This window comes from Orbicella faveolata, unplaced genomic scaffold, assembly GCF_042242905.1.
Source record: "Orbicella faveolata isolate gen_17 unplaced genomic scaffold, um_ofav_v1 contig_2, whole genome shotgun sequence".
In the NCBI taxonomy this organism is placed as follows: domain Eukaryota; kingdom Metazoa; phylum Cnidaria; class Anthozoa; order Scleractinia; family Merulinidae; genus Orbicella; species Orbicella faveolata.
In genome coordinates, this window is record NW_028301547.1 from 27,182,501 (window position 1) to 27,302,500 (window position 120,000).

Here is a 120,000-nt window from a genome sequence, read left to right on the forward strand (position 1 = left end):
CGCTACCTCAAATGTGGAAACAGAATATTCAGTTCTAAAACACATTTTCTTTTTATAACAGATAAAAAATTATTTTGTTTGGTTACGAATACACTACAAGCAACGAAGTAAGACAATGGCTAAGCCAGTAGTTATTCTGACATAAAAACATTGATATTTTATACTCTTACATAATTTTACATCATCAGTCTACCGAACGCACACGGATTGTGTTTTATGAAAAACGCTAAATTAATTACTAAAAATTAGTTTCTTTGTCGAGATAAACTGTAAGTTGTAATAACATTTCTAAAGTTTTTTTTAAAACAGAACTGTCAAGTAACTACAAGCTTGCTTGGGTTTGTCTTGGAAATATATTTCGCAGTACGTCTATCATGGTGTGTCGAATGTGTCTCATCTTCCAGCAGTAAATAACAGGATTCAGAGACGAATTAAGGAACAACAGGGTCAGTGCGTAAAGCGACAGACCATTTAAAGCGGTACTTGGCGTAGATATCACCAGGGCAACTGCAACGCAATACTGTGGTAAACAACAAACCAAAAACACAAGATAAACGTATAACGTATTGATAGAAGAGTTTCTTTGCCTCGCAGCACTTTCTATTTGGCTATGCTGTGTCAATTGTATTTGAAGGACTTGAATTTGGTTTGAGTGATGGCGCACAGTGAGATAAATTCTGCAGTTAACAAATGCTGTAATAATGAAACAGAACCCCAAAATAACTAACATAATCACGTAAACAGGTTTTTTTGGGCTCAAATGGGGAATAGATGGATAAAGAACACTTAAAGTCCAAATTGAGATCACCACAGCAACAACACGCTTGTGAGTTACAAGTTCCTGATATCTGAGATGAAGATGAACGGCCAAGAATCTGTCTATACTTATGGCCACAACAGTAAAGAATGAGGCTACAGTAAATATCAATTGGATAACATCAAACGTGATCACGGTGGAATAAGTACGATCCACCATCTTTGCAATATACAAAGGTTGAGCCAGTAAACCAACACCAAGATCAGAAACAGCAAGACTCAAGAGCAATGTTTTTAAAGGCTTTGGTAACGACGAAGCTTTTCTTATCGCGTGGATTGTTAAAGTGTTCAACATGATGGCGGTGTAGGCTGAGAAGGCGTTGAACACACAGTTAACGATGTACGATGAGTAGAGTGGGTCAGTTTCATTCATTATACAGCTTGAACTTTGAAGAAAGAACCCTGAGTGATGTTACAGTGAAGTTGTACCGTGGACTGAGTTGGGCACGAGATGGTTTGATCTTAAAAGATGTAGACGGCCGGCTGGTTTAAGTGCTTTATTACTTCTTCCCGTCTAGGACAGATGAATCCGTATACCAAATGATTTTCTGACATTTTTGTTTGAATTAATCTCTAATTTTCCGTTTTGCGCGTCACTATTGCCAGAGAAACGAAAATACCTAGTGAAATAAAACTCAATCTAAGGTACGTTTTGGACATCATTTATATTAACAGACTAAAGTCTGCCGGATGTACACGAATTAAGCTAAAATAATGACTAAAAATTAGTTTCTTGGTCGAGATAAACTGTTAGTTGTACTGACATTTCTAAAGTTAACAGAACTGTCAAGTAACTACAAGTTTGCTTGGGTTTGTCTTGGAAATATATTTCGCAGTACCTCTATCATAGCGTGTCGATTGTGTCTCATCTTCCAGCCGTAAATAACAGGATTCAGAGAGGAATTAAGGAACAACAGGGTCAGTGAGTAAGCCCACAGACCAATTAAAGCGGTACTTGGCAGAGATATCAGATGGGCAACTGCAACGCAATACTCTGGCAAATTACAAACTAAAAACACGAGAAATACGTAGAATGCGCTGACAGCAGATTTTCTCTGCCTCGCAGCACTTTCAGTTTGGTTATTCTGGACGTTCTGAGCTACTTGTGCTTGTTCTACTTGAATTTGGTTCCTATGATGTTTTACAGTGAAATAAATGCTGGAATAAACAAGTGCTGTAATTATGAAGCAAAAGCCTAAAATAGTAATGACAACCATGTTCACGAGTTCTCTAGAACTCACCATCAAAATGAATGGCAAAGAAACACATAAAACCCAAATTAATATTACCGCAGTAACAACACACTTGTGAGTCACAAGTTCCTGATACCTGAAATGAGGATGAATGGCCAAGAATCTGTCGACACTTATGGCCACAACACTAAAGAACGAGGCATTACCAAACAAAACTGCGATGATGTTAAACGCGGTTCTGGTGGAATTAGTAGGATTGACCATCAGAGTGATGGACAAAGGTTGAACAAGTAAACCAACACCAAGATCAGAAACAGCAAGACTCAGGAGCCATGTCTGTAAAGGCTTTGGTAATGACAAAGTATTTCTGATCGCATGGATTGTTAAAATGTTCAACATGATAGCGATGTCGGCTGAGAAGGCGTTGAACACACAGTTAACGATCAACGATGAGTAGAGTGGGCTAGCTTCATTCATTACACAGCTTGAACGTTAAAACAGATCACTGAGTGGTTTTGCAGTGAAGTGGTACTGTGGGCTGAGTTGCGCACGAGATGGTTTGATCTTAAGAGATGTAGACGGCGGCTGGTTTGAGTGCTTTACAACTATATCTCATATAGCACCGATGAATACGTATACTGAGTGATTTTTTTGACATTTTGGTTCAAATTAATGGCTTATTTTCCTTTTGCGCGTCACTATTGTCAGAGAAACGAAAATACCTAGTAAAATAGAACTTAATCTAAGGTACGTTTTAGATCTTCAAATGCAAAAACTGACAGTTTTGTTTGCAATTTCCATTAAAGTGTCAGTTAGTAAAAGCTGCTGAACTTGAATTTGAATTTGAATTAAAACAACTATCACAATGGCAGCTTTCTTTGTCTCATTCCTGAAAGGGCATATATTGAAAAAAAGATTTTTGAAGGTGGTTTTACTTCTTGTTTTCGGTAATAAGAAAAGATTTAAGGAAAAGTTGAATTTCAATTTGAATTTGCGTAACATAGAAAGGTGACATTCGGACTCCATTTAGTTTTCGAAACTGCCCTAGTAAGTTGTGTAAATTACATTTTAAACCAATGTCTATAATTAAGGGCTGAAACCTATTTGTTTTTTTTTACCGCAAAATAACTTAGAAGTAAAATTTTTCATGAAAGCAGATGGCTTTTTCTTAACACGCATTCTAACGATGGTTCAGATAGTGACTTGTTCCGCAAAGAAAAAAAACTTCGCACTATTATTTCAATTAGGCATTATAAACTGAGCACGATTGTAATACATTTGAGTCTTTTTCTACTACTCAAAGTCCGAATTTTTATCGTAATATGAATTAAATGTTTCTGCAAGACAAACTAATTGTTTTCAAAGGTGGATCCGGACGAGTAAAGTCCCTCGGTAACTTATTAGCTTTCACGTGCTATGTTTTTAAGACAGCCTCAGCTGTCTTGGACCTGCCTGTCTGCCTAAAACCTGATTAGAAACTTTGTATGGAGTTTTACGTAATATATCGAAAGACGAAAGACCGTGTTTGACCACATCTCCAAACACCGAAAAGAAAGCGGAAAATACGACGCGTAGAGAAGTATTTTTGACGAACTTCGACTGAGGTGTTTGGAAATGCGGTTAAACGCTGTCTTGAGTGTTTGATTTTTCCTCTCAATCGAAACTAAAACCAAGATGTCGAAACTACGTCATGGCCATGTTTAGTCCTGTGATTAAAGTTGATGAATTATCATAGATTTGAAATTTATTAAATGAAGACTAAGGCCCCATCCACACTGGGCCGGAGAAATTTGAAAACGCAACATTATTTCTACGGTTACAAATACCGTCCACACTAATCCGTCACAAAAACGGAGCTTTCCAAAACGCTCTTCAAACAGGAGGAATTTGAAAACGCAGCATTATTTCTACGGTTAGGCCTTCCGTCCACACTAATCAGTCACAAAAACGGAGCTTTTCGAAAACGCGCTTCAAACAGGAGGAATTTGAAAACGCCGTCTTTGCCTTTTAGTGGGGAGAGCAAACATTTTGAAAACGGAGTTTTTCGAAAACGAAGACACCATGATAATCGTGTGTTTTCCCTGACGGAGTTTTCCTCAAACTCAATCCAAACTGACCGGTGATTGTTCCGTTTTTAATTTAGCGCGCAATTTTCTTGATGAATTATTTGCCACGTTATGTAATTTTTTTTGGTGACAGTAGTAAATGCGTCATCGAACTTGAAGATGTTGCGTGCCTGTTTGTTTTACGCGTCATGTTAAAAAACTGAAAACAAACTGCTTTGAGTAAAGACGTAAGGATCAAAACAAAAGTTTAAAATAAAATAGAAGTAATAAAGCTAAGGTCCGACGGTAAGGTTTTGTTCGTTTATGGTTTAAAGCAGAACTAAAACCGCTATATCATTACAATAGGATAAATGAAAAACATCTTAAACAAAACGGATGGATTTCATGAACACGTATTCTAATGAAGCCCAGATGGTCAAATTTTCGGCCAGTTAAAACTTCTTAGACAATCAAAACAAATTTGTGAGATACTTTTTATGAAAGAGGGTCGTGCGCTCGACTCCGAAACGAGTGGTCTGGGTTCGAACCCTGGCCGGGGACATTGTGTTGTGTTCTTGGGCAAGACACTTTACTCTCATAGTGCCTCTCTCCACCCAGGTGTATGAAATGGATATCGGCGAACTAAATGCTGGGGGTAACCCTGCGATGGACCAGCATCTCACACAGGGGGGAGTAGAAATGTTCCTAGTCGCTTCATGCTACAGAAACCGGGATGAGCTACGGCCTGGTGGGCCACTTGGCTCGTATGCAGACTTCACCTTTTTTATGTAAAAGACCTAAAGCCAACTTTTAACAAACAGTCTGACTCCATCCGTGCAGCGCGCGTTATAGCGCAGAATTAAAACTTCGCCGCATTTATTACGACAAATGAACACCGCAAATGTAGTTATAATACATTGAAATCCTTATGTCTCTGCATGCTCATTCCATTTAATTCATCATTATTTAAAACGAAAGTATTGCTCAGTGCAAGTCAAACACTCTTTTAAACACAGTAAATGATGGGCATTAAATGCATTGATAAGCAGTAGTCGCCTGCGAGGCCGGCGTTCAAAGAAGAGGGTGAGGGAGAAACTGGAAGTGCGAAGCGCTTTGAACGCCGGCCAGGAAGGCTATGCAGACAGGTGACAGATGTTTTGATACATTACCAAAGTCTCAGAACTTTCATTGCAACAAAAGTGCAGCGATCATTCGGGAGAATTCCTATTTTGAACCCGAGACTGGAGGAGTAAAGAGAGTTTAGAATTCGCGCTGATGAATTTTCACTGGATTTGACTAAATGAGAAAAAGTCTATAGAACGTTTTCACATATCTTCTCAAACTTATTGATAAATCAAGTTAAAGAAAATCACAACGCGAAGGAGGTTTGGATACCCGGTCTTAATTAGCATAGATTTTGACGATTGTACTTCTGCGTTTACTCCTTAGTTTTTGTTGCGATTGAGGAGATATATCAAACTCGAGACAGTGTTGCATCGGCTATCCAAACACCTTGAATGCAGCGTCGCATTTTCAACTCTCTTCTTGGTTTGGATATCCCGATGAAACACTGTCTCTCGCGTTTGATATATTACGTCACGACAGCCATATATTGGTGTTCTGAAACAATGAAACGACGGCCATGTTGGTGTACCAAACCAATCCTGTGGGAGTTGAACTCTTTTCTTAACTTAAAAAATTTCTGCTGTTCCAATAAACTGACCACGTGAGTGAAAACGCCTTATTCTTGATACCAATGGCTCTGTCAACTACAGGCCAGCTCATTCCAATATGTTGGTTTAAAAAAAATGAAAGTATCGTTTAGAGTGGTATATATTACCGATATGAAATGACCCTGAAATGTCTAAACTAAAAGCTAAATTTTTGAAATTTCAACATCTTGACAATTTCGTCTGTTTTTTGGCTGTTCTGTTATCACCAAAATGTCGGAGTGGCAAAATTATCAGTACCCATGACATTTTCCACCGTTTATTTTAAACATTTCACATCACTAACTTCTTTTCCTTTTGACGTGCAATCATTCCTTGTCTCTCTTCGCTCGTGTTCAGATAAGGACTGCTAAGGAGAAGTTCAGTTTTTTTACTTTATTTAATAGAACGTTAAAAACAAACTTCCCATAATCTTAAATAACATGGCATTTTTTTACTTTTAGAAATGTTTAGATGTCCCTATCAGAAAAAGCGCAATGGATTATTTTCCCGTTATAAATTTAAAGTACCAATAGTATCAAAGACGCTTTCCATTCGACAAAAAATTCCAGTTTGAATTTTCAGAAATCTCCAGTGACGAATGGACATCATTTTTCGGAATACGAAGAAAAGTGGACAACCTTGCGAGGTATACCAAAATTTTCGGAAATTTCACACCGGGAATTTCCCATCCATTTGACTTTCCTCCCGGTTTTTTTTTTTTGGAATTTTCGGTTGAATGGTGCGTTCTTCAACAATTTCCGGATTTTCTGGAAACTTTAGATCCCTGTTTGGAAATTTTTGAAATTTTTGGTTGGATGGAAAGCGTCCTCATGATGTCTTAAACCAATAGTTGACCAATAGCTAAGCAGTGGCTTCTTTTCAGGAAAAGCGCATCTAAGTCTTTTCTCCGGTAACATACAGGTATAAATTAAATACCAAAGATACACCTCAAACCAACGTTATTTATACTGGGTGTGTGATTATAATCTTCAGAAAAATACGAGGGTAATTTTTGGTAATAAGTCTATACTGAATCCTCAATTATTTACATAACACTAAGAAACTGGCAAAACAAAATTATTGGAAACATCAAGAGCCATTCGCTAGGCTTCAGGAATGCTTGTGCAACACTCTTTTTTACGGCTGCATACGCAGACAAAATACAAAATACGCAGACAAAGCAGCAGCACATTCCTCATCTTCTTCTAAACACTGCCCATCCAACACTGATTCTGCGATAAGTCAACAATACACATTTTTAGATTTTCTGCATCATTGGAACTTAAAATAATACCACAATAACCTATCATGCTCCATGTTTTCCCGCGCTATTTATCGGTTACATGTTTTCCCGCATCATTTATCGGCTGCATTTTTTCCCGCGCTATTCATCGGTTACACGTTTTCCCGCGCTATTTATCAGTTGCATGTTTTCCCGCGCTATTTATCACTTGCACGTTTTCCCGCGCTTGTCACGGGTGACATGATTTTTCTCCTTCACCATCCGTAATGATCCGTGACATGTTGTCGCGCGCTTTACTCATGGTCCTTGTTTTCCCGCATTTTCCATCGATTACAGGTTTTTCCTTTCTTGGTATCAGAAAACATGTTACCCCGCATTTTTCACTATTTGCACGGATTCCCGGGCCTCAAATTTGGTTTGTGGCTTCACTTTTCCCCTTAAGTGCCTATTTCACCTTTTAACGGGTCCTGACAAGGACAGGGCGTAATTTGAATTATATTCAAACATTACAGAATGAGTTAGAACGCTGTAATTCAACAAAAAGAAAAACCTACCTAAACAGTAAAATCCATCTCCATAAAGACCTTTGTTACAGACACAGAGATATGATCCATCGGTGTTGTAACAGGCAGCTTGTTCATCACACTCAGCTAGGTCCTGCTGACATTCATTAATATCTGTTGAATAAATATCCACGCTTATTGGACGAGTCTGTGAGAGACGCCATCAAATCTACAACCTGCAGCAAGCAAACTATGGAAAAAAGCCTTGTCAAACCCAGTTTATTGGTTTAAAGTGAAATTGGAAAAAAATAGACTATTGAATGCTGGCTAACGGTCGTGAAGGAATGTTTAAAATTTAAAAGTATTTCATTTTTCACTTCCATCTCCCTGAGAGCAGATCTAGAGGTCCCTACGATCTTCCTAAAAAAGTCGGGAAGATCGAAGAAACCTTTGCTCGCAGGGTAAATTGCATCAAAAAATATAAATGCTAACCTCGAGCAAACAGCAGTATCAAAGCAGTAGATTAATACTAGCTACAAGTGAACAGCAAAGTAAATGCTGCTCACTTGTAGCTAGCATTCATCTACTGCTACGATACTGCTGTTGTTTTTGTATGTTCACGATCATAGCCTTTTTTAATAACTTTATGCTTTTGCACTTATGGCCATGAATGCAAATGATGACGCCGTGATTTACCTTTACATGTGGCGCCCATTGCAATAAATCCCTCTTTACAGACACAAGAGAAAGAGCCTTCAGTGTTGACACAAAATTCATAATCACCACACACCTCTATTCTGCACTCGTCGATATCTGCAAAGGAACACTGCGTCAAGTCTTTGTAGTCTTTGTTATGCCACTTAAATCATGCACTTACATTGACTGATCAAATTAACAAACCTTCCGCATTTAGAAAAGCTTTTCTGATGAAATTTTGGCTGTGGCATGGGTATAGAAACAAAAACAATTTATATTACTCCCGGGGGCGCGGGGAAACTCCCAAAAAAAAGGACGGGGGTGCTCATTGGAAATTTTGAAAAGAACCCCTAAAAGGTACATGACGGGACGAACGGGGCTTCTACTGTAAGTACAGCAGAGAAATGGTGGGCAATTTTCCTAGCATTCCTTACATACTCTCAATAGGGTTCTTCGTCTTGCGGCCAGGAAAGGCGTCATAATCTGGTTCAGTGACATGTCGATGATATTAAAAAAAAAAAACCCAGAAAGGGCCGATGGAATATGAGACAAGCCTTAAAGTGAAGTCACAATATTAATAGCGCCTTAAAAGCAAATAGTGCGTTCGAGTCATTCCCGATGCTTTCAAATGATGGCGTACTCCACCGGCGCCAATAATCTGGAACAAAACAAGATCATTATAAATCGGGTCACGTCTAAACACACGTGAAGAAAGATTTGAGCAGGAAAAAAACGTGAGCGGACAAAACCGGGGAATGCCGATAAATCAAGTAATCCCGTAATGATGAACGAAGTACACAACATGAACCTTCCTCTGCTTCTCCCCTTGAACCAAGTTCAGATCTATGAACTGAACGTAAAGATACCAAAGTCAATTTACTTTTCCCTTGTCTTTTCTCGCGCGTTTAGCTATGCGGCACACTCGAACTTTTGGTGTCGGTATCTTAAACTATGCTCACTGGGCTTTTTAAAGATGCTAGTTTTGGCCCTCTCTTAAATTTGCACGTGTATTTTTTACTTGCGGGAGTCTTTCGATTTGCACAGTGGTTGAGTAAGAGATTCTCGTCCATATCAACTTTCTTTTCTCTAGTAAGTTCTCGCGCGTTTAGAGATGCGCCACACTCGCCTTTTTGGTGTAGGGATCCCAAAGTATGCTTACGGGGCTCTTTAAAATGCGAGATTTGGCCCTCCACCAAATCTACACAAGTGTATTTCACTCGTGGAAGTCTGTCGCTTTGGACAATGGTTGGGATGGAAATTCTCGGACATTTATATTTTTTCCTCTTGCGTGTTTTCGCGCGTTTAGAGATGCGCTACACTCGCGATTTTGGTGTCGTGATCTCGTACTATGCTTACTGGAATTTTTAAAGATGCCACATTAGGCCCTTTCTCAAATCTACACAAGTGTTTTTCACTTCTGGAAGTCTGTCGCTTTGGATGCCTGGGTTAAAGATTCTCGCCAATTTATATCTTTTTTCACTCGCGCGCTTTCGCGCGTTTAACGATGCGGCACACTCGCGTCTTTGGTGTAAGGATCCCAAACTATGCTTATGGGTTTTTTTAAAAATGCTAGTTTTGGACCCCCACCAAATCTACACAAACGTTTTTTTGCTTGTGGAAGTCTATCGATTTGGACAGTGCTTATGTTGGAGATTCTCGCCCATATCAACTTTCTTTTCTCTTGTAAGTTCTCGCGCGTTTAGAGATGCGCCACACTCGCCTTTTTGGTGTAGGGATCCCAAAGTATGCTTACGGGGCTCTTTAAAATGCGAGATTTGGCCCTCCACCAAATCTACACAAGTGTATTTCACTCGTGGAAGTCTGTCGCTTTGGACAATGGTTGGGATGGAAATTCTCGGACATTTATATTTTTTCCTCTTGCGTGTTTTCGCGCGTTTAGAGATGCGCTACACTCGCGATTTTGGTGTCGTGATCTCGTACTATGCTTACTGGAATTTTTAAAGATGCCACATTAGGCCCTTTCTCAAATCTACACAAGTGTTTTTCACTTCTGGAAGTCTGTCGCTTTGGATGCCTGGGTTAAAGATTCTCGCCAATTTATATCTTTTTTCACTCGCGCGCTTTCGCGCGTTTAACGATGCGGCACACTCGCGTCTTTGGTGTAAGGATCCCAAACTATGCTTATGGGTTTTTTTAAAAATGCTAGTTTTGGACCCCCACCAAATCTACACAAACGTTTTTTTGCTTGTGGAAGTCTATCGATTTGGACAGTGCTTATGTTGGAGATTCTCGCCCATATCAACTTTCTTTTCTCTTGTAAGTTCTCGCGCGTTTAGAGATGCGCCACACTCGCGTTTTAGGTGCGGGGATCCCAACCAATTCTTTACTTGTGGAAGTCTATCGATTTGGACAATGCTTGGGTGAGAGATTCTCGCTCATATCGACTTTCTTTTCTCTAGTAAGTTCTTGGACGTTTAGAGATGCGCCCCACTCGCGGTGTTGGTGTCGGGATCTCAAACTATGCTTACTGGATTTTTAAAAGATGCTAGATTTGGCCCTTTCTTAAATCTACACACGTGTATTTCACTTGTGGTAGTCTGTCGATTTTGACAATGCTTGGGTTGGAGATTCTCGCCCATTATTTTTTTTTTTCTCTCGCGTGTTTTCGCGCGTTCAAGGATGCGCCACACTCGCGATTTCGGTGTCGGCATTTCAAACTATGCTTACTGGAGTTTATGAAGATGCTAGACTTGGCCCTTTCTCAAATCTACAAACGTGTATTTCACTTATGGAAGTCTGCCGCTTTGGCGAATGCCTGGGTTAAAGATTCTCGCCCATTTATATCTTTTTTTCACTTGCTTGTTTTCTCGAATTAGTTTAGAGTCCCTGGGACTCGGAAATATCGCCCAAGTTCCTGGAAGTCGACCCAAAATTGGTCAAAATCACGCTGCGCGCAGCCCGGTCTCGGCGACTTTGAGAACTGTCCAAATCAATAGACTTCCACAAGTAAAATGGTTGTTTGTAGCTTTGGAAAAGGGCTAAAAGTAGCATCTTTAAAAAGTTAGCTAAGCATTGATTGGGATCCCCGCACCTAAAACGCGAGTGTGGCGCATCTTTAAACGCGCGAGAACTTACGAGAGATAAGGAAGTTGATTTCGGCGAGAATCTCCAACCTAAACACTGTCCAAATCGATAGACTTCCACAAGTAAAATACGTTTCTGTAGATTTGGGGGAGGGCCAAAACTACCATTTTTAAAGAGCCCCGTAAATATAGTTTGGGATCCTCAAACAAAAAACGCGAGTTTGCCTCATTGCTAGACGCGCGAAAACACGCGAGTGAAAAAAAAGATATAAATGGGCTAAAATCTTTAACCAAGGCATTGTCCAAAGCGGCAGACTTCCACAAGTGAAATACAGGTGTGTAGATTTGAGAAATGGCCAAATCTAGCATCTTTAAAAAGTCCAGTAAACATAGCTTAAGATACTGTAACCAAAACCGCGAGTGTGGCACATCTCTAAACGCGCGATAACTCACTAGGGAAAAGAAAGTTGATTTAGGCGACAATCTCATATCCAAGTACCGTCCAAATCAATAGAATACCACAAGTGAAATACACGTGTGTAGAGTTGGGGGATGGGTAAAAGTAGCATCTTTAAAAAGTCCAGAAAGCATAGTTTGAGATCCCGACACAGAAACCGTGAGTGTGGCCCATCTCTAAACGCGCGAGAACATACTGGAAAAAAGAAAGTTAATATGGGCGAGAATATCTCACCCAAGCACTGTCCAAATCAATAGATCTTTACAAGTGAAATACACGTGTATAGATTTGAAGGAGGGCTAAAAGTAGCATTTTTAAAAAGTTAGGTGACAATTAGTTAGGACTCCCGCACCTAAACCGCGACTGTGGCGCATCTCTAAGCGCGCGATAAGGGCGAGAATCTCTCACCCAAGTACTGTCCAAATCGACAGACTTCCACAAGTGAATACACGTGTGTAGATTTGGGCGAGGGCTAAAAAGAGCACCTTTTAAAGGTTAGGTAAACATTGGTGGGGATGATCGAATCTAAATCGCGAGTGTGGCGCACCGCTAAACGCGCGAGAACTTACGACATAAAAGAAAGTTGATAGAGGCGAGAATGTCTCACCCAAGCACTGTCCAAATCGATAGATTTCCACGAGTGAAATACACCTGTGTAGATTTGGGGGAAAGCTAAAAGTAGCATCTTTAAAAAGTTAGTTAAGCATTGGTTGGGATCCCCGCACCTAAAACGCGAGTGTGGTGCATCTCTAAACGCGCGAAAACTTACGAGAGAAAAGAAAGTTGATATGGGCGAGAATCTCTTACCCAAGTAAGGTCCAAATCGACAGACTTCCACAAGTGAAATACACGTGTGCAGATTTAAGCGAGGGCTAAAAGTAGCATCTTTGAAAAGTTAGGTAAGCATTTGTTGCCCGCACCCAAAATGCAAGTGTAGCGCATTCTAAACGCGCAAGAATTTAACACAGAAAAAAAGATAATATGGGCGAGAATCTCTCACCCAAGCACTGTCCGAATCGAAAGACTTAACCAGTGAAATACACGTGTGCAGATTTGGGTGAAGGCTAAAAGTAACACCTTTAAAAAGTTAGGTAAGCATTGGTTGGGATCCTCGCACCTAAAACGCGAGTGTGACGGATATCTAAACGCGCAAAAACTTACGAGGTAAAAGAAAGTTGAAAGAGGCAAGAAATTCTAACCCAAGCACTGTCGAAATCGATAGACTTCCAGAAGTGAAATACACATGTGTAGATTTGGGGGAGCGCTAAAGGTAGTATCTTTAAAAAGTTAGGTGAGCATTGGTTGGGATCCCCGCTCCTAAAACGTGAGTGTGGCGCATCTCTAAAAGCGCGAAAACTTACGAGAGAAAAGAAAGTTGATAGGGGCGAAAATCTCTCACCCATGCACTGACCAAATCTATAGACTTCCACAAGTGAAATACACGTGTGTAGATTTGGGGGAGCACTAAAGGTAGTAGTATCTTTAAAAAGTTAGGTAAGCATTGGTTGGGATCCCCGCGAGTGTGGCGCATCTCTAAACGCGCGAAAACTTAGGAGAGAAAAGAAAGGTGATATGAGCGAGAATCTCTCATCCAAGCACTGTCCAAATCGAAAGACTTCTACAGGTGAAATACACGTGTGTAGATTTCGGGAAGGGCTAAAAGTAACATCTTTAAAAAGTTAGGTAAGCATTGGTTGGGATCTCTAGACGCAAGAGAACTTACGAGAGAAAAAAAAGTTGATAAGGGCGAGAGACTGTCACCCAAGCACTGGCCAAATCGATAGAATTCAAGGTAAGTATAATCCAAACTTGTTAAATGTCCCGGCAAACACATTAATGTTCCATGATATAAAAGACTGTTTGTAAAATGTAAATCTTATTTATAGTGGTCACGCACTTAGCTGTACAAGCACTGAGCTTAGCCAGTTTACAGGCGTGCCACTGAAACAAAGGAAACAAATATTTCAAATGTCATAGTTAAAATCCCAACTGGCAGGTGGCAGACCAGTTGGCTATTTACAAAGCGTGACCGAGGATTTGAACTTGGGACCATCGAGAAACAAATCCTGCTAGTGGCAGGGTGGAGGCCTTAAACCCACGACCTCCGGATTACTACACCACCCCCCTAAACCACTTGGCCACGCTGCCTCAAAGTATCAATACGCAAGTGAATGCAAGCAATACACCTGTATATATTTATTTAATTAAGATTTAAAGAGACGAGAGACGATTGCAGTTGTGTAGTCCACATAACTTATTAAACAAGCAGTTGTGAAGATAGAGCCTGCCATACAAATTCACACTTAGCAGAAGCCGATCCCATGAGCCCTGCAGTACCAGTGTAGTGGTCTACCAACTGAACTGTCAAGCCCACATGTAACTGGTCACATGTTGAACCCGTACATGTAGATGGCAAAGATATATAGGTGAATATATACATGTAAAGATCATTTATCTGAACATGTCAGAGATTATCACAGTTATGCACCGTGCCAAAGTGGGATAATTTCAATTGAGAACTATGTTGGGAAATTACCTTTGATGTGAGTAATTAACACAGATGGATTAAACAAGAAGTTTTCTTGTACATGGGGACATGCAATATTGGGAGTACTATCTGTAAGAGTGTAATCTCACAGTGCCACTCTCTAACCAGAACTATAAAGAGTTACCAGAAAAATAAATGCTGGGGAGGGAGTGGTAGCCCTGTGATGGACAAGCATCCAATCCAGGGGGTAGTAGAAATGTTCCTAGTTGTCCCATGCTACAGAAACCAGAGATAAATGCTGACCTTGTGGGCCACTAAGTGCTATTTACAGACTTTTAATCACCTTTATGCCTTAATACCATTATCTACGGGGTCACAGTGGGGCTTTGAACCAGAGCTGCTACATGTGTAGATTCTTTGCTCTTCTAAAAATAATACTTACTTAGTTATCAGCTGGTCTAACATGTTTTGCCTTCTGTCAATTTCCCTCTCTGTACTATACATCAATTAAGGAATTATGCCAACAAAAGCACTACATTTTATGGCAGACATACAGAAATAAGGCTACAATATGAGATGATATTGGTGAGAAACCTTTTAAATTTAAAGTCAAAGTTCATTTGGGTCACACACCTCCCCAGGGCTGTCATAAAGTTTTGAGCCACTAGTGACCTTTTTCTCCACACCCATAGCAAACTGGTAACTTTCTGGGTGAATTCTATCAACAACAAGTAATTTGATCTGTAGCACCAAGGGAAAATGAAGCATACTCAGCCGTAACAGATGTTATGGGTTACGGCCTTTAACAACAGCTCTGCCTTCCCCTTTTAATTGTTGGAATAAATTAGTGTATTCTAGTTTTTCACAGGACTTTGGAATGTAGTAGGTTGCTTCAATACATGATGCACAAAAAAGTTTAAAAGAAAATACTGCGACAAAAAAAAGAAAAACAACTTGTTTACATGTACTTTGATCATCGAAATGTAAATTCTCTTTGCTCAAGCCATTTTGCATCAACAGCTTGTGCTAGCTCTGTGTTTCTATTGCGTTTTAGTGTAAATCTAGTAAGCGTTCTATCTTGAATGGCGTTCTCTGATTGGCTATGCTACTCACTATCTACTTTGTTGTAGATAGTGAGTAGTGTGGCAGAATGCGCTGGGGGCTGCTTCGTTGTGTTTTCGAAGTGTCTTTGAAGAGGATTTAGATTCAATTTTCTAACGACTAGTAGATTATAATAAAACAATTAGATTATTTGCTCCCGAGTCAACTATCATGAGATAGAAATCTTGAGCTCATAATCTAATTGTTTAGAGGGTCCACAATAGGGTTCTCAATTCCTGCTTTCCCACCCATTTTTTCTTGTTAATCCCGCCATCCCACCTTTTTTGCCTGGAAATCCCAATCCTGCCCACTTTTTAAAGACGTTTCCGCGTTAATTATTAATTTGTTAAATTAATAATAAATTTAATTATTAACACAGAAACTTTTTAAAAATCAAAATCGTCCGTAAAAGATTACAAAAGAATTCAATGGGTAGCAGATAAATAAGCCAAATGATTATAACGTTTCTTTCAGTAGACGGTTTACTGTTTTGTTTTCTTTTGTCCACGTATCAGTGAAAGAAAAAGGTTGTTCATTACCATATTTAAGAGATGGCATGTAAATACACTTGACAGTTTCTTTCAAAGCTTTAATTTCAGCGTCTTCACTTTCCTTGAGATCTGGGCTCAGAACTTTCTTTCCGAAAGAAGGCATTCCTGCTCGTGCATTCTTTTCGTAATATATGGCGACGCAATTTGTAATTCGCATACTTCGTACGATAAATCACTCTCACCGCCATCTGGTGTGGTCATCCTGGCCAAAACAAACCAAGAGCTCTGGACAAGGTTGTAAGACTAGAAAAACTAGAAAGGATCTGGGGGCCAAGATTACAGACGCAATCGTCGAAAATGTCGGAAATGGACAGATGTCATTGATGTCAGAGGTCAACACAAATGATCGCAATCAGTAGAACTAGGACTCAAAGACCTCATACAGTCTCATGGTACTAACATAGTCACGCGATAATGGAACGTTTGACAGAACCTGACAGGGTACAGAGCTGTTGCTATTCATTACTTGAAACCTGACACAGCTATACGCACATTTCTGCCAGCTTGTGGTTTTTGCTCTGGTCGAGGTCATGTAAGAATTGAAATCCCATATCCCGCTCTGTTCCCCTTACGAATCCCGCATCCCAACCCTATAAAAACACGAAATCCCGCTCCCAATCGTAATTGTAATTTCCGTTTCCTGGCCCTGTTTTCAAATCCCAAATATCCCTGCGAAAAAAAGCCAAATCCCGCATCCCGCCAAACCTATTGGGAACCCTCTGTTCAATAGAAACACGATTTTAAACCAATCACCGTGCATATTTTCTTTGGGCTATTTTCTAAATAATATATGGCAAGTCAAAACTACTTGTCTGAAGAAACTATTTCAGATAATGAAATAGCTCTTGGCCAGCCCCTGTCAGTAATTGACTGATTTTTATTAACAGTTGATACAGGTGATTCTCAAGTGAAACCGAAGCAAATCATGATTCACTCACAAAAATTTTCCAGGGCTTTACGTTAGCTACGTGTATTTGCTTCAGGATTTGACTGGTTCAATAGATTGACTATGTCTGTTGAGATTGACCAGATTGATTACCTTGGTTTTGGTTCTATGATTCTCAATGGAAAACCACTCTATTTTCTCTTAGTACTAGTAAACCCCCTACAATATAGCCCTTCTCTAATAACCCCCTTTTGGAGCAAGAAATTTATTGAGTCCTCTCCCACCCTCCTCCCCCCCGCTCCTTTCCAAGCCCGTAACAGGATCACATTGCCTCAGCCTAAGGCCTAAGCTCAGTGATTCACTGAAGCCTAAATAGATGTCAGGATTACCTTGGAATAATTTCCTCCATTGTGCCGTATTTGGTTTCTCTCATTAATTTTTTCCATAATATCCTGGCCATACTTCTCGACAGTTTTAAAAATAAAAAATAAAAAAAAATAAAAAACTGAAAGTCAAGCTTACATGTATGCTTATGAGAATAAATTTTGACATCAAATGACAATGCCACTTGACAACAATTTAACAAAATCTGCTGTTAGCAAAGAATGAAACACTTAAGGATTTTAACATAGTGGAGGGGATCTTGGAAACAGTGTCGTGACGATCATGTGATGTAATATTGTGATTCACTTGAAAAGTCAGTCATCTCGCCCTCAGCCTGACTGACATATCAGGCTACAACACACTAAAACTGCATCTAATGCCTTTCTTCAAAATTAGGAAGCAAATAACGTGCTGTATTAAGTTTTTGCATCCCATAACTACCACCACTAGGTCATACATCAGTGCAAATCAACAACAAATCGATAGATTGAGTCAGATGATGCTGGTTCCGGGTAAATTTATGACTAACTAGGGTCTACCGTGTCATCAGTGATCGAGATCACAGAGACTGCCCACCAAATGTACGTTATCAGATACGTTTCCTTAAACAGGGATCATTAACAAGTATTTGTGGATCATGTCTGTTGGAAAAAAAGATGAAAAACCCTTCGAACTTACCAAGTATCTCCGAGCGCCATCTTGGATTTGTCGGTTTCTTGCTCAGTGCCCAGGCCTTCCGCAAGTTAATAGGTGTGCAATGCGTCCGAATTAGGTCTAATCAGGTCCAAACCTAATCTAAATCAAGAACCGCCCTCTGATAGGAAGGCTGAAAACAGAACAGCAGACAAAATAAGAACGCTTTACCGCAATGGCAAAATTTACCAACTCCTTTCTTCCCACCAAGATGGTAGACTGATGAGTGATGATCACTGATAGCACATGGGTAGATTTGACATTATTTCACTTTCGTGAAGGGCTCAATTGAATCAATTAACCCTCGTTCCGTGGTGTTAATTCTAACTTGGCTACCATCCATGTTCACTGGCATCCAGTGTTCAAGCTGTCATATATGGATAATATCGTTTGTCTCGCGATTTATTCGCTTGAGATGTACATGGCGTACATTTCGGCTGCTTTCTGCTACTGAAGGTTCACTCACAGAAGCTATGGTTTCTTCAAAGACAAAAGATATGACAACAATAAAAACAGGAATCTTTATTTTCGTTTGTCAACTTATATTGTTACAGTTGTCCTGGCCCTCAGAAGTTGGTGCCAATCTAAGCGGGCCCGTCCATCATAAGCTAATTAAAAACGTTATAATATAAATACATTACAATAGGAAAATTAGCGAAGAGTAAATAAAATAGAAAGGCGAGAAGTATGGGTTATTGACCAAGTGTGAGGTCAAGATGGCTGGATATTGGCCAAGTTCTTTTTTTGCGTGTTTATGGACCGAGACGGAGTCGAGGTCCATAAACTCGCAAGAAAAGAACGAGGCACTCACTCACACAATTATTCTGTTTTTTTTTTTTCAGCCAGTCAGTCGGACAGCCATGGGAGTTTCGTACCCAAGCGAGTTCGGCACCCAAGCGAGTTTCCACCCACCGAGTTCGCACCCACATTTTTCAACTTGCGATCAAGTGTTTATAATTTATCTCTCTCCTACCTTGCAAAAAAGACAACATTGTGGGCATAATGAAACAAAATCACACAAAACATGTTAATTTCTCGTTCTTTAATCCACTGAACTCGAAATAGAAATTTTATAGAGGAGGACATTGGGGGATTCTGTACACCGCAATAACGCAAAAAAAAAAAAATTGGGCAAATACCGCAATACCGCAAAAAAAATCGCTAAATTCCGCAATACTTCGAAAGTGGAATAAGTGGAAACCCGATTTCATACCGAAACTACTACTCTGTATGATAAAGCACAGAGCAAATAAAACGGAAATAACAATTAAGAATTTGTTGATGAACGTTAGGTCAGGTAATTTTCGATTTAGACAAAATAAGTAACATCAGAAGCATATGCTTCTGGTAACATCCATTGGCGTGTTGGCAAATCATTAAAAAAAAAATAACATACCCTTTTACGATTGCGACGCAAGGAATTTCAGTTTACCGTTACCACGAGAGACAAGTTTCATCGGGAATGTTCAATCCGAGACTGCAAGAGAAACCGGAAACCGGAAAAGGCTCGGGAAACGTTGGAGGACTAGGAGAATAATTTTTAATACCGTTCAAAATACAAACAGCGAGTAAAAATATACAGCCATACTACACACCAAAACATCTAATGAGAGATTTATTATCCAACTGCTGTAGTCAATAAATTTATCAATGAAAGAGGGAGAGTGTGACGGTTTTGCGTGCGCGCGCCGACCTGTCCGGCAAACAGGTTTTCTACTGTACAATATCGCTGTATATTTGTACTGTTATTTGGACAGTATTCGCTGCAGTTGGATAATAAAACGATAAAATAAAGTTACTCAGCTAGGGATGGTTAGCACATCATAATCGCGAATAAAATACGACGGAACCTAGCCTTGCTTCAGTCCTTTCATCAGTTTGTTGCTTATCCCTGCAACCCGGTTTCCAACCGCACTCCAGCTCCAATCAGACTTTTCTCACCGTGTAGCTCTCTTTCGACAAAAAATCATCTTGATAAGATACGAGTTGATAAAGTCGCCATACAAGCGTTAACGATGTACAGTAAGCAACAGCAGTCGTAGTTCCTTGCTAGCCAGGGCTATTCCTAATATGCTACAAAGTTTTAAAAAAGATGCTCAAAATTTCTCAAAAAGTAGCTTCCCAAAATCTTTACGTTACTTTTCAGGCTATTAAAAAAGCCTGCTTAAACAAATTGCAACCTTTTTCATTAGTTCCATTTTTTAGTAACCAAACAATCAATATTATGAATTTTCAATTTCTATGCTTAGTCTAGCACCCGCTATGGCGACCCGCTATGGCTGCTATGTTCGTACTCCGCCATTTTAGCCCACCGCTGACCACTTGAATCGCGTTTTCAAACCACAGACAAACCAACAATGTGTAAAACTTGGAAATGTTTAGAAAACTATACCGCATGTGACGGTTGTGACCAAAACAAAAGTGAAAAAAGTGCTTCATATGTCTGTTTCGTCTGTTATAATTTCCAAAAGACGTTTCATAGCACAGATGCCGTCTTTTTGTTCCGTTGGGCTTTCGTTTTCTTTGCCGGTGCACGTTTGGCTTTTCATTATTTCGCCGATCATTCGGTTTTAGGGATTTCAAACCACAACGGCAACGGTTAGTAGTACAATGGCTGCGTGCTCGTACGTTATAATTCTTACTTCATTTCTTTGCCGTTCTTTACAAAATACCAACTTGTATTCTATAGAAAACGTGTAATGCAACGGCCAATTTTTGAAAATTCTTCTCGAATTTTGACGTTGTTCTACATATTCTGTATTGGATATCTTTGACAGTGATAGACAAACTGAATGAATCTAAATTTTTGTGGTCTAAACTCATTTTTGTTTTTTGGGCGGGGAGCGTCTGTCTGCACTTTCGACCGTCTGTTTGTTCGGTTGCGTTGTGTCCAGGGCGGGCGTTCGTTTGCTCTGTACTCGCTCGGCTGCTCATTTCTCTGCCGTTCATTCAATTTAATATTGTTTGGGCAGGGGACATTTGTCTCTTCTTGAAACGCCTATTAAAGTTAAAGTTTCGAAATAATATATTAAAACATAGCGAGGGCAAAAGCTCCTTTGCTTCGTTGATCAGTATTGAATATTCAGTGATATTAAAATACCAAAGATGGCGTCCCCACAGCATTGGACGTTTTCCTTCGCTTTGAAACGATACGAAGGTACTTAAAGCCAAGAAAATTGGTAAAAAAGGAAAGGAATTAAATGGTTTTCACTGGCTAAAAATATGGTTATCGGACGTTTCGGCCACTACTGTTGCCTCCTTCAGCAAAAGATGGAAAATGCAAATGTTAAACGGCGTCCTGCTAGAATATGAAATAGATGTGTGATAACCATTACCAACAAATTTTCGGTTGTCCGATGGGATCCCCAGTCAGCGCCATCTTGGCCAATCTCGTCATGGAACATGTCGAAGAAAAGGCTCTCTCATCGACCCCTAACCCTCCTAAATGGTGGTTTAGATACGTAGATGACAGCCACGTATGTGTTAAAAGAGAGCACGTAGATGAATTCCACTCACATCTCAATTCCATCAACCCTCACATCAAATTTACAATCGAGATAGAATCAGAAGGTTCCATTGCCTTTCTCTACACAAAAACAACCGGACAAGAAGATGGCTCGATCGCTGTGTCTGTTTACAGGAAAGCTACTAACACCGACCGTTACCTTGATTTCAAATCACACCACCATCCTCAGCATAAACACTCGGTCGTGCGCACTCTCATGGATCGCGCAAGGAACATTCCTTCCACGGAGGAGGAAGTTTCACGGGAAACTAAACGAGTAACGAAAGCCCTTGCCACTAATAACTACCCTGCAAATTTCATTCACAATGGCCGCCAACTGAGTAGACAACAAGAAACGAATGATACCGACCATCGTGGTTTTGTCATCCTCCCCTACGCCAAAGGTTTTTCCGAAAGAGTCGCAAACGTTCTTCGAGGTTTCAATGTCAAGGTCGCCCATAAACCTATTCGTACCATCTCGAACATACTCAAAAAACCTAAAGACAAGATCGAGAAAGAGGCTTCCAGAGGCATTGTTTACAAGATCAAATGTAAAGATTGTGACTGTGTTTATGTTGGTTAGTCATCACGCGCGTTAAAAACACGTATGAAAGAACACGCAAAGGCTATAGCAACATTGGACGAAAACTCTTTATTGGCCAAACACCATATGCTCAACGGTCACCAAATAGATTTGGAGAACGTTGAAACTGTCGACAGATTATCAGTATGGAAACAAAGACTAATTCTTGAAGCTTGGCATTCCGTGCGAGACAGGAACGCTATAAACGAACACATAGCGCTACCGAACGTGTACAATGGCATTAAGAATTTTTACACTCATTAAGAATACTCTAGAGACATTTGCTCATTTAGTTTTATCACACATCTATTACATATTCTAGCAGGACGCCGTTTAACATTTGCATTTTCCATCTTTTGCTGAAGAAGGCAACAGTAGTGGCCGAAACGTCCGATAACCATGGTTTTAGCCAGTGACAACCATTTAATTCCTTTCCTTTTTTACCAATTTTTAACATGCCTGGCTACACACCGAACATTTTTAACTACTTAAAGCCAAATGTTATATATTGGCGCTCAAATAACAGCGTGTCTTCCACCAAGGTATTTTTAAAGTTACCTTTAATTTGCAAATTCTGACGTGAGAAAGAAAGACATGTTGAAACGAAAAGTATCCTCAGTTTCCTCTCGCCTTTTTTTTGCTGTCGCGTAAAACAAACCGCAAATTGATAATGATCGAGGCCTATCCTAAATTCATTTTGAGGATTCTTCAAAAGGTTTGTTTACCGATTGATTTTAGGAAGGCGTGACGCCTAACAGATTTAAGGGAGTTCACAATGTGGATCTTTCTGAAATGTTTCTCCTTGGTTTTGAAAACAGGAACTGTTTATTCGGGTCACAAGAACCACCAGGTAGTGCAGTTGGACTCGGGCCTGTTATATTTATTCTCTATTATTGGTGTGTGAACGCGATGTGCCTGTCAGTCTTGTTCAGTCGCGGAAATACGTCAGAGGTTAGCGAATCAAACCGAGTTAATTTTAAACCGTGCTGGTGTCTATTTGGTACTGTAAATGACAAGGAAATGCAGGTTATGACACAACTTTGCCGCTATCTGATCCACGATGGGTCACGAAAGACAAGAAAGGAGACTTGTAGATGTTTCCATGTTAGGATTGTCAGCGTTCTCTTACGTTCAAAGTTTTCCTCTGTATCGACAGATTAGAAAATGCAGATTAGTATGCCCTGGGTTTTTGCTTTACCATCCTAGTTTTACATCCCTATGTTTTACATTAAAAGGTTGGAAAATTAGCGTCTGTACGCAATTACTTTTCATTTTATGAAAACGTGCCTCCGCTCTCTGAAAAACTAATATAATGTACAAACATTGCTCTTGCTAATGTGACAGATAACCTATTGTTACAGTGTCTTCTATGCGCGGAAAATTTTAATTTAAGCTGTTATTGACAACCATTTGTGGGTTTTTGAAGAATACAAGATTGCATATAGGTGAGCCGAAAACCTAAATTAAAATATAGAATGCACGCAATTGACTTGCTATGAAGATTGAAATTGTCTTGTGGTGGTTCATGAAAAAACCGGCTATAAAAATTGGGAACGAAACACCTCACAGCAAAAAGTTACAAGATGCAAAAATCAGGAAAGGTCAATTTCATTCCATTGTACATTGCTTCCAAGAAACACACCATTCTAATATGGAAAGTGGTCATTTTAGGTCATCAGTTAGGTATATCTTGTTTCGCGTTGGAGCTATTCACTGATTAAGCGTTAAACGAACACACAGGATTATCGCTCAATGTCTTTCTAACGTCAGAATCCGCAAATAAAGATAATTAAATACCTTGGTGCATGATACGTTGTTATTCTGTGGTGAAACAGAACCTACTGTCACAGGGGCGGATCCGGGATTTTTCATAGGAGAGGTGCACCACTAAGAAATGGCGTAACTGACTGGTGAGGTAAACAAATTTTAAAAGCGAACACGAAGAAGAAGGCTTCATCTCCGGGAGGGGGGGGGGGTGTGTGCACCCCCTGCAACCTCCCCCTAGTTCCGCCAGTGTCAAGTGATGCTGTTTTCCAAAGGCCAATCAGATCATGCCAGTTTTCAATTTCAATCAATCAGTCAATCAATCAATCAATCAATCAATCAAGCAAGCAATCAAGCAATCAATCAATCATTCGATCGATCCTTTGCTCTCTCGATCCATCAATCAATCTTTTGTACGTTTGAAACTGGTTATTATCACCAAACAATGACGCCAGTTAAGCGCAATTTCGATACCATTTTAAGTCTCATGTTTAATCAATAGAATTTCAGCACTGAAAAGTTATACCCTTAGTAACGCATCACAAACTTGCCAAGCCAACCCTACAAAGTAGCCGTTTGTCTTCTTTTGTTTAAAATCTGGGTCTTTGTCCGTAATTTTTTCGCTCAACATTAGCCTTGAACTTGACTTTGGGAACGCAAAAACGTTTGATAGTCGGGGCACTGTTCCTGGTTGGTCTTACGTTTCTCAAAACTCCTCTTATCATGATATTTGCAGTTTTTCTCGTTCGGCCAAAATGTTTCATTAAGTAAATGTTTGAAGCCTACCCTAGGCGAATGCAGTTGGGCATGCGCTCTTTGCAAGCTTAACAGGTGTACGCAAGTGCCAGCAGTTGTGACATGAGCTTCAATAAAACTGTTTTCCAATTGACAGCTGTCCAGCTCAAACTAATTTGTTTCATGTTTAGGACTTCTTGAAAGGAGACAAAGTCGCAGATAACGATCAGTTGTACGCAGAGAGCTAACCTGAAGGTTTCGCGGAAGGCTGACTTCAAAGGAGGATATCTAAAGAGAAGATTCTAAGGCAATAAGGTTTGGTGTTTGTAGATTTAACATTGTTAGCAGCTGGGTGTTATGATGATATTTGCCTGTGATTCCATGAACCTAGCCCAGGGAACTGGAAGAAATAGTTTCCTGTTGAAAGTCCTTCCTTCTTTCGTTTCATGGAACAATTAGGTCGTTAGGCTTAGAATATTTTACATGGCTGGATGGGAATCAAACCATTTACTGGTAAACTCAATATTTAAAACCTCCGTAGAAAATGTTTTAGTGTTAAAGCTTTTTCACCCTTGTTGGTTGGTGATAAAAACTCTAGAGCAATGCAAGGCGACGATATACGAACTTATTTTATGAGGCGAGTCTGTATAACCGAAAGAAAGACAGAAAACATAGGCAAACAAATACAAAACGCTATGGCAGATTAGAAGAAAATTCCCGTCGCCTTCCTACGTAGTTGTAAAAACTTGTAACCGTAGTTTAATTTAAGCAATTTGTTGTAGCAGTTCGCATTTAGTTGCTTCATTTCATATTAAATAAAGCCTTTGAACGACAGAAATGAGCTTTCAAAAATATACTCCTGTCCTAGTATATTTCTTTCTTCTTTCTCAGTGCTACTTCGAGGACTTCGAGCGAGTAGCAACTCTTTTTACAAAGAATACGGCTGTTTGTTTGTTGCAGGAAGATTATGGCTGCCAAGTTTCATTTGTGTCTGTTGTTGATTATTTTGGGGACCGTTGCCGTGCAGGGTGGACGCCACCCAGGGAACCGACACAGGAACCGTATGCCTGCTCCATTCTTACGACAAATGGTCGGAAGTAAGACACTGTAGTTGTTCCTCGGATGATATATTTCTGAGTATTTTATAGACCTAAAAATTAAAAATGATAAGTTTTTTCTCTTTCTCCTGATTCTTTCGAAATAGTTTAACTGGCCTTCCTGAGGAAATTAAGAAATTTAAAGTCAACTTTGCGGACAGATATTTTTGCTTCGCAACTGCAACTTGAGAAATGGAAGTTATGTGGAATGTCAAAAGATATGGAAAAAAATGCGCGGGAAAATACACCTAAAAGACACACCAGGAACATTACATGAAGACGATATATCACCGTCAATGTATGGAAAACACGACCCTTATCACGATCAAAAACGCTACTTAGGTTATCTGAGCTGAAATCAATTTTTTTTTCAGGTTTTGTTTGAGTTATGGCTCTTATCTTTCATGACTTATACGAGAGCAATGTTTTCTTGTTCACAGCGGATTGTGCTTCGATCAATGGCAAGTGCGTGCCAATAAATGAATATTGCCCGAACGGAGAATGCCATTTGCAGTCGTGTCCGGGTTACCAGGAAAAATGCTGCTGTCCGGTATAAGGTATGGATTTGACCCATGAACTGATATATCGTATTTTACTAACTTGAAATAAACAAAAAAAATTCAAAAGTGCTAGTGAAAGCAAAGAAATATCAACTGGCAATTTTGATGTCTTGACATGAAATTCAGCATCTATCATCAGGGGCACCCAACGGATCGTTTCGGTAAATTATCTGTTTGGAAGGCCTTTAATCCCCTCTGATTTTCTTAAGAGGATTGTCACCTCGAACTTTCGTGATATGAGAAATTTGATGTCTGTTGTTTTCGGATTGTTAAAAATGTCGTTTTCGGTACCGAAAATAGGTCAGCTATCATTTCCGGGAGGCGATAAGACCTAAGGTTTTCGGGAAATGGACAAAAAAGCCCTAATAAATTCGAGAATACTCAGGTTTCCCTAGAATAACCGAACAGATAAAATTTTTTTAGCGCAACCTAAAATTAACCTACAGAGCTTTAAAAGTACTCCAGATAGCCTAAAACAGCGTTTAAAAGCGTTTGAGAGAAAACGGTCGTTGGATGCCCCTGTATCATTATAATCCTGTATTTTCTTCCCAAATTACTAGCGTGTTGTGTTATGCTTTGTAGAATCTTTTTATCCTTTTCACTTGTGTATTTGATGGCATAAGTTTGGACCCAAGAAGACGTTAACATTACATTCAATCCACACGAGCTGTTGGTAATTTTAAATGTCATGATTTAAAATGACTGCGGCGGTAATATTGTAATAATAGTTTTGAATAGTTTTAATCAGTATTTAATTTGTGATTTTACCTGATGAATTGTGATATTAGCGTTGTTTAGTTGTTAGGTTTTCATTAGTTATTAGGTGGAATACCTGTAAACTAGCTCTCAAGCTAAGCGTATATCCACGTTAAATAAAGCATTCATTCATTCATTATTCACGCCATTTATGCCCGTACAGGGGTAAATACGGTGGTTTCCCAAGGGAAACAAAAATTGGTTCGAACAATCGGATAGTTCGAGGAATCGGAGGTAAAATTACAGTGTTTGACTGAGTAGAGGGAAATGACTTTTGTTTCGAGTTATCGGGAGGTTCGGAAAAATGAGGGTTTGAGAAATCGGGATTCCGGTGTATATATAATCAATCAAATACTTTCGCTCGCACGCGATTGATCTAAGCGCCTCACGTGAGTGAATATGCCCCAGCTAAAACTGGGGAATATCCGACTGATATTTCCCAATTTTAAAACTGCGCGTATTGCAATACTAGCCTGATAATAATAGAACAGCCTCCATTTATCGCGAAAATATGCTCGGATATTTTACCATATCTATTCCTCAAAGCTCACAGTTTTCCTCGAGCGACGCTCTCGGGAAGCTGTCCGCTTCTCGGACAATGCGAGCATATTTTCCCGCCAAATGGAAACTATGAGTTGTTTATATACCCTGTTAAAATTAAGTCAATTTTTTCCTTTTTCAGACAACTGAAATGACGTCTGTCTCCACGATTGAAATGATGGTCTTAACTCAGTTACAATGAAATGATTAGCTGACAACATAAATGCGGAAGTAATTGGTTAAATGTGGGAATTCTTAAGCCAGGACTTGCTTGTAAGCACATGATTAAAAATAATTTTAGACGGAGATAAATAAAGGCTGATCATTCAAAAGGTTTGTTCTGTCTCCACCCTTTTATCGTTTTTCTGTCTCGATAAAGAATAACACAACCTCAAAATTATACTTATTTCCACGTGGCTCGATGCCCTTTGAGGGAAGAATAGAGAAAATCAAATAAAAGGAAAATAGCCCATGCCCACAAATGATGAAAGCTTCTACACTATGATGACAAATGGAATTACAAACTTGCAAGAACTGAGATAAATGTACATACCATTGTCTCTACAAAATACTTCAAGTCAGCATGGCGCCATTTTACATTTGTGAAGCTCCACAAGCCCAGCTCCATAAAATGTTTCGCCTCCCATCGCCCTCTGCCTTGTAATACCTCCTGATATCAGTAACAAAGATGAATAGCCAAGAATCTACAGGTCACAGATTGTGCGAAATTTTAAGGTGGCTCTGAACTCCCTGGCACAATGTTTTAAAACTTTGCTAAACGTTGCATCTTATCATGCAAATGAAAATTAGATGATAAATAATGGGGCTCACTGAGCTCGTTTTTGATTTATTAGCAGCTACAGCTAAAGTAAAAGTTTTTTTAAGCTGGTCATACTGCTTCTACGGTAACTTATTGTAACTGTTACAATGAGGTTAACTAATATTCCAGGAATAGTTTCGGTTTTTGCCAGAATGTACATTCAATGCAGAGTAATGCAATTTAATACATTGTTCATTATTTTTACTCTTGACACCAAACAATGCCCGATAAATGTCTCTTAAAAATTCACTTGCAGAAGCATTTTCAAATAATTTTCTCAAACTCATCAATAACTCATCAGATTTAAACAATGTAAATCATAAATGTAATGGTGTTTGGATATCTGATCTTATCTGGCATAGATATTGTAATTTTAAGCCATTTTTTTCTCCTTAGTTTTAGTTTCAATTGAGAAGATAGGTGTACTTATGTATATAGTGTGTCAAACACAGAAGACCACATTCCATCACATTTCCAACACCTCAAATTTTGTCAAAAATTCTCAGCTGTGTGTTATATTTTAAACATTCTTCTGCATATTTGGAAATGTGGTTAAACACGGTCTTTCATGCTTGATGTATTACATCATTGTAGCTACAATTGTTGTTTGTTACAGTTTTAAAGACGTCAAAGCACAGCTTTGACATATTTTTAATTTAACTTCGAGGATTTGCATGGGATACCCCTTTCATTTGGGAGATACACTTTGGTCAGCATTGAGGAGCTTAAAAACCTATTATATTTGCAATTGCCTTGCTCATAAACATGGACTGGTCCCTTCAAAATGAAAGGCGAACTGCACATGTCTTGATTTGTGGTTGTCAAGATGATATGCAACACTTGCAACCCGACCAAGATTGTGATGCCAGTGAATGAATTTGCGTACAAGAATTTCTCCTGAAAAAGCTGATAACAGTTGCATTGTGTTGTTGAGATAACATTTAATTAATTAACCTCCCACTGTGAATAGCATGATAAAAAATATGTTATCGCCTTTTTGTATTTTAAAACAGATCCAACCGATCAAAGTAGTACTGGTTTTGACAAACCAATTATGACACCTACAATGAGACGTACACATCTGTACCAGGTCATGGGAGCATAAGAACCTAGTAAACGAGAGTGAAGCACACTGAGCAATGTGGAACACTCCTTTAGACATAATTTTGATGTTTGTCAGGCAGCATTTGACTTTTTATCAAGTTCCAGCTGATAAGCCTGTACTGTATACTTTTCACGTGAGTCGTTGGAAGCTCTATGACACAACACTTTACACAACTGTATGCTAACAGCCACTTGAAGATTAATATTGAATCCAGAAACAAACATGGATGCACTTTGCTATCCAGAAATTATTCTGCAAACTACTAGTCAATCATCAATACATACTTATGACATCACAAGGATCTACATGTGTCAAAAGAAGTATGCAAACTGTATGAACAATATGTTTCTTTATATTTTTTTTACTGCATTTACAGTAACATTTTACCACGTTTTGCATCATCTTTTAGCAGGAAATCAACAAAAGAACCTACATCCTGTATGCAAATTTATTATTCTTATTTCACTTGACAACATTTCTTTGCAGTCATGACAAAACGTATTCAGAACTTCAGTGGAATCGACACCATTGACGAGGTGTCTATTTGGGACCAACTGTTGAATTCTCAGTTGCTGACTTTATTGTGCAACTGGCTTAGATATTGCAGCAAACCCTCTCGACAGGACATGTACAAGTTAATTTGATATCTGTAAACAGTTTTCAATAAAATTAATAACACCTCACCTATGCTGATACCTAATAATCAATATTAAGTGTGACCCGCTTTTTAAAGTGTGACCCATTTTTACAACTGTGACCCGTTTCTATAAGTGTGACGCATTTCTACAAGTGTGACGCATTTTAACAAGTGTGACTTATTTTCACAAGTGTGACCCATTTTTAAAAGTGTGACCCATTTTTCCAAGTATGACACATTTTTACAAGTTTGCTCATGGCCATTTGTACAAGTGTGACGCATTTTTACAAGTGCGACCCACTTGGACAAGTGGGACCCATTTTTCCAAGTGTGACCCATTTTTACAAGTGTGACTATTTTTAAAAGTGTGACCCATTTTTACAAGTGTAAACCATTTTTACAAGTGTGATCCATTTAAACAAGTGTGACCCCGTTTTACAAGTGTGACCCATTTGTACAAGCGTGACCCATTTGTACAAGTATGACCCATTTTTACAAGTGTGACCCATTTGGACAAGTGGGACCCATTTTTACAAGTTTGACCCATTTTTACAAGTGTGACTTATTTTTACAAGTGGAACTCATTTTTACAAGTGTGACCCATTTTTACAAGGGTAACCCATTTTTACAAGTGTGACGAACTCTTACAAGTGTGACCCATTGCTACCTGTGTGACCCATTTTTACAAGTGTAACCATTTTTTATAAATGTAAGCTATTTTTACAAGTGTGACCCGACTTTTTCAAGTGTGACCCATTTTTGCAAGTGTGACTTTTTTACAAGTGTGACCGTTTTTAAAAGTGTGACTCACTTTTACAAGTGTGATTCATTTATACAAGTGTGACCCATTTTTACTAGTTTGTCCCCTTTTCACAAGTGTGACTCATTTTTACAAGTGTGACCCGTTTTTACAAGTGGAACTCATTTTTTCAAGTGTGACCCGTATTTTCAAGTGTGACCCATTTATACCAGTGTGACCCATTTTTACAACTGTGACCCATTTTTATAAGCGTGACCCATCTTTAGAAGTGTGACCCATTATTACAAGTGTGACCCATTTTTACAAATGTGACCTATTTTTCCAAATATTTTTCTTTTTTTCTGTTTTGCAATTTTGCTCATGCGCGTCTCACAAAAAGCCGTTTATCACTTAGCCTGCTAACGCAGTCGTATTTCCGCCGAAAAACATCTCTTGCTTCGATCGCTTGAAATTCTGTATTTCATTGTCATCCAGAATCTTTCTTTGTACCGCTCTTGAAACTATCCCGAATAGAGTAGCAACAATAACTGTGCCTTTCTTTCTCGAAGATTGAAACTTCGATGACCACGGTGGATACACGAACCCGCCATTTGTATCAGAGAGTTTATGACACCATTCGCTCGACACGGCGAATCAAATTTGGCTCGAATCTAGCGACGGTCCGCGAATTTGATCGATAGAGGCGAACAGAACATTAATTTGCCGCCATGCTCTAGTTCGCGCCACCCGTTCTTTGATCGAATTTCGCGCCATGCTTAAACAGCGAATCCTGTGGTTGTAATATTAACTATTTTAACTTTTTTAACCGGGGTATATATGGTTGGTGATCTGGTTTACCGCATTAAATTATTCTGTAAAATGCTAAACGGCTCATACACCACAAACACCCACAAATTGTGTGGTAATGACAGATTTGTAATCTGATTAGCACAACCACCATGACGTCACCAGAAATTAGAACCCATGTCCTGCTGGGTATTTCAAAGTCTCATGAATCTGGCCATGTTACCTTCACAGTTTGCATTTCATTAAATCGTTTCTAGAGTCGTTACTTATTATATTCAGTGGTTATCAACCCATGTAGAACCAAGCAGTCTTAAGATATCTTGGAATAAGTAAATTGATTATCGTTATTTAAATTATCCGTTCACTTGCCGTGCGTTTAGCCCTTCGAACGGATACCTTAAGGAACGTTTTCGCGTGAGAGGTCACATATTTGCCGATGCATTTTTGTGGTTGAATCGGCAGAGTTCTTCTTTTAATGACGCTTTTAGGGTCGAGAAAGTGAAATTGGCGATGTACTTATTACGTGAAATTGGCGATGTACTTTTTACGTGACGCGTGATTGGTGAAAAATCCTCCGTGACAAGTGATTTTATAGAAAAATTCAGCGTGATGCGTGATTGGTGTCCCACCTTTGACACCCCCTTACAAGAGAAAACGCAGATGGTTTTTCTGAGCAAGCATTTTAAGGCTGGTTTCCATATCATCGCAGACGATCGCAGACGATCGCGCATCGCAAATCGCAGATCGCAGACGATCGCAAAGAGAGTTGTTTCCATATAATCGCAGACGATCGCATACTTTTCAGACAGCGGAACTGTCAAAATTACACGCGCGTTGTGCTGGCGGGAAAATCGCAGCAAACAATATGGCGGACGTCGAGGAGGAAATTTTGCTGCAAGCAAATTTATTTCTTCTTTTAGTCAAGCTATTTTAAAACTCCCTTGGCACTGGATCTCGCGCCGATCCAGAGGGTAGCGTTTTCAATCGCTTCAGATAACGACCATACGCAGTTCTTATGTTGCGGAATTTGACCTCCGCCTCAGCCGCCGATAAATTAAATTTCTCTCCGATTTTTTCCCGGCAGTTAGCCTTTTTGTCTTTGTCTTTGAAATCTTTACTGTTACGGTGGTAAATGCACTGATATCGCGCAACTTCCTCCATAAATTTCTCGTTACTAACGTTACCTTGTTCAACGCCAGCCATGTTTACAACAAATAAGCGGTTGCTTTGTTGCAAAGAAGCGTTGAATCATGGGTCGGAATTCAAAATATTATGGGATACGTTTCGATCGCAGATCGCAGAACTTTGGTTTCCATATGATCGCACGATCGCAATGGATCGCAGACGATCGCAGACGATAGCAGACGATCGCAGATGATCGCAAAAGATAGAACATGGTTCTATCTTCTGCGATCGTCTGCGATCACGATCGCAGGATCGCAGACGAGCGCAGAAGTGTGTTTCTATATGATCGCAGACGATCGCAGAACTTTTTGCGATCTGTGATCCGCGATCCGCGATCGTCTGCGATCATATGGAAACCAGCCTTTAATGACGCTCAGATGGTTAAATGTTTCGCAAATAGCACTAACAAATAACAAATAAACTTCGCCACCGTAATTTGAATTAAGCATGCACAAAATTAGCTTGCTGATACGTTTGATTCTTTTAACCTACTGCTTAACTACTAATTTGTATCGTAACCAAAGTAACGTTTTCTACAAGACAAAGTATATGCTTTGAGAACAGCACGTTACGAGTAAAGTTCCTTGTTAGTTAAATTAAGTATTTCCGCGTCAGGTTTCTTTTACGGCCTCATGATCAGCCTGGCCGTGCATTTGAAAATTAGCTGCTTTAATAGAGTTTTACGGATTACGACAGACGGTTGGACTAAGAAATGGTCGATTAGTTCATACCAGTGAGTTTGAGTTCGTATGCGTTCTTCATTAGTACGTGTGCACATATGAAGTAGTAACTAATTAAATAAGAGAATGAATGAATTAATGATGAACAAATAAATAAATAAATAAATAAATAAATAAATAAATAAATAAATAAATTCCCTGTAGCAATTGGAGCTTCACACATTATAATTAACTTCGGACGTTCTTTTCCGTATTTTCCGTGCCTGTATATTTGTAAGAGGCGAAACAGCAATAAAATCGTTTGATTGACCTATTAACAAAAAGAAAAAATAGCTTTGAACTGTTTTACTGGAAGATCGCCGGTTTAGTTACTCGTCTATGCGTCAATCGATTCAACCCTTCAACATCCCCTCGGGCAAGGCCCCGGGTAACCCCCGGGCATTTGAACTTTTGAAGATTGGCTCGTTCAAATTCCCGCCCCCCTGGGCCAACTTGCGCTCAAATGCCCTGCCTAAATGCAGGCGTGCAAGCTACTTAGCGAGGATATTTCAGGCACTCCTGTTGACCCCACGGGAAATTAAATCGCAATTTTGATTGTAGATTTACTTTTGAACAATTTTCAATTCAAGGATTTCTTGTGTGATCAACTAATGTGGTAAAATTTAGCCAAGTCGCGTATTTACAGTTTTGGGCGCCGCTGTTGGGTTTTTCCCTTGCAAGCGTCATTCCAGGGTGTGAAAGGTTATGATAGTAGGCCAGTAAACGCGTTTAACAACTGAATGCAATACCTTCGAATGAATTATACTTTTTAAAATATTTCTTGAGAGAGGTGGTTGTACATTTTACAGCGTTTGTTCAGTCACTCTTCAATAGTAGTTCATACTCTACCTGCTCTGCGGAGAACAACTATTTCTTGAAAAAGGCAAGATCAGCGACCGTGATTTTCTACCCATTGACCAGCAACTGATTTGACTATTCAGGCTTTAAAACCTGAAAATCACACAGCTTTCGGTTTCTCAGCCATTCGCTAACGAAAGCGAACTTTTAAGGAGAAGGTCACTCCAAAGAGCTTACTTTTTTGTCTCCACCTATAGCAAGTAAACATTGGCTCTTTCCACTTACCGAAGTTTCAGCCTCTAAAGTGCCTGCCATCCTGAATTTGATCCTTGCCTGGCTGGGTTGGGGAATTTGAAACTTTTCTTAGTGGGGTTGGGTGGGGTGGGTGCGGTCCTATGTGCCACATGGCACGAAGGGGACAGTTAGTTGGTGGGGTGGGGAATTTGAACCGGAAGTGTCAAGTTTTTCCAGCGGAATACACGTGGTTGTTCCAGGTGTCGAGAAGAAACATCTCCATACCTGGAATGTAGTAATGGACGCTTATATGAGCGGTAACCAATCAGGAGCTGAGAAAGACAATAGGCTATTGTTTGGAGAACAATGGATGCTATTGCTTTCCAAATCCAAGATGGCCGCCACAAATTTCAGCCAATCAGGAGCCGAGTTAAGAATTCAAGATGGCGTCGCCCACGAAAGTCAGCCATGTTGGAAAACAGCCCACCAGCCTCGACGGAGGACTGGGATCGGTCTCACGGATTTCCATGGCGACACAAATCACGCCAGGGTCACACAAAAAATTTCATGCAACTTCAAAATTGATACTTACAGTGTCCTGTGGTCCTAAACACAAAGATGTGGAGTGACGCGATGCGCGACGCTTGACTCTTATACGACATTGTTTAACTCCAAGCAAGAAACTTGGAAATGCTGAATTTGCATGAAAAATTAATACCTCTTTGTTTTTTGTAGAGAGCAAAGAAATCAAACCACACAGGGACTAAAGTTAATTGAAGTTGAAAATGCTATTCGTTTTACTTACTTAAACACCCAAAATAATTGTCTGTTAACAAATGATGTTATCGCTTTAACTTAAAGCTTGTACTCCCGTGCTAAAACGACATGTTTTGTAAAACGATAACTATAGACATAAGGATATTTTCAAGTAACAAAATTTAATGCGGACTAAAAGTATTTTCTCCATTAACGCATTAAAGCAAAACAAAAACAAAACAAGGCATCAACACAAAGCGTCAGAGTTTTTATAACGTTTATTGAATAACACGAACTCCAAAGGGAGAAACTGATTACAACTTTAACTTTTCCTTAGCCTGCATGATTCTCTTCACAATCCTTTCCGTCATTGTTTTGCTGCCGGGTAACTTATCAATGGCCTTGATCATCTTTGTATCCGCTTTCCACTTGTCTTGCAAATTCTTAGCGTGACTGTAATCGATATCGTGTTGTTTAGCGATCTTGTCCAAACGATTGATGCCTGGATCGCCTCGTTTCAGTCTCTTGGCCAATTTGGTCCCAGGTCCCATGCACTGGTACCCAGGCCAGTGAAATTCGATTCCCGCCTTGCTCAGCCACTTCTGAATGTCGACACCACTCCCGCGTTGCTTAATAAGTCGTCGGGTCTTGATGCGTGTACTACGTCGGGTCTTGCTAGTACGAGTCATAATCGTGTTTTAGATTTCTTCTCAGTTTCTTTCCTTTGGCCCAGTCTTCCCAACCACTTGTAGGTTTTAAACGTTCGGCCTCGTTTTTACGTTTGCCCTTGCCTTTGCGCTTGTCTTTACCCAGGAGAATGTCAGCTTTTCTTAGGAGCGTTCCCAGTTCCGAGTCAGGCGGAGGAATGGGTGTTTTAGAAGCGGGTGGCCTCTTTTTAACACCTGACGTAGACGGTGTAGCTTCTTCCTTGATCTTCGGTGTCTTCGTACCTAGAGAAGCGTTCTTAATCAATTGTTTGAACATGGTTTCCAACGGACCTTTCACCTAGGCTCCTTCCTCCTATACTGCCTCTTCGCCGACATCAGCACTATTGCTCGACAAAGGACCAATATGTCTGATACGTTTGGTTAAACGACCTCTTTGACGAGCTAGAGGTTTAATTTTCTTGATGGCAATCGAATCTGGAATCGATTTATCGCGGAGTATCACGTGACCTTCGGCGGCCAAACGTCCCGCTTTGTTCAACAAGGCATTGTCGGTGATTTCTCCTTTGTATTACTGAGCCAATTGGTCAAACTCTTTCGTGGGTACCATCATGACTTCTTCTGTCATTCTCGAAATGTTGTTGGAGTAGCGTTTCGTAGCTGTCTTGCCAGTAACGGAGTTCAGTCTTTTTCTTCTCGAGTTTGAGCGTCAAACGGGCTGTTGTGTCTTTATCTCGACTGCAATTCGTACACAGAGTAATAGTATCTCCGGGTGCTGTAGTGTCTCTGATAGTATGACACCTTTCACACAAGTCCTCAAACTTAAAAGCTAAATACTCTTGATTGAGGTTTTCGTACTTCCTCTTCCAGTACTGCACATTGTCTTTCAATTGTTCCACTCTTTCGTTGGCTTGTTTTAATAACTTGACCAATTCGCTCAACGTGTCTTTGGGTTTGGGGACGAAGTCGTAACCTTGCAGTAGATAACCGTGGGCATCTCGGGTGTTTAACATCGACATGCTTGGAACACGCCGTTCAAACCTTACCAGAATCCGCTACCTTTTTGTTCTTTGAGATGTTCTCTTCGCCTCTTGACTGAGTTTCTGCGTTTCCCCACCTCGCGTAGCGTTGTCTTATAGCGATGCAGTTTCGCCATAGTGATTGGCTGAACGGGAATTCTGTTTCGTAGTAGATTGAGAACCATTTCGCTCACGGCGTTGATTTGATCTGCATTAGCCTGTTCTAACATCTCCTGTCTCCTGTTCCGATTAGCTTCTTTGAGAATAGCCTCCAACAAAGGGCGTTGCCTGCGTAATCGAATCATACTTCCCAAGGTGCAGGACGTCTGTTGTAACTGCCTGTGACACCCTTTACACCCATTCTCTTATACCGTTTGTCCTTTCCGAGCTTGTACCCGATCTTGGCTGCATTCTTGAGAACAGTAAACAGTGCATCACCACGTTGTCTCTTGTTATAGTGATTCACATTGTCTCTGATTCCTTTTGCTGCCTGACCCGCTAATTTCAATGCCAGCGTAGCAAAGGTAGGTGAGGGTCCCGATAAGAACATACTGGCTCCTTTGGCGATCTTGTCTACCAATCGATGTTTACGTCGTGCCAGTGCTCCACCTTGCTGTTTACTTCTTTTCTTGGTCTTTGATTTATTTTTCATCGTCGACGTTTACGTGAAGCAGCTTCCAAACCTTTTTTCACACCGTAACCAGCTGCACCAGAGATTCCTCCTAGAGCCGCCGCCTTGCCTGCTGCTACTAAAGCTAGAATGAGAGCTGCCAATGGTAACAATCCCCCTTTTTGTGCCTTCCTTCGTCTCCTTGGTTTTCTACGAACTGTTCGTTTGCTCTTCATGACACATACAACCACTCACACGTCAGTGCTCCCGCTTTTGTCGACGTGGTCGTAGCGAAATCGTTTTTCGTACTCTTGCACACACTTGTCAGATACAGGGGGTGTGAAATCAGTGATTTTGTCATCCAAGGTTTGCATCTTGATCAAGAATCCGTCAAACTCCTCCATCGGAAGTCCTCGCACGTAGGTTCTCAATTCGATCAAAGCTTTGTCGTAAGTGTGTAGGCAAAGCGACACATGTCGCGTTTGAACGAAAACTTTTTGAAGTCGTTCCACCCCTTAATCACAGTTCCAGCGGCGGATAAACAGGCAATCAGGAGACTATTTTCCAAGACGGATCCTACGACGATGCCTGCTGCCACGGTGATCAATGCCAAAGCGTTCAAACAACCGTGGCACCACTTAAAGTGGTAAAACATCTGGCGATGACACCACCACTGACGGTGGTAAAAGGAAAATAACCCATCCAATCGGTACAGCAAATCTTTGTTTACCAACTGGGCGCTTTTCTTGAATCCGTTCCTTAGAGATACGGTAGTGATTGAATCTTGGGAAGGACTCATCACGACGTCTCGATGAATTTGTGACATCGCATACATCCTTCGTCCTTTAAAAGATGGCTGAGAATCCTTTGATCGTCCAAACTGCCAGGATGTAAATCCAAGACCATGTATCCGAACGGACGTTCTGTCAAACGTTGAAACGTGTCTTGCAAAACTTGCCATTGAGTGGGAAACGCCTGTAACAATAAATTTCTCATACCTAATTGATCTCGTGGATTCTTGAAGGCAACGATGTAGTGGGCGTTTCTGGAAATACTCTTGGCATATTTCTCTGGCGGAAACATGTCTTGGCACAGGTAAAACGTTCTGATGGTGAGAATGTTTGGTGAACAGATCCAAAACCCGTTTATCGTTTCCTCCTTCAGCCATTAGATCGTCCAGTACAAGTAATCCGCCTTTAGGAAACCACGTTTTCAATTGATCTGTGTCAGGAACGCCTTCGTGAAACTTGACCCCCTGTTTTTTCATGGGTTGAAACCCGTCTTGCCACACCCCGTAGCAATAATGTATTTGGGAGGGTGGGGTAAGAAACAAATCGAGGTTGTTCAGTAAAAGTTTGGTGGTGAACACCGTCTTGCCACACCCTGAAGGACCTACCACCAACAGACTGGAAGGGGTATGAAATCGAAAAGCTTTGCGTCGTTCCATGAGTCCAAATGACCAAAGGGGCATGGGCAGGCAGCTTTTGTTACCACATGGAAAAATTGACCCTGCGAGGAATCAAGTGACAGTCGAGAATACTAACCATTGTACTACAAGATCATCACACAGAACATGTTTTCAATCGTATTTTAATGTCAAACCAACAATCATTACACTAAATGTCTCACACCGCAACGAGAAGTGTCTTGGTGATGTTTCACTTTACACACTTTATCCCATTCTAACTCTTTCTCGACCAGCTTCTTTAACATCTGGCCTACTTTGTGATCATTGTCTACATAATCATGTTTCGAGAAACGCCTCAAGAACTCGTTCATGCTTTGACCTCTCGCTCTGTCTTTTAAATAGAACAAGGCTTAATCACCACAACTTTTACTGTAAATCGATTGCAGAGACTGTCCATTGTAAATCACATATTTCCATTGACTTTCTAACCAGTCTTGCAGGAGCTCTATTGTCTCGTAAGACTCCAAAGGTAGGGCGTAGCTGTCCATCATCTCGCACACATTCCCACTATGGGTCCAAAGCGCCAGCCAGTGTCGGCCCGGTCTATCACGTGGATCTGTGTTTACAATGTACCCACGAGGTTCTTTCTTGATTGGTCGACGTGGTAATCGATCGCAAGCCACCGTCCCGTAAAAGTAGGGTTTCAAGATGGCATCCGCTGTCGCCAAATGATCCAGTTGTACCTTATTCAGGGGTACTTTCTCCATTAGCGTTGGTAAATGTCGTACAACACGGCTTTGTTCTTGTCTATTTCCAAGTGGCTCTCAAACTCTCCGTACAAGATGACTGTGATGTTGTTACCTGGTGGGACACCGAAGTTCAGTACAATCTGTAACTCTCCTGACTGCTTGGGGTTCAACACCGGACTGTCCAAACATCCGTTGGCTGCATTGTCAAATACAAACAGTGTGCAGTTCTTGCCTTGACCCCAGTCTTCGCTTCTGACAATGTTACCTTGATGTTTGCACAAACATCCTGTAGCTTGTAAGAACCGATAGCAACCTCTCAGATCTTGGGTACCGTCGTTGTGCACTAGTTCCAGGGTCTCGTAAGGGTACTCTTCTCCTCTGACCAGTTGCCTGATGTTACTCACACCACACTTTTGAAAACAGAATGGGTCACGTGCCACAGTACCATTGAAGGCTTCTGAAAGCACGAGTCCAACGATGACTCTGTTAGGAATTCTGCCTTGAAATAAATTGTTGCACTCGTATCTTTGCTGGTTCTCTTGCATGTTGAAGGTCCTAATTTCACTTCTTACCGTCGGGTAAGCCACTATGGTTCTGTTGACGTTCATTTTCGTCATCAACTCTCGGTAGACGCTGAGGTTGAGCCTTACTTGACACAGGTACATTCTTACTTTGACCTCTTCGTGCGTCAATCTTCCAGCTACATTCACACCATTCAAGAACAAATTGGGAGAATTAAAGTACATCTGGATTCCAATCTGCACGCCAGGTACCAACAATTTGTTCAAGTGGAACACCTCGATGTGGGATGTGAACCTTAGCACGTGTCGTTTTCCATCCGTGTAATTGCCTTGTTCTGCTTTCATGAGTTGCACTGAAGCTTGTTGGTTGGAGGACAATGCTTGGAAAGCCTCATGTCCGTCTCCTTCCGTGTTTGTGTTGTTCACAGTCAATGGAGTTGGAAAGTCCAGGGCATTGTACCAACCTTGAGGTTTTAGCACGGTTTCTCCATCATCTCTGTTGTAGTTGAGCAATGTTTCCAGGTATTCTTTGTAATGATAGGTGTCGGTTTGAGGACTGATCAAGGTACCATTGAGTCTCACACTGATCTGTTTGAACAAAGTGTGGGCCAAATTGTTCGTGGGCCAGAGTCTCGTGGCCGCCACAACGTTATCACCATTCGCCAGTTTGAGTACCAACTCAATCTCAAAGAAACTTCGACTGAGGTCTACGTAATCTTCCTGAGGATCCACTTGGAATTCCACGGGGTTGATGCCTGTCGTGTAGGTCTAAATGGGTACGATGCGAAAACTGGACATACTGAGATCAGTGGGTGGAACGGTGAACAGGTTCAGTTGAGGATTCAGGATTGATTTGGAACCCGGATGTAACAACCCACCGTCCATCAAGGTATCCGTCGTTTTCTTCTTCTTCTTCTTCTTCTTCTTCTTCTTCTTCTTTGTCTTCTCGCTAAGATGTGATCCCAATCGTAGCCAACAGGTTTACTGACCTCAGGGCCAATCCATCCGCCTTTTTGTACCTTTCGTTGACGTTTGGAGCTTTTTGAGAACCCTTCACGACGTGACGTTGACAACCCTTTTCTAGATTTGACGAGTCTCGAGCTTCTGGAGTAGATGGGATTCATTAGTCGCCGAAGAAGTCGTTGAATTTCTGCTTGATGTTTCTATCTAGGACTTCGTAAGCTTTACGTTTCACTGCTTGTTTAGCGTTCCGTGTTGCACCCTATTTCGCCTTTCGAATGCGATCTCGAACGCCGCGATCGCTTTTTTACCCTTTCAGACATCCCCTGACACTCGCCTTCAGCAATTCTTGAACAAAGCCACCTCCGTCTTGTGGGTCAGGTTTGAATCGCGTTAAACTTCCACCTTTCATGTTCGTTTATGGTGAAGGGTGAGAATAGTGTTTCCTTCACCAAATTCGGTCAGTTCACCTGTTGTCCCCGACACTTGCGTCTCAATAATGTCCAACTGGGCCTTGCGCAACGGAATATATTAAACGTGGAGCGGTTCAAAATAGTGACTTCCATCCCCTGTGCGTCGGTAATTGACCTCTCTTAATAGATCTGTGACTTGATTTCCAATCATTGAACTTCCTCCCACGTCGGAATAGATGAACAAGGAACGTGATGTCGAACCCACCACGTTTTGAAAGGCTTTGTTGAGATTCGTGAAGCGCCAATCACAAGTAACGCTCAGATGAAAAAGGTCTTCTGTTATCAACCAAAACAGAGGCTCACCCCTGCCGTTTTTCAGATCGTGTGTCATCGTTTCTAAGTTGGGTACAGTGTCTGTAAAAAACTCTTGACGTAAATTGGGTCCCAAGTCATAATTTTCAGGGCCTCTCCCCTTCAACCATCCTATCTTTAAGGCCAACATCTTATTGATCTTCAATGCTGGCGAGCCATTGGAGCGTACGTGTGTCGCTTTGTTATCCGTCAGTAGATCGTCTCCATCCCAACGAAATTTCACGTATATTCTCTTTCCATCGGATGCTGTATAGCTGCTACCGAGATGGGGTCCTTGGTAATTCGAGATGCGCCGCTGCTCGAAAAATGTCACCATACTTTTCATGAAACCAACACTATCAATGTACTCAACCACAGTTCGGAGATCGTTAGGGTCATAGTGAGCCCTACCAAACTTTAACGCACCAGAAGGGTATTTCATGATCCAGTCCGTGGTAAACAGGATGTCGTTACCGTCGACCAACTTGGGGAGATGCACTTTCACATCTGGTAACGAGATGCTAATCAATCCCACTTTCCAACTCGACCCTTGCAGCCTGATGGGGTGGGGTAATCGAATCTTGAAATGATTGCTTTGGTTCTGTGGAAACTCTGCGCGGTTGCTGTGACTAGGCAAGGTGATGTGAAACTCCTCATTCATCCTCAAAGCTTTTTCACGTCCTTCTTGTCAATCCAACTGTCGTATTTATCTGACCAACCTTTCCAACGTACAAGCAATTTATTTCCTTTTCGTTTCAGCACTTTTTCCACGCGATACAAATCGTCGTCCGATACGGTGACTTTCTGTAAGTCTTGAGAATAACAGGGACCTTGCAAAGGTGTGTCAGCTATCTCTTTGATTTTGTAAGTGACCACACTTCCAGGGATGACTCTGGATACTATAAACACTTCTTCCGTCCAGCCTGGTAGGTAACCTTTCTTAAAGGTTCTAAACTTCTTATTGAGTCTCACGCGATCATTTACTTTAAACTTTGGCTTGAGATGCTTGGCGTTCAAACGTTTGGCGTACAAGTTGTTCCACACTTCTTCTTGATTACTTGCAGTCACTTTGTCGGGGGCCATCTTGATGCTGCGATGATACGATCGATTGTAGCCCACGACCAAGTCCTGCAACACGGGTGAGAACGTCAACGTATTCTTGATGGTAAAATATCGGTACATTCTTTCTTTCAAGGTACGATTGAATCGTTCCACGACGCTGGCTTTGGTGTCTCCACTGGTAGAGAAATGATGAATGTTTTTCCGTTTGATCAAGGCTTGGAAGTGTTTGTTGTAAAATTCTTTGCGGTCGTCCGTTTGAAGATTCTAAGGTTGTCGACCTTGACTTCGTTTCAAAATCTTCTCAAAGGCGATCGTCACGTCTTGACCACTCTTGGTCTTGACGGGTTCAATCCAGGCGTACTTGGAAAACACGTCAACCACTGTCAACAGATATCTGTAACCACGATTGGATTTGGCAATGTTGATCACTTCGATCAGATCTGCTACCCATTGTTCGTCGATACCAAACACCATCACGGGGAGGGTCGGAAAATGTCGTCTCCGGGGTTTGTGCAAGGTATAACCCAAATCACGCTTCAATGTCTCTCGAACTTTTCTGACGGGTAATTTTTGAGCTCGTGCGAAACGAGTCACACCCCCCAAACTACCAGGAGAGGTCGGATCTCGATAGGTCGTCAACAGAGTTGCATAGGGATTCTTCTTTTTCTTTTTAGTCTTCATAGCACCGCCCGTCTGTAAAGACATTGCCTCTAGAGGTCTGGGTAACGTTCACGAAAGGTCAGAAACCACTCGAATGACTGAGATTGATGTTTCAACCACAAGATAAAGACCACGAAACGAAATACGTTTTTACTCACATCAACGACTTCGAATTCTCTCAAGGGATCGTCAACGGGATCTGTATGAAGGACTATATCCTTTCCGTATTTGTTAACGATACGCTCGCATCTTTCGCATATCCTCGACCAATAAAGTCGAGCAGACCAATACTGACCGTCAGGCATGGTGATTCAAAATGATTGCTTTATTGACTCGTTACGCTTTCTTACAGAAAATTTTACATAGTTTCGGAATCCATACAATCTTGCTTGTAATATCTACAGTTACGCCACACACAGTTCCCTTGGCCAGGTCGCCAGTTCAAGGCATCGTTCCTATCATTATTTACATAAAAAGCAACCCTCATGCTTTCTTTACTGTCCTCACAAAGATCTTCATCCTCGGCGTCCATGGCATCGAAGAAGAAACGATCCTTCCACCGTGTGACCTCCTGATCGAGTGAAATAGCTAGATCTTTCATTTTTTCACACATACCTTTGTAATCACGGCACACATCAAAACTAACTTGCCTGTTCAGTTTGCTCAGAGTCCAACTGACCAATTGTTGTCCAAAACAAATGGGTTCCCGGCTCAACGTTTATAAATTATTTAGTGTCATCATCTTTGTGGATTTCCACACTACTGAAGTCGCACGTTTTGAGGCCACAAGGACCGTAATAAAGAGCATACAATACGCGTTTTTTCATATCTTGATCATAATGTTCGAGTTCCAAAGAAGTGAGAAAGATTGTGGTCCAAGGCAACTTAGGACACTCCGTCAGATGACTTTCCCATGTCTGGCCAAGCTTCAACCCCAGAGTGTTGCAAACACTTTTCACAGTCTTCATCACGATATCAAGATTTATTTGCTCACGGGTTTCATCATGATAATAGTACCACGCGTCTTCATTATCCATAATCAGGCATGAGTGTTCCCTTTGGCTTGAGTGATGAATAGCGCAGCCATAGCATCGATTTACTTTCTCTTGATGAATGAGCTTGTCATAAAACGCGGCATAGGTAAGTTGGAAAGCATGACCGATGATCTTGGCTACTTTCTTGCGTTGGATTTGCTCAACTTCGTCCACGGTTAACATAGGTTTAGATGTGGATTCGACTTGCATGTTTGGAAGCTATCCGCTCAAAAATATTATTTACTCGAGTTTGTGACAAGAATGACTTGACTGAATGAAAGCGCGCTTTTATTTTGAAAACATAATAGATTCTGAAATAACCAATCCGTGTTCAAAGTTAGTGTTTAAAACAATCAAAACAATGGGGCAAGTCCAGGCGAGTTCAATATGGCATTGTGAAGAAACCAGTTTTTGGGACTGGTTAGTCTGGATAATGATCAGTTAATGAGAAACCACAGCAGTAACGTTTTATACACTTCAGAAGTGTTGTGATTGGTCAGATCTGCAAATGACGTCAAAGGTAAAAGTACTGAATCACATGAAACTCAGAGCACAGATCACACCGCACACCCTCATCAAGTGAAAGTTAAAGGTCGGATCACGCCACCCTTCCTAATGTGGTCATGAAGTGATGTGATCGGTCAGATTCGAAATCACCTCATGATACGTGGCATTCGCTGATTGGTTTGTCTCACTGGTAAAAGTCGTTCACCCCTCATTTGACATCATTCGCAAGTTAAGAGTAGTGCCAGAACAACTTATGTCAGTCGAGCTTGCCAGGAACATGGAAGACGAATCTCCTACTCGCTACATGATGAGTGAAGGAAGTGCGTGCTTACCAAAACAAGAGAAAGAAGAAGACGCCATGATAGATTACTCTTGCAATCAATATTCACCAGTTACTTATGCGATTTCCACCAAAAAGAGAAAGAGGGTAGTCAAGAAAGAGAAAGAAGAAAAGAAACCAAAGACCAAGAAGATCAAGCAGGAACTCGAAGGTACGAGTCAACGCACTTTGGATAAATGGTTAAAGAAAGACACAACCTTAAAGGGTATTTTAAAGAAACAATCTTCTTCGTCATCAAGGAATGTGTCCTTCTTATTCAAAGTGGAAGTCAGAAACCTTTACACAAATGGGAATCTGTCGAAAAAAACACATTTCTTGAATTTAACTTTGGAGGAAGATTGTGCAAAAAAAACCCACACCTTTTGCACTCAAACGAAGAGAACAAAAGAAGGAGCAAAAACGACATTATTGGAGACGACAAGAACTCAAACCCAGACGTGTGCGCATAGTGACTCACATACTCAAAACCATGCTTAGAGAGAACACGCTTTTAGGGTTATGACATTTTATTTTTTTCGCCTTTCACTCCTTTTTCGCCTGTTGTAGAGAATGGGGAAATAGTGGAAGTGCAAGTCCTAGAGGAAGGGGAAATCTTTGACCCTGACGTCTTTTTGGACGGACTCGCACAGCAATGGAAACAAGACCCTTCTAGTACTGCTCAAACCTCTACAGAAACCTTCAGAAATCCGTCATCACCGATCCGAGGGAACACGGAGATCCTGTACTCTTGCCTTGTGCATCCGAACGATACTTTACTAAAGAAAGAGACCAACACTCAGTACGGCCATTGGGAGTACTACAAGCGCCTCGTCTAAAATTGTTTTGTCAGCTGCGGTGTGGACAATGAAGAGAATTACTTAGAGTCGGCCAAACATCAACTCCACAACTTCTACCTGGCCAAACCTGGACACATCATAAAGTGTTACTGCCATCGTCTATTGATCATGTCCTTGTACCAGTCAGAGAAGAATCCAGGGAGATTATACCTAAAATGTCCCGAACGTTGGTGCGATTTCTTCCAATGGGTGGATCAAGAACCCCGAGGCAAAGCCAAAGCTTGGATAGAAGGGGGTAGCATCCAAGAAGGGCATCCACGACCCCAAGAGTTGTTCATACCCCAGCAAAGAGACTTCGAGAGGAAGAAGGCCGAAATTCGAGAAAGAGAAGAAAAAAGAAAGACAAAGTATGCTGAACGACAAGAGAGGGAACGTCAGTATGCAGAGAAAATGAGAAATGGAACTCTTGAACAACGAGAACGAGAACGCGTGTATCAGCAGGAAAAGAAGAGGAACGGAGGATTGATCAATGATGTCATGGAAAGGCGACGATGGGGGTTGGTAGGCTGCTCTGAAGGGAATTGGATCTGGGACGAGTAAAGTGACGTGGCAAGCTTTGGTTGGTCAAACTATCTCATAAAGACCCATTTGCAAGTGAACATTCATTCATTTTTAAACATGGAGGTCTTACAGGATAAACTCTGCTTCATTTTGGATTTAGAAGGTTTCTTTCTTAACAAGACATTTCACGTCAGAGAATTAGCTTATTACACTTGGAACGGAGAACATGGGGGCCATGCTTTCTTCATCCCCGTACCGTAGAAGAACTTGAGCGACAAAGACAAACGAACTGTGAATTTTGTGAAAAGGAAGATACATGGATTGACCTATCAACCGCACAACGCTAAACATTTCCGAAAACCTGAAGTCCTCAAGGACATATACTCGATGTACAAAGATTGCAGTAATGGCGAGAGAACCGTGGTGGGATATAAAGGAGGCCATGTGGAGAAAGATCTGTTAATGAAACTGAACATTCCTTGGCTCGATCTAGAAACTTTAGGATGTCCTAAATACGACAAACTCAGACACATCATTCCCCAAGAGAAATTGTTATTCAGTTGCGGTTTTCATGCCGATGACACTGTTCATCATTGTCCTATCACTGAATGTCATGCTTTTTGGTATTGGTACGAAAGTTTCATTGCAAAACATGCAAACGAGTGATTAAAAAATGTTTTTTTTCTTTTTCAATTCTGTGTGATCATTGACTTTCGGGGGTACCCCTTTCCTTTTTTCATCTCTACCGAGAAATATTTTTTGTGAGCGTTTTGCTCATTTAAAGGGAGGGGACTGGGGAAGCTAACTGTAAGTATCTCATTCCCTATGCTGATGTCTTTATCACGTGGCGCATGCTCGCCTCTGATTGGTTCCTGGTGAATCACCAATCGAGAACCGTTTCGTCACGCCATGCGACTGAGAGGGAGTACCTCTTACCCCTATTTTACCCCTTGGTCGAGAAGTGAGTGGGGCAAGTCTAGGATTGGTTCCCGATGAGGTCATCGTCCCACGATGCTTTGGAACGGAGAATACCCGCTCACCCCTATTTTAGCCCTTCGACCGAGAAGGGAGTGGGGCAAGTCTAGGATTGGTTCCCGATGAGGTCACGGTCCCACGATGCTTTGGAACTGGGAGTACCCCCTTACCCCTATTTTAGCCCTTCGACCGAAAAGGGAGTGGGGCAAGTCTAGGATTGGTTCCCGATGAGGTCACCGTCCCACGATGCTTTGGAGAGAATAGAAGGGTATATGTGTCATCCGAGACCCGTTACTTCACTCTACTTCCTCGGATGTGTATTGAGCGCTAACATCTGTTTTCGTAATGGCAGATATCATGGGAAAACAAGTAAGTTACTGGGATTTGTTACCCTTTTAACTACAAGACTATATTCAAACTCTCGCTATTCACCAACATGTTAAAGATCGTATACACATGGGATGGGAAGTTATACATGACAGTTTCAGACCTTGCGTGTTTTGTGAGAAACTTCTAGACTCCCAATGTATGGTTTTATCTGGCAAAGTAAACTTTTTATTACCCCGAAAGACTTTGATAAATTGGTAAATCCTTAATAAATTTTAGGTTTGTGGCCCCAGAGGCCCAGGTTCGAATCCTGGTTGAGGCAATTATTATTATTTTTTTTATTATTGAATGTGGTACTCAGTGTTTTTGATTCAGAATTTTACATCATGCTATAGTTTCACATGTTTGATAGTACATATGCGGATGAACGTGTTTCCCACGTGCTTTGTAAAAGTACTAGATGGTGATTGGTGTATACTCATTTCCTTATTTGGTCACATTTTGTTATGATTGGTCAGATATGACATCATCAAAGTAAGATAAGTCGTGCATGTGTATCATGTAGTCAATTTCATTGCTAGTCGTGAGACAGTCATGTTCACTTCACAGCCATATCAGCGTGTTTTACGCCGGAGCCGATCTCTATCCCCTCGGCGATCGTTTCCCCTGGTCATCGCACCTCGTCGAAGTAGATCCCTTGGGCTTAAGCCAGTTCCCTTAGGGACTAAACGACCCTTCGACGATGCCTACTTAGATAACGATGACGATCAGTGGGTCTTTGACCCGTGTAATGATGTCCTCATGGACGAATATTACTCAAACAAGAGACAAGATGACGATCAGTGGATCTTTGACCCGTCTAATGATGTTCTCATGGACGAATATTACTCAAGCAAGCGACCCTTTGATGATAGTGACGATGACTCTCAGGATGAGATAATGATTGGAGGGGGTGCCACACCATTGTTGGACTTCCAGCTTCGCCCAGTGGGTGCTAGACGAAACTGGAGGAACGTTCTCAATAAACAGCGTTTTGAGGCACGCATCCAGCAACACAGGGATGCCACACCCCGTGATGACTTGGGGCGTGAAGTCACCGAGGCCCTTCGTCGCACCATCACATGGCAACTCGAGGCGGACCCCACCCTCACTCCTTACTCCACACTGCATTTCGTAATGCAATCAGATGCTTTCAACCATGCGTTCCAGTCCACCACCTTCACCGTGAGGGAGTTTGAGGACGGGTCAGAGCGCTTAGACACGTATCTCCAAGCCCTGGCGCAGAAGTTAAACTCAAACCAGGAATTCACCCCTGACGACTCATTTACGGTGGAGGCCACTTTCATCTATACGCCTAGTCCTGCGAGTGGAAATGGCAAACGCTACAAACCGAGCAGTGCAGCTGTCCGTGGAATCGTCAAACATTCCCGCATCACCATCAAGAACAGAGATAAACTGTGTTGTGCGCGAGCCATTGTCACCATGAAAGCCTTGGTTGATGCAAACGGTAATACCAGGGATCGTCATTACCATAATCTCAAACAGGGTTATTCTGTCCAGCAGCGGGAAGCCCAGGCCCTCCATCGCTTAGCGGGAGTCCCTGAGGGACCATGTGGCGTCTCCGAACTACAAAAGTTCCAAGCGGCACTCCCTGGCTACCAGATCAAAGTCTTATCGGTCACTCCAGCACACATGCTCGTTTACGTGGGACCCACACCATCGGACAAGATCATCCGTATCATCAAAGATGACCATTATGATGGGTGTAACTCGTTCTTGGGTTTTTTGTCCAAGAGTTATTTCTGTGATGAGTGTAATCGGGGGTACGATCAAGACAACTTTACACATTATCCTTGCGATGGTAAATGGTGTCCATCTTGTCATCGAAAGGACTGCCTGGATTTCACAGAGGCTAAACGACCATTGGGTCCGGGCCAGTTTCCTTCACCCTCTTCTCTTTGTCGTCTGTGTCATCGATTCTTCTTTGGTGAAGACTGTTACTCTTATCACCTTCATCGTCGCAATAAAAACATCAACTCCATCTGTCTTACCTACAAAAAATGCCTCGAGTGTTGCAAGACGTATGAAGTCGAGAATGCAGGTAAATCTAGAAGTAAACCTAAACAACACAAGTGTGGTTGGGGAGAATGCCCCATTTGTGAACAACAAATGCACGTCGCTTCTCACCAATGTTATATCCAGACCATTCCGGAAGCAGAGGATGATCCCAAAACGAAACGGGTGCCGCGCGACGAAGTGGGGACGCGTCCTTTTGAGGAACCCGATTCCGAAGATTCAGATACCAGAGTGTGGGTAGAGAGAGATCCACCCCTCCAAGTCTATTGTGACTATGAAGCGACCGTGGACGACGAGGGAGTGCAAACTCCCATCTTGCTTAGCGCCGAGAACGACGAAGAGGACCACACAGAATCCTTCTATGGTGCAGACTGTAGAGAGACTTTCTTTCAATGGTTGGAATCTTTGGCTGTTAATCAAGACGGGGACGATCGGAGCGTGATTGCTGTCTTTCATAACCTGAAAGGATATGACGGGATGTTCCTGTTGCAACATTGCTACGCGAAGCATCGGGAAATCACGGATCAGATCACCGTCGGCACCAAAGTGCTGTCCTTCAAATCAGACCGATTGACCTTCAAAGATTCACTCTGCTTCCTTCCCTTTCCTCTTGCTAACTTTCCTTCTACCTTTGGCATCCAAGAATTAGTCAAAGGTTTCTTTCCTCACAAATTCAATACTCGTGAAAATCAAGACTACGAAGGACCCATGCCTCCTGCTGAGATGTATGATCCTGATGGCATGTCGGCTAAAAAGAAGGCAGAATTTGAGCAGTGGTATGCAGAGAAGGTCAGAAACAACTACATCTTCAATCTTAAAACAGAAATGAGAGCCTACTGTGAGTCAGATGTCTAACTCCTAAAAGCCGGATGTCAAAAGTAAGGGAGGGCCACGAGTTTATCAGTTAATGACTGTAAAGTGTTTTTACCCTCATGAAATAAAGTTACTTACTTACTTACTTACTTAAAAGTTCCTAAAAGAATTCCAGCAACATGCCGAATTTGACCCCATCGAGAAGTGTGTAACCATAGCGTCTGCGTGCAATCGGTTCTGGCGGAAGAAACTCCTGACTCCCAACAGCATAGCCACAGAACCCATGCAAGGATGGCAAGGAGTTCGTTCGAGCCAATCCGTAAAAGCGTACAGGTGGCTAGCATGGCAGGAACACCTTCTTCGTCGTGACAGTCCCTCTTCCCCCAACGACGCGCCTCAAGCAGACCGCATTCGACATGCGAGCAATGGCGACGAACAGAGAGTGCTCCACTTTCTTGTAGACGGCCTCGACGTACAGAACCACATTGTCTATGAATTTCACAGATGTCTATGGCACGGTTGCCCTTGTTGTGATTCCCATCATCGTGACCGACATTCCAAATTCCATCCTGATCGTACCATCCAAGAATTGTATGAAGTCACTCAACAGAAACACCGTCTTCTGCGCCAGCACTGGTACAACCTTCAAATCATGTGGGAATGTGATTGGGATCGTGAAGTCAAAAGCAATGAAGATCTCAAACAGTTCTTAGCATCGTACGAGATGGTCGAACCTCTTAATCCAAGAGATGCCTTCTTTGGGAGACGTACCAACGCAGTTCGCCTCCATCATGTGGCCAACGAGGACCAGGGTGAACAAATCAAATACGTGGACGTGACCTCCTTGTACCCGAGGGTTAATAAGACACAACAGCATACCCTTGGTTATCCCATCATCATCACCAACCCAGAGAACCAAGACATCCATGCGTACTTCGGTGAAGCAAAAGTAGATATGATTCTTCCCTATCATTTGTATCATCCCGTCTTGCCCTTCCGACATCGTGGTAAACTGAAATTACCTCTTTGCAGAACCTCCATGGAAGAGGAGATGACCAAGGACCTCTTGGAAAAATCGCATCATTGTCCTCACTCTCCAGAGGAACGTCTTCTTAGGGGTACGTGGTGCACTCCTGAACTCGTAAAAGCAGTAGAGGTCGGGTACCGCATCGTACACATCCACGAAGTCTGGCATTTTCCAGAAGAACAACGTGAAGAAGGGCCCTTTGCTGACTATGTCAACACGTGGTTAAAAATAAAACAGGAATCAGCCGGGTATCCTTGATGGGCGCAGACTGAGGAACAGAAACAGCAATACGTCCGTGACTACCAAGACAAAGAAGGCATCACCTTAGATCCTCTCCTCATCGAAAAAAAATCCAGGACGTAAAGCTACGGCAAAATTAATGTTGAATAGTTTCTGGGGCAAGTTTGGCGAGAATCTTCAAAAGAAAACCACTGAGGCAGTCACCACACCCGCTCATCTTTTCACAGACATCCACACGGTCCGCATTTCTTCACTAGATTCCTTGGAAGTGGTCCATTCGAATCTAAGAGAAAACCAGCCCGACAACGGACGTGTCAACATTTTCATTGCTGCCTTCACTACCTCTTGGGCCCGTTTAAAGTTGTACTCCTATCTAGAGCAGCTACAACAACAAGTCTTATACTTCGACACGGACTCTGTCATTTTCTCCTGGAAGCCTGGCCAACCCAACATTCCTCTGGGAGACTTTCTGGGTGAAATGACCAACGAATTGGACGATGGAGATTACATCATCGATTTCACCTCAGCAGGACCAAAGAATTATGGATACAAGACCAAACACGCTAAAGTGTGCTGCAAAGTGCGTGGCTTCACCCTCCATGTTCGTGGTCAACAACAACTTAACTACAACATCATGCGCCAGAACCTTCTGGATGAACTGACGGATCCTCTTCACGAACGCAGAAACATCAACGTCGTCAATCCCAATTTCTTCACCAGACATCCGGCCACCAAATAGCTCAAAGTAGGTCCACGTACCAAAAGATATGGATTGGTGTTTGACAAACGTGTGGTCGATCCGGACACCTTCAAGTCCTATCCTTATGGATACACACCATCTGGGTTCAACGATGTAGACATGGAAAATGTTGAAACCTTGTTCGAATTGTAAATAGTTTTGTTTTTCAAAGTCTGGCAACACCCGCGGCACCTTGTAAATAGTTTTTTGTACATAGTGTAAATAGTTTTATCCCTAGCGAACTGGCGCGTCTTTGGAAGGATCGCTTAGCCCGCGGGACAAGGTTCGATTAGGGAAGGGCCGGGACTTTGTGTTTTTGTACATAGTTTTTGGTAGATAGTTCCCGGCCACAAAGAGTCGAGGTGGCGCCTCGATGATACCCACCCCGGGAGTGCCGATCAGTCCGGGATTTCCTCCATGAGCCGGGGTAACCAACCCTCGGGGAGTGCCCCACTTATCGACACGCTCGGGGTTTAGTCCTCTCCTTAAGAGAGGGGGACTGGGGAAGCCACTGTTTTTAATTCATTCTGATTTCTTTCCTGTGATTGGATACCGGTGCTGTCATTGTCCCATGATGCTTTGCACCACCCCTATATAGGCTAGACTCGGATCCAAGTCTCTCAGTCTTCATCATCATCAATTTTGAAGTTGCATGACATTTTTTGCGTGACCCTGGCGTGATTTGTATCGCCACGGAAATCCGTGAGACCGATCCCAGTCCTCCGTCGAGGCTGGTGGGCTGTTTTACAACATGGCTGACTTTCGTGGGCGCCGCCATCTTGAATTCTTAATTCATCTCCTGATTGGCTGAAATTTGTGGCGGCCATCTTGGATTTGGAAAACAATAGCATCCATTGTTCTTCAAACAATAGCCTATTATCTTTCTCGGCTCCTGATTGGTTACCGCTCATATAAGCGTCCATTACTACTCTGGAAAAACAGTGTATACTTGTCACTTCTGGTTCAAATTCCATATCCCCCCCAGACAAGTTTCAAAATCCCTTTCCCACTCAGGCAAAGTCCAAATTCTCCACACCCAGGAAGGCCTTTTGTGTCAAATTCTCTACTCCCCAGGCAGAGACAAAAGTCAAATACTCGCGGATTGTCCAGGGGGTGGTAGGTGGGGGTTGGGGTGGGTGTTGAAATACGCTCATTCTAAATGAGCTGAAACGGTCAAATGTTCCGCAATTATTTTAGCCTTTGCAGTGGGCTATAGTTATTTCAATTTATGCAAAAAAATACTTGATGAATTGAATTATTTATAAAGAATAAAACAATTAAATTTTGTGACAGCAGTACATGCCTTATTAAACGTAAGGATGTTATGTACTTGTTTGCTTCTGCGCGTCATGTCAATTAGTCACGGAACATTGCATCTGAAAATAAACTGCTTTGGGTAAAGCTGTTTTGAGGAAACCAAAGTTTTGATTAAAAATGCGTAGTAATGGCGTTATTGCCGTGTTCTTTTATAATTTACAAGAGAACTGGGATTTTAATAAACGCAATGTGATTTTGAAAGGTCTCCCAGTGCTGTCTGTTTCTGCGCACGAAAATTTCTCCGAAACTGTCGGGGATGCCTACCACTCTGCCCTAAAGATCGAACCACAGTACTTCTAAAACACGTTTTCTTTTTACAACAGATATACTATATTTTGTCACGAATACACTTCAAGAAACGGAGTAAAATAACGGACGAGCCAGTAGTTATTCTGAGATAAAAACATCGATATTTCATATTTTCACATCATTTATATTAACAGACTAAAGTCTACCGGATGTACATGAATTAAGCTAAAGTAATTACTAAAAATTAGTTTCTTGGTCGAGATAAACTGTTAGTTGCACTGACATTTCTAAATTTAGTTTTTACAACAGAAATGTCTAGTAACTACAAGTTTGCTTGGGTTTGTCTTGGAAATATATTTCGCAGTACGTCTATCATAGCGTGTCGAATGTGTCTCATCTTCCAGCCGTAAATAACAGGATTCAGAGAGGAATTAAGGAATACCAGGGTCAGTGAGTAAGCCCACAGACCAGTTAAAGCGGTACTTGGCAGAGATATCAGATGGGCAACTAAAACCAAATGCCCTGGCAAATTACAAACTAAAAACACGAGAAATACGTAGAATGTGCTGACAGCAGATTTTCTCTGCCTCGCAGCACTTTCAGTTTGGCTATTCTGGACGTTCTGAGCTACTTGTACTTGTTGTACTTGAATTTCGTTCCTATGATGTTTTACAGTGAAATAAATGCTGCAATAAACAACTGCTGTAATTATGAAGCAAAACCCTGAAAGAGTACCGCCAACCACGATAGCGAGTTTTTTAGAACTCACCATCAAAATAAATGCCAAAGAAACACATAAAACCCAAATTAATATTACCGCAGTAGCAACACGCTTGTGAGTCACAAGTTCCTGATATCTGAGATGCAGATGAAGAGCCAAGAATCTGTCCACACTTATGGCCACAACACTAAAGAACGAGGCATTAACAAACAAAACTGCGATGCTAAACGCGGTTCCAGTAGAATTAGTAGGATTGACCATCACAGCGATGTACAAAGGTTGAGCCAGTAAACCAACTCCAAGATCAGAAATAGCAAGACTAAGCAGCAACGTTTTCAAAGGCTTTGGTAACGACCAAGTTTTTCTCATCGCATGGATTGTTAAAATGTTCAACATGGTGGCGGTGTAGGCTGAGAAGGCGTTCAACACACAATTAACGATGAACGATGAGTAGAGTGGGCCAGCTTCATTCATTACACAGCTTGGACTTTGAAAAAGAGCACCGAGTTGTATTACAGTGAAGTTGAACTGAGCACGAAGCGGTTTGATCTGAAAAGGTGTAGACGGCTTGTTTAAGTGCTTTATTACTACTTCCCGTCTATATCAACAAGTATACTAGATGATTGTTTTGACACTTTTGTTTTAATAAATGTCTCATTTTCCGTTTTGCGCTTCACTTTTGCCAGAGAAACGAAAATACCTAGTGAAGTAAAACTCAATCTAAGGTACGTTTTAGTCGTTCATATGCCAACTTTGACGTTCTAATTTTGCATTTTTCATCAAAATGTCAGTTTAAAAAGGTGTTAAACTTGAATTTGAATTTCAATTGAATATAGAAAAATTGAAAAACAAGTTGAATTTCAATTTGAATTTGGACAACATAGAAAGGTGGGATTTGGACTCCATTTATTTTTCGAAATGGCCATAGTAAGTTGTGTAAAGTGCATTTAAAATTAATATCTATATTATTTAAAACTGAAGACGATTTGTTTTGTTAACCGAAAAACAACTTAAAAGAAAACAGATGGCTTTTCCTGAACAAGCATTCTAATTATGGTTCAGATAGTGACTTGCTCCGCAAAAGACTTGGCACCTTTATTTCAATTAAGCGCAGAAAAGAACGATCTTTTAAGAAACACGTTTACGTTTTAAAAACCTTTTGATTATTTTTGTCTACTGCTCAAGGTCCTAACTTTTATCATAATATAAATTAACTGTTTTTGCTCATTAGCTTTCACGTGATATGTTTTTAGTGACAGCCTAAGCTGTCCTGGACCTCCTGTCCCGGTTTGCTTGAAAACAGGTTAGCTCCTTTGAATCCGGGGATTTAATAATATACCGAAAGACGCAAGACTGTGTTTGACCACATTTCCAAACACCGAAAAGAGAGTTGAAAAAACGACGCGCAATGAAGTATTTTTGACAAACTTCGAGGTGTTAGAAATTTGGTTTAACGCTGCCTTAAGTGTTTGATATAGCTTCTCAATCGAAATTAAATCTAAGTAGAAAACGGAGAAATAAAATTGCAAATTAGGTCAGATATCCAAATACGCCGTGGCCATGTTTTCCTCTCCCTTACCAAAACAGCTGTATTTTTAAACTGATTTTAAACTGTTTTGAACGGATTTTGACGATTTAAACAGTATTTTGAAGTCACTATAGGGTATTTTAGTGCTATTTTGTACAAAATTCAAAATTTTGCTTCTTGTTTGTAATGTATTTCAAGTATAGTTAAAACCTACTTCATGATATTGGAATGATTTTCACTCTGTTTTTAACGTAGTTTGAGCTCAAAACAGGGTTTAAATAGGGGATTTAAAATCTATTTTAATACTACGGCCACAAAAATTTCGTTCAAACAGTTTAAAAATTCTAGTTAAACCCTGTTTTGAAAGTTATGTTGGCAATGGCCGTAGGTTTAAAAAGTATTTTACAAATTTTCAGTGTTAAAATAGTCTTTAAATAGGATATTTAAAATGTAGTTGACATGCCAAGAACATAAAATATGTTTTAAATAGGAAGTTTAAAACCTATTTGAGATAGCAATTCATATTATAAGCTTTAAAATACAACCAAAACAGTCTGTTTTAAACATATTTTAAGTTTTAATCAGGCGAGTATACTATTTAAATAGTAGTTTTAAATAATGACAATAATGTCTATCTTAAAAACAGATTTTAAATACACTATTTTTGCACTATTTATAAATCTAGCCCAATGGAAATTTATAATTCAATCAACATAATTTGCATCCCCTTTTTGAAAACTGCTTTAGTGTGTAAGCTTTTAAGACTCTCTCAATATCAAAATCAATCAAAAATTTAGCCAAGCCAAAAACATGAATCTGTGGACAAACAAACCTTTTCGCAAAATAGCACTCTCTTGCCGCCCTGCATGTACATGTATTCCTGTCTTTCTTTTTTTTCGAAGTATCAAGCACTGTTTATAACCAAAATGGCAGGCAAAGACTGAACAACTCCAGGACTTCCCAGAGGAGTTTTTCGACAGGCGTTAAAGTAAATCCCAGTCTTCTCTAAAAGGACATGGTCACAGATGCCATGTTTGTTCACAAGTGAGGTTCAGGTTGAGAGCATGTGCTAAGCCGCATGTACATGCACAATATATAAGTTCTATCAAAAGTGTCATCACTTTAAAAATTTACCAGGAGCAATCAAATCTCTGAAAGCAGCAACTAATAACTCAAGGAAAATTGATCCAAGTAATTGGTTGACATTACTTATTACTGATTGGGGCTACTCCTAATGGCAAAACATGCCATCACTCACAAAGTAGACCAGAATTAAGATCTCACAATCAAATCACAAAAAAATCACATCTACTCAATATCAAAAAGAAAATTTCAAGGTACATGTAACTAGCTTGCAGTAATTAGCAAATTATTGATTGTGGTCAGTCATCATGTACGTGCTTCAAGATTACATAATTTACATACATGTAATTTTGGCAGAAAGTGTCCCACTCACAGTGTGCACGTGAAAGATCTCAAAACAAATCACAAGAAATGACAACCACTGAATATGAAAAAGAAAATTGCTTGTAGTAATCAGCCAGTTATTTATTGTGGTCCCTCATCATGGTATACATGCTTCAAGATCTTGCAAAAGTGCTGTCACTCACAAAGTACACCAAAATCAAGATCTCACAACCAAATTCCTTTTTTTTTGTTCTCTCAAACAATTCTTTTTTTCCTGTTTCCCATATGAGCAGTTACAGTTTTCCAGATTTGACAGTCATTTAATTTTGAAGTCAAAAGTGGTTTGAACTAATATTTGTGTACAACAGTTTAGTCATTATTGTTAACAATGTAGGAAATCCATTTTTTTTTTGTCTAAACAGTTGTTAATGATAAAAGTTGTTGTTCCAGTCTGTTATGAGCAGACTTATGTTGAATTTAGTGGTTGGTTTCAATGACAGATGCTGTGACCAGGCTAATATTATGAGAGTCTGTGCTCTGATCTGTTAACAAGAGGCATTCACTACTAACATCACAGCAAGCTGGCAAAAAGCACCGGTTCCACAATAACTGTGAATAATAATTATTATTGGATGAGGTTGAGCAAAATATCATGATTTGTCAGTGGCAAGCAGATCAATTATTTCCCGAAGCTGAAGGCTGAGGCAAATAATTGATCTGTGACCACCCAGTTTGGTTTCACACTTAAATCACTCTCACACAGCTCAGCTCAGCGATCTGCCATTTAAATTATTTCACCTGAGAGCTTGGTTTCAATTACGCATGAGAGGAAAATTCAATATTATTTGCAGCAAACACATTTACACGGCACTATGCATGAGCAGATCATTATTTGTAGGCAGTTATTTACACGTCACTTGGTGGGCTCTCAGCCAATGAAAAGGAAGACAAAATGCACCGAATGATAAAAAGTTTTATTTTTCAGTTGTCAACAATAACATTTCAGAACACCTAGAGGCCTTTGCGCATTTGCTTGGATGCCATCTTGCAAACTAGAGCACAAGCTTCAAGATCTCGCGAACAACAACTACCGAACCAAGACTTGGAACATTTCATTATAATTATGTACATGAATCAACTGCATTATCCACTTACCCATTCATTCATGTCCTAGTGGGCTATTCTGTAACTGGTTAAATTTACTCTGTTTCTTGAAAATGTTACAAGCAAAAGCGAATAAAGAACCCTCACTGGACCACATAAAAATGCCTTGGTGGTAAATCACACTGGTTCCGCAAATCTTTCCCAACTTAATTGTTTCATCTGCTTCAGTTTCTTGCAAAGAATGAAATACTTCAGCTACATGTAGTTTTCTGTGTTTTCATCCTTCTCTTATTACTTTGTCCTCTTGTCTTTCATTATTTTTTCTTCTTCTTGCCAGGTAATTTCTTCTTCCTGAACCTTGGTTGTGCTTAGCCATATTTTTTGGAAATATATCAACCTGCCACATAAATATAGTGCATTCATCTAATCAAAAATTTGTTGAATTTGAACTACACTGAATGCTTGTCTATCCCCCACTGAAGGTCAAAACTAACATGTGCATGGGGAGAAGTCCCTATCACTAGGCCCTTCAACCATTTTCCAGAGCCCCTTTGTGTGAATATCATTTTTGCCAAGAAATCTACACCCATAATAGAGAAGAATGAAAATAATTAAAGTAAAATTAACGATAGAAACAATAGGACGAATACAGGTTGAGTGACACCTAAAGTCGCAACCAAAATGCAAGGATTCGACTGTCCATGGCAGGCTTGGATTTCATGTGTTATAGCATGCAATTACTCAATACATGAACATGTGTACAACACATTCTTTCACGACAACAAAGTACGATTCCATTCATTCGAATGTCCCAATTTTGTTGTTCGAGTGTTCGGACCCAATCGTTCGATTAAGTTCGATTGATTTCGATAAAGTTCGTTTAATCGAACGTTCCATTTGGTACGTGATTAGTTACGTCTGGAGCAAAGCCATGCATCTAAGAGAAAGCTTCTTTTATGAATAAACATTTGGCGCATCCAACCAAGAAATCGCCAAGCATTACCCGCGTATGTCTCAATGTAAAATACCTGAGAATACGCTTGAAAAAGTTACGAGGGTTGTAAACAAAAAAATGAAGTTTAAGCAGATAAAATAAACAGATACCGTACCGTTAAAAATCCTGGGCTAAGAACTATATCCAATGTGGCGATCGACGCGATCCTCTTGCTTCGTTTTGGCGGTCGTAACTTTTGGCGCAAACGGATTTTCCGGTCGATTTTCCGCTGACCCGCCGGTGCAATATTCTGATGCGAGCATTTTGGTCAGCTGTGATTGCATGAAACATCATGTGAATGACCACGTGACTTGTTTCCATTTCAAAATTGCTGTGTAAAACGGAGGTTTCGTTCCAGTCGTTTAAAACCAGTGCAACAGTTCATTTGTTTGTTTTTTTACCTTTTACTGGACGAAAAGTTAAGGGACCGAACCGAATCATATGACTCGTGGGTGCAGCGACCATGATTTATCTTTCTGATAGACTTCAACTTGGTAATGTCTCAAGGAAATGGAGGTAAGCCGACCATCTTCTGTCTTGGTGTGTCTTTCATTCGAAAAGATGCATGCACATGTAAATACATGTAACATATCTGTAACCACATCAGCTGTTTTATCGAATTAGATGATTGCCTGTGAAACATAGATCCTCTGAATTTTGAATTGTTCTTCGTCCAGTCTACATAATTAGGTACTGTTCTATATACATGTATGATCGGTTATATGGCAGTTATATGTTTGCAACTGTGTATGCCATTTTTGTGCAGCCGTAAATTACTCATCCATTGTGATCATTTTACTATCTTGACATGGCATAAACTGATCGATCTCTTCGTAGGGAAATTAAAGTGCGGGCTGTGGAAGTTGAATCAAACAGTTTGTTTTTCTTCAAGTGGAAAGGCAACTTTATAGACTTAACATGATAACAAAACATACATGGAGGCTAAAATATTAAACCCTGCAATAACTAAACAATGCAGTAAATAATTTTGTTTTTATTTTCAGCTTTGAGAAACAGGAGATGGAGAGTGGTGCTGCCCTGTTAGGGCCAAAGTCTCTGTGAGTTTGATAGGGGTCTTTCAACTGCCTTCTGGTTACAAAGTTATTGCTGCAATTCTGCAATCATTGGTAAATTTTTAAAGGAGGAAATAACTAAATTTAGGGTTAGAAAGGAAGCTATATGCAGCTACTACAGTCATGCCACATCAGTGAAAGTACAGTTGTTTCTTGTTGGAAATGAATGAACCTTACAACTTGATGGGATAATTTTTGTTAACTTGTAAATAATAATATTATCGATCATATATTACATACACTGCGGCTACAAAGTTTATTTCAAGGGGAACATGGTATGCATTAATTAATTCTTTCATGATTGAATACTGTGGTCTTTGTAAAACTTTACCTCAAATTGCACATGACCTTGACTTGTGACAGCTTGGGTTCCCTATAACTTACTGCAAGTGGTTTTGGTTTTTTAAGCTTCATCTTGCCAGAGCCAGAAAAAAAAAAAATGAAATCTAGCTGCCCAGTGGGCCAGTATATTTTAATTTTCAGTTGGCTCCACTAAAATATTACTAATGTCCAATGGGCATGTAGGGTTCATGCCTTATCAACTACATCATTTACTAGTTGCTGTCTATATTCAGTGATAGACTATAACAAAATGAGTTTACTGGCACTATGAAACTAGGTGAAAGAAACTACCAACAGTGACAATTGTTGTGTCAGATACAAAGTATGCTTGGATTTTAAATTAATCCATGCTTTCAACTCACTGTTTTGCTCATCTTGCAGTCTTAAGTTTTGAAATAGGCTTTGATTGGAAATTATCATTCACAAGATTATATGTACTGAGGCTAATTTTACTTGCCCACCTGACCAGACCTCCAAACTTCCATTTTCACTTGCCCAAGAGCAAAATTTACTTGCCCCAGGCAATGGGATGTGGTTTTTCCCTGCCCTGCTTGCTAAGACTACGAGTATTCCCTCTTTGGCTTAGGGCCTCTTCATACGAGCCCGGTCAACCAGCCAGGCTCATTTTCTGAGATCTCACCTGGCCACTCTTTCCTTCGTAAAAATTTTGATGTGTTCATATATGTATGAGAAGCCAGGCTAGCCTGGGTACTGAGATCTCAGTTTTTGTGTCCAAGATCTCAGTGACCAGGATGAAAATTTTCCCATATGAACGCTCCAGCCCGGGTAACCAGGACGAAACTTTTTAGGCAAAATAGCTTCGCTTTTGCAACACAGCACTTGGCCAGTTACCTCGCTCATACGAAGAGGCCCTTAGTCTATGTATCATGCGTGACACAAAAGAAAATCAACATATTTTTCTCGCTGTTTTCATTTGCATCACACACAATAGACTAAGCGAAAGAGGCCGGGACTACTCATAGTCTGAATATCTGTAGGCCCAATAAGATGGTACAGCTTTAATTGCTACATGCACTTGTACATGTACATAAAACAAGTCCATGACTCAAAATCAAACCCACAACTTGCTTGCAACTGTAACATGGACCACATAAATGATGCAGGATTTAGTTGCAGCCTCAGACATTGCTCAGTGATGAAAGATGAACAAAACCTTTGCACAACATGATCATCACCTACTAAATTTACAAAAGTCACACATAATGAGTTGTACCCTCTAAATTGGCCTAAGGGTTCCCTTGATTAGAAGTGATTGATGCATGTACTGCATGTACGTTTACAATGTATATAGTTCCCATGTACAGACCAGGGTTGTCATTAATTTTTTAGTCACCTGTAGCCTTATTCTCCACACCCATAGCAAATTTGTTACTTTGTGGGTGATTTCTCTAAACAACAGGGAATTTCACCTGTAGCATCAAGGGAAAATCAAGCATACTCAGCCATAACAGGTGTTACGGCTTACAACCCTTAATGACAGCCCTGCAGACATAGCATACCAGTACAAGTAAATAACCTGTATTTAGTCTTAAAATGAGTGATATAGAAGATGTTTTATACTAAGTAATGGACCCTTAGCCTCAAGTTCTCAATTGGTATTGATACATGCATGTTCCTTTGACTCCTTTACATTGTTTGCAATTCTTCTTAACAAAGAAACTATGTACTACTGATGATGGCCGTACACTCAAAAATGTTTTGGTTTTTAAAACTGTAGTAACTTTTAGCCTTTTATACATGTACAGTAGACAAAAAAAATATTATCGCAGGCTCAAGTGTTATTACAGCTTTTCATATACAGATACAGTAAGTGTAGAGCTACATACATTGATTATACAAGTAAAGAAAGAAGTAGAGCCAAGCACCCCCATCAAGCTTGAGTTTGCCCTACACTTACTTCTAGCATGTCATGTGTTGTTCACAGCTAGAGCAAAGTTACATGTAAGTTTAAGATTTTTTTGGCACTATTGTTATGCTGTTTTGACACTATTTTTAAACTATTTTAATACTATTTTTATACTATTTTTACAGTATTTTCATACTGTTTTTATACTATTTTGTGCTATTTTTATGCTGTTTTATACTATATTACTGTATGCCATTTCTAGACTATTTTAAAGCTATTTTCATATATTTATATTGTATTTGATATATTTCTTTTCATGTATGATCCACTTTAATTTTTAAACTGTTTAAAGTACTATTGAAATATGTTTTGAGACAGTGGATTTCAATAGTGTTTTAAACAGGTTTTAACACCTTTAAAATCATTCGAAAAATATGTTAAAAATATAATTTTGCACCTATTTTAAACCTACAGTACCGCTCAAAAGTAAGTTACCACCGTCTCGCGAGACGCGTCTCGTTTCTCGCGAGACTCGTCTCGAAAGAAACGAGACGAGTCTCGTTTCTCGCGAGTGCAGTGGAAGTACCAATGCGACGCATTCGTCGGTATTGGAAACCTGTTTTGTTAAGAAGACGTCTGTATCCTATCGTATCGATTAGCGCGGTAGACACGATTATCATTCTCATCAGCAATGCGTGTGTACCATGTGTGTATTATACAATGTAAATCCTCAAGCCTCCAGTATTGTTTCATATACATCGGCCAAACCTTTTTTTATTCCAGCCAGACTTGCTTAACGTTTAGTTTTTGTAAATACATGCACGATAAAAGTAGAAGGTATGTGAATCGTCGGCAAGTTAGTCGCTCGTGTTTACAAATATGTTTTACAGTTGTATTAATTCTCTTGTTTGTATAGATCTTAAAAAAAAAGGTTGTTCGCAACCCTAAACGTGATTCATACAGTTGGTACTCAAAATGTAGTGTTCATGAAACAACATGTGGAATTTTGTCACCCGATCTACATGTTGGAAGTTGAAGCCGCGATCGCGATCACTAAGTCAACACAGCAGCGCCGCCTATGTTTTGCCAACTATCGCTCCTAACTGATTTGTCGGGAAACTCGACGAACTTTTTATCCAAAGATTGCGAACATACGAAACGACGCTAAGTGTTCCGTCAAATAATTTAATATTCAAACTTGCGAACACACGCTTTGCACATAAGCCTCGAACTTTTTATTCAAAAGTTGTGAGCACGCCACGCTTTGATCATACTTCACTTCACTTTACATTCGAATAACTAATTTATTCAAACTTGTGAACGCTCGCTTTGCGCATGAAATCCGAGTTGACTAACTTTTTATCATACTTGTGTACGCTTGAGAACACACGCTTTGTAAACATAAGGAATCTCCACTACCTTTTGAACACACACTTTAATCACTGAGCCTCGACCAACTTTTTATCCATATTTGTGTTCACACGCTTTTTGCCACATCAAACCTCTAACATTTTATTCAAACTTGTGAACACATGCGACACCACACTTTGATCATGAAACTTCAACTAACATTTATTCAAACTTGTGAACATGCGACACCACGCTTTGATCATGAAACCTCGATTACCATTTTATTCAAACTTGTGAACATGCTAAACCACGCTTTGAACATGAAACCTCGATTACCATTACTCGTGAACATGCTAAACCATGCTTTGATCATGAAACCTCGACTAACTTTTTATTCATACTCGTAAAAATGCTGTATCAAATAGAACCGGCGATGTTTTTGCCGCGACGCTTTGCAAAACAAACTTCATTTGCGTATTAAATCCCGCTAGACGGAACTTTCCCTTGCAAAAACATTGAGTTAATGAAAACGTCGCATCACATAAACATTATTAGAAACTCCTGTCTTCAAAGATATAGTATTTTGCCGTTTGAATAAAGGATTTATGCCAAATAGAACTGGAAATATATTTTTAGTGTTTGCCTTGACGTTTCGGAGAACAATAAAAGTTCATTATGTTGTCGACTTGTCGACGCGTGCCGCTAGACAAAACTCGCGCTGGCAGAAAAATTTAAAACTACATGTAATGTAAGCGGCGCATCTCAGAAACCTTGATAAAAACTCCTGTCTTCAAAGATATCGTATTTCAGCGTTTGAATGAACGATTTATGCCAAATAGAACCGAAAATATCATTTTTTCAACAATTTCCGTGACGCTTTCATGACTCCCATTCACAATTGACTCGCTGGCGCATGCCGAAAGCCGGAACGTTTTTCTTCTACGCAAAATTAAATGTTTGTTTGAATTAGCGGTTATTGCAGAGCGAGCAAATGTAGGTAACTGAATCATTCAGAGTGGGCAAGATTCGCAAAATCAACTCTTTGCCCCCGTGGTCGCACGAATTGAAACGCATGTAACTCTACTTGTAGTTACGTTCGATGTTCGATATTACCTTTGTTCGGTATGAATCGAGCAAACGATCGATGCATATTTTATGTTGGACGGTCCTATCGATTTGACAACGAACTGCAGAGCGGCAATCGTTACCCGTAACCGGTTTCTTACGCGTAATATACGCCATACTAAACGCTTCAGTGATTCTCGAGAGAAACGAGACGCAGCTCGCGAGAAACGAGAAACGTCTCGAGAGAAACGAGACTCGTCTCGCGAGAAACGAGACGAGAGGTGGTAACTTACTTTTGAGCGGTACTGTATTTTGTACAAAATATTTTTAAAATTGTCATTTAAACTAGTTTAAAATAGTCTTGCAGATTAAAAGCTGTTTTTAAAACGATTTGTGCCCTGTTTTTATTCCGAATGCTGTGTTCCTCGAGAGATTTTTAAAGTAGTTACAGACTATTTTAATTATATTTTTAAACTTAGCAAAGGATTTCGAGTTTTGGAATTTTAACTGTATTTTTAAAAGCTTTTCAAAATACATTTCAAACTTTGTTTCAATAGTGTTTTAAACAGGTTTAAACACCATTAAAAGCAGTCGAAAACTACGTTAAAAATACACTTTTCGCCCTGTTTTTAATCTATTTCATAAAATAGGTTTAAAACAGTTTTTAAAAATAGTATTTAAATACATTTAAAATAGTGTTAGGTTTGGTAAGGATTATTAAAACATAGCGAGGGCAAAAGCTCCTTTGCTTCTTTGATCAGTATTGAATATTCAGTGATATTAAAATACCAAGGATGGCATCCCCACAGCATTGGAGGTTTTCCTTCGCTTTGAAACGATACGAAGGTACTTAAAGCCAAAAAAATTGGTAAAAAAGGAAAGGAATTAAATGGTTTTCACTGGCTAAAAATATGGTTATCGGACGTTTCGGCCACTACTGTTGCCTTCTTCAGCAAAAGATGGAAAATGCAAATGTTAAACGGCGTCCTGCTAGAATATGAAATAGATGTGTGATAACCATTACCAACAAATTTTCGGTTGTCCGATGGGATCCCCAGTCAGCGCCATCTTGGCCAATCTCGTCATGGAACATGTCGAAGAAAAGGCTCTCTCATCGACCCCTAACCCTCCTAAATGGTGGTTTAGATACGTAGATGACAGCCACGTATGTGTTAAAAGAGAGCACGTAGATGAATTCCACTCACATCTCAATTCCATCAACCCTCACATCAAATTTACAATCGAGATAGAATCAGAAGGTTCCATTGCCTTTGTCTACACAAAAACAACCAGACAAGAAGATGGCTCGATCGCTGTGTCTGTTTACAGGAAAGCTACTAACACCGACCGTTACCTTAATTTTAAATCACACGACCATCCTCAGCATAAACACTCGGTCGTGCGCACTCTCATGGATCGCGCAAGGAACATTCCTTCCACGGAGGAGGAAGTTTCACGGGAAACTAAACGAGTAACGAAAGCCCTTGCCACTAATAACTACCCTGCAAATTTCATTCACAATGGCCGCCAACTGAGTAGACAACAAGAAACGAATGATACCGACCATCGTGGTTTTGTCATCCTCCTCTACGCCAAAGGTTTTTCCGAAAGAGTCGCAAACGTTCTTCGAGGTTTCAATGTCAAGGTCGCCCATAAACCTATTCGTACCATCTCGAACATACTCAAAAAACCTAAAGACAAGATCGAGAAAGAGGCTTCCAGAGGCATTGTTGACAAGATCAAATGTAAAGATTGTGACTGTGTTTATGTTGGTTAGTCATCACGCGCGTTAAAAACACGTATGAAAGAACACGCAAAGGCTATAGCAACAGTGGACGAAAACTCTTTATTGGCCAAACACCATATGCTCAACGGTCACCAAATAGATTTGGAGAACGTTGAAATTGTCGACAGATTATCAGTATGGAAACAAAGACTAATTCTTGAAGCTTGGCATTCCGTGCGAGACAGGAACGCTATAAACGAACACATAGCGCTACCGAACGTGTACAATGGCATTAAGAATTTTTACACTCATTAAGAATACTCTAGAGACATTTGCTCATTTAGTTTTATCACACATCTATTACGTATTCTAGCAGGACGCCGTTTAACATTTGCATTTTCCATCTTTTGCTGAAGAAGGCAACAGTAGTGGCCGAAACGTCCGATAACCATAGTTTTAGCCAGTGACAACCATTTAATTCCTTTCCTTTTTTACCAATTTTTAACATGCCTGGCTACACACCGAACATTTTTAACTACTTAAAGCCAAATGTTATATATTGGCGCTCAAATAACAGCGTGTCTTCCACCAAGGTATTTTTAAAGTTACCTTTAATTTGCAAATTCTGACGTGAGAAAGAAAGACATGTTGAAACGAAAAGTATCCTCAGTTTCCTCTGGCCTTTTTTTTGCTGTCGCGTAAAACAAACCGCAAATTGATAATGATCGAGGCCTATCCTAAATTCATTTTGAGGATTCTTCAAAAGGTTTGTTTACCGATTGATTTTAGGAAGGCGTGACGCCTAACAGATTTAAGGGAGTTCACAATGTGGATCTTTCTGAAATGTTTCTCCTTGGTTTTGAAAACAGGAACTGTTTATTCGGGTCACAAGAACCACCAGGTAGTGCAGTTGGACTCGGGCCTGTTATATTTGTTCTCTATTATTGGTGTGAGAACGCGATGTGCCTGTCAGTCTTGTTCAGTCGAGGAAATGCGTCAGAGGTTAGCGAATCAAACCGAGTTAATTTTAAACCGTGCTGGTGTCTATTTGGTACCGTAAATGACAAGGAAATGCAGGTTATGACACAACTTTGCCGCTATCTGATCAACGATGGGTCACGAAAGACAAGAAAGGAGACTTGTAGATGTTTCCATGTTAGGATTGTCAGCGTTCTCTTACGTTCAAAGTTTTCCTCTGTATCGACAGATTAGAAAATGCAGATTAGTATGCCCTGGTTTTTTGCTTTACCATCCTAGTTTTACATCCCTATGTTTTACATTAAAAGGTTGGAAAATTAGCGTCTGTACGCAATTACTTTTCATTTTATGAAAACGTGCCTCCGCTCTCTGAAAAACTAATATAATGTACAAACATTGCTCTTGCTAATGTGACAGATAACCTATTGTTACAGTGTCTTCTATGCGCGGAAAATTTTAATTTAAGCTGTTATTGACAACCATTTGTGGGTTTTTGAAGAATACAAGATTGCATATAGGTGAGCCGAAAACCTAAATTAAAATATAGAATGCACGCAATTGACTTGCTATGAAGATTGAAATTGTCTTGTGGTGGTTCGTGAAAAAACCGGCTATAAAAATTGGGAACGAAACACCTCACAGCAAAAAGTTATAAGATGCAAAAATCAGGAAAGGTCAATTTCATTCCATTGTACATTGCTTCCAAGAAACATACCATTCTAATATGGAAAGTGGTCATTTTAGGTCATCAGTTAGGTATATCTTGTTTCGCGTTGGAGCTATTCACTGATTAAGCATTAAACGAACACACAGGATTATCGCTCAATGCCTTTCTAACGTCAGAATCCGCAAATAAAGATAATTAAGAGCAGCTTCGCCTAAATATCAACTAGACTTGGAAATAGCGAAAAAATCGAATTTCTTCAAACTCGCCCAGAATGAAGCCCTACGGGCACTAGTTACAAAAATATCGTTTTAAGTTCGATAAATCAAAAATTATTTTTTTCCGCAATTTTTTCGTTTCGATGCCCCAAATCGGCCAAAATCCATCGAAAATGAGCGGCATATTCAGAGGCTCCTAAACTCAAAAGCAAAAATCTTCATTACAAACTGATTGCACGTCGTATTTGTACTTCCTTTCTTGTCTATTTAGAGCTAAATAGATCGTGATTTGATTAGAACTTAAATATTTGACGAATTTTTTAAGTTAACGACCCAAGACAGCTTTACAAGAGGTCTACATTTAGCCTATTTTCAAATGCTAAAAAGGCGTTCTGGTACACGGCTTTTCCCGAAATGACTAGTTTGGTCTGAAAGAGCATTGTTTCTTCTTCAAATTACTGAAATAAACTTTTTGGGTAAATAAAATCGTGAGCGCTGAGATAGCGAACCAAATGCAGCACTTCGTCCTGAAAACGTGACCTTTGACCCAAGCGTAACGAAACCAATTACTGCAAGAAAACCCGAAAGAAAAGCAAACGTTCCGTTATTTTGAAACAATTTCTAGTGATATCTCTCCGAAACCATGATTGCAAGAAACTATTTCCAGATATGAAATCTTGCAGGGTCAAAGACGGAGCTAAAGGGCGCATTTTGACACAATAACTTTGTTTGCCGAGAATTGAATTGCAGTCAATTCCAGTGAAATTTGCAAACTTGACGTATGTTAGCCGATACTTACCTGAATATTTATATTAATAGAAGAGTCGTCTTCTTGGATTAACCTTCAAAAGAGGCTGGACCCAGATTTGGAAACCTCTAAAAGAAGAAATGTTTAATATTCCGTGACCTACCCGATGCTATAGATTCCATGCACATGCCAACCGCATGTTTGTCGTAAAACCAACTGAACTCCACTGACAGTTTCCATGGGCAACCCCAAAATAAACAATCCCCAAAAATGTAAAGTGAAATTGGCTGTCTTCATGAACAGTTAGAAGCTAGAGTCAAGTTCTAATGCCTTTAAAAAGTGCTTGATTTTATTTGTTTGCGTCGACTTTGTTCACTACTCTCACGTTCGAAAGCCGCGAATCGGTCACGCCAAAACAGTGGAGACCGTGCCGACTGCAGACACTTGTTTGGGCTTTTCATTGTGACTCCTTCTTTTGGGTTTAGTTACAAAATAGTGTTAAATATATCTGAAAGTTTGTCATTTATCCACAGGCGGCACAAGCGCAGTATTTGACTTTTGATTCAATAGACAAACGCGTACAAGACTTTGTATGGGAAACTTACTCAGTCTGCACGGTCTGCAGTGTTTTGGCGTGACCGATACTACGCAGTATTCGAACGTGACAGTAACGACTGAGTGAACAAAGTAGAATCAAGCTTTTTTAAAAGGTAATGGAACTTGACTCTAGCTTCTAACTGTTCATGAAGACAGCCAATTTCACTTTACATTTTTGGGGATTGTTTATTTTGGGGTTGCCCATGGAAACTGTCAGTGGAGTTCAGTTGGTTTTACGACAAACATGCGGTTGGCATGTGCATGGAATCTATAGCATCGGGTAGGTCACGGAATATTAAACATTTCTTCTTTTAGAGGTTTCCAAATCTGGGTCCAGCCTCTTTTGAAGGTTAATCCAAGAAGACGACTCTTCTATTAATATAAATATTCAGGTAAGTATCGGCTAACATACGTCAAGTTTGCAAATTTCACTGGAATTGACTGCAATTCAATTCTCGGCAAACAAAGTTATTGTGTCAAAATGCGCCCTTTAGCTCCGTCTTTGACCCTGCAAGATTTCATATCTGGAAATAGTTTCTTGCAATCATGGTTTCGGAGAGATATCACTAGAAATTGTTTCAAAATAACGGAACGTTTGCTTTTCTTTCGGGTTTTCTTGCAGTAATTGGTTTCGTTACGCTTGGGTCAAAGGTCACGTTTTCAGGACGAAGTGCTGCATTTGGTTCGCTATCTCAGCGCTCACGATTTTATTTACCCAAAAAGTTTATTTCAGTAATTTGAAGAAGAAACAATGCTCTTTCAGACCAAACTAGTCATTTCGGGAAAAGCCGTGTACCAGAACGCCTTTTTAGCATTTGAAAATAGGCTAAATGTAGACCTCTTGTAAAGCTGTCTTGGGTCGTTAACTTAAAAAATTCGTCAAATATTTAAGTTCTAATCAAATCACGATCTATTTAGCTCTAAATAGACAAGAAAGGAAGTACAAATACGACGTGCAATCAGTTTGTAATGAAGATTTTTGCTTTTGAGTTTAGGAGCCTCTGAATATGCCGCTCATTTTCGATGGATTTTGGCCGATTTGGGGCATCGAAACGAAAAAATTGCGGAAAAAAATAATTTTTGATTTATCGAACTTAAAACGATATTTTTGTAACTAGTGCCCGTAGGGCTTCATTCTGGGCGAGTTTGAAGAAATTCGATTTTTTCGCTATTTCCAAGTCTAGTTGATATTTAGGCGAAGCTGCTCTTAAGTGAGTGCATTGGCACCTTGAACATGTATCCACCGCCAGATAAACACACAAAAAATATTAAATCCTGTACCTTGATGACGAGCACACTTAAATACTGTTTGTCAGATTCACTAAGACGACAAACAGGCTTTGTTCCAATTATGCTGTTTACAATGGACAGCATGGTCTTCATGTTACCAATATCAATGTTCATTTTCCATCGACATGACTGTAGGTGACTGGTAATGACTTACAGTGAATGTTGACTGATCTGAGTGATGAGGGCTCTTGGGACAGGCAGATCAAGGGATGACTGTATCAGACTATAACAGAGAAACAATAAGGATCAATAAATCTATGCACACCTCTACAATTACCAGTAACAGTATTCTACAAAAAAAGATAAACTAGAAGATTTGGTCCCTGACTATAATTATTGCAAGATTATATGAGGTCTCATACAACTCTCTACTTTCAAAGCGTTTCTTTCCACCTTTTTTTAAGGTGTTAAACCCAAGGTGTGAGCAAGTTGATGTGGCAATCATTCCAACTACATTTCATTTTTTTTACATGTTCTGTACCAAATATGGGGCTTTCATCTTACTAGTTTCATCTTTGAAAGAGAAATATAATTTAACATTTTTGCATGTGTTACATAACAGACAAAACTTTCAATGTAGGTTAAAGACAATTCTATATTTATAGTACCAACTGCGCTTAGCCATAAACCTACCTCGCAGGAAGCCCACTCTTAAAGTAAGTAACATAAATATAAATTAATTGATAAACAAGTAAACAAAGAAAATACAACCTAGCTAAAATGTAAGTACATAAAATTAAAATGATTTTTTTACAATAAAAAATATAACAATATTACATTGTTGAAAATGGAAGTAAATTCATAAATTCAAGAATTTAATAATTGATATTATAAAAAATTATGTCATTGATAAATTTAAATTTAAAATCTTACGCGACAAATCTTTCTTTTAAAATTCCTTTGTACCAGTCATGGTGCGTGTTGTTGAAACGTTTGAAAAGTAAAACTGTGTGCTTAATTTGTTACGCTTCATGGATGGATGCAATGTGTTGTATGTGTTGATAGATGAAATGCAATTACATGTAGGTTAATAGGCACCTTAGTAAGAGAAGTGCTGTTCTCAAACCACCATCACTGTAGCCTTCAAGATGGCCCTTCACAGCAGATAGTATCAACCTTGGTATGGGGTGTGACAAGCCAGACAAGCTGTGAAGAATCTTGCCTGATGTTGATGTTACAGTCACATGACCACCAGAGGATGACTGGAAGAACTTCAACCTGAGTATCAGACGAGTATAAAGATGGGAAACTTCACATGCTTTCAAAATAAAGACAAATGTATTGTAGTGAAAAGTATTGAATGAAATTATTGTTGTATCTGTACAGCTATTACTTTGCACAGTGTGACACTAGATTCCATTGCCACCTAGCTGGCAGAATGGATATTTATCTACCTTCAGTTATAAATTAACTGAGGCATAACAGAAAACAAACCCTTCCCTTCCAACAGTTGTCATGGGTTTTATTCCCAAGATGATCCAACAATTACATATGGTTAGGCTTCAAGCTCAGTACTCCTCTCACAAAGTCAAGCATCCCGACCCTCACGCCCGGACCCCACATGTACAAATGTCATGTATTTAAAATAATTGAAGGGGTGGGATGATGTGTAATAGATGTCAAATTCTCACATATGGCCAGGGTCCCCTCTCCTGGGTTTGACATCAATGTACATTATCAAATCAGTCAAATACAGGTCATGAATCAGCAAACTTTATTTAGTGCTAGGTCTTTGGAGAAGATACCCTGATTCCAGAGGTTTTCTTGCTCTCTTCATATCCTAATGGTCGAATTTGTGCCCTGAAGTACATGTCTTTTTACACTCTTTTTGACCACCACAAAGATGGCTTTTTGTGATAGAAGAAGAAGAAAGAAAACCCCAGGGACCAGGGTATCTAGCAGACTAAACCCTTCATTACCTGGGATATTAACAAAATGGGATCATGTTACATTAGGTGGTGCAGGTTGATACTGTTGACCAATATATTGACTGATACTCGGTCGATACATCAGCCAGGTATCGGCCTTGTATCAGCCTTGTATTGGCTGAGTGTCGGTCAATATATCGGTCAATATATCGGTCTATAGTGTCAGCCGACACTACAGTAAACATGATTGACAGCATGTTATTGGCTAAGCTACAATGCAAGTAACAAATTAAATACAATGACCACTAAAACGTGGGGAGGACCAATCAGAATTGAGTGTTTTATTTTATTACAATAAATTTACGCTTACATTGATATAGTTAGGGATTTTATATGTAAGAACTTAAAATTACCTTCCATTTGGTCCAAGCGCTGTCTGAACTAAATCCTTCAATGCGCGTAGCGAGCCCTTTAACTTAATATCATCCAACGGCTGCACTGCAATCTGCATATAATTCAAAACACTCATATTAGGAAAATACATACCATATATAAGCTTCAGCTACTAAGTAGTTTATTTTTTTTTTTTTAAAAAAAAGCTGCTTATAACTGAAAATGTATCTTCCTGGCAGCCTACCTGAGATGTCCATTCGTCTTTCGTAGACAGCCTTGAAGAAACACTTTTACCCTCCATTCAGGTCACATGCAGTATAGCCATGTGTATTCTCCACAACTGTGTAAACTTTTGACAAGAAAATAGGAAATTTTGCCTACTCCTGCCTGCAACATGACGTTAATTACAGGAATGGCTCCGAGCCTTTTGATAATAAACCGCTGACCTAAACTATGTATGCTGACATAGTTGCTTACAATCATATACTTTCGCGACCGGTTTGGATAATCAATTAACGCAAGATGTAGCTTAGATGTTGTTGTTTTTATGACCGGTTATCAGAGCAGCTCGTTTGTGTCTTTTCAGTTGATAAACTAATCACAGAGCACTTACCTCACATTCGTATTTTATTTTATTTTACTTTATTTTTTTTTCACATGATCAGTTTCAAAGAACCCAGATCAGTGCTGAACTAAAGCGGTGACTATTGACGACTATTCGCCATTATCCATGACTGTTCACCACTGCACTATTCGCTAATCGAGTTTTTTTAGACACCCTGCTAAAGGTCAGGAAATGGTCAGGAAAAAGACATTTTCCCTATAAAAAAGGATTTGTTAAAAGCTTGTCAGTCATAATGAATGGGCGGAAAGGAGGGCTGCCCCTGAGGGCTGGCTAGAAACCGTTACTATGTCTGTTGTTTATTTGGTTAGAGAAATGTTATTTTTATCAAGGGAAAGTCAGAGAAAAGCATTGTTCTGGACCTCTAGTTTTGTCTCTAACTCAAATCCTTGCATTGTGGGTAACAAATCATGTTTGGAATTCAAGACAGAATTGATGTTAAATACATTTATCAGAATTATTTTTGATATTTTTATATTTTTTGCTTTCACAAAATTTTAGAGTCCCAGTGTTGTCACCGAATAGTCCGAGCACTGCCTTCCGTGCCTGTCATGGTAAACACTGACACCTTTAGTTTTCAGGGCTTGGCTCTGTAAAATGCCACCACAACTGAGAATAAGACACGTTGTGCATTTAAAACGCGGCGATGAATTTCAAGCTCCCGAAGACACATGTCCAGTCTTTCCTTGGGGTTTTAAGTGATATCACAAAGGACTTCAAGAATCAACTTCTTGAAAACTATTCAACGAATTTCATTTGAAATACCTGTGCTTTTGTAGAAGAAAATAACTGGCGACTGAGTGCGTGCTTTATTCGATATTTTTTTATTGATATCATTGTATGCTGTATTGTTTGACGCACAGAAATCTCAATGAAATATTCTGATGCAGCAAACACTTTTCTAGTGGGTGGAATGAATTTTAATCAAGTATGTAAGGAAGTCTCAAAGGACATCCCGTTCATTTTAGTGTCAGAGAGCGTCGTGTGTTGTGAAGGTGGACCAGTATCTTCGTCGATGTGCTCCCCTTCGCAGATAAGTATACGCTTTCGTTTTTGCATTTCTTGACCTTGTTCGCTTTTCGCCTCGTTTCGCTACGCTTGCCCTTTTCCGCAGTTTAGTGGTTTAGTATAACCAGTTCGTTGAGCAATTTTTTACCTCCACACAGTGAAGAAATTGTTGAATACTGGGAGGGTGTGAAACTTTCGGAATAAAGAATTACCAAGTTCGTTTAGACAAGCACATCGGAATAGCAGGTTTGAAAGTTTCTTACTGAATACCACATTTCAGAAATACTAGCTCTCTTGTTCGTCGTATTTGTAACTGTTTAATGTTGTCCACGATGGGTCTGAACTGCAGGTCACATTCCACAAGTCAGAGTACAGAGTCACTGTGCTGCAGATAAATAAACAGCACCAAGATTCAGTCTCCTAGCCCTAATTAACCCTAGCACTCTGCGTAAATGTTGTTTTAGATCGAGGGGAAACTTTTGGCATAGTTATTCATCAGTAGCGTAAGGATTTCTACTCTTGACCTGTGGAATGTGACCTGTGGTTTAGACCCGGCTTGTTGTCCATTGTTCCGATGCTCTGAGTTGCTAAGGGTATGAAGATCTGACTGAACAGTTTTAAAGTTACGTCAATAATATTCCCTGAGAATTTAAATTCTCTTCTCATGCAGGAACAGTTTGTTTCCATACAACCGCTGAACTTACTGCTCGTGAATGTTTTAATTGGAGTTTAATTTAGTCGGTTTTACTTTGAGAGCGACTTTGTTGAGATGTTATACAGCCATCCTTGTCCTTCGCCACACGATTGATTTCTGATACATTTTCGGGTAAGTAATATCAAAATATTTAGTTAGAATTTTAGAAATAAAGGCAGATTTGAGTTATAATTGTATTGTGGCTTTTCTTCATTCATCCTCGTGTTTTCATAATTGTTCACATTTTCGTGAAATCAGAAATTACTTGACGAATGGAACCAATTTTGAGCAAACTTGCGTTGAATTCTGGCGAGAAAATAATCCTAAGAGAACATTAAGAAATTTGTTAATGCAGGCGATATTGTCCGATGTTATATGGCCGGTTTCTAACTACCAAACTGATTGACCGACTGATAAGACCTCAAACTCAAAGGTGATATATTTTTGACAGTTTCCTCTCTCCTTCTGGCATTAGACGAACAGAGGGGAACCCAAAGGAAATGTAACCATTATGAGCTAGACTACGAATAGTCCCTCTTTCGCTTAGTCCGTCGTGCGGGACGCGAAAGAAAACCGCGAGAAAAAAATGGCCGCGCGAAATCCTGGAGGCGAGGAGAGCGCGAAAGGAGGGACTACCGCCTAAGCCCAAGAGTTTGAATTATATGCGTTGCTCTCACAACGCAAAAATATGATTGGCTTATGTTAGGCGCGTTGACAACGTGTTCTCAACATTCGAGATACCTGTGACGTCTTGCAGGAATGTTTTGGAACCGGAGCAAATCGAAGCGGTACCAGAGCAAATCGAAGCGTTGGAATCGCGCTTCGCAAGCCGTGATGTTCTTGCGAATCTGCCAACAGGCTTTGGAAAGATTTAAATTCATCCAGTGTTTTGTTTGGCAAAGCTTTCTGCCTCCAACCCGACTGCGAGCGTGTTAGTGATTTCGCCGCTCAACAGCATCGTCTAAGTCAGCGAATATCAATTCACTGAACTTGGCCTTTCTGCCGCCCATTTGAAAGATTGATCCGGACTCTCACTTGAAACCGGACATTCACCTGAAATTTTCCGCTGCTATCGGCAAACACTTCACCGCAGTTGGATGATCTCCTATGTATAATGTATAATGTATAATGTAAATTCTCGGTTGAAACTCTGTTGAAATTTTCGCAATAACTTTTAGACGCAGCGAAAATCCTTACAAGAGGCCTCATTCGCCGTCTTCTGTTTAAAACTTCTTTGGCAGTTTCGCTGAACGAACACTGAACGAAGATATACTTCTCACGGCATATGTTTTTGCCTGGCTACTTGAAGAGTAGAGTAGAGCAATTTTATTCAGATCTCCCTGGGCTATTGATAACAGGCGATAATAAGAGGACGTCAAGATGAGAAATCCTACACCGAAAAATCACTCGGCCGTGAAAGGGCAAACCCTTGGGCTTAGGCGGTAGTCCCTCCTTTCGCGCGCTCCTAGCCCCTAGGATATCGTGCGGCCATTTTTCTCTCGCGAATTTCTTTCGCGTCACGCACGACGGACTAAGTGAAAGAGGGACTACTCGTAGTCTATTATGAGCAGCCGTGTTCAGCTTTGAAGCTACGTTCTCTCTTTATCAGTCTCTTCATTTTGCGATCAACTCCAATTTCTGGTAAATTCTAGGTTTACTTTATCTTTATTTTACAAGTATGATCTGACCTTGTTGCAAAGTCTGATTTAAAAATTCTGACTAAGATAGCTATCACGATAAATTGATTGCTATGGTTCAGTTTGACCCTTGCTGCAATTTTATGATTTTTTTGTTCTAGTGTATTGTAATTTAAATTAAAATGCACCAGAAACCTTTTTGGATTGCAGGTTGTAGTTCTTGGGCTCTAGCGCAACCTGGTAGTTGACTACAGGAAATGACTGATTCCAGATAAGTACATCGTAGTTTTGTCATTTGTTCGTCGTTTTCCTGGTAAACGATTTAATTCAGAGCAAGATTGATCGAAATACAATATACTACCAGAATCCCAGACCTAACACGTTTGTACTCAGTAAATTTTCTGAGCGAAAAGAAAGCCAGTCACCACTATAAAATGCATTTCTCTAGTCTCTTGATTTCAGGCTAGCGAATACAATGTAATATGCCTGAAAATAGCAACATCGTACAACTACAAGACTGTTCTATTGAATAAAGGAGATTTACTTCATTTATTGACATTTGCTCTCTTTTTTCCAAGGTTGAACACAGAGTGCACGTGCATTGAAAGAAAATGCAGCCATTTTGGATTGTAGTGTTTTACCCTTCGCTTCGATGCAAGTAGACGACATCTGAAAGATTTTATAGTCAGATAAGTTCGTTCTCATTTTCTTAACTCTTCTGTCTTATACCATTTACAGTATCAGTCCAAGGAAGAAAATAATTGATTTTCTTTTATTATGTAGAGTACATCCCGAGGGAAATAACCAAATAAACTGTCTTCATGTAGCAAAAAAATAATAAGTTTATACTGCTTTGTGCGTTTAAACGCTGTCTGAATAGTATTTATGCTTTAAATGTCTCTGTGAACCGCTAGCTCTGCATTTTTTTGACCAAATTCCTAAGCCTAACGCAGTTTTTAAAAGTCAGTGTATCAAAGCTTCCTCTTTTCTTTTTCATGCAGGTTTTAAAAAAGATATGCTGAGAGAAAACAAGTCCATTTTGTACGACAGTGCGTGGCTCTAATGTTCTTTGGTACAATGTAAGTATTGCAAACATCTTGGTTCAGATAGACCAGATATTATCTTCGCAGTTTTCTATTCATTAACTGAGAAATGTTGTCTAAATGTACCACCAAAGCTCAGCAGTAACGTTCATAAAATATTTTTTGCCGGTGTTAGAAATTTATTTGCACCTTGCCTCACTTGGTTTCTGGAAAATTTATGAAACGAAGGACTGAAAATTCGCCAATGCAAGAAAAACAACTTCGTTAGCTCTTGGACTCGGTGGTTTCAATCAGTAGTTCACTGCTTGCTAATGGCTGGAAACGCTTTTTCTCTACAATAAGTCCAGCACCTCAAATTTTGCTTTTTTTTCGGTTTCAGTCTAAAGTTAATAAAATCTGCTTCCATGTCAATACATTTTAAAGTATCTTGCAGAGAAAATCTTTAACTATTTTAATGTCCTCGGCAGAACCAGGAAGTTTGTTTGAGATTTGCCAGCCAACAAAAATTTAGTGTTTTCTTAAATAATTTTACCGTACAGTATTGATACCTGCTTTAAGAAGTCACTGCAGAATTGCCTGTTATTAAATTTATAAACACATCTCGAATTTGTTGATGAAAAAAATAGTTCGTTTTATGTTTAATCTCCCTTTTTGCCAGGTGAACTCGGATATTGAAGAGAAAGTGAGGCCATTTTGGATTGCAGTGTGTAATTCTTGAACGCTGGTGCACTATATATGACATATTGGAAAAATCTTAATTCACATAAGTTCACCCTTTCCTTATTTTACTTGAATTTGTCGTCGACCACTTTAATAACTGTGTCATTCCAAGTATCCTGTAGAGAAATCTAATCGGGAGTAGTGAAAGATGAAATTTTGATCGTGTGGTGAGTTTGGGACAAAGAATTGAACATCTCCGTCCGTGACGGGATTCGAACCCATAAACTCTTACATACCGGTTGGGCAACGAGGAATTGTTCTGATGTCCGAACGAATTCTTAAAAGTACACGATTGCGAGAGATTTGTTCATCAATTTCAATAAAGTAAAGCTTTAGAAAAGCACTGTAAATGTGTATTTAGGGGCAAATATTCGAAATTAACACAACTGGAGATCCGATAATCGTTGAAAAGTAATTTAATTTGTTGTTTTCTGCTCTTTTTATCACCAGGTTGAATGCAAACATCGTTTCAATCGAAAGTGTAGCCATGCTGGATCAAAGTGTGTAAGCTCTCGAAGCCTGGTTCAAGTTGACAGCCAGAAAAACACCTTTTTTCAGGTAAGTCGTTTTCTTCTCTGTTTACCATTGAACGGTTTCAGTCCAAAGAGTGATCAGAGTCTGACCATATAAATGCCTTCCTGACCCTTGTTATAAGCATTTCAGTTGGAGAGAAAATATTGGAATCAGGATATATTGTAACTAGTGAGAAGAATTTTACTTGAAGATTGGAGACTTGTCCAGTAACATAATGGAATCAAAGTTACAGAATAAAACATGCTGGTGTTAATTATTATAACCTTCGTAAGAACATTGTGAAAACAGTAAGTGTTAAGTGATACAATCAATATTAACCAGCTATTTTGTTGATGTTTCCTTTCTTTCTAGGTTTAATGCCCTTTCAAAGAAATGTGTAGTCATTTTGGATAGCAGTGTACTGGCTCTTGGACCCTGGCCTGGAAATATCTTACTTCAGATAAGTCGTTTTCTTGTTTCTCTAGTCGTTTACCATTAACGGATTCAGTCCAAGAGTGATCAAAATATAACATCGTACCTCGTTGCGTTGTCAAGTATGTTACAAAGGCAATGTTACCAAATTCATAAACTAACAACAAAAGAAATGTATGACAATCAATTGGGAAAATTAATATTTTGAGTACGAGACTGAAGTGGAAGGTTGAACATCGCAATTTATTATTTTAAAGGACAACTTGAACGGCCGAATATTCTCCGCAATACAAAATTGAAGTGCTTTTTCCTAACATTTTGAATTCAAATTTAACAGAATAAAAACGTGGTGGTGGTACTAGAAATTGTTACAAATTTATTTTGATATAAACATTGTGAAAAACAAAGATTCTAACGTAGCATTTCAGCTTACTCTCGGCTTGGCTTTGCGAACGAAGATTTAAGGAAGTGATCCACTTACGCTGCAGACAGAGAAGCGTGTACGACAATTTACGAGAACAATTCCAGTTTAATAGTACAATGATAATTTGCAGTGCGAACAATGCTTTCCTTATACGAGGCCGCAAATGAACTTTAAAGGCGATTCATTTAGAGAAGGAATTACTCAAAATCAAATGTGTTTTAAAATAGTATTGTCAGGCATTCAAGAACGAACAGCAACTTAATTTATAACGACTGATAGAGCTCATGACTTTATCGGCACGACAATTCTAATTGCGCTTTGCCAAACACGATCATTTTTCGGTCATCAATGTTCGAAGCTTGACCAATCTATATAAACATGCACTACTTTTTCGTCTGTGTAACTGATATAAGTACAGTGTTAAACATGGAGGTGAATGAAAAAATATCATCGCCTAGGGCAAATTAGTGTCTTGCTACACCATTTAACATGGAAAATTAACGTTTAGAACAGAGAACAGGTGGCTGAAAATATTTACGAGCGTTGTTTGGTTTCGATACGTACTTGCATGTGTCCGGGCACAAGTGGGCTCAAGCCTTTAGAGAAATGTCATGTTTTCGATGTAGCGATGTTTCACTGACATAGATTTCAAAGTGTAGTTTGAGTATTTTCTTTTTCTCAAGAAAACAACAGTTTGTTGCATGTGAATAAAGTTTTTGTGTCAGTATTCAAGCAAACAGCAAACAAATAACATTCCAGCTAGAATAAATATGTGACGCTAGTCTCTCAGGGTAGCTGTAATGATAAACTGAAGTAATGGTCGAAACATTTTGAAACAAACAGCAAAAAAAAAAAATAAATAAATAAAAATAAATAAATAAATAAATAAATAAATAAAAATGGACCCAGAGAAAAATAGATAAATAAAACAAGTACACAGGTCAAAAGGTATCAAAACTACTGTTTACACTTATGAAATGTAATAGTGAAATAGAAAATAGATAAAATAGAATCGAAAACTTTAGAAAGCTTTGAATTTACATAGTATGTTAATTGCTGCACGCGCAGTCTCCCGCTTCCTTGGAATGTCGTTTTCCGTAAAAAATAAACAATCTTCAATCTAAGCAAGAGCCATAACCGGGGACGGAGACCGTAAGTCTCGGGATCTGCGCGCACCTAATGATATGGGGCACTTTTGCTATTTTTAGAACAAATTGCGCCACCCTGACTCGGACATACATCCGAGCGGATCCACGCACATGTCATGGGTTCTCGCGTGGATGTTGTCTAAAGAATAAAGTTTATGTAAGAAATCTCTCTACTCTGGTATCGAGGTAATTTGTGAATTTCTCAAACAGTGCTTAATCATAACCAAAACCTGTTTTTGATAGTTTCTTATTATTTCTGCTCGTTTGGCAAGTTTTGGAAGGAACGTCTGACGCGTACAAGTAGCTCCAGGGCGTGCACTTTAAAGTCCGAGTCTGTGTTTTCAATTGTAGCTAATTGGCAACAAATCTTGACAAAGATTTCTTTCGTTATCTTTTGTGCTGAGATTCTGCAACAATTTTCACTAACGCCAAAAGGCTACTATCATGTGTGTTTCTTCAACGTAGTGAAATTTTACACAGCTAGGGGCCAAACCACCCCCCAAATGTTTCATCAGTTCTTGGATATTTCACATTATTTCGCATTACTTAAAAAATATAAACTCTTTCTACACCAAACTTGGCAGAAGAGCAGGAGACCTATTGCCAATTATATTTATGTGAAAAATGTCAGTAAATGTCAAAGTTGTGACGTCACAGTGATGACGTCATGTTTCTTGCCACTGTTGAAGTTTTTAATATGCATATTTTGTACAATGTGTTGGAAAGAGGACATCAAGGGGAGTTGAAACCTGAAAAAAATTTGTCCATATCACAAAAATTACATGAAATATGGCATTTTTAAATATGAAAAATAACTCTGCAAAATATGGAGTCCTCCCCTTGAGAAAAATCACCAAATTGGAGCCGTAATTTTGTTCCAGCAAATGCAGCTATGTTGCACATGTGATGTGCCAGATGACTATACGATTTTTGACAACATCAAGCTTTCTATTTTTCTAGATTATTAGCCTTCCTAGAAAAAGACTGAAAAAAATAAACCAGAGAGACTGACTTAAGAAGGACAGTATGGTTAAGCAAATTCCGGGGGGGAAAGCAAAAAAAATTTAATTTACCATATCTCAAAAAATAATCATCATAGCAAAAAACGGTTTCCGGCATTTTACTCCTCAAGGCAAGGCCTTTCCAATGATATAATCTTTCTGAACCAAGCAAATATAGCCTTCATGAAACATTAGGGGGGTGGTTTGGCCCCTACGTGAGCTGCGAAAATAAAATAGACAAGGAGTTTTGATAACTCAGCCAACAAAATCGAAATCGTTATTCGAGTTGATTAAAGAAAACGTCATCGTAACTTTGGTGATTATTCCTGCCGTATTCACATATTTTCAGCTAAGCAGTTTAATATGTTCTCAAACATTTATCAACCTTGAACATATTTAAAAACTAGAGATATTATTGCGGAAGTCCAATTTGTCATGTTTACTGACTGCAAAAAAGACGGATCGGCGGGCGCTCTTATTCATCGACAACAGACAATTTATTGAATGTTTACACAAACAAAGCCTAGCCGTGTCTACAGACGTAAACTTATTGGGCCTTGATGAAATATCAAGTGTTACTTACAATTCAGGCGAAATGCAAACTTGCAATTGCTTACTACTTTTCGGTGGCGATAGACTCTGGCGAAATCCCCCAAGCGTGTGGCAAGAGGAGGGAAACTTTGAAGTCCTAAAACGCTGCAATATCCAAATGTTTCCAACCAGTTTTTTTGCTGTGTTACGGAAAAGCTGTTAATCTTCAGCATATGTGAAATTTATAGTGGAGTAATGTGGAACTCTTGTAAAAGAAGCAGCGGAACACAACTTGGTCTGAGTGATATAAAACGGGACATACCTAAATTCGACACTGCCTTACTTCAGTCGAATTGGAGCAGCTTACGACGAAAATATTTGAGCAAAATTCCAACAGACATAAACGTATTGAGTTGTGGGCCAAAAGCATAAAACATGTCTGAAATTTCGGATGCCATTGCCCCCGCGCTACAACCGCAAAAATCCTCGCAGCGTGTACGCGCGCTTTCCGCACACGATGGCGCAATTTGTTCTAAAAATAGAAAAATTGTCCCATATCATAGGGACAGCCCCAATACTAGAAATGGCGCGTGCTTACGGCCTCCGTCCCCGATTATGGCTCCTGATCTAAGCTCATTTTAGCAACTCAGTGTAAAAGTTTTACATCGATTCGACATAAGGAAGATTAGTACAAAGTTATTGCATTGGAAAACGTTATTATCAGAAGTTAGAAACTAGTCTCACTTAGTGCAGGAACCGTGATTTTACAAGAAGTATTTACAAGCAGTATTCCTGAGGAAAGGTTTCAAGACATAATTATCATTAAGGTTTAATTTTTGCTTTGGAACTTTTGAACAAACCTTTTGAATTTTAATCATATTCGTCTATCCTTTTTATCTCTTATATGGAGTTCTTAAAAATGAAACAAATTTTAGAACCTGCAAAGGGTGAAGGTTAACTGAGAGCGTCTCTTTCCATGTTCATCAAATTATAAATGCGGTATAGTAATAAAACATATATGCAGTATGTGGTGATAAATCATCTAGAAATGTTAAGTTTCGTGCAATAACTTGTCAGGTAAAACTGATATCGTGCTTTTAAAAAGGACCTCCATCTTGGATTTCAAAATTTGCAAATATGTCAAAAAGTTTGAAAATACTAAAAAATATGGCGATTCAATTTTTTTTTCTTAATTAAGACTTTGTAAAAACCATAAAAATGTCTAAAACATGGACTTGAGCTTAGAAAAGTACACTAAAATTCATAAAACACCTTTGAGTGTGCTTGTTTGCCACAGGAGCGTCAAGAAAAGCAGTGAACTAATTGACACAACAAAACGTTCCCTGATTGTTTTAACAAGGAGTTACCAAGTTTAGTTATTTATATTGATCTGCGTCAGTTTCCAATGTTTTCACTTTATCAAGATACTGGAAAGAGCATTGACCTAAATACTGTTTCGAGACGCATTGGCAATTAATAATTAAAGTGAGATAAGAAAGTACTTAAACACGATACATTTGAACATGGTTAATAGAGGGAAATGATTATGAATCATGGCAAATTTCTTTGTTGTATGTTTTTGTTGGCTGTTTGGGGCGGGGGAGGGAGGTTGACCCTGCCCAAAATCTGGAAAAATACAAAAAGTTGTTATGTGTGCTCATACAGCTAACCAATAGAAATATTGCGATTACGTAATTCATGCACAGTCTAGGAGCATAAAACAAAAAGATGTACAGGGTCAAAGACCTTCCAACATAACTCTTAGCCTGTTTGTTTGCTTTTTTGATGTTTGCTGGGATCCTTAACCATTCCCTCTGTTAACTATGATTTGAACAAATGCAACTGTCTTAAGGATATGCTTGAAATTGTATCGATGACCTATAAGAAACTGGAACCGAGAATCAAACACGTAACCGTGAGGAAATTTAGTCGTGGACATGTTAACAGGTCGTTAATAATTTGCAGCAGGAAATCATTTCATATCATTGCTGATAAAGGTTGTATTTTTACCCCGCATTTGTCAGTCTATTTCTTAGCTGGTCGGTAATAGCAGATCGAGTTTTGATGTTGTTTCCGAAGCAATATTTGTTTTTCAACTCATTGGCAGGCAAGTGTACTATGGTTTCTGATAGTTAAATAAGCCACGCTTTGGTAAGCAGTGAAAACACAAGGTCAATTTGCAAGGACCGACGTAACCTAATAAAAAAAGAAGTACCGGATCCTGTCCCTGTAAAGGATGTAATTGGACTTGGTGATGTCGGACTACTGACAAAAACGCTAGGCTGATAAAAAGGTTTGAGAACGACATAATCAGTTCACATATTTCGAAAAGCTTAAAAAAACGTCCAGTACCTTGAAAAGACTGGAGAGGCTTTGTTTTTGATTTTTCGGTTTTACGTTCTTTTATCAATAATATGAATACTTTTGAAGCATGAATCAGTGGTACCCTATTAAAAGTTAAAGGGACACAGTCAGCTGGAGCACATGCGCATTAGATACCATCTGATTTCATAGTTAATTTGCATATCACAGAGACACGATCCATACTGTTTTTAACCAAATATGATACAAAACATAGGATGAGCAAAAGCCCACTCAAAAACAGGTTTTTCAGTAAACGATTGAAAATCAAGCAAAACACTGCGAAGATTGAAGCGGATTTCTAGATGTACTCGACGAGTATCTTTGATTTCAGGTTGAGGTGAACTTTTTCAAAGTGAGAAAACTAGTGTCCAGGTCAGCGCGGTCCCAAAGCCGACTGTGTCCCTTTAAGGATACCAAAAACATAAAAAACTATCTTTGACAAGAGGTGCTGTTTTCTGTAAGCGATAATCCAACCAAGTATTAACACAGCGGAGCAGGGCTCAAGTTTTGTATCACTCGACTTCAGTTTGCAGAGAAATATTGAGCCACGGCCCATCCAAGGATGCGAATAAGACAAGTGGAAATGAATATGTCAGTTTCTTTCTTAAGATTTGTTAAGTACAGTTCAGAAAACCTGAGAAAAGACATTAAATGCAAGTCATTTCTTCCCTACTGGTTCAGATGGAGGCAAAGCGTGTTGTTGATCATAAGTAAGGAAACAAGGTCGTGTCAACGTGCCAGCAGAAGTAAATAGTTGCTGCAAAGTTAAAGTTTTAACTTTGAAAATGAAATTTACAATTTTAACTTTAAAATTTCTAGGTCCAAAAATGTTTTCTAACAAAAGAATTCACAAAGTCAATCAGTCTTCATAATGATTTCATGAAAACGTTTTATTGTGATCACTCTTGATCATTATGTAAGAATTAATAACCAACAGTTATTGTGCTTGACAACGGTACAGTAATCTGTTTATCATTAGTACAAATCTACCGGATTATACTAATGCAATATTGCATTTTGATTGGCTAAGGTATACCTTGTACGATCAGCCATTACTATTCAGTGGTTGAAGATAGTCTGCAAAATAGGGACATTTTTTCTCGTCTCGCCGGAGTTTCGGAAGAGGATTTAGAAATATTGAATGGATAATCAAATTCTCCAGAAGGCTCAGTGAAACAAGGCCATTTGCTGTCACAGCACTCGAAATTTTAGAAAAAAAACTGATAATCGCTCGGACAAAGCTGAAAGGTGGACTCAAAAGACAGTTCATTCTGCGCTCGATAACACTATGGTGACGTTTTAAAGTGTAGAGATTTAATTGGCAATCATTTAGTAAGAGTTCTATATTTAAACGACTAGTTTATTTTGCTTAGTATTTGTTTATTTTTTTCTGAAGCCAAAAGCTAACGTTACCTTGTGAACATTTCATTATGTATGTAAGCACAGTAAGCTTTATTTGGAAAGAAAATATAGAACGAGTAGGAGGGTATCGCAGCAGCACCCTCACTCCGACAGTTCAGCGCATAATAATACATGTTGATTCTGCGTGACACATTCTGATGAACTGTTAATATTTGATTCGATCAACAGGTAGCCTGAGGAATAGTAAAGAAAGTGAACAATGATACACCACAGCGAACAACTGGCTAAAAGACAAATGCAGAAACACTTTCAAATAAATTCTCTTTGAACTTGGAAATAAACTTTAAGAAAAGCACCTGTACTCCGTTTATCGTAAATCTGTCGATCCTCATAGTAAGTTACGATGGAATAGTTGATTAACAAATGAAGCGGACGTGAATATATATAATATCAAGTCTGTATGAGGGAAGAATAAAAAGATAGAGATTTTCGCAAATAACGAAAGTAAACTTAGCTGATGTAAGGAAGGTGCAAAGAGCAAATTAAAGACTAGAATCCAATAAGCTCTTACACCTTCCTGTGATAAAATATTATTTAGAAAATAGCTGTAGAAAAAAATATGCCGCAGAACCAGAAAGGTGAGTGCGGTTAAACCTGTGTCGTTGTCCTTTACTTTGCATTTAAATTCAGTTTAATCCAATGAACATTGCTCATTCCCAAAGAAGAGGGCAATGCCAGAAAAAAATCGTCAGATAATAAAAAAATCGGGAGATACCCCTACACGAGCCATTGTGCACAGTAGTTTATCTTCGGCCAAAAATCCCCCACCATCTTACAGGGGAAGATTGTTCGAAGAGTCTTAATTCCTGTCCCCCAAAACCCCGTCTCCCCTGAATGAAACAATCGCGAAGGAGGACTAAATCTCGTCCATAATCCTTTACTTTCCTGGAGAGAATATTTGGAGAGGAAGTTTAACTCTCATCCATAATCCTCCACTCGCCCTTTAGAGTTCAAAAAGGGGTTGTAATATGAGGTAGACTTCCTCCCAAAGTACTTTTCTCTGAGAGGGTTAAAGGTTAAGAAGTAGCGGTAAGACTAAACTACACTGTGTCGACACTATGGGCATAAATAAGCAGTCTAGTCTTTCAGCCGTTTCCTAAACCTTGACCATCTTAAAGAAAATTACTTTGGGAGGAAGTTTTACTGAAAATGTAACCACTTTTGACTTTAAAAGGAAAGATTAAGAGATTATGGTTAAGACATATACTTCCCTCCAAATCTCCTTCCTAAAAAAGTAAAGGATTATAAAAGAAATTTATTCCTCACGCGTGATTGTTTCATTCAGTGGAGTGGAGGTTTGAGGAACAGAAATTAATGCTCTTCTAACAATATTCCCCTGTAAGATAGTGGGGAATTTTGGACAAAAGATGAACCACTGTGCCCGAAATATCGTGTAGGGGTATCTCTCACTGACGATTTTCTTAAGGCAATGCGCTCCGCTTAAGGAATAAAAACTGTATCTTGGATTCAACTAAATTTTAATGCACAGTAATTCTCCTTCCAAGCAAACTAAAGGAAAATAATAAAAGCATTTCTACCTTGTTTATTACGATTTCTGGAGTCATTACTTAAATTGAATATATGAATAAATTAACCATGGAAAGAGTCATCTTGCTCCCTACTACCTCCTCTGGGGAGGAGCAAGGAGGGAAAAAGAGTCATCTTGCTCCCTACTTCCTCCTCTGGGGAGGAGCAAGGAGGGAAAAAGAGTCATCTTGCTCCCTACTACCTCCTCTGGGGAGGAGCAAGGAGGGAAAAAGAGTCATCTTGCTCCCTACTACCTCCTCTGGGGAGGAGCAAGGAGGGAAAAAGAGTCATCTTGCTCCCTACTACCTCCTCTGGGGAGGAGCAAGGAGGGAAAAAGAGTCATCTTGCTCCCTACTACCTCCTCTGGGGAGGAGCAAGGAGGGAAAAAGAGTCATCTTGCTCCCTACTACCTCCTCTGGGGAGGAGCAAGGAGGGAAAAAGAGTCATCTTGCTCCCTACTACCTCCTCTGGGGAGGAGCAAGGAGGGAAAAAGAGTCATCTTGCTCCCTACTACCTCCTCTGGGGAGGAGCAAGGAGGGAAAAAGAGTCATCTTGCTCCCTACTACCTCCTCTGGGGAGGAGCAAGGAGGGAAAAAGAGTCATCTTGCTCCCTACTACCTCCTCTGGGGAGGAGCAAGGAGGGAAAAAGAGTCATCTTGCTCCCTACTACCTCCTCTGGGGAGGAGCAAGGAGGGAAAAAGAGTCATCTTGCTCCCTACTACCTCCTCTGGGGAGGAGCAAGGAGGGAAAAAGAGTCATCTTGCTCCCTACTACCTCCTCTGGGGAGGAGCAAGGAGGGAAAAAGAGTCATCTTGCTCCCTACTACCTCCTCTGGGGAGGAGCAAGGAGGGAAAAAGAGTCATCTTGCTCCCTACTACCTCCTCTGGGGAGGAGCAAGGAGGGAAAAAGAGTCATCTTGCTCCCTACTACCTCCTCTGGGGAGGAGCAAGGAGGGAAAAAGAGTCATCTTGCTCCCTACTACCTCCTCTGGGGAGGAGCAAGGAGGGAAAAAGAGTCATCTTGCTCCCTACTACCTCCTCTGGGGAGGAGCAAGGAGGGAAAAAGAGTCATCTTGCTCCCTACTACCTCCTCTGGGGAGGAGCAAGGAGGGAAAAAGAGTCATCTTGCTCCCTACTACCTCCTCTGGGGAGGAGCAAGGAGGGAAAAAGAGTCATCTTGCTCCCTACTACCTCCTCTGGGGAGGAGCAAGGAGGGAAAAAGAGTCATCTTGCTCCCTACTACCTCCTCTGGGGAGGAGCAAGGAGGGAAAAAGAGTCATCTTGCTCCCTACTACCTCCTCTGGGGAGGAGCAAGGAGGGAAAAAGAGTCATCTTGCCCCCTACTACCTCCTCTGGGGAGGAGCAAGGAGGGAAAAAGAGTCATCTTGCTCCCTACTACCTCCTCTGGGGAGGAGCAAGGAGGGAAAAAGAGTCATCTTGCTCCCTACTACCTCCTCTGGGGAGGAGCAAGGAGGGAAAAAGAGTCATCTTGCTCCCTACTACCTCCTCTGGGGAGGAGCAAGGAGGGAAAAAGAGTCATCTTGCTCCCTACTACCTCCTCTGGGGAGGAGCAAGGAGGGAAAAAGAGTCATCTTGCTCCCTACTACCTCCTCTGGGGAGGAGCAAGGAGGGAAAAAGAGTCATCTTGCTCCCTACTACCTCCTCTGGGGAGGAGCAAGGAGGGAAAAAGAGTCATCTTGCTCCCTACTACCTCCTCTGGGGAGGAGCAAGGAGGGAAAAAGAGTCATCTTGCTCCCTACTACCTCCTCTGGGGAGGAGCAAGGAGGGAAAAAGAGTCATCTTGCTCCCTACTACCTCCTCTGGGGAGGAGCAAGGAGGGAAAAAGAGTCATCTTGCTCCCTACTACCTCCTCTGGGGAGGAGCAAGGAGGGAAAAAGAGTCATCTTGCTCCCTACTACCTCCTCTGGGGAGGAGCAAGGAGGGAAAAAGAGTCATCTTGCTCCCCACTACCTCCTCTGGGGAGGAGCAGGGAGGGAAAAAGAGTCATCTTGCTCCCCACTACCTCCTCTGGGGAGGAGCAGGGAGGGAAAAAGAGTCATCTTGCTCCCCACTACCTCCTCTGGGGAGGAGCAGGGAGGGAAAAAGAGTCATCTTGCTCCCCACTACCTCCTCTGGGGAGGAGCAGGGAGGGAAAAAGAGTCATCTTGCTCCCCACTACCTCCTCTGGGGAGGAGCAGGGAGGGAAAAAGAGTCATCTTGCTCCCCACTACCTCCTCTGGGGAGGAGCAGGGAGGGAAAAAGAGTCATCTTGCTCCCCACTACCTCCTCTGGGGAGGAGCAGGGAGGGAAAAAGAGTCATCTTGCTCCCCACTACCTCCTCTGGGGAGGAGCAGGGAGGGAAAAAGAGTCATCTTGCTCCCCACTACCTCCTCTGGGGAGGAGCAGGGAGGGAAAAAGAGTCATCTTGCTCCCCACTACCTCCTCTGGGGAGGAGCAGGGAGGGAAAAAGAGTCATCTTGCTCCCCACTACCTCCTCTGGGGAGGAGCAAGGAGGGAAAAAGAGTCATCTTGCTCCCCACTACCTCCTCTGGGGAGGAGCAAGGAGGGAAAAAGAGTCATCTTGCTCCCCACTACCTCCTCTGGGGAGGAGCAAGGAGGGAAAAAGAGTCATCTTGCTCCCCACTACCTCCTCTGGGGAGGAGCAAGGAGGGAAAAAGAGTCATCTTGCTCCCCACTACCTCCTCTGGGGAGGAGCAAGGAGGGAAAAAGAGTCATCTTGCTCCCCACTACCTCCTCTGGGGAGGAGCAAGGAGGGAAAAAGAGTCATCTTGCTCCCCACTACCTCCTCTGGGGAGGAGCAAGGAGGGAAAAAGAGTCATCTTGCTCCCCACTACCTCCTCTGGGGAGGAGCAAGGAGGGAAAAAGAGTCATCTTGCTCCCCACTACCTCCTCTGGGGAGGAGCAAGGAGGGAAAAAGAGTCATCTTGCTCCCCACTACCTCCTCTGGGGAGGAGCAAGGAGGGAAAAAGAGTCATCTTGCTCCCCACTACCTCCTCTGGGGAGGAGCAAGGAGGGAAACAGAGTCATCTTGCTCCCCACTACCTCCTTACTACGTACCTAGAGGGAGGTCTCCTCTGGGAGACAAACTTACACAACATGTTGGGAGGAGGTAGTAGGGAGCAGGATGACTCTTTTTCCCTCCTTCCTCCTCCCCAGAGGAGGTAGTAGGGAGCAAGATGACTCTTTCTCCCTACTATCTCCTCTGGGGAGGAGGAAGGAGGGAAAAAGAGTTATCGTTCTCCCTACTACCTCCTCCCAACATGTTGTGTGCGTTTGTCTACCCTGTTTCGACATGTTTGGTGTTTTGGTTAAGTATTAGCCATCAGCACGTAATATGATTGAACATGTCTCAAGAGGGTGGCCAAGCGCGTGCAACATGTTACGCACAAAATGTTATGATATGTTGGATTGACATGTTGCGATCATTGGGGGGGGGGGGGGGGGGAGGAGGTTAGATCTTTATTTATTAACACACCGTTTAAGTTTTAAAGTAATGGACAAGGACACAAGATTTGGCCGGAAACTTAGTTTGCGGCTTGTTTATATATCTTGTTTTCGTTATTTAATGATCTAATGTTGTAGAAGGTTTCAAGAGCTCTTTTTTGTGAGTCCTTTAATTAGCCCTTACACCTTCTTAGCACCAGGAAAGGCTTTGCGAAATTTCACTTAAGTATTATACTTTGATTCACATTGTTTCAGAGAAGAAAATGCTGATGAAAGCTACCTTGCAAGTCTTGTTTAGTGATGAAATAGCTTTCAAAAAGTCAGTAATGTTTAACTCTTTTCGAAGACTTGCTGACCTCCTTTTTTAACACTATTTTAAGGTGGTTGAATGTAATATTGATAAGTGCTGCAGTCCATTTTCTTAACGGATCCGTGTAATATCTGTGATCCTGTTGACAAGAATTATCATTATTGATCAGTCAGAAGGCAAGTGTAAGTGCTATCTAGACAATTGAAAATACGTGCACTGAGACGTTATATGCTAATTTGCCAACTGTACTGGTTTAACAAGAATGAGCGCAAAAATTTCAAATCTCTATGTCAAGTTTTTTCTTTCTTTAATTTCTTTTCATATACACAAGCTATTCGTATCGTTTGGGTTTGATAGGATGCCATCAATATTTGGGTTCTTCTTTATCACAAAATCCGTTGACCAGGATTCTATTATCATTCTATAGAAAGTCAAGTTAACAACGTGTTCTGCTAAAATGAATAAGAACTGTAGATCTACTTCAGCTACCTTAAAAACAGCTAGGAGAAATTGTATGTTGATTTCTAGTTCTTGAGAATTGAAAAGTTCATTCAGTTCTACCTTGCCGCTATTTTATACGTGACGAACACGTTGCTCTTCCCCTGTCAATTTTAAACCCTTTTTATCCGTAAGACAAAGCATTTGACTCGACTCATTTACTATTTTATAAAGTGCCCATGAAATGATCTTTCGAGCTAAATCAAGCCATTCTTTAAGTGAGCCTCAAATTACTGTTTATTTCTGTAACTGAAGTGTGAAGAAACATATTTTAAACTCAAAATTGGTAGACGAAAAGCTCTATTTCGTTTTGGAGACTGATGGCAAAATCAGATTTGTAAACTATCTCGCTTGTCAGTTTCCCACTGTCGGAAATGTTAAACAGAGTGCTTTTATTTTCTCACTGAACTTGTCGTGTATAGTAAGTCATTTTATACAGAGAACGGGTTTGTTGGGGAATTTGATGCCTTGCCGACACCTCTCTCAAGACCGTAGCTAGAAACGCTCCAAACATGTATGGAGTTACCACTTTTTATCGGTACTAACTGGAAAATTTAATATCCGTTCACGACAAACAGAAATATTTTATTACTCTAGGCTATATTCCTTCCAGGAATCTTAAAGGTACTGAATAATTTTAAAATGCCTTAAGCTATCCCGCAGCATTTCTAACAGAGTGTTGCCAAATTATTTCTGGTTACAATAAAATAATGGAAAATCGAAAACTAATCATCATCATGGAATAATATAACTTTACTTCTTGTTTACTTTTGCAACAAAGTGGGCAGCACTATTGAACGTTGGAAATGGATAATTATAACTTAACTCACGTGTCTGCGTATTGACCATCTTATTTTTTAATTGAAATTCTCATCATCTGGTGAAAGGAGAAATGAGCTGTTGATCACTATTTCTTAGAAATAATAGAGTCCATTTCTATAATCGACATAACACGTTTCAGTGATGAACGACTTTTTAACTTGAATTTGTTACCGCTTTCTAGGAACAATACGTGAAAACTGGAGCGGAGCGTATGCTGGAAAATCACATCTTCGTTTGCACCGAAATGGCAAAGATATCTTTCTCTTGAATTTATAAACAATCCACCTCTGAATTACAGTTCAGCAAGTTTCTCACTTTTTCTTCTACAAATCACTGGTTAAGAACTTCACAACCTTAACCTTTTTTGTACAGGACGCTTAAAACAAAAGTACTGTTTTTCCTTATCATTTTTCATGTGACTGTACCATGTAAGGAATTAAATTCGCACTCCTGGTATTACTTTGGAATTTTTTTCCTATTTTGTCGTTGAACATCTTAGTCGTCACTGATTTAGTTTTTTAAAAAAACATGCTAAGTCGAGCTGCCACAAATTGCCGCCGCTTCATTTAATGCTCTTTAATGCGACTGTATCGAGATGAAATCTACACAATATGCCACAGGAACAGTTCTTACAACCTGTCTGTGGGTAATTTATAAAGCCAGAACTCCTAAATCAAACGTAATGGTTATTCTGGGGGCATCGATTTCCCTTCTTGAATATGTACTGCAATTTTGGTGTCAAGATTGAACTTAAACAAAGTTTTCAAACACGTAAATCCAATTCTTTTGTCTGACCTTTTCCAATAAGAACGCCGCAAAGAGATGGTAAATTGTACATTTCTTCTACCTAGCCTCCTCTTTAACAATGCATAGAGTCAGCTTTCGTCACGACACACGACTGAAAACAATCTGTTGCTGGTGTTTTGTGGCGCTATTTCAGCCCACAATGCGAGCGATTTGGCAAAATAAATCTTACGTTTGATATTGTTTCCACTTAAAAGTATGAAACATTCAATACTTAGTTGTTACATTCTTTCTCGTAGATTTTTGTATGCGAAAGATGAAAATTTGGCAATAAATATTGTAAATTTTGACATCAAGACAATATGTCATAGTTGATTTACTATTTATTCTAATCACCTGACTCGTTGGCAATGTCTTAATTCAGTCAAGAGATTTAATTGCTGATCCACCGTCAATTTTATAACTTTATTATCCGTTGGCTCATTTGCAATATTTAAAGCGGTGCCCTTGAAATGAGCTTTCGAGCTGAGTCAAGTCACTTTTTTGTGCAAGTGATATACGAAGAGTCAGTTTTTAATTTGAAATTGACAAGAAAGCCGTCTATTTATTTCCCTTTGGGCTGGTATATACATAGCCAAACAGTTTTGTAAACTCTCTCGCCTGTCACAATTTCCCTTTGTCAAACATAACCATAATACATTTTTTTAGTCATGTGATGCAGTGAACAACCGGGTTTGGTTTAGAATTGATGCCTCGCTGACATCTGTCTTCAGACCCTGTTAACGCCCAAACATTGAATTCACCACTCATGGAACACTTACTTTTCGTATCAGTTCTAGCTGGAAATTATCCACTCACGAATATCAGAAACACTTATTGTCTGATGTCACCAAAGAAAAATAAACACAGGAAAATTGCGTTAACTACTCTCGGAATTACGCTAAAAGAGGCGGAGAAACAAATCATTTGCAAGCAGTTATCCCACAAAGGTAATATGATTATAAATTTGAATTTACGGAAATGTCTTACGAAACACCGCCTTACGCTCCCAGTTACCCGTGTGTTCTAACTTTCCGGACATTAAGGAGCTCAAGCAAACCACGACGGCAACGGCAACGAAAATTTTTTGGACGGAAGGGCAGTCTCAGTCACGTAGAAATTTATTAATCTTAATATTGTGTTGATAATGATTGCTTATTTTTTTCCAATCTTCTAACATTGCGTAGCACAGTAAAGGCAAACGATAATGTGACTTTGACTATTGTTTTCCTATAATACAAAAATTGGAAAACCAAGTAAATGGGTCAAGCTAAAGAAAGAATTTAGCCTTGATGACAAGCAAGTTTCAGAGGCATTTCTTCTGCCAGTGAGGGCTGCTAATGAACCGTATCTACGCTCCTTTCGGTACAAAGTGTTGAATTCTGTTCTGTTTACTAATGACCGCCTGTGTAAAATAGGATACGTTTCTAATCCCAACTGCATCTGTAATCAGCAAACGGAAACAATATCCCATATTTTGTTCGGTTGTTCTTTTTCATATTCTTTTTGGCACGAGGTTAATGAAAAAGGTTTTGAGCACAATCAAGAGTTGCAGAAGCCTCTCGCTTACATATTGCAATGTTATTGTTGGGTCTTTTGAGGAGGAGATGGATCTATTTAATTAGATAGTAATTTTAGGAAAATCTCTCTTGTGGACTTGTCGATGTAGAGAAACATTACCTTCCTTGAGCCACTTCATAAGAATTTAGGTAATTAAATATGAAACTGAAAAACACATTTCAAATCGAATAAAACTAAATTGTTTAAAGAATAATAGAAGATCTTTGAGGAAGCAATTTAAACTAATAATTATAGTAGACAACGCTATCATTAAGGAAAATCGTTAAGTTAAATAAGTATGAAGATAAGAATTGACAAAATCTTTTTTCTTTATTCAATATGGTGTCATTGTTAACTTCTGTAAACCAAACTTTATTCGTTCTTCTGTAAATTAATTGTTAAAAAAAGGATTGTAATTGATGTAATTGTGGAAATAAAAAATCCCAAATGAAGAAAAAAAAAACATAAAACAGCAACGAAAACGTCACCAAGCAAAAAGTTTATTGAGTAGAACAATGGCTGTGCGCGTGCGTTTTAAGTCTTTGTGCATTTTGTAGCCGTAATGTGACATGAACAGGTTCTGTGCATTTTGAAGAACGTAGGTCGGGATGGCAAATTTTTTGTATTTCTTTTTGGAATGGATCGCTGGCATTACATATTTAGTTTGAGCAAGTTTTAAGTACTGATTGGGGTACGGAGCAGATATCCAGATTGTTAGGAGATTAGAAATATCATTTTTCTTTCTAGGAGTCGTCCCTGGCGTAGGTATCGTCGTTGCTTAAGCTAACTATTTCATTTCTTATCCACAACTCAAAATTCATTCTTTCATGTATAAAAAACAGAGATTTTCGCATGCAGTCTCCAATGAAATTGAAAACAAAGTAGTGAGTTTAAAACCAGTCAAGAGGTAGAATCTTTCAAGTCGATTTAAATAAGCGACAGAAATTCCATTTATTAATTATATCATCCGCGTTTTTTTTCAAGGATTTCCAGTTCGAAGTCTAGCTGACCTTGTATCATGTCTTTAATATTGTTGTGTTAACACAGTTTCAATTTACGTTTTATGATCAGTTATAATAATTCATTAGTCTTCTTTAAAATTTGTATTTTCTGAATATTTTAGCACAAAGTTTCGTCCAATAGATAATACGGCCAGTCAACAATGCTCCTTTCCCCCATTGGAATGTCATTCAAAACGTTTTTTCACATGAAACACTCTAATAAGTACAATTTTGCTTTGTTAAATTTTTAAATGAACTTCAGTTTTCGGTTAACATGGTATCACGAACATTTGATGAGAGAAAATTTGATGAAAGAGAACTCATCGCAAATTGCGAAAAAACGTTTTCTCCGTGAAATTTAACCCATAGACCTAAATTAATTCATAGCAATTTTTTTTTAAAAACATTTTCTCTTTCTGATCTATCTACGAGTCCGTGAAAGATTTAACCCCCCAAAGAAGACATTGCACAGATTTTGAATGGTCAATGTGCAAATATATTCTGAAATCACCTAAATATATTCTGAAAGTCCCTATATATTTTGGCCGTTTTTCATTCTTTTGGAGGGGTGGGTCGGTTAAAATATTCAAAAAAGTATCCTTACGTGCTTCCATAAGCATGCCGTGATGAAAAACGAAACTCAGGGCTCCATTAATGTAAACATTATGCAAGTAAAAAAACAAGTTGAAAATTAATTGCAAAGGCACTTCAATAAGCTTGTATACTCTGGTACTGGTAGAAGTCATATTGCCAAATCCTGTGTTAACAAATTCCAGTAACGGTATGAAAGTTGTTTCATGGTCTCCTTTTACAATTGCTCACCAAGTTCATTCAATAATCTTCCTCCGAGCAATTAAGAAGGAATCTACAAGACGTTTGAGTAACAAGTGGAAAAAAACTTTGTACCGAGATTATTCACATCGTATTGCAAACGGCTGTGCGACTGTTCTAAACATCTTCTCAAAGGAAATTATTTCTAACGACACCAAATGTCGACTGAAACAGATTTTGAAGTTCATATGAAATACTTGAAATTACTGGTGAAATGAAACTGATGATGAAGGTTTACCTTTGCTTGCACAATTTCTCTAAACTTTGAAACTTATTTTCCCACATTTCCATGGGAAATGGTTTGCGGTGTTATTTCAAGCAACTATTTATATCGTAACCTTTTAGAAAATGCAGAAAGGACTGCAAGATACTTAGAATTACTCTGGATGGAGCTTTTTGTCCAATAAAAACTGAAATTGCTCGATTTCCTCTCGGATTTTGTCTTAATTATTATTGTAGAACTAATTAATGATTAGATCTGAATAAGGCAACTTTAATTATTCTATGCTCAATTCAGTAGAACGTTTTCATGTGACGTCATCAAGCGTTTAAATCCAAACGTAAAGAACCACCAGAGTTTCTATCCTCATCAGGCATAAGAGGTGCGAAAATTATACATCTTGACAGCATTTCAGCACAATGGTGTCCTTCGTTTGGTAACAAGTGCATTTTGAATTTTAGAGTTATGGCAGTGCGGAACATCGCGTTTGTCGAAAAATATATACTTATCTCATGATTTTTAGCCCTTCGTGAAATAAAAGTAGCAGTTAAGTGTTAATATGTTGGTTTGTGCAGAATAGTCAATCAATGGCCTAGATAACCAAGAAGATCCAGATTGTCACACTATTTTCCGGCTGCCATATTGGCGAATCTTTGCTGAGGTCATTTTTTACATTTTTCCTCATTGACATACTACTATGCACGGAGAAGGTATCACGCTAGACACGAATTGACTACAACAATTTAAAGAGCTTGTGAAACTTAGTAATTGGTGAAACTTTTGGCTCTTTGGCTGTAATATTCGAGGAGAAATTGGCCTTAAAAAACCGCCAAATTTCTGGGTGGCAAACGCCCTAATGAGCATTTACATTCTTTGTTAAATTTTGAGCAGGAGCCATAATCGGGGACGGAGACCGTAAGTCTTGAGATCCGCGCGCACCTATGATATGGGACAATTTTTCTATTTTTAGAGCAAATTGCGCCATCCTGACGTCATATATCCGCGCGGATCCACGCACATGTCGAGGGCTCTTGCGTGGATGTTGTCACGTTGCACACGAATAAAACTGAGCAGTATCTACGGAGGTAAAGTTATTGGGCCTTGATGAAACATCAAGCGTTGCTTACAATTCAGGCGAAACTCAAACTAGCAAATTTTGTTTTACCTTTCGGTCGCGATAGACTGGCAAATTCCTCGCAAGCGAGTGGCAAGAGGAGCTAGGAAACTATGAAGTCCTGAAGCTCTGCTATATCTAAATATATCCAGCTAGTTTTTTGCTGTGTAATGGAAAAGCTGTCAATCTTCAACATATGTGAAATTTAAAGTGGGGTAATGTATAGCTCATGTAACAGAAGCATCCGTCGGAACACAACTTGGTCAGCGATATATATCTAAGCTTAAAGCGGAACATACCTAAATTCGACACTGTCTTACTTCACTCAAACTGGAGCAGCTTACGACGAAAATACTTAAGCAAAATTCCAACAGACGTAAACGCGTTGAGTTGTGGGCCAGAACATGAAAAATGTCGGGAATTTCGGAAGCCATTTCCCCCGCGCGACATCTGCAAAAATCCTCGCAGCATGTACGCGCGTGTGCCGCAGGCGATGGCGCAATTTGTTCTAAAAATAGAATTATTGCCCCATATCATGGGGACAACCCCAATACTAGATATGGCGCGCGCTTACGGTCTCCGTCCCCGATTATGGCTCCTGATTTTGAGTTTTTAAACCCGCGTCGCTCAAAAATTATGCAATACATCGCGCTCAAATTCCTTGACAAAGTTGACCGTGCTATGCCCTTTCAACATTCAGAATTTCCATCAGAAACTGTATCACTTATGGGGCAAATATTGTAAACAAAGATTCGCCAATTGGTGTACCACGGAGGTACACCAATATGGCGGCATCATACTGAGCTCTTTAAATTTGTGCAAAACATTTAGGCAAATAACTGAAGTTTGGGACGGCGCATAGACCTAAAACCTGGAGAGGAGTCTTCTTTATTTATCTTCAGTAAGATCGAATTTCCTTGTTTTTTTTCTATTGCACGACAGTGAAAACGATCTATTGTAGTCCGGCTATCTGACCAGCTGTGCCTTTCCAAGATTTTTTTCAAGATTTAAAATCCTTCTTTACTTGACAAAAACAAACAAACAAACAAACAAACAAAAAAAACAGAAGAAGTCCTTTTTAGAGCAATCTTACTTTTAATTTGGCTCATTGTGATACCGTCAAGAGTTATACGGCTGTACAAACAGCACTCTTACATGAAGTTTGCAATGTATGAGAAGTGACGAACTGGCAGATTAAAAACTTTCAATTGAGATACTTCACTTTATATTCTTGAGAATACTACTCAAATGCAAAGGATATATACATGCAAAACGACAGTTCGTTGTATCATTCATCTCGGCTTAATGGGAATACTATTGAGCATTCACGACATGATTTTATTGATAAGCTGCGGCCATGTATTAATTATTTACTACCCCTTCCTCTTCATTGAAATTTTTCTCGTAAAGAAACCACCATTGTTCTCAATTTAGCAAAATACTTTTTTTCTCTTATCTCAATTTCCACAACTTTTGGTTATGGTCTTCATCAATGCCTTGAAAAAAACAAGAATTACGAGATATAATATTCGATAGTTTCAGGTTGACCTTCAGCATAACGAACTGAGTGGTAACTTTTAACATATCCCATGCTCAAAATGTATATTCTCATTACTGGTTTTCTCATATTGTTTTAAATGTTAACTCTGAGAATTTAGTTTTTCTAAGTGGTAACTCTTAAGTACATCCCATGCTCAAAATGTGTATTCTCGTTACTGATTTTCTCATATTGTTAATATTAATTCTAAGAATTTGGTTCTTCATCAAGACAATATCTTCTAGTTAATCAGTTTCTGAGATTTTCATAATTCTTACGCCGAAACTGTTAAAAGTTAACGAGAGTAGAAATAATGTACTTATCTGAGATTTGATGTTTCCAATAGTCAACTTGTGCCAGAGTCCAACAGTACATTGCGATCCAAGATGGCTACCCTTTCTGTCAACAGTGATATATCAGCCGCCTGGAGCGAGAGAGACAGAGAAAAAAGAATATTCAATCAACACTACCTTGTCAACTAATAAATTTACAGCAGTGTCAGATTCAATTGATAACTATGTAACTTTTCAGAAAACAGTAGTGTTTTGATGTGTTTTCGAATTTTAACATTTTCTTCAAAAATGAAATAGAATTCCCATGGAATCCAAGATGGGTTGTATTGTTCGCGCTTCTAAGAATCAAGGATAATGCTTTCTAACTTGGTTATAATATAAGCTAGCTATCAAAATTGGATTTAATGATCATTAAAAAATCTTTTTTATGACTATTTACGTCGTGGTATTCTCCTCTTCACCTAAACGTTTTCAGACGCTTAATTCCAAGAACGTAAAATGAAAAGTGCAAGATGTTCCTTCACATAATAACTCCACCCCCCACGCGAAAATGATCTGAGCCAACAAAAGTTCGACCCAAAGTCCTTCCAAACAAACGGTAGTCTCATGATAATAACTATTATCGAACATAACACAGTGTACGTGTATTGTACTGATATAAATTATGGTATTTTCTGGACAACAAGACAACCGTACGCTTATATGCAGCAATGGTACGAAACTTGAAAACCTATCAATTTTACAATCAGAATCAAGATTTTTGACACTCTTGGAGTGTAAAGATAGGAAAACCATAATCTACTTATCTGAGCTGAGACGTTTTTCCAACAGTCATCGATCGTACGCTAGAAGTGAAGCTCTGCACACTGCCATCCAAAATTCAGTTAACGTTGATGAAATTCAATTAATTAAGGTTGATGAATAAATCCAGAAACTCGTGAACTGTCCTTTAACACATCTTTGGTCATCCTGGAGATAGCAGAGCAAACGGCAGCAACTTTAGTTATTTAATCACCTAGGTTTGCTTATGATTATTTCATGGACAGATAACTTGCTCACTCCAAAAACTTGTTCGCATGTTGTGGTCAGAAAGTTGAACCATAATAAATGGCCGTCACAAATTAAGACAATCGATTTGGAACAACTCTTCATCTTTCATGTATTTCTATTCAACTTGGTAGCGTAAGAATGAGTTGATAATGAAGGACAGCCGCCATTTACGATAAAAGACTTGCTGTAAGGTTGATAACGAGATTTACTTACTTTTTTAATTAATCATCTTCGTTCTCTGTGGGACACAAGGCAGCCACAATCCATCTACATCTCTATTTTGTACGATATGTTGTTCCTCATTGAGCTCATGACAGGCGCCAGGTGGTTTTTGGCCAACCAGGTTCGCTGTTGCCAGTTGGTGTCCGCCTCTAGGCAACCTTGGGAAGTGTGTGGTCAATCCATCGGATTCATCTGCGTTTGATTTCCATGACAACATTCTGGCAATAAGTTTTTCTGTCAACGGATCAGAGATAAAGAGCAATATTCACTGCTTGCAGACATTGACGTCAATTGTTTTGAATTCAATTTTTGTACAACCAAACAGCTCTTTGTTTCAAAAGCCAATTGCTCTCATGTTGGCGAACAAATAACAATATAGCTAGCCTAACGAGCTTGCAAATCTTTTCCTGCGCTGAGAATTTTGTTATTTTTTGCTCATTTTCCTCATTGAACTACGCCTATAGGCTCGTCAGTTAGCTTCAGCTCAGATAATTTTTTTTTTTAGAATTAATAAACGAATTTGCCAGTGTAGTCAATAAGTTAGAAGTTCTTAGATTCTCGCTATGGATTTCAAAAACTTCTTTTTTTCAACAGAAAAACACGATCGCAGGACGATAAACTGAAGCATTCTACGAATGGATTATGTAAAAAAAAAGCAAAACAAAAACAAAACAAAAACAAAAAAAAAAACAGTAAAACTTTAGTGCCACCAAATCGTAAGATCTTAGACTCGGTACACGATTTCCTGTATTTGTAAGATAAATAAAAAATGTTTTAACTTAATAGTACGAAATAAATAATACGTGTCACTTTTGTCTGTGGGTTAATTTTAAGCAAAAATACGTCCAAACACGAGACTCGTCCATTAAAATTACGAAACATTCAGCACCAAGGCATACAAAATTACCAGCGACATGCACTCATTTTGAAATCGATCACATTCTTTATTAAATTGCAAACCGGTTCTAATGTCACGTCTGAATGCCCCTAAACTGGACTTAGCTGCAAAACTTTAAAGGATTATATTAAATAAAATCTAGCGACAACTGTCATTCACTTATCTGAACTTCAACGGAGTTGTCGTCAACATGAAACTTGCCAGGAGTCCATAGCTGGTCGTGCTACACTTGATTTGAATTGGAGAATGACGCCTGTCACTCCAATTCAATTCCTTTGGATACAACTTTGCTGCCTCTGGTCAATTCTTGTGAACAAACAGGAAAGTCATGGTTAAGTTTTTCGCGTGTTAACTCAAGCAAAACTGACTTGATTGAGTATTAGTATCAGTTAACGGACGTCTATCGGCCTTGCACTTAACAAAACTCCCTCAAAATGTGGAATAACACTTTTAAACGACTACCAACAAAGTGGTGCACTGCAGTGGGAACGAACTGAAGATTAGTTATAGGTTCTGATATAACTACATAACTGTTCTCTTCGTATCAGAGCAAAGGCAAAGGCGGTTGGAATTTTCTGTTTGTATAACAGTTAAAAAGAGTGTACATGGTAGCGCTCCGAGGTGACGAAACAAATTGCGAATGACAAAGTCAAACGGCAAACCAAGCAGATTATCAAGCTGTAAACAAACATTTTATTAAAAATAATCCATTCAGTTACTCACAAGAGAAATGTTTGCTATTCGGTTTTTCAACTTCGCCTAAATACAGTCTTCGGTGTCAAGGAAAAACACATGCACCTCGAAGCTTTCACAGCATTGAGGAAAGTTTTATTATACCATTAAATGATCAAATTGAAAGACGAGGGAAACAGCTAGGACGCGTAACTAGCTAGAGAAAATGTGGACTTACCTGAAGGAAGCACATCGACTAAGATGTCTTCGCCCTTGCCTTCAATTCAACGGCGATAAATAAAGAAAACATGGACTTGCCTGAGGGGAGCACAGCGACTAAGATGTCTTCGCCCTTGCCTTCAATGCAACGGCAACCGACGCTAAAATGGGTGTGTCATTCTACACTTCTTTATATATACCCACATTAAAATTCATTACAGCCACGAGAATTATGCTTTGAACAAAAGAAATGCATCCCACGTTAAGATTATGTGCTTTGAATTGTGAAAAACACGCACCTGAAAGGAATTTTGATCCGACTATGCTATGTTTGTTGTTAATAGGCCAATTTTGATATATTAAAATTCTAACTTGGCTCCGCGAGGCTTAAAGTGCACCTAACCCCCCAATTTTTTTTTCGCTAAAACGAATCCACTTACTGTTTAAACTAATTCCGCGAAAACATTTTTGAATTTGGTTGAATCCTCAATTTTCTATGGCCCACCAAAGTCGTGCTCGAGATGTTTCACGACCGCGTTTTAGGGAGTCTGGGTCGAGAAAGGTTGTGACGTCTACCCAGGTACCGAATAGAACAGCCTTCAGTCATTTCTCTTTGCTTTCTTTGGACGTCGTAGTGTAGAATACTCGCTTTTGCATATTTTAGCTCTAAAACGCCCAAATTTTCGCTAGAAGATCAAGATGTCTTCCTCCTCAGAGTCAGAGATGAGTTTTTATTCAGATGACTCTGATATAAACTTCATACCTGAGGTGGAAATCTTCTGGCTTGAAGTGCATTGAACAGATGGCCGAGTTCTTCGAAGGCTCCCACTTCGCTCTCTCTTGCTTTACAAAGTCCACTCACTTTTTTCGTCTTTTTTTCGCTTGTGGCCGATCGTCACCAAAATATGGAATACAGTGAAGCGCTATTCCATTTTCTAAGTCTGGGGTGTTGCTGCAACCGCCTGCAACACACCTCGTAGGCATTTTAGCTGCAAATTCTTCACGAGCATCACAGCCACTACAGTGAAATGACTAGCGGCGAAACACGTTTCGTTCCTGGGTAGACGTCACAACTGCCGCTGGACCCATTCCCCCCAGAACTCGGTCGTGAAACAAAATGGCGCCGATTTAGGGCGATTTTCGCGTTTTCGGCGGGCCATAGCAAATTGAGGATTCAACCAAATTCAAAAATTTTTTCGCCGAATTAGTTTTAACAGTAAGTGGATTCATTTTAGCGAAAAAATATTTTGGGGTTAGGTGCACTTTAAGGTGGCTGAACACAGTTTTTGATACCTTTGTTTCATTCACCTTTTTCTCTAAAACCCTTGATCCCTCGGTCGCCAAAAATGGCAGCAAGCAAGTTTACAACACAAACTTTGGTTCTTTGATGGTTAAGCTGACGAATGTGCCGTTGCCATGGCAACATGAATAAATATAAACAGGCCTTTAAAATCGGTTTTGTTTATTTGTAGAAAATAAAGTCATTAGATTTTCTTTATAATTTGCATGCAATAAGCTTGTAACGATTCTCACAAGTTAACACCACTTACGTCCTCTTATTACCATCCCTGATCAGAGTCAAATTTCACATCAAACATGTGTCTTTCTAAGTTTGAGTCTATTAGTAAAGCCACCATATAGCATGTTAACAAACATTCAATGATTGAAGCACTGGCCTGGGTAGTTATATCTCTTTAGCTTGTGTAAGTCATGTTTGAGGTATTAATAAAAACTTGTACTTAAGAGCAGCTTCGCCTAAATATCAACTAGACTTGGAAATAGCGAAAAAATCGAATTTCTTCAAACTCGCCCAGAATGAAGCCCTACGGGCACTAGTTATAAAAATATCGTTTTAAGTTCGATAAATCAAAAATTGTTTTTTTCCGCAATTTTTTCGTTTCGATGCCCCAAATCGGCCAAAATCCATCGAAAATGAGCGGCATATTCAGAGGCTCCTAAACTCAAAAGCAAAAATCTTCATTACAAACTGATTGCACGTCGTATTTGTACTTCCTTTCTTGTCTATTTAGAGCTAAATAGATCGTGATTTGATTAGAACTTAAATATTTGACGAATTTTTTAAGTTAACGACCCAAGACAGCTTTACAAGAGGTCTACATGTAGCCTATTTTCAAATGCTAAAAAGGCGTTCTGGTACACGGCTTTTCCCGAAATGACTAGTTTGGTCTGAAAGAGCATTGTTTCTTCTTCAAATTACTGAAATAAAATTTTTGGGTAAATAAAATCGTGAGCGCTGAGATAGCGAACCAAATGCAGCACTTCGTCCTGAAAACGTGACCTTTGACCCAAGCGTAACGAAACCAATTACTGCAAGAAAACCCGAAAGAAAAGCAAACGTTCCGTTATTTTGAAACAATTTCTAGTGATATCTCTCCGAAACCATGATTGCAAGAAACTATTTCCAGATATGAAATCTTGCAGGGTCAAAGACGGAGCTAAAGGGCGCATTTTGACACAATAACTTTGTTTGTCGAGAATTGAATTGCAGTCAATTCCAGTGAAATTTGCAAACTTGACGTATGTTAGCCGATACTTACCTGAATATTTATATTAATAGAAGAGTCGTCTTCTTGGATTAACCTTCAAAAGAGGCTGGACCCAGATTTGGAAACCTCTAAAAGAAGAAATGTTTAATATTCCGTGACCTACCCGATGCTATAGATTCCATGCACATGCCAACCGCATGTTTGTCGTAAAACCAACTGAACTCCACTGACAGTTTCCATGGGCAACCCCAAAATAAACAATCCCCAAAAATGTAAAGTGAAATTGGCTGTCTTCATGAACAGTTAGAAGCTAGAGTCAAGTTCTAATGCCTTTAAAAAGTGCTTGATTTTATTTGTTTGCGTCGATTTTGTTCACTACTCTCACGTTCGAAAGCCGCGAATCGGTCACGCCAAAACAGTGGAGACCGTGCAGACTGCAGACACTTGTTTGGGCTTTTCATTGTGACTCCTTCTTTTGGGTCTAGTTACAAAATAGTGTTAAATATATCTGAAAGTTTGTCATTTATCCACAGGCTGCACAAGCGCAGTATTTGACTTTTGATTCAATAGACAAACGCGTACAAGACTTTGTATGGGAAACTTACTCAGTCTGCACGGTCTGCAGTGTTTTGGCGTGACCGATACTACGCAGTATTCGAACGTGACAGTAACGACTGAGTGAACAAAGTAGAATCAAGCTTTTTTAAAAGGTAATGGAACTTGACTCTAGCTTCTAACTGTTCATGAAGACAGCCAATTTCACTTTACATTTTTGGGGATTGTTTATTTTGGGGTTGCCCATGGAAACTGTCAGTGGAGTTCAGTTGGTTTTACGACAAACATGCGGTTGGCATGTGCATGGAATCTATAGCATCGGGTAGGTCACGGAATATTAAACATTTCTTCTTTTAGAGGTTTCCAAATCTGGGTCCAGCCTCTTTTGAAGGTTAATCCAAGAAGACGACTCTTCTATTAATATAAATATTCAGGTAAGTATCGGCTAACATACGTCAAGTTTGCAAATTTCACTGGAATTGACTGCAATTCAATTCTCGGCAAACAAAGTTATTGTGTCAAAATGCGCCCTTTAGCTCCGTCTTTGACCCTGCAAGATTTCATATCTGGAAATAGTTTCTTGCAATCATGGTTTCGGAGAGATATCACTAGAAATTGTTTCAAAATAACGGAACGTTTGCTTTTCTTTCGGGTTTTCTTGCAGTAACTGGTTTCGTTACGCTTGGGTCAAAGGTCACGTTTTCAGGACGAAGTGCTGCATTTGGTTCGCTATCTCAGCGCTCACGATTTTATTTACCCAAAAATTTTATTTCAGTAATTTGAAGAAGAAACAATGCTCTTTCAGACCAAACTAGTCATTTCGGGAAAAGCCGTGTACCAGAACGCCTTTTTAGCATTTGAAAATAGGCTACATGTAGACCTCTTGTAAAGCTGTCTTGGGTCGTTAACTTAAAAAATTCGTCAAATATTTAAGTTCTAATCAAATCACGATCTATTTAGCTCTAAATAGACAAGAAAGGAAGTACAAATACGACGTGCAATCAGTTTGTAATGAAGATTTTTGCTTTTGAGTTTAGGAGCCTCTGAATATGCCGCTCATTTTCGATGGATTTTGGCCGATTTGGGGCATCGAAACGAAAAAATTGCGGAAAAAAACAATTTTTGATTTATCGAACTTAAAACGATATTTTTGTAACTAGTGCCCGTAGGGCTTCATTCTGGGCGAGTTTGAAGAAATTCGATTTTTTCGCTATTTCCAAGTCTAGTTGATATTTAGGCGAAGCTGCTCTTAAATACCTTGGTGCATGATACGTTGTTATTCTGTGGTGAAACAGAACTTACTGTCACAGGGGCGGATCCGGGATTTTTCATAGGAGAGGTGCACCACTAAGAAATGGCGTAACTGACTGGTGAGGTAAACAAATTTTAAAAGCGAACACGAAGAAGAAGGCTTCATCTCCGGGAGCGGGGGGGTGTGCACCCCCTGCAACCTCCCCCTAGCTCCGCCAGTATCGAGTGATGCTGTTTTCCAAAGGCCAATCAGATCATGCCAGTTTTCAATTTCAATCAATCAGTCAATCAATCAATCAATCAATCAATCAATCAATCAATCAATCGAGCAAGCAAGCAAGCAAGCAATCAATCAATCAATCATTCGATCGATCCTTTGGTCTCTCGATCCATCAATCACCTTTTGTACGTTTGAAACTGGTTATTATCACTAAACAATGACGACAGTTAAGCGCAATTTCGATACCATTTTAAGTCTCATGTTTAATCAATAGAATTTCAGCACTGAAAAGTTGATACCCTTAGTAACGCATCACAAACTTGCCAAGCCAACCTTACAAAGTAGCCTTTTGTCTTCTTTTGCTTAAAATCTGGGTCTTTGTCCGTAATTTTTTCGCTCAACATTAGCCTTGAACTTGACTTTGGGAACGCAAAAACGTTTGATAGTCGGGGCACTCTTCCTGGTTGGTCTTACGTTTCTCAAAACTCCTCTTATCATGATATTTCCAGTTTTTCTCGTTCGGCAAAAATGTTTCATTAAGTAAATGTTTGAAGCCTACCCTAGGCGAATGCAGTTGGGCATGCGCTCTTTGCAAGCTTAACAGGTGCACGCAAGTCCCAGCAGTTGTGACATGAGCTTCAATAAAACTGTTTTTCCAATTGATAGCTGTCCAGCTCAAACTAATTTGTTTCATGTTTAGGACTTCTCGAAAGGAGACAAAGTCGCAGATAACGATCAGTTGTACGCAGAGAGCTAACCTGAAAGTTTCGCGGAAGGCTGACTTCAAAGGAGGATATCTAAAGAGAAGATTCTAACGCAATAAGGTTTGGTGTTTGTAGATTTAACATTGTTAGCAGCTGGGTGTTATGATGATATTTGCCTGTGATTCCATGAACCTAGCCCAGGGAACTGGAAGAAATAGTTTCCTGTTGAAAGTCCTTCCTTCTTTCGTTTCATGGAACAATTAGGTCGTTAGGCTTAGAATATTTTAGATAGCTGGATGGGAATCAAACCATTTACTGGTAAACTCAATATTTAAAACCTCCGTAGAAAATGTTTTAGTGTTAAAGCTTTTTCACCCTTGTTGGTTGGTGATAAAAACTCTAGAGCAATGCAGGGCGACGGTGTACGAACTTATTTTATGAGGCGAGTCTGTATAACCGAAAGAAAGACAGAAAACATAGGCAAACAAATATAAAACGCTATGGCAGATTAGAAGAAAATTCCCGTCGCCTTTCTACGTAGTTGTAAAAACTTGTAACCGTAGTTTAATTTAAGCAATTTGTTGTAGCAGTTCGCATTTAGTTGCTTCATTTCATATTAAATAAAGCCTTTGAACGACAGAAATGAGCTTTCAAAAATATACTCCTGTCCTAGTATATTTCTTTCTTCTTTCTCAGTGCTACTTCGAGGACTTCGAGCGAGTAGCAACTCTTTTTACAAAGAATACGGCTGTTTGTTTGTTGCAGGAAGATTATGGCTGCCAAGTTTCATTTGTGTCTGTTGTTGATTATTTTGGGGACCGTTGCCGTGCAGGGTGGACGCCACCCAGGGAACCGACACAGGAACGCCATGCCTGCTCCATTCTTACGACAAATGGTCGGAAGTAAGTCACTGTAGTTGTTCCTCGGATAATATATTTCTGAGTATTTTATGGACCCAAAAATTAAAAATGATAAGTTTTTTCTCTTTCTCCTGATTCTTTCGAAATAGTTTAACTGGCCTTCCTGAGGAAATTAAAAAATTTAAAGTCAACTTTGCGGACAGATATTTTTGCTTCGCAACTGCAACTTGAGAAATGGAAGTTATGTGGAATGTCAAAAGATATGGGAAAAATGCGCGGGAAAATACACCTAAAAGACACACCAGGAACATTACATGAACACGATATCTCACCGTCAATGTATGGAAAACACGACCCTTATCACGATCAAAAAAGCTACTTAGGTTATCTGAGCTGAAATCAATTTGTTTTTTCAGGTTTTGTTTGTGTTATGGCTCTTTTCTTTCATGACTCATACGAGAGCAATGTTTTCTTGTTCACAGCGGATTGTGCTTCGATCAATGGCAATAAATGAATATTGCCCGAACGGAGAATGCCATTTGCAGTCGTGTCCGGGTTACCAGGAAAAATGCTGCTGTCCGGTATAAGGTATGGATTTGACCCATGAACTGATATATCGTATTTTACTAACTTGAAATAAACAAAAAAAATTCAAAAGTGCTAGTGAAAGCAAAGAAATATCAACTGGCAATTTTGATGTCTTGACATGAAATTCAGCATCTATCATCAGGGGCACCCAACGGATCGTTTCGGTAAATTATCTGTTTGGAAGGCCTTTAATCCCCTCTGATTTTCTTAAGAGGATTGTCACCTCGAACTTTCGTGATATGAGAAATTTGATGTCTGTTGTTTTCGGATTGTTAAAAATGTCGTTTTCGGTACCGAAAATAGGTCAGCTATCATTTCCGGAAGGCGATAAGACCTAAGGTTTTCGGGAAATGGACAAAAAAGCCCTAATAAATTCGAGAATACTCAGGTTTCCCTAGAATAACCGAACAGATAAAATTTTTTTAGCGCAACCTAAAATTAACCTACAGAGCTTTAAAAGTGCTCCAGATAGCCTAAAACAGCGTTTAAAAGCGTTTGAGAGAAAACGGTCGTTGGATGCCCCTGTATTATTATAATCCTGTATTTTCTTCCCAAATTACTAGCGTGTTGTGTTATGCTTTGTAGAATCTTTTTATCCTTTTCACTTGTGTATTTGATGGCATAAGTTTGGACCCAAGAAGACGTTAACATTACATTCAATCCACAGGAGCTGTTGGTAATGAGTTGTCATGTCATGATTTAAAATGACTGCGGCGGTAATATTGTAATAATAGTTTTGAATAGTTTTAATCAGTATTTAATTTGTGATTTTACCTGATGAATTGTGATATTAGCGTTGTTTAGTTGTTAGGTTTTCATTAGTTATTAGGTGGAATACCTGTAAACTAGCTCTCAAGCTAAGCGTATATCCACGTTAAATAAAGCATTCATTCATTCATTCATTCATTCATTCATTATTTACGCCATTTATGCCCGTACAGGGGTAAATACAGTGGTTTCCCAAGGGAAACAAAAATTGGTTCGAAAAATCGGATAGTTCGAGAAATCGGAGGTAAAGTTACAGTGTTTGACTGAGTAGAGGGAAATGACTTTTGTTTCGAGTTATCGGGAGGTTCGGAAAAATGAGGGTTTGAGAAATCGGGATTCCAGTGTATATATAATCCATCAAATACTTTCGCTCGCACGCGATTGATCTAAGCGCCTCACGTGAGTGAATATGCCCCAGCTAAAACTGGGGAATATCCGAGTGATATTTCCCCATTTTAAAACTGCGCGTATTGCGATACTAGCCTGATAATAATAGAACAGCCTCCATTTATCGCGAAAATATGCTCGGATATTTTACCATATCTATTCCTCAAAGCTCACAGTTTTCCTCGAGCGACGCTCTCGGGAAGCTGTCCGCTTCTCGGACAATGCGAGCATATTTTCCCGCCAAATGGAAACTATGAGTTGTTTATATACCCTGTTAAAATTAAGTCAATTTTTTCCTTTTTCAGACAACTGAAATGACGTCTGTCTCCATGATTGAAATGATGGTCTTAACTCAGTTACAATGAAATGATTAGCTGACAACATAAATGCGGAAGTAATTGGTTAAATGTGGGAATTCTTAAGCCAGGACTTGCTTGTAAGCACATGATTAAAAATAATTTTAGACGGGGATAAATAAAGGCTGATCATTCAAAAGGTTTGTTCTGTCTCCACCCTTTTATCGTTTTTCTGTCTCGATAAAGAATAACACAACCTCAAAATTATACTTATTTCCACGTGGCTCGATGCCCTTTGAGGGAAGAATAGAGAAAATCAAATAAAAGGAAAATAGCCCATGCCCACAAATGATGAAAGCTTCTACACTATGATGACAAATGGAATTACAAACTTGCAAGAACTGAGATAAATGTACATACCATTGTCTCTACAAAATACTTCAAGTCAGCATGGCGCCTTTTTACATTTGTGAAGCTCCACAAGGCCAGCTCCATAAAATGTTTCGCCTCCCATCGCCCTCTGCCTTGTAATACCTCCTGATATCAGTAACAAAGATGAATAGCCAAGAATCTACAGGTCACACATTGTGCGAAATTTTAAGGTGGCTCTGAATTCCCTGGCACAATGTTTTAAAACTTTGCTAAACGTTGCATCTTATCATGTAAATGAAAATTAGATGATAAATAATGGGGCTCACTGAGCTCGTTTTTGATTTATTAGCAGCTACAGCTAAAGTAAAAGTTTTTTTAAGCTGGTCATACTGTTTCTACGGTAACTTATTGTAACTGTTACAATGAGGTTAACTAATATTCCAGGAATAGTTTCGGTTTTTGCCAGAATGTACATTCAATGCAGAGCAATGCAATTTAATACATTGTTCATTATTTTTACTCTTGACACCAAACAATGCCCGATAAATGTCTCTTAAAAATTCACTTGCAGAAGCATTTTCAAATAATTTTCTCAAACTCATCAATAACTCATCAGGTTTAAACAATGTAAATCATAAATGTAATGGTGTTTGGATATCTGATCTTATTTGGCATAGATATTGTAATTTTAAGCCGTATTTTTATCCTTAGTTTTAGTTTCAATTGAGAAGATAGGTGTTCTTGTGTATATAGTGTGTCAAACACTGAAGACCACATTCCATCACATTTTCAACACATCAAATTTTGTCAAAAATTCTCAGCTGTGTGTTATATTTTAAACATCCTTCTCCATATTTGGAAATGTGGTTAAACACGGTCTTTCATGCTTGATGTATTACATCATTGTAACTACAATTGTTGTTTGTTACAGTTTTAAAGAAGTCAGAGCAGAGGTTTGACATTTTTTATAATTTAACTTCGAGGATTTGCATGGGATACCCCTTTCATTTGGGAGATACACTTTGGTCCGCATTGAAAAGCTTAAAAACCTATTATATTTGCAATCGTCTTGCTCACAAACATGAACTGGTGTGACCCATTTTTACAAGTGTGACCTATTTTTCCAAATATCATTCTTTTTTTTCTTTTTTGCAATTTTGCTCAAGCACGTCTCACAAAAAGCCGTGTATCACTTAGCCTGCTAACCCAGTCGTATTTTCGCCGAAAAACATCTCTAGCTTCGATCGCTTGAAATTCTGCATTTCATTGTCATCCAGGATCTTTCTTTGTACCACTCTTGAAACCATTCCGAACAGAGTAGAAACAACAACTGTGCCTTTCTTTCTGGAATATTAAAACCACGATGACCATGATGGATACACGAACCCGCCATTTGTATCAGACAGTTAAAAAAAATTAACTTCTGCAATGTCAGCTTTGAAAAATGGAAAGGAATCACTTTCGATGAACTCTCGTGGTTTATGACACCATTCGCTCGACACGGCGAATCAAATTTGGCTCGAATCTAGCGACGGTCCGCGAATTTGATCGATAGAGGCGAACAGAATGTGGATTTTCCGCCCTGCTCTAGTTCGCGCCACCGGTTCTTTGATCGAATTTCGTGCGATGCATATACAGCGAAGCCTCTGGTTGTAATATTAACTATTTTAACGTTTTTTAACCAGGCTATATATGGTTAGTGATCTGGTTTACCGTATTAAATTATCCTGTCAAATGCTAAACGGGTCATACACCACAAACACCCACAAATTGTGCGGTAATGACAGATATGTAATCTGATTAGCACAAGCACCATGACGTCACCGGAAATTAGAACCCACGTCCTGTTGGGTATTTCATAGTCTCCTCCGCAGCCGTTTTTTGGGATGTCACGCAACAGAAGCGTTGCGTGACATCCAAAAAAGCGGCTGCGGAGGAGACTAGGTATTTCAAAATCTCATGAATCTCGTCATGTTACCTTCACAGTTTGCATTTCATTAAATCGTTTCTAGAGTCGTTACTTATTATATTCAGTGGTTATCAACTCATGTAGAGCCAAGTAGTCTTAAGATGTCTTGGAATAAGTAAATTGAATATCGTTATTTAAATTATCCGTTCACTTGCCGTGCGTTCAGCCGTTAGAACGGATACCTTAAGGAACGTTTTCGCGTGAGAGGTCACATATTTGTCGATACATTTTTGCGGTTGAATCGGCGGAGTTCCTCTTTTAATGACGCTTTTAGGGTCGAGAAAGTGAAATTGGCGATGTACTTACTTCTTTTTACGTGACGCGTGATGCGTGATTGGTATCCCACCTTTGACACCCTCTTACAAGAGAAAATGCAGATGGTTTTTCTGAGCAAGCATTTTAATGACGCTCAGATGGTGAAATGTTTCGTAAATAGCGCTAACAAATAACAAATAAACTTCGCCACCGTAATTTCAATTAAGCATGCACAAAATTAGCTTGCTGATACGTTTGATTCTTTTAATCTACTGCTTAACTACTAATCTGTATCGTAACCAAAGTAACGTTTTCTACAAGACAAAGTATATGTTTCGAGAACAGCACGTAACGAGTGAAGTTCCTTGTTAGTTAAATTAAGTATTTCCGTGTCAGGTTTCTTTTACAGCCTCATGATCAGCCTGGCCATGCATTTGAATATTAGCTGCTTTAATAATACACATGAAAAAATTACTCGATTCTGATTGGCTAAGAGCAATGCAGTTCAAGTGTAACACCAGTGCAAAAAGTGTAACATCAGTGCAACAAGTGTAACACCAGTGCAAATTACACATCGAAATTCTGGATTATGATTGACTGAAAGAAAATAGGAACTTTTCCAAGAAAATGATATGACTTAAAATGATGACGAAAATTTTGTGCTGAAACTTTGAAAAAAGTTTTCTCAAATGAGAAAAAATGGCTTTAAGAAAGATCTTCCGGAACTTCCTTCGCGCGAATTTTTTCATGTTTATATTATTAATAAGTAATCATACGGTTTTTCTCGTTCAATTTGGAGTTAATTTGCACTTGTGAGTTTTTCAAAAAGCTGAAATTACACTCGCCGAAGCGGTTCGTGCAATTTCAGCTTTTTGAAAAACTCACTCGTGCAAATTAATTCCAAATTGAACTCGAAACCGTATGATTACCTATACTAATAGAGTTTTACGGATGACGACAGAAGGTTGGACTAAGAAATGGTCGATTAGTTCATTCCAGTAAGTTTGAGTTCGTATGCGTTCTTCATTAGTACGAGTGCACATATGAAGTAATAACTAACTAAATAAAAGAATGAATGAGGAACAAATAAATAAATAAATATACAAATAAATAAATAAATGAATAAATAAATAAATAAATAAATAAATAAATAAATTCCCTGTAGCAATTGGAGCGTTACACATTAGAATTAACTTCGGACGTTCTTTTTCGTATTTTCCATGCCTGCATATTTGTAAGAGGTGCAACTGCAATAAAAACGTTTGATTGACCTATTAACAAAAAGAAAAAATAGCTTTGAACTGTTTTACTGGAAGATCGCCGGTTTAGTTGCTCGTCTATGCGTCGATCAATTCAACCCTTCAACATCCTCCCGGGCAAGGCCCCGGGCAACCCCGGGGCATTTGAACTTTTGAAGATTGGCTCGTTCAAATTCCCGCCCCCCTGGGCCAACTTGCGCTCAAATGCCCTTCCCAAGTGCAGGCGTGGAAGCTACTTAGCGAGGATATTTCAGGCACTCCTGTTGACCCCACGGGAAATTAAATCGCAATTTTGATTGTAGATTTACTTTTGAACAATTTTCAATTGAAGGATTTCTTGTGTGATCAACTAACGTGGTAAAATTTAGCCAAGTCGCCTATTTACAGTTTTTGGCGCCGCTGTTGCGTTTTTCACTTGCAAGCGTCATTCCACGGCGTGAAAGGTTATGATACTAGACCAGTAGACGCGTTTAACAACTGAATGCAATACCTTGGAATGTATTGTGAGAGGTGGTTGTACATTTTACAGCGTTTGTTCAGTCACTCTTCAATAGCAGTTCATACTCTACCTGCTCTGCGGACAACAACTATTTTATGAAAAAGGCAAGATCAGCGAACGTGATTTTCTACCCATTGACCAGCAATTGATTTGACTATTCAGGCTTTAAAACCTGAAAATCACACAGCTTTCGGTTTCTCAGCCATTCGCTAACGAAACCGAACTTTTAACGAGAAGGTCACTCCAAAGAGCTTACTTTTTTGTCTCCACCCATAGCAAGTAAGCATTGGCTTTTTCCACTTACCGAAGTTTCAGCCTGTAAAGTGCCTGCCATCCTGAATTTGATCCTTGCCTGGCTGGGTTGGGGAATTTGAAACTTGCCTTGGTGGGGTTGGGTGGGATGGGTGCGGTCCTATGTGTCACATGACACGAAGGGGACAGTTAATTGGTGGGGTGAGGAATACGCGTGGTTGTTCCAGGTTGTTCCAGGTTATTCCAGGAAAACAGTGTATACTTGTCACTTCTGGTTCAAACTCCACATCCCCCCAGGCAAGTTTCAAAATCCCCATCCCACTCAGGCAAGGTCCAAATTCTCCACCCCAAGGCAGGCCTTTTGTGTCAAATTCCCTGCTCCCCAGGCACAGACAAAAGTCAAATACCCGTGGATTGCCCAGGGGCGGTAGGTGGGGGGTGGGATGGGTGTTGAACTACGCGCATTCTAAATGAGCTGAAACGGTCAAATGTTCGGCAATTATTTCAGCCTTTGCAGCAGGCTATAGTTATTTCAATTTATGCGAAAAAATACTTGATGAATTGAATTATTTATAAATAATAAAACAATTTATTTTTGTGACAGCAGTACATGCGTCATTAAACTGAAGGATATTTTGTGCTTGTTTGCTTCTACGCGTCATGTCAATTAGTCACGGAACAGTGCATCTGAAAATAAACTGCTTTGCGTAAAGCTGCTTGGAGGAAACCAAAGTTTTGACTAAAATATGCGTAGTAATGGCGTTATTGCCGTGTTCTTTTATAATCTACAAGAGAACTGGGATTTTAATAAACGCAATGTGATTTTGAAAGGTCTCCCAGTGCTGTCTGTTTCTGTGCACGAAAATTTCTCCGAATATGTCGGAGATGCCTGCCCCTCTGCCCTAAACATCGAACCACAATATTTCTAAAACACGTTTTCGTTTTACAAATAGAAGAAACGAAGTAAAATAACGGATGAGCCAGTAGTTATTCTGACATAAAAACATTGATATTCTATATTTTCACATCATTTATATTAACAGACTTAAGTCTACCGGATGTACACGGATTATGCTAAAATAATTACTAAAAATTAGTTTCTTGGTCGAGATAAACTGTTAGTTATAACAACGTTTCTAGAGTTTTTTTTTTACAACAAAACTGTCAAGTAACTACAAGTTTGCTTGGGTTTGTCTTGGAAATATATTTCGCAGTACGTCTATCATAGCGTGTCGAATGTGTCTCATCTTCCAGCAGTAAATAACAGGATTCAGAGAGGAATTAAGGAACAACAGGGTCAGTGTGCAAAGCGACAGACCATATAAAGCGGTACTTGGCGTACATATCACCAGGGCAACTGCAACGCAATACTGTGGTAAACAACAAACCAAAAACACAAGATAAACGTATAACGTATTGATAGAAGAGTTTCTTTGCCTCGCAGCACTTTCTATTTGGCTATTCTGTGTCAATTGTATTTGAAGGACTTGAATTTGGTTTGAGTGATGGCGCACAGTGAAATAAATTCTGCAATTAGCAAATGCAGTAATAATGAAACAAAACCCCAAAATAACCAACATAATCACGTAAAAAAGTTGTTTTGATCTCAAAAAAGGAACAAATGAATAAAGAACACCCAATACCCAAATTGAGATCACCACAGCAACACGCTTGTGAGTCACAAGTCCCTGATATCTGAGATGAAGATGAACGGCCAAGAATCTGTCTACACTTATGGCCACAACACTTAAGAACGAGGCTACAGTAAATATCAATGGGATAACTTCAAACGTGATCGCGATGGAATCAGTTACGATCCATCATCTTTGCAATGTACAAAGGTTGAGCCAGTAAACCAACACCAAGATCAGAAACAGCAAGACTCAGGAGCAATGTTTTTAAAGGCTTTGGTAACGACGAAGCTTTTCTTATCGCGTGGATTGTTAAAGTGTTCAACATGATGGCGGTGTAGGCTGAGAAAGCATTGAACACACAGTTAACGATGTACGATGAGTAGAGTGGGTCGGTTTCATTCATTATACAGCTTGAACTTTGAAAAAAAATTCCCTGAGTGATGGTACAGTGAAGTTGTACCGTGGGCTGAGCGATCTTATGATTAAAAGATATAGACGGCCGGCTGGTTTAAGTGGTTTATTACTTATTCCCATCTAGGACAGATGAACACGTATACCAG

General features: G+C 39.6%; 8 protein-coding genes, 5 long non-coding RNA genes and 5 pseudogenes across 14 annotated transcripts; 7 read left to right on the plus strand and 11 right to left on the minus strand.

Moving 5' to 3' along the window:
• Nucleotides 1–43: 43 nt before the first annotated feature.
• Nucleotides 44–1,224, minus strand: LOC149112644 (adenosine receptor A3-like). Its single transcript, XM_089289157.1, has one exon. The coding sequence runs from the start codon at nt 1,187–1,189 to the stop codon at nt 323–325; it is 867 nt and encodes a 288-aa protein (XP_089145283.1). The 5' UTR covers nt 1,190–1,224; the 3' UTR covers nt 44–322.
• A 75-nt stretch (nt 1,225–1,299) lies between these two features.
• Nucleotides 1,300–2,867, minus strand: LOC149112645 (uncharacterized). Its single transcript, XM_089289151.1, has one exon. The coding sequence runs from the start codon at nt 2,484–2,486 to the stop codon at nt 1,611–1,613; it is 876 nt and encodes a 291-aa protein (XP_089145277.1). The 5' UTR covers nt 2,487–2,867; the 3' UTR covers nt 1,300–1,610.
• Nucleotides 2,868–6,029: 3,162 nt separating this feature from the next.
• On the minus strand, nt 6,030–7,678 carry LOC149112646 (uncharacterized). The gene is made up of 2 exons (XR_016207086.1): nt 7,564–7,678; nt 6,030–6,998 (listed from the first exon to the last, which is right to left on the minus strand). It is a non-coding gene; the product is annotated as an uncharacterized LOC149112646 (long non-coding RNA).
• A 13,274-nt stretch (nt 7,679–20,952) lies between these two features.
• Nucleotides 20,953–22,829, plus strand: LOC149112647 (uncharacterized). Its single transcript, XM_089289164.1, has one exon. It carries the CDS (start codon nt 21,130–21,132, stop codon nt 21,898–21,900), a length of 771 nt encoding a protein of 256 aa, XP_089145290.1. The 5' UTR covers nt 20,953–21,129; the 3' UTR covers nt 21,901–22,829.
• Nucleotides 22,830–24,590: 1,761 nt separating this feature from the next.
• On the plus strand, nt 24,591–27,684 carry LOC149112648 (small cysteine-rich protein 8-like). Its single transcript, XM_089289176.1, has 4 exons — nt 24,591–24,714; nt 25,360–25,496; nt 25,937–26,053; nt 27,495–27,684. Exons 2-3 carry the CDS (start codon nt 25,367–25,369, stop codon nt 26,050–26,052), a joined length of 246 nt encoding a protein of 81 aa, XP_089145302.1. The 5' UTR covers nt 24,591–24,714; nt 25,360–25,366; the 3' UTR covers nt 26,053; nt 27,495–27,684.
• Nucleotides 27,685–36,717: 9,033 nt separating this feature from the next.
• Nucleotides 36,718–38,138, minus strand: LOC149112649 (uncharacterized). The gene has a single exon (XM_089289175.1). The coding sequence runs from the start codon at nt 37,486–37,488 to the stop codon at nt 37,138–37,140; it is 351 nt and encodes a 116-aa protein (XP_089145301.1). The 5' UTR covers nt 37,489–38,138; the 3' UTR covers nt 36,718–37,137.
• Nucleotides 38,139–38,244: 106 nt separating this feature from the next.
• On the minus strand, nt 38,245–38,921 carry LOC149112650 (uncharacterized; annotated as a pseudogene).
• A 99-nt stretch (nt 38,922–39,020) lies between these two features.
• On the minus strand, nt 39,021–41,009 carry LOC149112651 (uncharacterized protein F54H12.2-like; annotated as a pseudogene).
• A 1,502-nt stretch (nt 41,010–42,511) lies between these two features.
• On the minus strand, nt 42,512–44,187 carry LOC149112652 (uncharacterized; annotated as a pseudogene).
• Nucleotides 44,188–54,608: 10,421 nt separating this feature from the next.
• LOC149112653 (uncharacterized) lies at nt 54,609–55,859 on the minus strand. The gene has a single exon (XM_089289152.1). The coding sequence runs from the start codon at nt 55,744–55,746 to the stop codon at nt 54,874–54,876; it is 873 nt and encodes a 290-aa protein (XP_089145278.1). The 5' UTR covers nt 55,747–55,859; the 3' UTR covers nt 54,609–54,873.
• A 3,301-nt stretch (nt 55,860–59,160) lies between these two features.
• Nucleotides 59,161–60,583, minus strand: LOC149112654 (uncharacterized). Its single transcript, XR_016207079.1, has 2 exons — nt 60,421–60,583; nt 59,161–59,708 (listed from the first exon to the last, which is right to left on the minus strand). It is a non-coding gene; the product is annotated as an uncharacterized LOC149112654 (long non-coding RNA).
• A 6,299-nt stretch (nt 60,584–66,882) lies between these two features.
• LOC149112655 (uncharacterized) lies at nt 66,883–67,794 on the plus strand. The gene has a single exon (XM_089289161.1). It carries the CDS (start codon nt 67,009–67,011, stop codon nt 67,777–67,779), a length of 771 nt encoding a protein of 256 aa, XP_089145287.1. The 5' UTR covers nt 66,883–67,008; the 3' UTR covers nt 67,780–67,794.
• A 3,084-nt stretch (nt 67,795–70,878) lies between these two features.
• Nucleotides 70,879–71,655, plus strand: LOC149112656 (uncharacterized). The gene is made up of 2 exons (XR_016207083.1): nt 70,879–71,046; nt 71,249–71,655. It is a non-coding gene; the product is annotated as an uncharacterized LOC149112656 (long non-coding RNA).
• A 523-nt stretch (nt 71,656–72,178) lies between these two features.
• LOC149112657 (molecular chaperone MKKS-like) lies at nt 72,179–74,978 on the minus strand. Its single transcript, XM_089289173.1, has 4 exons — nt 74,729–74,978; nt 74,505–74,596; nt 73,262–73,441; nt 72,179–72,446 (listed from the first exon to the last, which is right to left on the minus strand). Exons 1-4 carry the CDS (start codon nt 74,783–74,785, stop codon nt 72,374–72,376), a joined length of 402 nt encoding a protein of 133 aa, XP_089145299.1. The 5' UTR covers nt 74,786–74,978; the 3' UTR covers nt 72,179–72,373.
• A 6,475-nt stretch (nt 74,979–81,453) lies between these two features.
• On the plus strand, nt 81,454–89,282 carry LOC149112658 (uncharacterized). Its single transcript, XR_016207084.1, has 2 exons — nt 81,454–86,550; nt 88,212–89,282. It is a non-coding gene; the product is annotated as an uncharacterized LOC149112658 (long non-coding RNA).
• Nucleotides 89,283–107,944: 18,662 nt separating this feature from the next.
• LOC149112659 (uncharacterized) lies at nt 107,945–108,890 on the plus strand. Its single transcript, XR_016207082.1, has 2 exons — nt 107,945–108,281; nt 108,484–108,890. It is a non-coding gene; the product is annotated as an uncharacterized LOC149112659 (long non-coding RNA).
• A 1,434-nt stretch (nt 108,891–110,324) lies between these two features.
• On the plus strand, nt 110,325–113,403 carry LOC149112660 (small cysteine-rich protein 8-like; annotated as a pseudogene). Its single transcript, XR_016207075.1, has 4 exons — nt 110,325–110,421; nt 111,067–111,203; nt 111,644–111,749; nt 113,210–113,403. The product of XR_016207075.1 is annotated as a small cysteine-rich protein 8-like (transcript).
• Nucleotides 113,404–118,793: 5,390 nt separating this feature from the next.
• LOC149112661 (adenosine receptor A3-like) overlaps nt 118,794–120,000 on the minus strand; it is a 1,632-nt pseudogene continuing 425 nt past the window's right edge.

Bases quoted from the DNA above. Each gene is read 5' to 3' on its own strand.
- LOC149112644 (XM_089289157.1), bottom strand. From the start codon at position 1,189: ATGAATGAAACTGACCCACTCTACTCATCGTACATCGTTAACTGTGTG.
- LOC149112645 (XM_089289151.1), bottom strand. From the start codon at position 2,486: ATGAATGAAGCTAGCCCACTCTACTCATCGTTGATCGTTAACTGTGTG.
- LOC149112647 (XM_089289164.1), top strand. From the start codon at position 21,130: ATGTGTGATAACCATTACCAACAAATTTTCGGTTGTCCGATGGGATCC.
- LOC149112648 (XM_089289176.1), top strand. From the start codon at position 25,367: ATGGCTGCCAAGTTTCATTTGTGTCTGTTGTTGATTATTTTGGGGACC. The intron at 25,497-25,936 runs GTAAGACACTGT...TCTTGTTCACAG, and splicing joins CTTACGACAAATGGTCGGAA to CGGATTGTGCTTCGATCAAT.
- LOC149112649 (XM_089289175.1), bottom strand. From the start codon at position 37,488: ATGAAAAATAAATCAAAGACCAAGAAAAGAAGTAAACAGCAAGGTGGA.
- LOC149112653 (XM_089289152.1), bottom strand. From the start codon at position 55,746: ATGAATGAAGCTGGCCCACTCTACTCATCGTTCATCGTTAATTGTGTG.
- LOC149112655 (XM_089289161.1), top strand. From the start codon at position 67,009: ATGTGTGATAACCATTACCAACAAATTTTCGGTTGTCCGATGGGATCC.
- LOC149112657 (XM_089289173.1), bottom strand. From the start codon at position 74,785: ATGGAGGGTAAAAGTGTTTCTTCAAGGCTGTCTACGAAAGACGAATGG. The intron at 74,597-74,728 runs GTAGGCTGCCAG...AATTATATGCAG, and splicing joins AAGACGAATGGACATCTCAG to ATTGCAGTGCAGCCGTTGGA. The intron at 73,442-74,504 runs GTAATTTTAAGT...TCTGATACTCAG, and splicing joins GCGCTTGGACCAAATGGAAG to GTTGAAGTTCTTCCAGTCAT.